General features: G+C 37.3%; 7 protein-coding genes and 1 long non-coding RNA gene across 13 annotated transcripts; 4 read left to right on the forward strand and 4 right to left on the reverse strand.

Annotated features, from left to right (window-relative positions):
* The first annotated feature begins 4590 nt into the window (after window positions 1–4590).
* LOC148864092 (caffeic acid 3-O-methyltransferase-like) lies at window positions 4591–12030 on the forward strand. Its single transcript, XM_088981626.1, has 4 exons — window positions 4591–5524; window positions 6097–6407; window positions 9740–9804; window positions 11465–12030. Exons 1-4 carry the CDS (start codon window positions 4980–4982, stop codon window positions 11759–11761), a joined length of 1218 nt encoding a protein of 405 aa, XP_088837752.1. The 5' UTR covers window positions 4591–4979; the 3' UTR covers window positions 11762–12030.
* A 5234-nt stretch (window positions 12031–17264) lies between these two features.
* Window positions 17265–32306, forward strand: LOC148864093 (D111/G-patch domain-containing protein). 3 transcript variants are annotated; one of them, XR_016110614.1, is made up of 5 exons: window positions 17265–17493; window positions 17569–17622; window positions 21805–21924; window positions 27202–27403; window positions 29301–29697. XR_016110614.1 is itself a non-coding variant. In XM_088980580.1 (4 exons), exons 1-4 carry the CDS (start codon window positions 17434–17436, stop codon window positions 27334–27336), a joined length of 369 nt encoding a protein of 122 aa, XP_088836706.1. In that variant the 5' UTR covers window positions 17273–17433; the 3' UTR covers window positions 27337–27657. The 3 variants fall into 3 exon arrangements, 1 of the variants encoding a protein (XP_088836706.1); XR_016110615.1 differs by lacking the exon at window positions 29301–29697 and adding an exon at window positions 31596–32306 and having other exon boundaries at window positions 17313–17493; XM_088980580.1 differs by lacking the exon at window positions 29301–29697 and having other exon boundaries at window positions 17273–17493; window positions 27202–27657.
* Window positions 32307–40969: 8663 nt separating this feature from the next.
* LOC148864094 (uncharacterized) lies at window positions 40970–42635 on the reverse strand. The gene has a single exon (XM_088976135.1). The coding sequence runs from the start codon at window positions 42300–42302 to the stop codon at window positions 41058–41060; it is 1245 nt and encodes a 414-aa protein (XP_088832261.1). The 5' UTR covers window positions 42303–42635; the 3' UTR covers window positions 40970–41057.
* Window positions 42636–45480: 2845 nt separating this feature from the next.
* On the reverse strand, window positions 45481–46965 carry LOC148864095 (uncharacterized). Of its 2 annotated transcripts, none has more exons than XR_016110399.1 (3): window positions 46925–46965; window positions 46110–46606; window positions 45481–46007 (listed from the first exon to the last, which is right to left on the reverse strand). It is a non-coding gene; the product is annotated as an uncharacterized LOC148864095 (long non-coding RNA). The 2 variants fall into 2 exon arrangements; XR_016110400.1 differs by having other exon boundaries at window positions 46110–46602; window positions 46925–46961.
* Window positions 46966–61538: 14573 nt separating this feature from the next.
* On the forward strand, window positions 61539–77055 carry LOC148864096 (phytochrome-associated serine/threonine-protein phosphatase). Its single transcript, XM_088976136.1, has 10 exons — window positions 61539–61879; window positions 63289–63435; window positions 63546–63613; window positions 69698–69755; window positions 73947–74057; window positions 74161–74211; window positions 74685–74828; window positions 74902–74997; window positions 75129–75200; window positions 76662–77055. The coding sequence occupies exons 1-10, from the start codon at window positions 61799–61801 to the stop codon at window positions 76743–76745; spliced, it is 912 nt and encodes a 303-aa protein (XP_088832262.1). The 5' UTR covers window positions 61539–61798; the 3' UTR covers window positions 76746–77055.
* Window positions 77056–80843: 3788 nt separating this feature from the next.
* Window positions 80844–87717, forward strand: LOC148864097 (S-adenosyl-L-methionine-dependent methyltransferases superfamily protein). Of its 2 annotated transcripts, none has more exons than XM_088980922.1 (5): window positions 80844–81272; window positions 82187–82329; window positions 82641–82825; window positions 86816–86929; window positions 87001–87717. In XM_088980922.1, the coding sequence occupies exons 1-5, from the start codon at window positions 81018–81020 to the stop codon at window positions 87150–87152; spliced, it is 849 nt and encodes a 282-aa protein (XP_088837048.1). In that variant the 5' UTR covers window positions 80844–81017; the 3' UTR covers window positions 87153–87717. The 2 variants fall into 2 exon arrangements, with proteins under 2 accessions (XP_088837048.1, XP_088837050.1); XM_088980924.1 differs by having other exon boundaries at window positions 80946–81272; window positions 87039–87717.
* Window positions 87718–90729: 3012 nt separating this feature from the next.
* Window positions 90730–100357, reverse strand: LOC148864098 (Profilin family protein). Of its 2 annotated transcripts, XM_088981572.1 has the most exons (5): window positions 100035–100357; window positions 99879–99948; window positions 95112–95221; window positions 91136–91250; window positions 90730–90999 (listed from the first exon to the last, which is right to left on the reverse strand). In XM_088981572.1, the coding sequence occupies exons 1-5, from the start codon at window positions 100099–100101 to the stop codon at window positions 90915–90917; spliced, it is 447 nt and encodes a 148-aa protein (XP_088837698.1). In that variant the 5' UTR covers window positions 100102–100357; the 3' UTR covers window positions 90730–90914. The 2 variants fall into 2 exon arrangements, with proteins under 2 accessions (XP_088837698.1, XP_088837697.1); XM_088981571.1 differs by lacking the exon at window positions 99879–99948 and having other exon boundaries at window positions 95112–95238; window positions 99949–100239.
* A 1406-nt stretch (window positions 100358–101763) lies between these two features.
* On the reverse strand, window positions 101764–102949 carry LOC148864099 (NDR1/HIN1-like protein 6). The gene has a single exon (XM_088975416.1). The coding sequence runs from the start codon at window positions 102741–102743 to the stop codon at window positions 102000–102002; it is 744 nt and encodes a 247-aa protein (XP_088831542.1). The 5' UTR covers window positions 102744–102949; the 3' UTR covers window positions 101764–101999.
* Between the last annotated feature and the right edge of the window lie 5479 nt (window positions 102950–108428).

Raw genomic sequence — 108428 nt, forward strand, 5'->3', positions numbered from 1 at the left:
AGAAGCGCATGTTGCGCCGATGATGTGGGCTCCTGTGTGCCGATGATGTGTAAGGCAACCGCTTTGGCCTAAACACACCCATGCGTTGTGGGCAACAGGGTAGCTCGATTAACTTAGACATGGGAATGGCAAAGTGTAGGGACATGCTTGGGACAGACCCGCATGGAAAGCCTCCCCTTCATGTGAGTGGCGCAAGTGCCAGTCCATGCCCTGTCCCCATGAGCGTGTGTGTGCCCATGAGGAACCTTAGTAGCCATGCTAGCCATTAACTAGGGCTGCCCCGCAAAGGATGTTGATTTAGGAGTGCTAAGGTTAGGCACCCAAGGAGGTCAACCACCCCTCCTCAAAGAGTACGTTAAGTTTTTAGAGGTCTACTAGTAAGAAAAATCACTTTTCCAAAAAATCATATTGGCATATTTATCGTATTTCCACTCAATGTAACCTGCCAAACGTAAACAAGGTTAAGACTGTGTCAGACTGTGGTAGGTTTCCCCACTCAATCTTTTGTCATCCTTGACAATGGCTCCTTTGTGAATGGGTGTGTGTGCCTCACACCATCCAAGTGTGCTCTACTTTAGGGCCACCTGGTTAACCCGGGTCTTGGTGTCCATGTAAGGGGATGGAACTATTTCACCATGTCAACCTGCCTACACTTCACTCATTGTGTTGGGGTTACTCAAACCGTGCAATGTCTATGCCATCAATGCGTGTGTGTGTGTGTGTGTATGGCCCTTGAAGATGATGTATGTGAAATGCTTCGTGGAGGTTCGTCCTGTGTTCTCTTTACCTTAAGGTTCGGCCATCTTCTTGGTAGCTTTTCGGTGGTTCTACCGAACACAATGTGATAGGTGCACCTATTGTTGGCATAGTGTCCCTGGAACCCTTTCACCATGCTGACCTATGGACTTCACCTCGTTGTTGGCCCTCGAAACTACACTTCACCTCGCCAGTTTGGGCTACCTCTTTGCCCCAAGGGGACCCCAATGTGTTTTGCCTCAAGGATCCGACTGTAATATGCACAAGTGGTGGCAACTTTACCTATGATGTTGCCGAACATGAACTCGCCTTTGTGATGTGTTGTTGCTACGAATTCTCCACGTGTTGTGTGTTAAGCATGTCCTCCGATGCATTGCCAGTGTAGTGCCACCATGCTTCAACAGCAAGTTTACCCACATTCCTATCATTTCAATATCGTGGTTTCAACCAAGGGCCCTTGTTGTGCTAATGCCACCACTTTAGTGATATTCCTTGCCCAATCGTCAGCACCAACCAATTTCAGACTGTTGTCTCTGCCTTAGTAGTGCCTTTGACAAGCTACGAAACAATGGTTCATTCGTTACGAAACCAATATATAGGCGCACCACCCACACCTCACCAAAATAAACAGCAACCGATGTCCATGAGGAATCATGGCACTCCCCCACTCAAACCACCACAATATGCCTTCCAAGATATGGCCCATGCGTCTGCCCCCACATGAGCACTGCTTTAGGGTCACTGGAATGGGGACACAATGATTAGCCTCTTGCCAGGCCTAATGCTTGTTGCTTGCTCAACCCTTTTAAGTGGGCGTGTTGAGGGACAGCATCCCACAATGTGGCTGCTTGTCGAGATGATCACTCCAATCTGGCAACTTGTTGCTCTAATGCCAACTACAATAGTAGTTGGATGTTCGACTTTGATACCAACTGTCACAGGGGTAGATTTGCAATGGAAGAAATTCGTGCGGCATCTGGGCCATGGGCAGCAAGACAAGCCTGAGGTGTGCTTAAGGGACATGTGTCGGCTAAATAATGGCTCCACCAAGGTCAGTGGCACTGGATCATGATCTTGTGGCTCATTGTCGGTCCGCGAGAGACACCTCTTATGTGCCAAAGGGGGATTGCCATGATGAGAGGTGCGTGTTGTGTTGATGATGTGTAAGGAAACCACTTGGGCCTGAGCACACCCATGCGTTGTGGGCAACGAGGTAGTTCGATTAGCTTAGACATGGGGCTGCTGATGTGTAGGGACATACTTAGGCCAGGCCCACATAGAAAACCTCCCCTTCATGTGCGTGGCATAGTGTCGGTCCATGCATTGTCCCCATAAGCATTGTGCCCATGAGGAACCCTAATAGCCATGCTAGCTATTAACTAGGGCCACCCTGCAAGAGATATTGGTCTAGGAGTGCCAAGGTTAGGCACCCAAGGAGGTCAACCACCCCTCCTCAAAGAGTACGTTAAGCTTTTAGAGGTCTACTAGTAAGAAAATCACTTTTTCGAAAAATCATACCGACATATTTATAGTATTGCCACTCAATGTAAGCTTGCCTAGCGTAGGTAAGGCTAATCTTGTGTCAGACCGTAACACTTCTTTGTTCTTCCTTGGCTTCTTTTTTGGCTTCATAATAGTCGAGTTCCTAGTCCCAATGGATTCGAGATTGCATCTGCACCCAACAAGGTGTGCCTCACTTGTCATTAGGAGATATTCCCAATACACACTGAGATGTGCATGTGAGGAATTTGTGGGGGCACCGATGTAAACTCAACTAATTCACCCTTCCTATTGCTTAGGCTTCCCGCTTTCCCACCTGCTCAGAATAAAGAAGCAATATGGACAGTTCAGATCATCAAATAGACACACATGATGAATACACTGAGTAAGCATTTATTTATTTTGACACCAATAAAGTGAATCCATATTTGCTCTGACGGAGTGTGCCTCACATTGACTTCACAGCCTATCTTGGTCGTACATCGACAACATCTTCCATATTTTTATTTATCATTCATGGGGGGATGTTCCCAATATAGAGTGGGGTGTGGCTGTGAGGAGCAGATCCCAATTCCATTAAAGTGCCCCAGCCTACCCATGAAAAAGATTAAGAACTTTTGATTTAGATGTCAAAATATTTATTAAGTGCTCATTGAATATACTTATACTACTATGCATTTGGGCTCAATAATGTAGCCCTAGAATAATTTATTGAAGGCCGAATTAATTATTGGCTTCCCATTGCACTTCCTTTCTCTTCTCCAATATTATTCAACACACACACACATACTAGAAAGTATGCACGTGCTTTTCACATGGGAATTCTAGATAATAATAATAATAATAATAATAATAATAATAATAATAATAATAATAATAATAATAATGATGATGATGATGATGATGATGATGTATCCAAATTTGTTTATAAAATTCATATATTTTTTATTTTTTATTTTTATTTTTCACTATTAATCAGATGCAGATTGCAAAATCCGAATTTGATTATGTAAGCACCTCATATTGAGTTGCAAAGTTTTGGGTATCATTGACAACCTACCTACTTGGTTAGTTTCTTCTTTTTGTAATGTTTTATCTTCTTAGTTTTTTTATTTTTTTTTGTTCATTTATCAAAAAAATGTCAGATTTAAAGAGAGGGAATTAAATGAGGTGAAAATTGTAGTTAAAACTACATTTTAACCTCACAATTAAATAGGGATTAAATTCAAAAGATGGGTATTTTAGTCAAAAGAAAGTTCAATAATCATATTCATATTTTTAATAGTAGTGTAAATATGGAATTATAGATATGTTCAATTTTTTTCTATTTCTATGTGTGTAAAAATAATACTAATATATACACTTATTTTTTGTTTAATATGATAGATATATGATATTATACATGTGCCTAATTTTTTTTATAAAATTTATGTAGTTTTTTATTTTTGTGTTTTTTATGTTTTATTATTTTTTATTATGACATTATGACATTAAAGGTTGATAGATTTGACCCAAAAGTTGAACTATGATCTCCGCTAAACATGAAAATAAGTTCATTTTTGGTTAGTTTTAGATTATGTATTTCATTTTCATTATCAACAAAAATAATTCTTGTTTATTACACTTATTTTTTAATTTGATTAATAAAAATATCGTAAATGTATCTATTTTTTTTTTTACATTTTTGTAAATGTTTATATTCGTTTCTATTTAAAAAATTTATTATCTAACAATGACTTCATGGGTTGACTAATTTGACTTTAATGGTTGAATTGCTTAGTCATCACTTAGGTAAAGAATGGTTTTGTTTTTTTTAAGTAAGTTTTAAAATATATGGGTTTATATTGTTAAAAGTTTCGAACATAGATCTAATTAATATCATTTATTAGTGAAAAAACATCTTAAATATAGAATTTGATAAGAGATAATGGGAGTTAATAATTTAAACATAAGAGTTAATGAGAGGGGATTAAATGAGGTAAATAGCATTAATTGAAATTACATTTTCAACCATCATAATTAGATATAGATAAAATAACAATTGTGGACATTTTTGTCAAGAAAAGTTCCATACCCTCATTCATAATTCCCAATTAGTACCTTGTACCTTTGGCCTAGTGCCACTTTGGTCCTCGAATTTTAAAATGTGATAATTCAGTACCCAAACCTTCGAAACATGACAATCTCATACCTACCGTTAACTAGTTGTTAACTGTTGCACTTAATGCCACTTAATGGATAGTAAGTTAAGGCAAATATTGGATTGTGACGCTTTAAAAGTTCCGGTACCCAACTGTTGCACTTTAAAGTTTGAAGGTAATAATATATGAGCCCGGATCTCCTGCCCACGTTTATCACCGCTACACATGGAGAGCATCTCATCCTCTGGATTGTATATGCAAGGGGAGATGCATGCTCCCAATTCAATGGAGGTGGTGTCTTGTGGGTAGGCGTGGGCAGGAGATCGAGATTCCTAATATATAAACCCTTTTTTCGGAAATTTAGTATAAATAAAAATATATAAACCTTTTTTCGGGAGATGCCTAGACTTCCAACGTCGTGTTCTTGGCAGTAACGTTGACTGGTGAGGTGGTTATTGGTGGAAGCGCCAATTTGTCCACAGGTTGAAACCTTTGAAAGTTGCATTCCTTGAAACTTTAAGCCGCCGGTGGACAGCCGTGTTGGATCTGAGTACTCATTTGATTTTGCTAACCATATTGCCTATGCAATCTGCAGTTGCAACAACAACAGACATTTATTCATTTCTGAGTATATCCTCAACCACCCAACCCCAGGCTTTTCCTAGATTTTTCTCTTTCTCGACAGTACTTCGATCGACACAGAAACCCAATATGAATTCGATCACAACCCAACTCACATCCTCCGAAGAAGATGAGAATCATTGTCTGTTTGCCATGCAGTTGGCGAGCGCTTCAGTTCTCCCCATGGTCTTGAAAGCAGCCATGGAGCTCAACGTTCTGGAGATAATAGCCAGAGCAGGTCCCGGTGCGCACCTCTCCCCTCTAGAGATCGCAGCTCACCTCTCTACCCAGAACCCAGAGGCCCCGGTTTTGCTCGACCGAATACTGCGTCTTCTCGCCAGCCACTCTGTGCTCACTTGCTCTCTTCATCAAACACATGGCGACGGCCGAGTGCAGAGGCTCTATGGTCTGGCCCCTGCCTGTAGACACTTCGTACAGAACCAAGACGGGGTTTCCTTGGCTCCCTTGCTGCATTTGATCCAGGACAAGGCCTTGATCGAGAGCTGGTAATTAACAAAAGTATCAAAATCTGAAGGAGCTACTTAGTAGTTAGGTCATGTTTGGTTTTACATGAGTTCAAATTCTAAAATGGAAAAAGGAAGAATAAAAATGACTAGAATGAAAATATATTATTACGAGTCAAACCCTTTTTTTCTAAAAAATGAGTTCTTTTCAAAGCTCATCATTTTCTTTATATATATATATATATATATATATATATATATATATATAAAGCTGTGCTAACCATAAACCAAGACCTAGGTCTCCAAAACCATCCAAATAGATGTTTACCCGTAGATGGTTGTCAAGAAACATTTATGGTGGTGGTTTTTGTAGACCTAGGCTGGTGATTTATGACCACTGCATAAGGTTTCTTTAAAGAATGAAAATGAGCTAAATGAGGCATGATTATTTTCCTTTCTGTTGATTATCTCAATTTTTATACCATGAAGTGATTTTTCATTCTAAAAAGAAAAGAACGAGAGGTATAACAAGATTTCTGTAACTAAATGTTCTAATATTATTTATTTTTGCCCATTTTAGAATTTTCCTTAATTAATATTAAATTGCATTGCAGGTACCAGTTGAAAGAGGCAGTGCTTGAAGGAGGTATTCCTTTTAACAAAGCCCATGGAGTGAGTGCAATCGAGTATGTAGGGAAGAACCCGAAACTGAGCCAAGTTTTTAGAAGCTCCATGTCCGATTACAACACCTTATTTATGAAGAAGGTTCTGGATACATACAAGGGGTTTGAGGGCCTGAATGAGTTAGTGGCTGTGGGTGGTGGATCTGGAGCTATTCTTAGCATGATTATATCCAAATATCCTTCCGTCAATGGCGTCAACTTTGATCTGCCCCATGTCATAAAAAATGCCCCCTCCTATCCTGGTATGATTTTTATTTTTTCTTTATCAATATTTTTTTTTTCATAATCTCCATTAGCATGTTCAAAATACCACATTAAAATAATGGTGTGTTCAAAGATTATTGGGTCTCGGGTTTGTCGTGCAATGGTGTTTACAAGAATCGAGATCATATTTCTTGCGACCATGGTCGCATAGGAATGTCAATGGGTCGGATCTGACCCAACGGATGTCATGAACTCAAACTAATCATGTCGTTCTGGTTACTATATTTTGTCCCGATTATTATTAGGACCTTTTTGGGCTTTAGCAACTCTTGAAGTTTGCGAAAAGGCCAATTTATACCCTGAAGAACAAAAAGGGTCATAAGTACTTTTTATTATAAGTATTATATGATATCTTTCAACTTTGTTTATCAACCACTTATATTTACTAATCAATGTACACGTGATAATTGTAGATGATGATAATGATAGTGATAATGTATTTATTTTGTTATAAACCTTATATTTTTCATTATTAATTGGATGCAGATTGAAAATCCAAGTCTAATTTATATAAGCACATCATCCAAATACGTGATAATTGGATTGAGTTGTTAAGTTTCAAATATCATTGCTAGGCATACTTGCTTATTTGGCTATAATTTTTTCTGTAATATTTAATATTTTTTGTGTATCTTTTTTTGTTCATTTATCAACAAAATATAAGATTTAAATTGAGAGAATTGAAAGGGGTGAAAAGTAGTAGTTCAATTTATAATTTAAACCTCATAATTAAATAGGAAAAAATTAAAAAATGAGTATTTTAGTCAAAATAAAGTTCCACAATCTTATTCATATTTTTAATAATGATGTAAATATAGAAATATAAATGTGTTTAATTCTATAACTTTTTTGTATTTTTGTGTGTAAAAATAATTCTAATATGTCACACTTACTTTTTGTTTAATATGATATTATACATGTGCCTAAATGTTTTTTTCTTTTTGCAAAATTTATATATATTATTTTTGTATTTTTATATTTTATTAACTTTTATTACACTTTTAAAAAAATAAGTGTAATTCTATATATAAAGGTTAACAAGTTTGACCCAAAATTTGAACTATTGATTTTTCTAAATAGTAAAATAATTTCATTTTTAGCTAGTTCTAATTTATGTATTTTATTTTCATTACCAATAAAAATAAATCTTGTTTATTATACTTATTTTTTTAATTTGATTAATAAAAATATCATAAATATATTTAATTTTTTTTTTGTTTAGTCAAAAGAAAGTTCCACAATATTATTCATATTTTTAATAATGGTTTAAATATAGAATTATAGATGTGTTTATTTTTTTCTATAACTTTTTTATATTTTTGTGTATAAAAATAATTCTAATATGTCATACTTACTTTTTATTTAATATGATAAATATATGATATTATACATATGCCTAAATGTTTTTTTGTAAAATTTATATATATATTATTTTTATATTTTTATATTTTATTAACTTTTATTATTTATTTATGGCATTAAAGGTTAACATGTTTGACCCAAAATTTTAACTATTGATCTTTGCCAAATAGTAAAATAGTTTCATTTTTGGTTAGTTATAATTTATGTATTTCATTTTCATTACCAACAAAAGTAATTCTTGTTTATTACACTTCTTTTTTTTAATTTAGTTAATAAAATATAATAAAGGTATCTAATTTTTTCTATATTTTTCATAAGTTTCTATTTTAATTTTTTTTTTACCTAACTATGACTTTGTAGATTGATTAGTTTGATTTGTATGGTTGAATTGCTTAGCCACCACTTGGATTAAAAATTATTTTCTTAGACAATTTTAAAATATATGGGTTTATATTGTTCATATTTAATTTAATAAGAGAAAATGAGAGTTAATAATTTAAGTATAAGATGTAATGAGAGGGGATTAAATGGGATGGGCAGTAATAATTGAAGTTACATTTTCAAACTTAGTATTAGAGATGGACTAAATACACAATTATGGGCATTTTAGTAGCCATCAAAGTTGGCATTAAAACTGTAATAAAATGGCTTTTATACCCTTTCTCAAACAAAGAAATGGAGGGTAGTTTTATACACTTTGCACGTGGTAATTCTAAATGATTATAATGATAGTAACAATATATCCAAAAAATTTTATAAATACATATTTTTATTTTTTTGTTTTTATATGCTTTTAGCTTGTTATTACTAATTGGATGCATATTGCAAAATCCAAATTTGATTACATAAGCATTTCATCTAAATATGTGATAACCGGATCCAGTTGTCAAGTTTCAAGTATCATTGACAGGTCTACCTACTTGGTTAGATTCTTCTTTTTATAATATTTTATCTTTTTGATATTTTTCTGTTCATTTATCATAAAATGTAAGATTTAAATAGAGGGAATTGAATGAAGTGAAATGGACCGTTCATTCGGATCAGATGGTTAGACAATTCAACCTAGGAACTGGACCCATAACGATTACCTGTCCGGTCCGGTTTTAAAAACCTTAGTGGTTCAATGAGAGCTTTGCTCTTCAAAGAAATGTCAAATTACAAAAGGATGGAATGCAAATAGAAGTTATACAATGATTTGAACTAGGTTCATCATTTATATTAGTTGAACTGGGAAAATTGAAAATTAAATCCAATTTTTGTTCCACTGCCTATTCCACAGACACAGATTTGTACAAACATAGAGAAACCTTGCTATCGGTTCTTAGCGTCTGTTTGGCATCGCTGTCGTTGCTCCAGAAAACGGTGACACATCAGTGCCACGTTAGAAAAACGGTTCTCTAGGAAATGCCTGTTTGTTTAGAACTGTTTTTCCATAAAAAAATGGTGCTCCAAGCCACGTCTTGGAAATTGAGAAGGCGTGGTTTGGAGCAATGCCGAATTTGGCGTTTCCTGGAGCTGCAGCTCGTTGCTCCCAACAGGGACATTAGGTGGCAATGACAGTGACATGACGTGGCATTGGATATTAGGTACCAGCGCTGAAAACGCTTCCTAGTGCATTGGTACCAAACAGAAAACGTTGTTGTTGCTCTAAGAAACGTCCTACCTGGCAGCAATATTTCCAAACAAAAAAAAAACTTTTTTCTCAGAAAATATTGCTTCCAACCCACACATCAGCAGCTATATGCAGCATCCATGCCAAACATATACTTAAATGTCCCTCACTTTCATTTATACTTTTCCCCATTATTCAGTAAAGCAAACTTAGCCTAAAAGAAAGAATTTAGCACACCAACATGAAGGATAGAAGCCATTCGGCTTGATTTTATTTATAATCTACTGTTTTTCCTTGAATCATATCTTTGAGAAAAAACTGGAAATTTTCATACAGGTGTGAAGCATGTTGCAGGAGACATGTTTGAATATATTCCCAAAGGAGAAGCCATATTCATGAAGGTGTGTTTCTGAGCCTATCAAATTTGTGTGAGAAAGTGTTTTTTTTTTTTTTTTGAAACGGTTAAAAAATGTTTTGAGTTGATGAACACACAAATTGTCATTTCTACCTAAACCATCAAATGTGATGTTGCTTACAATCATAATTTTTCTAGTAGAAATGACACTCATATGTCATATATGATGTGGCAACACATATTTTTCACAATTTTTTATTGATCAATCCAAAATTCAACGGCAACACAATGCCACTCTACCAAACACCCCCTTATAGATTGACTGCATCAATTTTCCCATCATTATTATTGCTCCACTTCAGTTTTTTAAAATTCTCTTAGACTTACCTTGACCAATTATGATTTAACTTGGGCCTTTGCTTGATTGATTGACTTAGAGCATATTCCAATACTTTGTAGAACTATAAAACAAATATTAAAACCCTAGAATGAGAATATGTTGACCAAATATTAAAGAAGATTAGGCTAGGCAGGCCAACCATCAGTTTGACTGATGGTTCCAATCTAAGAGCTGATATTTAATTTGAACTACATCTTGAGAGTTAGTTTGGCGCCATGGCAACCATGAAAACCTACTTAAAATTCTTTTTAGCTCATGAGTACCCTTATCCACCAATTTCAATACACACAAGTAGAGAGCAAGAGAAGCAACCAAGGGTCAATGTTCAAGAACAATATTCTAAAAAAGCTTTCAGATTGGGAAGACAAAAATTCAAAAACATCAAAAGTGGGGGAAGAGAGTGGAGTTAAATTTGGAGCTTCTGGATGAAGCAGCATTAAAACAATGGAAACAAATAGGAAAGAATGAGGTTAGAAAAATCTTGCCACCTTTCCCCCTCTCTAAGCTAAGCCCCAATTCCAAGCTAGAGATGGTCCACACCAAAAGATAACTCTACCTGATATGAGAGGCACAGATACCAAATGGTTAAATAAATAAATAAAAAAAACCTTTTAGAATAGACCTTCAATGGTTATTTAGGTTTACTGTCTTTTGTTTCTGCACTTGTTTACTCTTAGCCCACAATTTGAAGTAGGTGTGCCCTTTAAATATGTCATGCTTAAGTATATGACCCATTTCTTAAGATGCACAGAAGTTTTATATATATATATATATATATATATATATATATATATATATAAACTTTTGTATCATCACTGAAAGAGCTTTTCTTACAAAATAAAATTTGAGTGGTGACCCCCTTTTGTTAATTACTTTTTTTTTTTTTACAGATTGAGTGGTGACCCCCTTTTCTTACTTAATATTTTCACATTTCACCAACAAAAAACAGCTTAAGGAAGATAGTAGAATTCCTCTACCTTGGGAAAATTATAGGCCAGTATTCTCAAAGACCCCATAATTGAGATAGTAAGTTGGCATCACAGCCATCACCCCCAAAACAGACAAGTAGGATGAACCCCACAAAACTGCAGACTCTCTTGATATGGCCAACTAACCTGTACTGACTTACCCAAATATTGAAATACCAAAAATAAATATATAACAGTAGGAGGTTGGTTTGCCAAAAGCCCATTTCTTGAGAGTCTAGAAAAGAAGGCTTTGCTTTGCTATATAGAGTTAATTATTTTGTTATTTCATCGATATCTTTTGAGAATCTAACTCAACATGGATTTCATGGAACCTGTAGTGGATACTTCACAGTTTGAGTGATGAGAACTGTGTGAAGTTATTGAAAAACTGCCACAAAGCATTGCTTGATCGGGGAAAAGTAATTGTTGTGGATTTGATTATTCCAGTAGCACCTGAGACAAGTGTTGCTGCTCAAAGCATCTACCAATTTGATCTATTTATGATGAACATGAATCCTGAGGGGAAGGAGAGGACCATGGAAGAATTTAGTGTATTAGCAAGAGAAGCTGGATTTGCAGGCATCAGAATGGGTTGTTGTGCTTATAACTTCTCAGTCATGGAATTCTACAAATAGATGAGCTTTGGTGTTCTTAGTGTCACTTAAATGTGGAAAGGCAGATACATATCTGTTAGAGTTTTTGAAAAATCCAAAGTTTATCTTTGTATATGCAATTTCCATGATATTAAATGGGTATAATAGCAAGTAAAGCTTTTTTGCAACAAAATGATTTGGATTGAAACATGTCTGGGTGACAAATCATTCAGTCCAACCATCCAATTTGACCACAAGTTGAAAACATTGATATAAATATCAAGTATATCACTTTGCCACTTTTTGAGACAGATTTGTTTATATGTGCTTTCCCTCTTATACTTCATTTGGTGTCTCTTCATTTGAATGTATTGCAAATGGTTAGGATAGGCCAATTAATCATCACACGTGATTCAAATATGTTCTTTTATATGTTCATTTGTTGAATACACCAAGGAGTTATACCTCACATACTGGAACTTGGGGAGAGGTGCCTAACCCCTTGAAGCCCTGCCTAAATGTACTAGTGCAATGCCTTGTGCATGAAATCACTATCAAAAGAAAAAATGATTCTAAAACAAAAGGACTCATCTCCTCCCTTTCCTCGATTGATGGGTGGCGATTCTGAATCAACCCGGCCAAGTATGCATTTTCTTGATGCTCACAATACCCTTGTTGCATGACCAAACCTTTGTGATCAGCCTAGCCTAGCTAATCAGTATCAAGGGATTGCCCAACTAAAAATAGTTAGAAAATGTTATAATGTTGCAGCCATCTTGGAAACAGGTTGAGCAGCCACCACAGCAAAGAAAGATGATTCTCTTGCATTCTTGATGAAGGTCACAAATATACTGGATCAAAGTTTAGAAGCATCCTAGAAGTATACTTAGAGCTGATGATGAACCATTTGGTTTCAATCAATACAAAGAGAATAAATGAGCAAAATTGAAAGAAATTGGCAGCCTAGTGCACAAGGCTCCCACCAATGCGGGGTCTATGGAGGGACAGATGTACACAAACATAGAGAGGTTGTTTCCAATATTTGAACCCTGGTCACTCAGGATCCAATGGAGCAACCCAACTGTTGTGCAGTTAATATCTAAAATCTTGCTCTACTAAGGAAATTAAAAAAAAAAATAGCAAGACTCATGGTTGTTTTTTACCTTGTTTTAGTGTAATTTGGATTAGCTGAACCCTATGGCTGTGTAGCAGGGTAACCCTCGCTCCTAGCTTCTATCTATTTTGACTTGCATTTCAGATATTATGGTTTGGAAACAACCTCTCTGTATGTGCAGGGGTAAGGCTGCATACATCTCTCCCTCCCCAGACCCCACGTTGTTGGGAGCCTTGTGCACTGAGCTGCCCTATTTCAGACGTTATGATACTTTCTTTGTATGCTTCTCACACCATTTCCTTGTTACTTTCAGATGCAGAGTTCATAAAAATATAGAAAGCAGAACAGAAAACAATGGCTATTTTGAGGCCCACTTTCCTAATGTTGTGTTTGGTTTGAAGGAAAAGGTAGGGAAACCTATACAATTCCCTACCTTTTTCCTTCAAACCAAACACAGAATCCATAAAACTAAGTGAAAAAAAAAAACCCATTGATGTTGTAAATCCAATTCCTAGCAGCTTCTACCAATCAGTCTTGCTATTGAGCAAAAAATAACTCATAGGCCAGGATCATCCCAAAGAGGAGTAGAATAAGCAAGTAAAATAGAGGTCATGTTTGAGGGGGAAATGTGACAAAATCATAAAAGACAGCCCAACTTCCATATTCTTTACCAGTTTGCCAAATGCCAACAAAAAAAAAAAAATGATGGATAGCTACTTAACAAACCATGTAAGATCATGCTAAAAACACAGAAACCAGTGAGGTATTTAAGAGAGGGAAAGAGTTTTATCGGTCATGTGACCAACCGCAGCCCTGTATTAAATTCAGCCCCAGCAGAGAAACATTCAAAGCATACATCAAAATCATGACACTTTACCCACTTGATACCAATCTTCACAGAAATATCTGCAGTGGTGTAAAGCCCTTTTTTCCTTCATTTTTTCCTTGAAATATCTCAACAAAACTTCAAATTATTATTGGAAAAGATTCAGAAATACCACTCCAGATCTGCTACTCACAAACTGTTCCCACATCCCGACTCACAGAACACCACCGCCTTGTATTGGGAACATTTTCCCATGAATGACAAGGGAGATATTCCCAATACGCAGCTGTAATGTCCCGTGGGTAAGGATGTGGAAACACCTGGTGGGTAGCAAATCCTATCCCAGTTAAACGACGATGCCATAAATTGTATCAAATGTATCAGGTATGCACTTTCAATCAGCAAACAATGCATAATGATAAAATTAGGACGCACCATGTTTGAGATGTATAGTGTTAGATCATGTTGGAACATTGCATAATCACAACATTGCAACTAGACCTATTCAAGGGCCGGGCTTTGCATTTGGCCCATAAACATTTTACAATGGTTCTGGTTGGGTCCATTCAAATTTTGGCAAAAGTTCACCCCGAGCCTTAACCCGTGGATAAGTTTGATTGCAACATTGACCGACAGCACAACTTAGGCAGTGTTTGGAAATGTGATTATCTTGTGACGTAGACCACAGTTTGGTCCATTCCACGAAATAAGTGGCATTCAGTTAGGCTGTAGCATGGACTGATCCACATTCTATATTGCATTTTCTCATCCACACCAAAAAAAACCATGGGTTGTTCCCTCCCGTGGCGGTGATTTTTTTAAAGATGATTTTATGCTTCTCATTTTACCCTATCATCTATTATTTCATCCAATACTTTTTATTAAAATTTCATCTTTTATCTATCTAATTAATATTTTTTATCTTAATGCTGTATTGTTTTATTAAAACTATATAATTTTATATAATTCCTATTACTTTTAATTTTTGCTAATTATATTTAAAAAGTAATACTCATAATTTTATTGTAATTATAATTAATTTTTATAAATTCTTTCACTATTTTTATTAATTATTTGTATTATAGATAATGATATCGCATAATGCCTATGGAGGGTGTGTTGTGATTCAATTCACCCTTTTTTTTCCACAATACAAAACAATTCTCCTGCTATGACGTGATGTTGATAAGAACTCATCAGCCAATTTCATGATCTTGCACCATCTCTCCACATTTTTCATTGGAATTCCCTTAACAACTATTGTGAGCAACACTAATTCTTTTTTTGACTTTCCTTATTGTACTTCCTTTTGTCCCTTTTAATTTCCATTTATCTCCTAAATTTGAAACCATTTGTTCAACACAAACCCAATGAGTCAGAGAGAGATGCATCCCCCTCCGAAGAGTTGGTTAAGGGTAAATCTGGTATTTTAAAAGATTAAAATGTTATGCCACACTTAAAGGAGGGGAGGTATTTATACATTTTTTTTAAAAAAGGTTAGGGGAGTTTTTTGTGAGGGTCAAAAACATGGGGAAGATCATTAAAAAAACAAGGGAGGTTTTTATATTTTATGCATACTAGTTGAGGTGTTCAACAAAAACCAAAAAACTGAACCAAACAAAAAGTTTTGGTAATCAAACCAATTGGTTTGATTTTGGTTTGGTGTTTCTTAGAAAATGGTGGTATATGTAAAATATACATATAATATATATAACTAAGAAATGAAAGAACCCAACTGATTAAAAACCAAATCGATCAACCACTTGACCAATTGGTTTTGATTCATGGATTTTATGAACCTATTAATTGACCGTGAGAACTCGGAAAAAATAAGTAGTCATTGCTTTGGGTCCAGATCTAACCCATTTATCCAATCACCCACATTTGCTACGACCAAGGTTCAAAGTATTGGAAACGCCAAGTGTATCAGAAAGACAATTTTAAGAGACATATTGGGATATGCCTTGGATATACATGCGTATTAGAGAAAAAACTAAGATATGCATAGATACACTTGGAAACATTATAAATATTTCAATAAATCATAAAAATACATCAATAACACTAAATATAAGACCTTAATGATGTTTATATACATTAAATTAATATATTTTAATGGTTTTATAAAAAATTATATTGTAGTTAATTATAATTTCATTAGAAATCCTATCCTCAACTATAATTTATAAATTATAATTCTTAAGTTTTAATGTTTTATGGGATGGGAAAAACCCAACTCTCCTATCCAACCATAAAACATGCATTGGCACAACTTCTTAGTAAAAATATAATCAATAATTATTTATTATTTATTTCCAAAAATTATAAAAAATTAAATATTGTATAATATATTCAAAAAATAGTTATTAAAAAAGACATTTCAATTGCTTTGTAGATATGATAGATCATACATAGAATTATAATATATTCAATCATTATGATCAAATGATAAAAATATAATTAATTAATTAATTATTTTTTAATTCTAAAAATATAAAAAATAGTTATTAAATAAGAAATTTCAATTGATCTTTGGATATAATAGATCATCCATAGAATGATAGAATTATAATATATTCAATTATTGTGATCAAATGATAAAATATAATTAACTATTATTTATTTTTTAATTCTAAAAATATAAAAAAAATATTAAAGAAAATATTTCAATTGCTCTATGGATATGATAGATAAAGCCATATATCTATAACATCTTTAGTCTTTATAGTCTGAGAAAAATTACATTTACAAAATTTTTATTAATTTATATTTCCCCAAATAGCTTCATGAAATTTCCATAAATTTATTAATAATACAAAAAAGAAATTATGATTTTGAATGTAAGAAATGTAGATCAACATAAATTTAAACATTCAAGAAAAAAATAAATCACAAGATATTATAAAAAATTGAAAACATTTGCCTATTTTCCATTTTTTTTCAAATTTTGAAAAATTTAAAAAAAAAATTAACGATTCACACTTATTTCTTGCAAATTTTTGCAAATCTAGCACTCTAGGAATGATGTTTGGAGTTTTAGAGTCATTTGGGGTGAAAGAAGGCTTATTTCATGGAAAAGAAGCTTGTTTTTCCCCTTTATTTTTTTCCAGTTATTGATCGTATCTTTTTCATTGATACGCTATTGATACACCCCGATACGCCCCAATATAGGTCCGATACACATGAAAAAAAGATAAAACTTCCGATTTCCAAGCACATCCCATATCTATTTTTCAAAGATACGATACAATCTGCCTCGTATCGAGTGTATCGTGTCAAAATTTTAAACCTTAACTATGACTCTACGCTCAAACAACTGTTTAGAATCGTGAGTATTTTTTCAATAAATGCTGCTACATAGGTGCCACTTCAACATTATGTCCATCATACTAATCCCTAAGCATAGAGACTTACAAAAACAGGCATTGATTTATGCACACACATACCATTCATAAAAACTTTATTTTAGCACTTCTTCGTATTAAAAAACATTTATTCATTCTTTTACTGACGTGGTGTAATTGTAAATAAACGATTTCATTATTGAGGGCAACCATACCTAACACATTCTATATCCTTTGATCTATTGCCATGGTGCCACCTTCAATTAGATGAAATGAATTTTTGGTGGGACCACTGCAATAACGCGAATAAGCACTGTCTCATAATTAGCCCTACCAGTATACCACGGTCCACGGTAACGATCAACGAATTAACGATCTCTCTTCAAGAAGGCAACGCTTACTGTTGTTTGCTGAACGCCTGAACCGAATCATGGGTGAAGACTTGGGATCGAGTGCTACCGCCATCGACTCTTCGAACATAGGGTTTCAGGTATGCTTCCTCATTGTCCAGGACTTTTGCGCTCTCTCTCCTCGGCAATTTTATTCATTTTTGGGGGCTTTGCAGCTCTTGAAGAAGTGTGGTTGGAAAGAAGGAACCGGTCTTGGTGTTTCCGAGCAGGTTCGTTTGGTCTATTCTTTCTTCCATTTCTTTTGTTTTGTCATTTACTCGATTTCTATATTGCTTACCTCTGGAAATTATTTGCTTCTCGTAACCCTAACCTTTGGAAATCACATGGTTCCCGTGCTCTATTTACGTTGCTGATTTGAATTGAAGTTGTAAGGTTAATAAGACTCAAACCAACAATTTCTTCTTAATTTGAATGGTTTGTTTGAGTTTCTGCTATTTCAGGGTCTTGTAAAGTGGAAACATTCTTTTTTCAATTGAATTTCTTGGTTAAGCTCTCATGGATTTAGAATCTCTCATTCTTCTAATGGTTAAGGTTTTAGGTTGCTTGGTTTATACCATTAATTGCCTCAAAGTATGTTATTTATGTAAAATTGTTTACTCCATTAGATGGAACCATAACCACACCCAGTGAATCCAGAACAAGGGAGTTAGGGAGGGAAGAAGACAAAAGTTGCAGGGTTTAAAGATTCTGTTGTATGTTTATTTGAGGGTAAACTCCCCCCCTAGTTTGGGCGGCCTATTACTTAACTCCCTAAATTATTTTTTTTGTTAGATTCTCCCCCAAACTTTCACTCATTTATCACATAAACTGCTCTGTTAGCATTCCATCAAAGAAATGGAACATGCCCATAGACCTTGTCAGATATTTTAAAAACCCTAAAATGCCCTTTTCTTCATTTCTAGGATGAATTTACCTTTTCCCATTAGTATTATTAAAAAAATATTTTCAATCATGATCTTTTAAGAAAAGATCTAAACCATTAGAATGAAGCCTTAAAACCAGTCAATTGATCTTGAAAATCCAAGTGATGTGCAAAAGTATCAACTAATCCAAGCCATGGAAATGGAATGTAGATGAAATATTGGTCACTTACACATATAGACAATAATGGGCAATTTCGTAATTGCCCACTCATTGTTAAACCACCAGGGTGTGCAAAGTTTGGGGATAAGATAAAAAATAGTTAGGGATGAGACACTGAAGAGGGATGCAAATTGGCAAAAATGAGAGAAAGAAAAGGTAGAGATTTAAATCATGTTAAATACATCAAAGAGTCTTGATAAAATATCAGGAAAGTTATTATTATTATTTGTTTTGAGAAAAGGCAAAGTAATTTTATTAAATACAACATATTCCCCAAGGGAAGCACCTTGGATAGGGATCAGCCAACCCTAAACAACTTTACAACTGCCAGAAATTCCTAGACCTCAACCGAGCCCCTAGTTCTGAAGCCTGGATCCCCTTTGCAGCCAAAGCCCGTGAGACCAACTTTCCAAATGAAAAGAAATAAGCTCCTCCAATCTTTGGTAGCATTTTCAAATAACCTTTTGTTCCTTTCTGCCCAAATGGTGCTGATCACAGCAGTCGGTATAGACATCCACACACTACTGGCAAGCTTAGAGAGACCATGCAGTTCCCAGCTCCACACTCCATCATTGTTCTAGGCATAGCCCAAACAAGCCTCAGAGCTGATAAATAATGACCCCAAATAACTGAGGAGACGGAGCAATATAGGAAATGGTGATTATTGTCTTCCAAAGCTTGACCATACATCACACACCCCTAATCCTGGATCTCCATCCCTCTCTTAGAGATTGACTTTGGTTAAACACCTATACAGAGCTGCTGCCCAAAGAAGAGCATTGATTTTTGAGGGGGAGATTGGATTCCAGATTCTGGTTGCAGGCACATCTACTAGGTTCCTGTCTGAAAGTTTAAAGGCAAAGGTTTTGACTAAAAACTGTCCATCTGCACTCCAAATCCTGCTCCAACTGTCTTCTTTGTTCAGGTCCAGAGACTGAAGATAGATCAGCTCAAGCAACTCTGTAAATTCGACAAATTCTCAGTCCTGAAAATTTCTTCGAAAAGGACACCAAACAACAGAGCTACCAATTAACTCAAAGCAGTCTGCCGCAACTGCATCCTGGTTCTCAACTAGCTGAAACAACTGTGGGAATAGGTGAGAGAGGGATGCTTCCACACCAAGGGTCTTTCCAAAAAGCTAGCCTGCCACCATTTCCCAATTTAGGACTTAAACCTCTGCTGAACCTTGGGAAAATATCCATAATTTTCCTCAATAGGGAGCAGCCTAATGAGGTCAGAGATGACGTGGTTATCCAGTGTCCTCTATCAGTATTATATTTGGATGCAATTAAATCTCTCCACCATCTACCACTTTCCACTCCAAATCTCCAGATCTACTTCCCTAGAAGAGCATTATTGAAGTTCTTCACACATCCGATTCCTAGATCTCCTTTATCCTTCGAAGCACACACTTGGTCCCAATTCACCAAATGAATCTTCTTCTTATCCTCCTCCCACTCCTTCCACAGAAAATTTGCAACTTTTCTGTTCTTTGGGCCACATTCATCGGAATTGAAAAGAGAGAAAGATAGAATGAAGTCCAGTTGGACAAGGAGCTTTTTAAGAGGATGATTCTAATCGTTTCAAACTGGTTCCCAGATCAGAGCTGAGGTGCATTTAGCCCCCAAAGGAAGACCCAGGTATTTTGTTGGCAGAAAACCCACTTGACAGGACAGCACCTCAGCCAAAGCTTCTATATTTTCCACATTTCCCACTGGAAGCTACTCTTACTCCAATTGACTTTCAAACCCACCACCACTTCAAACCAACTCAGGACCCCCAACATTACTTCTAATTGATCTTCCTTAGCATCCACAAAGCACAGGGTATCATCGGAAAATTGCAATAGTTGTACTCTTTCTCCTCCTGGAGCCACTTCAAATCTTTCCCACAACCTCTCCTCCCCTACATGAAGGATAAAATTAGTAAGGATTTTCATCACATAGATAAACAAAAGAGGAGAGAGGGGGTCCCCTTGTCTTAGCCCCTTGGAACTTGTAAAGAACCCCACAGATTTCCCATTTAGCAGGACTGAGAGTTTAGGGGAAGTTATGCAAACTTAGATCCAATTTCTCCATTTCTGCCTAAAATTCGTTCTGTCTAAAAGAAAGTCCAAACATCTCCAATTAACATGATCATAAGCCTTCTCCAAGTCCAGTTTACAAATCAGCCCTGGTGTGCCCTCCCTTTTCCTTGAGCCAATCAATTCATTTGCGAGCAAGACACTGTCCAACATTTGACTACCCGGCACAAATGCAAACTGATTTTGTGCAATCACACTATTCAGGACCTTCATGAACTTCTCAGCCAAGACCTTAGCCAAAATTTTGTAGAAGCTATTCAATAGACTGATCAGCCTGAAATCATTAAATGGAAAACATGTAGAGGATGCTAGTGGAGGAGGGATTAGTAACTCTAGTAGTGCTAAAAAAATAAAGTAACATATATTTTCATAAAATTAGAGTTATTGAAGTGAAGGAGGCTCTAAACAAGATGAAGGGAAAGGTGCTAGGACTTGATGGTATCACAATAGAAAAGTGGAAAAGTATGTGAGAGATGGCTTGTTATGGAAGTAGTAAGAAATCATTTAAGTGCCCATCATTTAACAGCTGATATTCATAAAAAAAATTTAACGAAAGATATGGCACTGAATAAAAAGGAATGGTAAAACGGGATTCGTGCATCCAACTCCATATAGTGGGGACAAAGGCTTAGATAATGATAATGGTGATGATTTGCTTCTCTTTCTCACCATACTATAGCGAACAATTTCATTAGCAATTGTTGGATTTAGTTTGTCTTTACCATCATATTGCTCTGGATCACATAAAACCGTGACAATGACCAGCAGCACCACTACAATCATCGCACACACACATGGATGTTGGTTTCTATTGATGTTTCTGTGCTATAGTTAACATTTGGATAACTGGATTATGTAACAGAGGAAACACACTTTTCTCAGCATAATGATGATTTTATTATTCCTTTGTCTCAATTGATAACAAAAGAATAAATCTACTATCTACCATTGTTTATCACTTGTTCATTCAGCTGAGATTTCTATACTTTCATATGTTATTGTTTGTGACTTGAAATGAGAATGAATTAGAAGAGACAGTTAAACAACAAATGTAATAAAAAAGAAACATTTAAATGGGAAGGGTATGGATCTTTCCCTCTCTGTGGCACTGTAATATTTGGTGGTCATAATGTCATCATGTTTCATGAAGGTTAAGACTCATTCTGTTTATTTACTGTTTTTAATGTATCTTATGAACTAAGCAATCATTGTATGGTGGAAACAGGGTAGATTAGAGCCACTACAAACACATGTAAAGAATAATAAGCGTGGTCTGGGTGCAGAGAAAAAGAAGAAGGTCTTACATATCTCTGATGATACTACCACTGCAAGGAAAAATGACAATGTGAGTTTCATTGGTCCCATAAGCAATAGTCTTTTTAGTTCTCAACTTATAATGATGAAAAATTATCAAAGAAATCTAATAGTTGATTCTTAAATTCTCTTACCTATGCATTATCATTACCATAATTGTCAGGCACTGATGTCTATAATTACTCAAGTCCGATTTTGAGATCTACTCTTAATTTTGAAGTTGATTTAATTTCATTTGTTTTCTTATTTTATTTTGTTTATGTGGTCAACCAGGGGTATTTCTTTCAATTTCATGTAATAGGACATAATATACAAATATAATAATGGGCGCATGCTCCAAAACTTTTTCTACCACCCTGATGAATTCCATTTTTTTTCACAGTTCTTTTGGATGCAAACTTGCAGATATTTTTGTTCATGATTCTGTCTACTGTTCTAATACTCATTCTTCATTACTTCAATATAACCATCTACCAAGTACCATCCTGACAAATTACAAATTTTCTTTACAATTCTTTTGGATGCAAACTTGTGGATTTATTTGGGCTACTTTCTAGTGCATTGTTGTAATTCTTTTTCATCTTTCAGTAATGTCACCAAATGTTCATCAATGAAACCTGTGATACTTGTACTTACCGTGCAATACTGGTTGATGCATTGCATGTAGTGATTGGCCTAACCAATGATTTTTACATTGGATGTATCTACGTCAGAGATTGGTTTGATAAGCAGATTCTTGCTATCAATTGGCGATCCTTTTTTGCGGTAAAAGTGGAGCTAATATTTTCAGACATATCTAGAATGCGAGGGTATGACAAATTGACCGAACCGGACAATTTTACAAGGTTTTTAAAACCGAACCGGACAACGAACCGGTCAGGGGTCTGATTCCCGGGTTGAATGGTCTGACCATTCGAACCGAATGGATGGTCCATTCTGACAAAAAATTTAAAAATTAAAAAAATAAAAAACGACCAAAACCATTGGATGGTTCAAACGCCCGGGTCAGTGGTTTTCTGACCAAATCAATGGTTTTGGCAAAATAACAGTTCTGGGATAAAATGGAACCGGCCACCTGACCGGTTCCCGGTTTTTCCGGTCCGACCATTCGGTCTGGTTCAGTTTTGAAAACCATGGTATTTTATAGGGGCCATTACTGTGTAATGGTGAAATCTTGGTCTGTCAAGTGTGAGAACATAGGTTCAGGTCTGAGAATGGCCACTTTGTGCGTAAAAAAAATGCCAAAGGTTAGGACTTTATCCAGTCCACCCTCCCAAGACCCCAGATAGCTGGAACCAACATTGGGTCATGGCCTTTATCAAGAATTTTTATATTTTATCTTTTTTTGTGCTATTTTTCTATTAATATTTTTATCTTTCATCTTGCCCCACCTTTCTTTGCTTTGTTTCCTGGCATTGGCCCAACCTATTCACAGACTGGGGTAAGGTCAAGTTTGGTTGTGTTTGGATTAGGTCCAAATCTGTACCAAACCCTATCCATTTGGGTATGACCCTATATTAGGTTTTCTTATATAAGTCCATTTTCCAATTTCTCATATCATATGATTTCTTGGAAATCAGGCTCTGCTCAAACCGAGTCTATACCATGAAAGGCATTTTTTTCTTCTCCACAACAATTAAAATGTGCCAATTGTTGATCTAGAACTCCTTTGTTTTTCTGGGGAGACTTTTCTCTATGGTGATGGAAAATGGAAATCATCCTTTCATCATTGTGTCAGCAAGACACTGATTGTAGTTGGTAGAGGTACATCATACATGACTCTTTAAAAAGCCAACGATGATGTCATTCACCTCCTTCTCACGCTCCACCCTTCCCCCTTCAGTCTCAAGGCTGGACATAAAGTTCTCTCTAACTCTGGTTTTGGCAATGTTTTCAAAAAAACATGTGTTCCTGTCAACCTACCTTACCTGGACACATTAGCACACTATCGCCACTTGATTTCCTCCTTATGGGCTTCCTTGTCAAAGAGGGCCTTTGCATGCACTCTGTTTCTAATATTCTTTTGAAAGGTTACCCTTTTCTTCTTTGCTGTCCACCTCTGAGTTGCATTTTCTATGCTTCTGCAATTCAAATTCCAATACAGCTTGATCCTAGCCTTTACTTCTTGAAGCTTTTTTTTTTCCCCATAATATGGGACCTTGTCTCTTCTGTCTCACAAGACCACCAATTCTAGACCAACTCCTTAAAACCTTCTTCCTCCCATCAATAATCTTCAAAATGAAACAAACCAGGTCTGAAATTCATGCTGCTCTCTAGCTGAGAGGATGATCAACATGTGATCCAACAGAGGTTGTGGCAAAGTTTTTAGACGAGTATCTAAATAGTATTGCTCCTAGCTAGTAGATATGAGAAAATAGTCCAGCCTCACTAGTGTTGAGGAGTCCTAATTATTAGTTCATGTAAAATCAGCTCTTGACATTGGGAGATCTATCAAAGAATTATAGTCCACCCAATCTGCAAACTCCCTCATGGCTTTAGTGATTTGGTATCCCCTTCTCATAAGAGAACTTGATGGTATTAAAGTCACCCCCAACACACAATGGGAGAGGCCACTTCGAATTAGCTGTGTTTTAATTCCTCCTGAAAACTACATTTGCTAGTTATCATGTGACTCATACATCATCATTAGAGTAAATTTAAAGCCTTCTGTCATTTCAAGGATAACTGAGATTTACTTTCCAACTATAGAGTCCACTACCTTCATCTTCAGGCTATTTCAAATTAGGGCAATACTGCCTGCTGACCCATGGGCCTCCTTATACCTCCATTAAGCTGCTTCTCGCCCCAAACACTCCTAACCATGGTAAAGTCCTTTTTTGCAGTTTCATCTCTTGAAGCATCACCGCATCAAGATGATACCTTCTAAAAACCAATCGGATCAAAGTCTTCTACTTCTCGTTTCCAAATCCTCTGACTTTCCAAGAGCAAATTTTCAACTCCATCTAAGATAAAGCTCCACCTGAAACACTCCATCTCCTTAAGTCCTTTGCCTACTTCTCCCCACGTATTTCTCCCCCACACTAGCTCTGCCATTTAGGTCCTAGGTGAGGTGTAGTACTTCCCTATTTTTCTTTCATTTGTTTTTCACTTCCTTGGCTACTACTCTACCTGTTATCCTCCTAGGTTTGTTCAACAACCATTATCAGTCATCTGATTTGGTCCTCCATACTCTATGCTAAAACACCAAGAACTCCCCAAAGGAGAGAAATTTGGATGACACCTAGTTCAAGACCACCAACTCGCTTCCACAAACAACTGAAGAGCTTTAATTTGGTGCCAATTCAAGCAAACACAGTGACTAGCACTTCCCACTTACCTTTGTCTACCTACAGTCACCTTGCCAAGTGGATCATGTACTACTACCCACTTAACAGATAGTATTTGGCGGTCCAGGGGTTCCTCTTCTATCACTGCTAAATGTAGGTTGTTGTTTTTAATGATCATCCCAATATCTGTTGCCTTGCAATCATGCCAGTTGTTGAAGGAAATGATTAATCTTTCATAGAACTTCTTGGGAAGAGTGCCACTCTAAATATGCCCCTTTGGGTGCTTCTTCTAATGAAATCTCCTCCTCATTGGTTTGGGCATTTTCTTTAGCCTTTGCTTCCACCTTGTAGTGCTTTGGACTTCAAGAAAGCTCCCTTTTTGAGTTTTCCCTAAGATTTATACTGGATTGCCAACCTGAAGGGGATTTCTCTGGTCTGGCCATGTATCAGGTGAAACACCTCTCTGGTTTGCCTTAGTTTGTCGACTCAGGATACAATTTTGGCTTACTCCCATAGATAGTTGAGTCTACTTTCGTTTCTAGCATATGCTTGTAGGACATGAGGCTTGGGTTGAGCTATCCTCTCCTAACATTCATCTCCCACCTCAATCCTCCTTAGATCAAGGAGGGACTATTCCTTTTCGTTTAATGTGATCTCCCTAATTCAATCCTTGATTAAGAGTTAGATTATCTTGGTCTTATGCATTGCAGGTGTTCCTTTCAAGATTTAAAATTTAAAATTTAAATCATTACACCTCTGATCAATTGTCGAAGGCGGATTTTTTGAGGTGGACAATCAGGATTTTGCAATGTCTGACCCCATGTTTCTTTCCTTCCTAATTGTCACATTTTGCTCTAGCTCCCACTCCAATCCAGCAAACTTGATCAAAGCCATGTCATCCTTCTCTGGCAACAATTGGATTTTCCTCTTTTCTTCACAAAGAGCCTTAAAGAGGGTTCCTGAGTTTACCACATTCACGATACCAACTGCCCCAAAACCAAACTTCACCCATCCAACAGATAAAATCTCCACTTTTTCCCTTGACTCCAGGTTGGTGTATATCGAGGGACCAATTTCTGGCCGGTAACAATGTAAACAACTTCCCCAACAGCTACCGCTACCTCCCCTGGGATGTCTCCCCTTTCTTTAGCTCTCATGCAAACCACTCACATGTAGTGGTTAGGCAGCGAGTCATGAGTTTCAATAAAACCTGCACAGAGGCTCCCAACACACCTAATGTCATCAAGACACTTGAGAGAAACTTTATAGTTGGCTGGGAATAAAAGGCAATGCTCATGTGGTTAAAAGGTCAACCAATAGCTTAGCTATGCATTAGCTAGGCAAGGGATCAAAAGAAGGGTTCTGTATTTGAGTTTTGTCCTCCACGAAGATTGTATGTAATGCAATGTTTTAAAACCTGGTTTGGAGGCTGAAATTTTTTTCTTTCTGGGTGGATAAGCCATCGGATCAACCATCTGGTCAATGGGTTAACCCGTGGCATCATAACAATTCAAAAACTAAAAATTAATACAAGGCAACTTGTTAAAGGGTCAATAGTCAAATGATCCAGGTTGGTGGGTCATTGACCAAGTTAACTTTTTTTCTGATTTGACTGGTTAGAGATTGACACAAACTGGAATTGTTACTGGATCACCAGGTAACCAGTCCAACTTGCTGGGTCAACACGGGTTGAAAATACTAATGTAATTGGAGCATCTGAAGTTGGGAGTAGGTAGCTAGAGCTAGCCTAACTTTCTTAAAAGGAGTGTTTAGCAAAGTACATGTAATCCATACTTTAACATATTAATATAATTTTTGGTTACCGATATAAAAAGGATGGTAGCTCCTCCACTTGGTTCTTGAGTTGCCATCTCTTCAAGTATGAAACACATGCATATTTGTATTGTTGGCTCAATACTTCAATTGACCTTAAAGGCTGTATGGTGAGTATATTTACTTCTCTTTGTAGAATTGCATCATTAACATTTATTGTGTATTAATTCTGTTGCTGTGTGTACCAGGAACAATTGCAACCTAGAAAGAAAACAAAGTCGGTCTCTAAAAGGGTGAGGAAGATGCAGGAGGAAAAGAAATGTTGGCAAGAGAAGGAATTCGAGCGAGCCTTCTTCAGGGAATTCTGGCCAGATAATGTTTAAAGACAAAATCTGTCATCTCTATGCAGTCACCTCTTAGTATCTTACAAGACATAGGAATTTTGTACAGGTAGCTTTTCCTTCCCAACCTTGATTCTTATTTGATGTAACCTATTTAGCATCAACTTCTGGATATTGTAGGTGCACAGATGTGTGTATATTTATGTTTAGGGGGAGGAGGTTTCAATGTAGCATGTATTGGCATGGTCTTTTTCTTTTCTCCTCTTTCTGCTTGGAGATAATTTGGCTACTCATGGATGTCACATGAACCCACTTGGCTATTTTGTTCTTGCTAGACAACAATTTTGATGCTTTTGTTGCCTATTTTTGGTGATGTGAGTCCCAATATTCTACAAGGCTTTCTATACTATCTATCTATATATATTTTTTTATATATTCATACTAGAAGAGACCTGTGCGGTGCATGGGCTAGTGTTGAAAGATGCCCACATTCTATAAGGGAGTGGTAAGACTCGGTTTCCTAATGAAAAAAGGAAACTGAATTGGTTGAATGTGAGCTTAAATAACCCATATTTGATATATATATATTTTTTGTAATGGATGCCACTGTGCGTCTGTGCCTCTTTGTTTTAAGTTTTGTGAGACTGATTTCGTTATTTATATTATGGTTGTTTTCATTAATCTGTAATTGCAGTAACCAGTAAAATGGAAGAAATACCAAATTTGCAGTTACCAAGGGTATGCCATATTTATGGCTGCAAACAGATCTAATCAAATTCGGATAGTGGTATATTCAAATTTGATTCAATAATGTATACCCTATATCTGACTTGATTCAATTATCCTATAGATATATAAAAAAAGTCAATTTGGATTCAAGTTCAACAAAAGAATGGGATATCCGATTCAATCCGATCAGCCAAAAACCTCTAGGCTCTAACTACCTCTCTCCTTAAAGTCACTTGTAACAGAGATCCGGAATTTTTTTTTTTGACTTTTCGTCATTAACATCCCTCACTCAAACTCTGTTTTCAGATTATCAAAGTTTCCAGAAAAAAAGCACTCAAACTCAATGTTGTAAAATGCGGAGGCATGATGTGAGGCATTCCACTACCTAGATGCATGAGGAATAGTTACGTATGAGGCGTAAGCCTCCTTAAGAGGAGGGGGGATGAGGAGGAAGAAGATGGAGGATCTCATTTTCCTTTATTTTTGATAAAAATATTTTATATTAAGAAGAATGAAGATGAATAGCACTAGTTGAAAGGGAGAGGGGGGGGGGGGGTCTTGTTGAAGCCCCCCAATCAAATTGAGCTGCATTGAAAGGGGATGGGCCCCCCAGCCAAGGGGGTCCAAGGGCTTAGCCCCCTGCCCACTTTCTTTCCCCTTATCTTTTCTTCCCTTCCATTTCCTTTCTTTTTCTCTTTTTTTTTCTTCTCTTTCTTTCTTTTCTTTTTCCTTTCCTTTTTTTCTTTTTTCTTTTTTGTCTTTTCACATGAGCTGTGCATGAGGCACATGAGCCGTACACCTCAGCACACCTCATGAAAAAGCGTATGAGGCGTACGCCTCAGAGGTGTCAGCACCTCCGGCATACGCCTCAGGGCGTTTTGGGGGTGCCTCGCCTAGAGGCACGCCTCCAGGCGTACACCTCCCACACCTTTTAAAACATTGATATTTAGCTTTCCTGAATCCTGAACTCCACAAACTCTTAAGAACACAAAGACCCTAAGCATACCATTTAAATTTTTGTTGATTCTCTTTGCTACTCCATCAAAAACCTCTCTGAGTTGTATTGATTTTAGTAAGGATTGTTTTTGGGAGTTGAATGGCTTGCATGCAATGGTTAGGTATAGATTGCAAAATAGATTTAATAATGACGCCCCTACCTGCTTTGGGGTAGAGAGTTTCACTAATTCTGGTGTCGGTTATCAGTCACATTTACACGTATCCTCTTGTATCTAATCTGCTGTGAGGTGACCCTGTGATTCCTCTTTTTTTTCCTGCAGGAAATGATCGACTGTGGAGAGGCAAATGCTGTTACTACAGGAAAAAACCATTGGATATTAATCAAAATATATATCTATTAAAATACGTAGAATCAAAGGAGAGAGTCTCTGAGCTGTTGGCTTATTGAGAGATTCACTAGAGCCACTGTTAGAAACCAAGGATCTGAATTGTTTCCGGAAGAATGGAGCAATTCTTATCATGTTCCTACTAAGATGTTAGGGAGTACTTCTACTGCTTCCAGTGTTTAAAATGTTGGTATCAATGAAAATGCCAGTCACTAACAAAAGGAAACATGTTGGAAATGTCATATTGGAAACTTTGTAACTTGTAAAGATAATGGAAATGTTGGAAACATTATCTTTGAAATATTCAATGATATTCTAAGAGGTGTTAAAAGAAGTGTATAGGCACATTTGCCTATAAAAGTATCATGGGAAAATCTATGACGGAAAGACATGATACCAGAAGAGTTTTGACCTACCCGTGAATTTTGATCAATTCCACCTGATTGGTTAACATGTTTATGATACCAGTTGATTGGTCATAAAATTTTCTGATATCTTGTCTTTCCAGTATCATAGTTGAACCCAAGTATCATATAAAAACTGGGGACATACTAAAAGGGGTAAAATTATGTAGCTATGTAGAGCCACAGTTTTATTGAAAATATTTGGAATGTGCAACTTTGGTAGATATTGTTAGCCAAAAAAGGAAAAAAAATAAAACTCTTGATAGATATTATTATGACAGAGCTGCACAGGGGGGACAGACAAAGATTTCAAGAGTGTGATGGTGGATTAAATATTAAAGGGGTTGAAGCATGTGGTAAATCATTCTAATGTTAGGCAGCATAGGATTTCTGTTTGGAAAGCACCTAGATCAGGAGAAAATTAAATTTTATTGACTTCTGTATCAACCTCTAGGAGTTTCTGGAATTGGGGGACTGGTTAGAGATCATAAAGGAAATTTGTTGCTTAACTTTAGGACCAAAACTGGAGGGATTTTTACTATAATCGTTGTTGCTGGCCTTACTGCAAGGTCAAAGGTGACTTATATCTCTAAATGCAGTAATGTAATAGAGGAGAGTGACTGGCATTTGGTTACCTACTGGATGTTGCTGAGGGAGGAGGTGCCTTGGGCCTTTTAGGTTTCTGGTTGGAGAAATAAAATATTTGTCAACTAACTTGAACTTCTTGTTCGGGTGGATCCCAAGAGTTGCAAATAGTATGGCTGATACTTTTATTAGAGAAGGGATCACTATAGGGCATCTTAGTGTGGGGTGTTTCCAAGCCCAGGGGAAATATTGTCGGTGTTCTTGGTTTGCTTTGCAAAAGGAACGAAACCAGAATGTAAATGCCTCCTTCCATTTCCAGTGTTTTCTATCTGTATTTGGTGCTTCTATTTCTTTTAATAAAATTGTATTTTTATACTAAAATAAAAGAAAATTTATTGACCACTGAAAAAAAGTACAAAAGTTGGTAAGGTGATGAGATAGCCCCCATACCCAAAGGAAAAAAATACAACATGAGCATCACAAGTTCAGAAGAACGACCCATTATGCATTTTCTGAATACAATTCTGAAGTTACCAGAAAAGAAAACATGAAACCCTCTCTGTACATCAGAGAATTCTGAATGCACAAGAATCCAATGCAGAATCATAATTATTTTATGGTTCTTAACATTATAAATAATTCTGTTGTTTCTGTCATTCCAAATGCACATTAAGCACAAAACTACATCAAAAAGGAAACACGGCTCCTAACATTAAAAAATGAATGTAAATAGAGAAAAGTATATGCCATTATTAAAATTATAATGGCATATAAATATGCAAACCTATAATACTAAATTAACTTAATGTAAGATATGCTATATGGTCATCTTTATTAATATATTCTTTTGTGTTTTTCTTTTTAATGAAATATTGACTTTAACGTGCATAGTTCTTTATTTAATACTGCACAAATAATATATATATATTATATTTGAAAAACTTGTTTCAAGTGTATGTGATAATATATCTTGCTTATGGATGGCATTTATGTCATTTAAATCAACATTTTGATTTGACAAATTGTCCTTAAAAAAGAATAGCATAAAATAAAGGCATATGTTCCATGTCAAATAAACACCATTGATGGAGAGCAAAGGCTACTCTCAATATAATTAAGCTGATGTTCTATAAAGGGAGCCCAGTAGCACCGTAGCAGTATTTTGTTTAAAATAATAATGAACAAAAATAATTGAGTAATGGTCAATTTAATTATTTATTCATCCATTCATTGTGTTCAGGCAAATGGCAGTCTGAACCTATTTTGCCGCAGTTTGGCAGATCCGACCTAGGCAACAGAGATTGGAAATGCTTGCCATTTGGGAGTAGGTTCTCCAGAAATGCATGGAGGCCTCGGCATCTTAAAATTGGTCATAAGATTAAACTAGTACTGGATCAGAACAGGGACTTACAGTTCTGATTAAGTGGACTTTTGGGGGGTTTGGGACAAGAATGGTCTTGAGACATCTGCAGGTGATTTTGTGGTCTGCTATCAAGCCTTGTAAAAATCCTTTTTTTTTTTTTTATGGAATCAGAAATCAAGAAGAGCTATGGCAATTGATTCAACATGTGAAGAAGAGTTTTTCAGCAATATGAAAAAATGAGTTAAAATGTTCCAGCAGTATGAAAAATGGATCGGATAAAGGGCAACTTTTGCACCAGTAGCTTGAAGCGGCAGCATAGAGGATAAATTGATGATGAGATAGAAGGTCTAGAGGCATCCATGTGTTTTCTGCAGCAAGATGGCTTTGAAGACAGCTATGAAATGAGAATGAGATGGGATAAACGAGCCAGGTCTTGGAAGCACTAACCAGGCTGACCGCTGACCAGGTTGCTGTTAAGTGCAGCCTGGCCAAACACTTCCAACATGATGTATGTTGTCTCTAGCATGGTGTACTGGCTTAGACATGATATAAAGTAGATGTTATAATGCAATATGCCTACTTGGAGAGTAAGTTTTTTTCGTGGTTAGACTTGGAGAATAAAAATTAAGTATAGAATTAGAATGTCTATAAAGAGCAGGAAAGTAGCATCTTTAGGTTCTTAAGAGCTCCCAACCCTCATCGCCTCATGAGTCATGCCTCATTTTTGAGATGTATGTCTCATATGGATATGCGAGCTTTTGAGTCAAATATTTCATTGGTTGAATTCGAGTTTGAATAACTAAAATTGAGGCTAATCGAACTTGAGCCCAAGCCATTCTATTAAAATTTAATTCGATTGCACCCCTAAGCTAATCAAATAATTAGTCGAATTGAACTCAAGCTTGAACTTCAATATGGGAATATTTTAGTGGAACTGAGCCAAGAGATGAAATTGTTTTTTTCTAAACGAAATCAGCTTGTTTACTTTTCAAAACAAGATCACAAAAACACAATTCAAGAATCTTTTTTACCAAACTTGTGTAAGAGCATATACTATGCATGTGTGCAAGGAAGTATGAACCATATATGATATAGGGAATTCGGTACAAAACCCAAGGCAAGTACTCGTTTTGTATAATATAAATGTGACAGTTTAAAAATCAAATGAAAATAATAAACATTCATCTTGTACAACACTCTCACACTCTTAATGTATTATACTTCCTGAATTTCAATAAAACCTTATTTGGTTGCTTATAAATAAAACAAGACAATTTAAACTCAAACCCTCTATATTATCTTTCTCAACCGAAAAATGTCTCTTCACTTTTCTCTTATCCACCAATCTACAAACCAAAAGTGATAGTGATGATTTTTATTTAAAATAAAAATTAAAAAATATGGCAAACTTGGGCTTTGATCTTATCTGGCTCTAGGCCTTAGGTTCATGTTTAGGGTTGGTCCTTAATTCAACCCCACCCATACAATGTGAGTGTGACTGTGTGTGTGTGTGTGAGAGAGAGAGAGAGATGTCTGCTACGTCTAATTATCATGTGTGGATAGGGATTCCGAACCCATTACTTAATCAAGGTAAAACATAGGCCTCGTTTGTTTACAGCTATTTTACTTAATTGGTTAAATTCATTTATCCAAGTAAATGTTTCCCAAATAAAATTTACGTAGGTAAGTTTATTGACCCATGTTCTTTTTGTTAAAATTTATTCGGGTAAATGAGACACTCCAACTTACCCATGCTCTTTTGCCTCACCCATTTTCTTGGGTAAGGTGACCATTTTGTTCCTCTATTGCCAATATTACCCTTCTGTCCAAATGAAGGTTTTTGGACCTTTTGTTTTATAAACCTATTTGATAAGCTATAGTGAGTCCATTTTAAATAAAACCTTATCCAATAAATCAAATGAGCGCTTTAAAACCCTTTTTAATGGGCTATAATGGATCAATTTTAAATAAAACCTTATCCAATAAATCAAATGAGCGCTTTAAAACCCTTTTTAATGGGCTATAATGGATCAATTTTAAATAAAACCTTATTCAATAAATCAATAATCCAATGCTTGCAACCATGTCATAACAATTTTTGTTTTTCAAGTTTCAGCCACTAGATGATTGTTCATTAATACTGCAACTTGGTAATCTTTTAAGGGTATATCTTTTTAGTGAGTCCCACATACATTTTCCAAAAAAAAAAAAAACACCACACACACACACACACAAAATAGTCAACTTTTCTACCCAAAGCCATAGACCTAAAACGGTCTCAATAAATAATTGGGATAATTGGATCTGGTAATTTTATGTAAATAATAATTTAAAATTTGAATTGCTTTTTGTAAAGCCTGAAGTTCGTAAAATCTCTTCATTTTATTCAAGCTGGATAGCCTGGATTATTGAAGAAGGCGTACTTCCACCTCTTGTTGGAACGGAATCTTCGTTCACTTCCTACTTGGCATATGCATTTATACAGCCTTTTCTTTCTTTTGTTTCCATCTTTTTTATTTTTCTTTGGGTGTTCTTTTGATTCTTCTTTAATTTTAGTAGTATAAAAAAATATTTTGAAAAAAAATCATTTTCTTCCCTCCCAGTGGTGGGTAAGCAATTTAAACATTTGGGATTAAACGGGTTAATAAATAATATCATAATTAAATAATAATAAAATAAAACATATAATACAAAAATTAATAAGAATTGGATATATCTCTAATATTGTATATTCATTATATTAAGAAAAAATAAGTATGGAATGTAAGAAGTATTTTTATTAATGATGAAAATAGAATGCCAAATTTACAATCAACCTAGAGATGAAATGATGCCATAGTCAAATAATAAAATTTTTTAAAATAGAAAATACAAAGAAACACAAAAAAAAAAAAATAGAGAAAATTTGGGCACATATCTAATGTTATATTTTTATAAAAAATAAAATATTGGGCGCATCTCCAATATTATGCATTCAGTATAATGAACAAAAATAAGTAGTTTTTGGTAAAATAATAAAAATAAGTATTAAACATAAGAGATAATTTTATCAAAGATGGAAATGTAATACAAAATTCAATGTAATCCTAGAAATCAATCATTTTCTTTTTTGGGTGGTGGGTTAGTGGGTTGGATCAAAATAATCAATCGATGATATGATAGTTAGACAATAAATTTTTATCAAGATAAAAAAAATACAAGTAATCAAAAGAATATATAAAAAATTATATATTTATTATGTCAAACACAAATTAAGTGTGCTAATTAAAAAATATTTATATAATGCAAATGAAATATATAATTTAAAACTGATCCAAAGCTATTTTCTTATCTACGTGGTGGGTCAATGATCCAACATTTTAAAGAAAATCACGACGTCATAATTGAATAATAAATATTTAAAAAAGATAGTATACAAAAAATGAAAAAATACAAAATTTTGTCAAAAACATTTGAGAATATTCTAATGTTATATATTCATCATATTAAATAAAATAATTTTTAAAATAAAAAATATTTTTATTTATGACAAATGGAATACAAAATTTAATAATAATACTAATAATAATAATTGTATTTGTTATTGTAATTTAAAATTTCCACGTGCAATGCACACACACATTACTACAAGCATTCAAATTTATTTTTAATCATATTGTTACTTTTGTTAATAATTCAAGTAATTAATATGAAGAAATTTATTCATATATATATATATATATATATATATATATATATATATATCTATCTATCTATCTATCTATCTATCTATATCTATATCTATATCTATATATATATATTCAAGGGTTAATTTCTTCAACTACCCTTATGAATTAGCTAATTGACTAAGTATACCCTATTGTTTAACTATTGTCTAATGCTACCCCTATTGTTTCGGAAAATTACCATTGCCGTTAAATATTGACAAAAGTGATGAAATGTCTGCTTTGCCCTTGGGTTAAATTGGAAGCTCCTCTTGTTCTTCTTCATCTTCCTTAGTCTATCTTCACCACCCAGGTCCAAATCTAGGTTCTTGATTTGAGATGGAGGGGTCCACATGTGTGTGTGAGTGAGAGAGAGAGAGAGAGAGAGAGAGAGAGAGGCCAAAGGTGGAGAGATTTGCTAGTGCATGGTGATGAAACATGGGAGAGAGGAAGAGAGAACGAAGAAGGAAAGGGAGAGAGGGAGAGAGAATGAAGGGGAAGAAGATGGAGAGAGAGAGAGAGAGGGTTGGTGTTGTGTTGGTGCTTTGGAACTTGTACAGGTACAAGGTAGCCCTCTATCGAGTCTCGAACACCAATGTTCAGGTTATGATTGAGTTGGCTTCGGATGCCACATGTCGCCTATGTGGCTGCCTTATCTCTTCGGCAACATCGACGTCGCGTCACCTCCACAACCCAGCTTATCTCCTCAGCCATGTCAGCACTGTGTCACCTCTACGGCCCTATCTTATCCTTTCAACCACGTCATGTGGATAAATGCAACCAAGACAGAAGAGCGGATGGGGACAATTCTACTAGGGATTACTCCTGTAGACATCGGCGGTTAATTTCATCCTGACAACCCCGAAAACTTCATCCGACCAAGACACAGATCATTGGCTATAAAATACCATCTGAGAGTTCATAACGGATGGTCATTTTTATGGCCATAAAACAACACTTGATCCACTTCTGGCTGCAAGGAACTTTGGGTTTTTCATCAAATATCAACGTGGAAGGAATATTGGCTCAGTTTGCCGTTGGTTAATACGGAGCTAGCTTGGTTTGCTGCTGCTGAAATGAGGGAATATTAACGGATGCTAACCGTAAGAGTAAAATTAGTTAATTGTAGAAACAGTAGGAGTACCATTAGATAATATTCAAACGGTAATGGTATATTTAATCAATCATTTAAATCAAAAGAACAATTTAAGAAATTTATCCAACTTTTAAAAGTTAAGTGATAAAATGTAAAAGACAAAAATATCCTTAATTATTCATTAAAATTTTAAAATATGTCATTTTCTTAAAAATATAAAACATAGTTTGTGAGATAGAAACCACGGTGTAAAGCTTTGGAGTGTTCTAGGGTTGGTTTTGTACTGCTTCGGCGTAAATTACGGGAATCCGACTATGTGAAATTGAGATACTTTCTTCTTTCGGGCACAAGAAGAATGCTAGTGATCTCCTCTCCTTGTACACTGTCACCACCGCCCTATGTTGACAACTCTCCTTCCATTGAATAACACCTACATATCAAACAAATAAACGATTAAAACTAAAAATCCATTTTCATCTTTAAGTTCAACCCGTAATAGTGCAAATGCATTTATGTTAAGCTAGTATTCGATTCTTGCCCTATCTGTTTGAATTCTTCCCCTAAGACATACATGAAGTTGATGAATATCAAAAGTCTCAGTAGGTATTTGATATTGTTATTGGGAATATCACACCATTTTCTTATAAAAATGGTGTTCGGTATGTGGAGTTGTAAGCATTGTTTTTTCAGAGAATGGTGCTTATTTTTTGTTTGAAATAGATGTTGCCACGTAAGTATTTTATGAGGAAACAATACTGGCTTTGTTTGGTATCAGTGTTGGCAGTAACATTTTTAACATTGATCTATATTATCCAATGTCTAAGATGATGCCACATAATTGCATCACTAGCAGCAATTCATCATTGTTTAGAAAACATTGAATTTGACATTGCTCCATACTACACTTTCCCAATTTCCAAAACATGATTTGGAGCAACATTTTTTTTAAAAAAAAATACCAAACAAAAATGTGTTCTTTGAGACACCACTTTCTCTGATATAATACAATTTTCTTAAAAAATGACATTGATACCAAACATCGCCTTAATCCCTATTGAAAATGGTGACCTTAAACTCAGGTGTGGGCTCTTGTAGTAGTAACTTCAAAAACATCAATTCAGAGGGCCCGAGTGTATGTTATAGAAACCAAGAGGAGGAATCTGAATGCAATAGGTGGTCCAAGGCAGTGATAGCGTACATTTATATAGTATTCGTGAGTCGTGGCTCAGCTGGAACGTGACATGAAGGGCAAGCTAAGCGATTGGTCTTAGTGGGCACGTCTAGGTGATTGATGGGAGGATGCCTACCATTCTTTGGACACGTTTCGCGGGGAGGTGGAATATCAGCACTGCCAAGTGAGCATTTATTCTTGTATAAGGCGTTAGTATTGTTCACAAATAAATTCAAACCGACTAAATCGATCAATTTGATCCGATCCAATCTGATTTGACCGTTTTTTTCATCATTGATTGGTTTCGGGTTGAAGAGATGTATAAACCGATAATTCGATTCGGTTTTGGTTTTCACACATAAAAATCGAAATCGAACCGAATTGAGTTATCTATAAATATATTCTCATTGAAATTATATATATATATATATATATATTTTCAGAAATGTATATATTTAAACCAAAACCGATCCAAATCGACCTAAACTGACTAGGTCGGTTTTGCTTAATAGAGGGTTGGTTTCGATTTAATTTTTAGGTAACCCGACCAGGTCAGGTTAGTTGAAAAAAAAAAAACTAGTAAACCGACCCAACACGACCCATGAACAACCCTATAAGGCGCATGTTGGCCCTTCTTTCTTGACGTCAGAGATAAGAGCGAGTTCGTCTTGCAAGTTGGAGGTAGACTGAGGTTGGGAGTGTCTCCTTCAGGTTAGAGATAGCTCGGGTCAGATGGACCAAGTTAGAGGTGAGAATTGGGAAACCAAGTCAGGAGTACATTCTTGAGCTCATTCTAGGTTGAAGATTGGGAGACTAAACCACCTACCAACAAAACATGTTCCAACTAATGTTTTCAACTCATTGTTGACCCAGTTGGTCAAGCCACTCGAACTGTCACCCAGCTAGAATTCCAGGCCCGATTCAGTTAAGACCCATTAGATGGTAAAAAATTGTTGACTTGGTCAAAAACCGTTTGACCCAGTGACCAAGCCACAAGTTGCACACTCAATGCATGCAAAACTTTTAAAGGCCATAACTTTGCATTCTGATGTCTGATTGGGGTGATTTTTTTTTTTTGTAGCTTTTTTGAGATCTATGCATCCTAATGGTTGTAGGCGCCTTGCCCCGCCATTTTTTTCGCAAAAACCCCCTTTTTTGGTCTCAAATTAAAATTTTTAATATTTTTATAAATAAAAAATTAAGAACATATATTAAATATAAAATAATACATATAACATATTTATAAATTATTTATTGCTAAATATATATTTATACACATATAAATACATATATACACCGATACACACGCATATATATATATATGCTAACGTGGCATGGTCTGAATAGTTTGACCCAGCCGGTCAAATTGGTGACCCGCAACCCAAAGGCAAAAACAGTTCAGCCTCTGGGTCAATTTTTAAAACATTGGTTCCAACCCTATACCAACATCATCTCACACAGCAGATCTCATACATGGCAAGTCCCACTTTTATGGTGAGTCCCAACCTCAAGTTAAGATGTACAGTGTGAGATGATGTTGGTAGAGGGTTGGAACATGTTTTGTTGGCAGAAGATCCCAATTTGAAGATCGATTGTTACTTAGAAATTCTAGGTCTACTTGCCAATGATGGTCCAAACTGTCACGTGTTGAAGCGTAATTGAAGGGTGGATTGACCTCCTTCAGAAATAATTGACCACCACGACGAAGTCACAACCATGATCATCAAACCCAAAAGAGTGTCTCCTTCCACGACAATTTGGATGAGAACAAGAGTACTCTCACATACTACCAGCATTCCTCCGAGCCCTAAACTTCTAGCTTAGTAGCTCACACATAGGCATGCATTTGTGTTTTGTATTGGGAAAATTCCCCATTAGTACCTTGGTCCCCCAAACTTTAAAATGTGAGAATTCAATACCCGAATTTTCAAAACATGTCAATCCAATACTTGTTATAAATCAGTCCCATTCAAAAAGACACAAATGCCCTTTAAGTGTTATTTAATTCTCTTTATCAACCATCCAAATGTTGACAAAAAATGAACAGTGTCAAATCCTTGCCTCTTTTATTCAAGAAAGTTGGGGTCATGTCTCAATGGGCATTCTAGTGACCCCAACTTTCTTGAATAAAAGAGGCAATGATTTGGGATTGTTCATTTTTTCAATACTTTAAAAACTAGCCTGGAGTCTGAATTGTTTTTTGCATTTGGGTAGCGAGTCACCAAATTGATTGGTGGGGTCAAACGGTTCAGTCTGTGCTATGTCAATGCATATATGTATGTGTGTGTGTGCATGTAAATATATATTTTAGCGAAAAATAATGTATAAATAGGATTTAGATATGTTAAATGTATTATTTTATAGTTAATTTATGTTTTTAATTTAGTTTTTATTTTTTATTTATAGAAATATTAACAATTGCAATTTGAGGCCCAAAAAGGGTTTTTTCCACAAAAATAGCATGGACGACTCCTTGGGATAAATAGATCTTGAAAAGTTGCCCAAAATAAAAAAAAAAATCACTCCAATCAGACATCAGATTGCAAAGTTATGGCCTCTGAAAATTTTGCATGCATCGAGTGTGCAACTAGCGACCCGATCATTGGATCGAGCGGATCAATGGTTGAACCAACCAAGTCAACGGTTTTTTATTGTGTCTGGTAGGTCTTGACTAGACCAGACCCAAAATCCTGGTTGGGTGACGATTCAACCGGTTGGATCAACGTCAGTTTGAAAACATTGCATTTTCTTGTCAATGATTGAATGATCGATAAGGAAAATTAGATAAAACTTAAGGCTCCATTTGTTTGGGATACAAACACCAAATCAGAGTATTTATGTACTCCAATTCGCATTTACAGCGTTTATTTGATGCATAAAAAAGTAATGATTATCAGAGAAAAATGCATTATTTGATACTTTTGTACTATGAAAAGAGAGCATTGCATTATTTGACACTTTTGGATACAATTTTATGTTCTCTTGATAATTAACTTTTTGACCGAAATTAAGTTATTAAAGCATATGATATTTGAAGCATTTAATGATAGACCCATACTTTTATACCGATTTCAAATAAACCAGATAAATGCAAAAATATTTTAAAATATGAACCGTATTTACATTCGTTAACTAAAAAAATGAATAAATATGTAATGTATATATTTGCGTTTGCATTGCAACCAAACGTAGTCCGAAAAAAAACATTTATATCTTTTTAAATACTACTTAACCCGTACATACAAAATTAGCACGTTTTTTAAGTTCGGATACTCAATCGGGGATGGAAAATAATGATTTATTCATCTATGATTGTTTTGACAAGAGTAAAGGACATTTAATAAAAAATAATGATTTTACTCATCTGATTAAAATCGCCCGGCACGACCACGAGAGCTCCTCCCTGACCTCGCCGGAATCCCATCGGAAACCTCTCCTTTTTTTACCCATACCATAACACCACCATCTCCCGCCTTCCCTCCGCCACCACCACCCAACCTTTTCCATCTCCTGAACCTTGAACCATCACCACCATTCATCTCTCTCCTTGATCTATTTCCATTTACAGCTTTCGCACCCACCGGATCAACTACTTTCTTCTCATCATCGTCAACTAGCGCAAGGTCTCCAAATTTCCCTTCAATCTCCACCTTCTCATCCACCGAACCCTTGAAATTCTCAGCTCTTCCTTTGATTCCATGAAATCCTCCATCGGTCCTCCTCTCTTCGTTCGGATTTTCCATCGGCATTGTCGGAATTTCCTCTTCCCTTACTTTTTCCGGCGACGCCCCTGCTATCTTTCCTGTTTGGGTTTCTCCCGCTTTTACCTTCGTTTTCTTCCTCTTATTCTTTTTCACTGACTTCTTCGATTCGTTTATCTTTTCTTTCTGATCATAGTTCTCTTCTTCCACTTCCCCTTCTGGATTCTTCGTCTCTAAACCGATCTCTCCTTGCCCATTTCGCCTCTCCTCCGGCCGATCAAAAGCTTTAACGTTCCTCTCTTCTTCCTGCCGCCCTTTCTGCACCTCTGGTTCTTCTTTGAGATTATCTTCTTGAAGCCTTCGCTCTCCTTCTTCCTCCTTACGCTGCAGCCATTGTTTCCGATCAGAAACCACCACTCTTTCCCGATTCAATCGGTTCCCTCCTCGCCGGCGAAATTCCCATCCATTTGCCCTCTCCAGGCGATACGATGCTTTAGGCCTCCACTCTTCTTCCCCCTTCTGCTTTAGCGCTTCTTCTTCTTCTTTTTCTTGCTTGATCTTCAACCTTTCTTTCCCATCGGAAGCATTTCCTCCTCCAATCACCACAGCCTCTTCTCTTCCTCGACTCAACCGCTTCTGTCCTTCTCTCCGGCGACTCTCCGACCAGTCAGATGCTTGAATACTAACTCTCTTCTCTTTGTCCTTTCGTCTCTGCATTACCATGGTCTGTCCTTCATTTTTCTTTCCTTTCTGCATCATCTCATCTTCCTCGCCCCTCTTCTGCTCCAGAGCTGTCCTCGCTGCATCTTCTTCTTCCTCCTTCTGCAGCTCCTTGAGCCTCCGCTCCTGGAGCTGTTTGAGCGTGACATAGTTCGGAGGGAGAGAAGGATACTTGCTCCTCAGATTCTCCATTTCCAAAACTACTCGTTTCAGAGACGAGTTCGAATCGTCAGACGAAGATTAGGTTCCCCATGAAATAGAGCAGAGACAAACCCTTTGTCTTTCAGAAAAGAGAACTTTTTTCTGTAAAAACCAAAATACCAATTATAGGCAATTACAATTGATCTTTGATCAGAAGTCTCTGAGAAGGGAAGCAGAAATTTCGTGCTCTTCGCTATCACTTTTCAGAATCCACGCTCAACTCCAGCAGCAGAGAGAGAGAGAGAGATAAGACATCTCAATTTTTCTAGGGCAATGAAAATTGAACACGTTGCAACCTTGATCAGGGAAGTGGTATAGTCCTAATGCATGCTATCAATGCCCAGTTGCCCACTACGCACTACCTAGTAGTTGCGAAGCGTGTTCTATAAAATGCCACCAGATTTTCATAACAATTACAAAAGATGCCCTCCATGGCAGAACTGTGACTGTGGATCTGTGAATAGTACGCTTCTGCAATGATCATGTGTCCCATTGGTCCACGTGGCGCACCAAACAACCTGATACCACATCCCATTATGAATTCGGATTTAATAGCTCGTCATATGCGGACGATGATAATGATGATGACGACGATCCGATTATTGGATTAACCGCTAAGAATGTATATGTGATAATTACAAGATGATGATATTTATAATATAATTATGAAGAACTTATGCAATAAAGACAAGTGTCGGTTCTTCCTGCCCATATCCATATGCTCTAAGGAAGAGTTCTTGGAACATTTGTTTCAAATTTATCTCTTAGATCTCAAGATATTGATGGGCCTTTAATTGAATGGCTGTTTTACTGGCTCTTGATGTCTAGTGTGAAGGAATTTGGAGACCCATTCAACTTTTGAGGAGATAACGGTGGTTGTGTGGCATTTATGGAAATCTTAAATTAAGTATGTATTTGGTTCCGTTGTGTTTATTGAGCAAAGTTGTCATATATGCATTTCATCACCAAAACTCTCATTATGCGTATCTTCTATGGGTCTTTCATGTTTCAGGAAGTTTCATTTTGGAGCTTCCCCAAAAAGTAAGTGTTTATTGGCACTTTTGCTGATACTAGTAAGTAGAGGTTCAACCGTTCAAGTAAAAGAGAAATCTTTAATATTGTTTTGTGGCAAATAAGGACATTTTCAAATTAACAAAAATAGAGGTTAACTCATATATCCATTAAGCCCATCATATAAATTAAAGTATTTGGTGTGATGTAAACTGCAAGGGCACTTTCATTAGTTTTAAGAATGAAATATCAAAAACCATATACCTGCTCACTTGTACTGTTGCAACAGCTTCAACAACACGTGCGGCTCCTAGTAGGTGACTAATATTGATTTTGTTGAGTTCACTCTTGGCTCCAATAATCAAGGTATAACCAAGCATGCCGTATGGTGATTGTGAAAACTCATTATATAATTGAAAGAAATAAAATGCATTCACATAACCTCAAGATTCTAACCAAAGCAACGAATAAGCGGTAATCATCAGCCTGTGTTGATGTAGCATGTGCAGTTACATGATTGACATCTTCTCTAACTACTCCAATCTGGCGCTTCTCCAAGGAACCTAGTCTAATGAAATTATTCCTAAAAACAACACTTGGTAAAATGTACCTTAGCATGTTTTAGTTCTTCTAAAAGCAGGACACCAGCTCCCTCTCTCATAACAAATCCATCACAATCCTATCCATAAATCATTTCTCACATTAAAAATGCCAAAAACTATGGAAAATTTTTGATGGAATCCATAATCCACATAAGTAGATAAGATTCTTCTTGGATATTAATTTATTCTTAAAATAAATTTTTATGTACCAAAAAATTCTTTATTTATTTTCTTTTTGGATTGGCCCAGTTATATCACATTCCCGAGTTTCAAACATTAACTTAAAGTTTACTATAAGTTTTCACTCGAACCTTTAGTTGGGTCACTATGTCTCTGTGAAAGTGCTCTGCATGCAACAAAGCCCCCCAAGCCTGCAATGGCAACCACCATAAAGAAAATAATGATTCTATTCTTCACAAAGCTTAACCCTTGTACACATCAAGAATAAGAAAAGAATAGCAGATACCTATAGGTATAACTGCTGCATCAAAGCCACCACACTGAAAATAGAATTTTATTAATAATAAGAACAATGCTCAATCTGTATAGTGATCCCCCTGCTCCTGGCTCACCCCAACAAAAATATTTCCAAGACACACCAGCCCTAGCTAATGAGTCATCCATACTATTTGTTGATCTAGGAACCCAAATGAATGAGCAGTTCAGGTTAGATCCCAAAGATCTAGCATGTCTAATCAGAAAAGTGCAGTATCCATGGCACATCATCCCCAATTTTCAACCAGTTAACGACAACTTAACATTCTCCCTCAACTTATATTCCTATATAGACAGCAGTCAAATTTTAGCCCTTACAGAATTGCTAAAGTTTCTCTCTTAAAGAATTTCTAACCCTGATGGTCCTGAAAAGCTCAAAACAATGTTTCCCCTCTCATCTCTAATTATTCCCTCAATAACTAACATCAGTTGCCCAAACTGTAACCCCATCAGAATTTTATTATCATATTTACTTTAAATGAACACAAGAAAATGAAAAAATAAAAAGGCATTTCCAGCATAACACCTCCAATGAATAAAGTCTGCCAAATGAAATGGACCACTTATAGCTTCACCTCTGATAACATGGTTTGTAGCATTAAGTATACAAAAGTTGCTTGATGCACAAGCAGTTGAAATTGAATAATTTGGACACATCAATCCCTACAGTAATGTAATTAAAGAAACAACTAAAAGGTTGGATTCAAAATTTAGTAACCCCTTAATATTTCTATAGTATCAACTTCAAAAATTGTAAAGAGAGGTTACTTAGTGGTGGCATGCTTGCAAATAATGGGAATTTTAACAACAATTGAAAAGAGAGGTTACTGAGTGATTCCATTTATTGCACACTCAGGCCTTGACTGCACAACATTTTCCTTTTAGTATAGATAGTAACCTTTTGTTTTCAACTCATAAAATGACGAAAAAAAATTTAGAATAAGATAATATTAAATGGTTTATTGGTTAGTGGTTAGTTACAATGAAATTGAGGTTACCCCAAAGAAAGCTGAGTGAGGCTACTCTCAGTCAGATTGATATAGTGCCAAAATCACCCAAATGGTGTTAAATTCGAGGCAACTGTAAATTTGATAATAGATTATGAGAAGAACAGTCCAACATTTATACTATTTTAAAGCAAAACTAAACCTATAGAATTCAGTGGGGTTACTTTCCTTGCTGACAGAACAGGTAGGTCCTCCACACTTGGTATTCTTGATTGATTTACAATCCATAAAAAGAAGAAAAGTGCTTACTACTTAGAATTTTTCTGATTTGAGATTGTATTCAAATCATTCAATTCAATTTACTATCCTGTAGAAAAGCTTCCTCTCTCTCTATCTCTCTCTATCTCATTTCAGAAATATCTCCTTTCATTGTTTCTAAACATTAATAACACTAAAAAAGAGCAAGGAAATAAAAACATGCAACTCTTAACCACTTAACGGTCCCATGAAAATGTTACTACCAAAAAAAAATTAAGGGGCAAAGCAAAGTTTTAACCCCACTACCATGACAACCGGTTCTCTATTAGAGTTTGCAGAGCTGTTCTTGTCTTTTGAAACTGTTGCTATTGCTACTCTTGTTCCTGCAATTACCAAACAAATATGTGAGCCAATTATGCATATCAAGATTAAAACCAAAACAAAAAAACAAAGCCAATGTGAACCACTAATAGATGTCTCCTGACCTTATCATTATTGTTCTGCAATTTCTCTTTATGAGTCTTCCTCAGCTTTCCTAAACCCGTGCTACTGAATCCCTTCTATGCAGTTAATAACTTGGCATTGTTCTCCTTCTCCTCTGCAATGATAGTTAATAACTTGGCATTTTTCAGTCCACTACCCGACTCCAGTTTCTAGGTGCTATTGTTATTTGTCAATGTTCTCCTTGTCATCCTTCAAAATCTTGATTGCCTTTTGAATTGGTGTTTGCTTCTTGTTCGATGAATTTCTTGATGTCATTTGAATCTGAAGTGGTAAATGATGCCTGGAATCTGATCCAGGTGCTCCAAGGCTTAAGCCTGGTAGAACATTGGTGAGAGTTTGATCAGTAGCTGAAATCTCAAGGGACGTTGGAGCTCCAACCAAACATGGGATGCATTTTGGTTGCTGAAATCTCATCAATAATAGCAGTAGACTCCTCAGCCACTGTATCCGAAGCTGGCAAATACTTCTCTTTCTCTGCCTTCGGACAACATCAATAGGAATGTAATTTCAGGTTGATCAGCAACAATATTCTCAACTTTCAATTGTATATCTTCAAGAACATCATCTATTATGGAACAACTGTCAGAACTTGACTCCAAAAATGGATCATAGTTATGCGGTTGTTCAGGAAATAGATCCATGAAGTTTGAGTCCTTGACAGGATCACATTTTAGCAATTGATCAGGATGGAATCTTCAATTTTCAATTGCATGTTGATTCCAACCTTTGCTGATACTTGATGGGTAGCATTTATCAGATCCAAAGATCCAAGCTCCCTGAAAATTAAGCAACATACCTCTGTCTTGCAGCATACTCTGCATCAATACTCCCCAAAATTGATTGTTTTCATAGAGAAAACACCATAAAGATTCTCTCATTCACTTGTTGAGTACCTAGAAGTCCAATACTTCTCGATCTCTTCCGCTGTTCTTCCTGGTATTCTCCCAGCGATTAGAGACCACCTGATCAAATGATATTGAAATCTTAGATTAAAAAAAAAAAAAAAAAGCTTAGGAAGAGCGAGAACCCAGAAGATTAAAAGGACGAAGGAACTAATGAAATGGGGAAAAGGCATCAGACCGACCTGTCTCCAAGCAGATTGTACATCCGAGCAATAAGCGTTTCCTCGTCCTCTGTAAATTCCAGCTTAGAGCCTTGACTGGTCTCCTCTATACAAACATCAAATAAAACCTAGAAAAGAAAAAATCAAGTTAAAATAGAGTACACATTCAAGGAATACAAACAGGGTCTCATGTCACGAGTAGAAAAGAAAGAGGTAGTGAAGCCATTGTATGAAACAAACACCTCGAGAAAACCAAATCAACAAGTGTATAATAATAAAACTAAAAGCCAGGAACGCATAACAAAAGAAACCAAGCTGAAGAAGAAACTCTTAATGAGTACAGTACTAAATGACAACAAACATTCTATAGACATCTAGTGCGGTCAATGCAGGAAACAGCCAGGGAAATAAAACCCGGTTGTCATAGCAAATGATCAATGAAAAAGAGTGGTTGGTTTAGAACGAGACGAAAGAAAGAAATGAGTAAATTTGAAATAGGTACCCCGAGAATCCACAGAGGTATCGTCAGAGGAGCGATCCAAATCGGCCAAGCTCCCTGAAAATTAAGCAACATTCCGATGGCAAGCAGCATACTTGCCGATACGTTCGAAAGAATAGAAATTAAGCAACATACTTCTGTCTTCCTACACATCTTTTACGCCACTGAAGCAGCATACATCTGTCTTCGTGGACTTCATCTTTTACATTACTGATCGATTTGGGCCCTTCATCTTTTACATTACTGATCGAATTACGCTGCAGGGTACTCAGATGTTCCAGGGAACAATTTGTGGGAGATGAAACGTTCACTTTGCGGGAGACAAACCGTTGGTGGATAGTTTCAATCAGGGTGGGAATTCAATTGCATGAAATAGTTTGTGGGAGATAAAATTGCTGGATCGTGGGAGATACAACCGTTTGTTTTCCTATTTCTATTATAGTGAGAGTAAATGAAAATGTGAGAATGATATATTTGCCATTTATGCTTTTCCCATTCAAAGTGTAAAATGAGGGTATTCTCTGTCCAATGAAAATTCCATAATCAGGTATACCTCATTCGCACTTTTATAGATGGTGTCTAATGGCGCGTATGTGTTATAAATGCCCTCATAACACATACTACAGTACAAAGTCACCACTCTACCATTATTGTTGCCTTTCTTTAATGATGAAGACGGATTTGACCCTCCAGTCACATCATGACACGTGGCATTGTAGAACAACTGGATGACATATGGACACCACTTAAGCGATGATTTGGAGTCTTAGATCGCGGTTTATCTTCGCTCCAACCTATCAACTTCGACCACAACTTAGGTCGGCTAGGAACACCTCATCTAGGGCCAACTTGTAGCATCTTGTCACTGGCCGATGTGACTTCGACGTGAGGAGCGACCTCCCTCGAGGGCTTGCTAACTTGACTGAGGTCCAAGAGGCGACCTGCGAGTTGTGCTCGCCAACAAATTCAATATGCATATCCCACCTGACACTCCTAAATTTTTTAGAAGTTGGCCCACGTACCGAGTGTTCCGAAGGATGGTCAACGTGCGTAGCAGTTATCTCTGGGGATCTCGGACCGGTTAGGTGACCTCCCAGAAATTTCGAATGCGGTGCATGAAACCCACGCCAAACAAAGCCTATATAAAGGCACCAACCCAAATGACACAAAAAGGTTCTTCTTCATAGCCAGAATAGAAATGGTCTCTATTATCTTTCTCCAAAGCTACCTCACTCAGCCTTTCTTGGAGAGAGAGCTACCGTAGATATATGGCATCAGAGATTCGGCCATCCATTCTCCTCTCTAGTCTCCAAAATTCTTCAACAACATGATCTTCCTGTTACTAGTGCTCGCCTACAATCTTTTTGTCGCTCATGTGCTTATGGCAAGAGTCATTGTCACCCAATTAACTCCTCTAGAGTTAATTGCTTCTAATGTATGGGGACTAGCTCCTGTTACTTCTGTTAATGGCTTTAAATAATATATAGCTTTTTACTGATGTATTCTCCAAATACACCTGGATTTGTCCCCATGAATAATGAGGTTGAATCTCTTTCTGTTTTTATTCAATTCAAAACAATGGTTGAAAGGTAATTGAGGGTCTCTATCAAACGCTTCCAATCCGATGGTGGTGGCGAATTCCAGAAGCTCTCTTCCTACTTTGCTTCTCTTGGCATCTTACATCAGCTCTCATGTCCTCACGCTCCCAGCTCAAAATGGGGTGGCCGAAAGACGTCATAGGCATATTGTCGAGCATGGCTTATCACTTCTCACTCATGCCTCTGTCCCAACCAAATATTGATGGGAGGCCTTTAATACAGTGGTTTACCTCATGAACAGAACACCCACACGTGTGTTGTATTTTCACACTCCCTTGGAAACTACGAGTTTTCAGGTGCAAGTGTTTCCCACACACCAGAGCGTACAACTCCAACAAGTTAGACCTCAGATCTCTCTCCTTCATCTTCCTTGGCTATGGCCATTCCCATAAGGGCTATATCTGTCTTCATATACCAAGTATGTGTTGGTTTTATTTCATGGGATGTTTTGTTCAATGAATGTTCATTTTCTTTCGTTAACCTTCCTGCAGCATCGACATCACTACATCCTCTGTACAACCTCCTATTGGACCCACCTCTTCTTTGCCACCTCTCACTGCCTAGTCGCCTTCTCTTGTCCAAGTCACTAGCAATTCGCCGCCTCCATCTCCCACTCTATCTCCTGTCATACCACCTTCCACTGTCCCTCAGGTCCCACCCTCAATTGCTTCGACACACCAATGGTCATCATATCCAAATTTGGGATCAGCAAACCCAGTCTCAAACGTTTGGAATCTACAACCCAACATCAGGCCCATAACTCCTTTAAACATTCAATCTTCACCTCTAGTCCTGAACCCACCTGTTTTACTGAAGCTAACAAGCATCCTCAGTGGCGCAACGCAATGGCACTTGGGAGTTGCGACCTAGATTTGAAGCCCACAACGTCTTGGGTTGTAAGTGGGTTTTCCGTGTGAAACATCGACCTGATTGTTCTAGAGACTGCTACAAAGCCAGGCTCATTGCTAAGGGCTTTCATCAGTGTGAAGGCATAGATTTTCATGACACATTCAGTCCAGTGGCAAAGCCCACCAACCACCATTCGCGTGATTCTCAAACTTGCGGTTTCTCGCGGCTGGGACATTCAACAGCTGGATGCGCAAAATGCCTTCTTGCACGAAGATCTAAATGAACATGTTTATATGGAGCAGCCTCCGGGCTTCATTGACAAGGACAAACCTGCCCATGTTTGCCTTCTTAAACGATCATTGTATGGGCTCAAGCATGCATCTAGAGCCTGGTTTTACAAGCTCGTCTCGTATCTTCTCTCCTTGGGATTTATATGCTCAACTTCTAATAGCTCATTGTTTATTCTTCATGACAATGATATGTGGCTCTTTCTCCTTGTTTACGTTGATGATATCATCATCACAGGCTCTTCTCCTGCTTTGGTATCATCGATTATTCAAAAACTCCAAACGTAGCTTGCCATCAAATTGCTTGGTCCACTTAGCTATTCCCTTGGCATGGAAGCTGTACATACCAAATCTGCACTGCTCCTTAGCCAAAGAAAGTACATCATCGACCTCCTTCAGCCCACTAAACTTGATGGTATCAAACCTGTTGCAACTCCTATCTCATCCTTGTCACACATCGATGACTCTCCTTTTGTTGATGTCACCCTATACAGACGAAGTTGTGGGGGCCCTCCAGCACTTGAGCTTTACCCGACCTGACTTTGCCTACTCAGTCAGTCGGGCTTATCAATCCATGCATAAACCCACAACTGATGACTGGGCCACTATGAAGAGAATCCTGAGGTATTTAAAACACACTATTGGCTTCGGGTTAGCCATCTTACCTTCTTCATAAACCTCATTGACTGCTACAAACTACTAGATCGACGTTCCCAGACAGGTTATTGTGTTTACATGGGCCCCAACCTAATCTCATGGGCCTCGAAAAAGCATGCCACCGTGGTCCGTTCAAGAATAGGAGTTGAGTACAGAAGTGTTGCCTCTGCTACAACTAAGCACTTGTGTAATTGAAGTCTCTCTTCTTTGAAATTGGCTTGCCTCTTGAGACCATGACAATTGGTTGTGAATGAAGTGTTCCATTCACGCATGAAACATATTGAAATCGACATGCACTTCGTTCATCATCACATCGCTGCCCCCATTTCACTTTCCTTTGTGAGTTGTGACAAGCTTCATGTTGTTGCACCTTCCATGAGCTTGAGGGGGTGTTGACCAACGTATCATACACGATTCCACTGGAGGATAAACCCATAACAATCTTAATTATCTTTGTATTTATCCTCTATTTATCTTTATTTAATTACTGTAATCATCTATTGCTATCCTTATCCTTGTCCTCTGTATCAGTTATGCATATATATTGGTGAAACCACACTCAATAAATGATTGAATTCAAACCAGTGATTTATATAGATCTAGAATCAAACCAAACATTAATGGTTTTATAAATTAGAATTAGTACCAAATTTATGGGTAATTGATACAATTGGCCTTACCCCATAAACCTAACTAAATGAAATTCATAGACTTGTTACACTGTATAATTGAAAATAATGTTCTTACAATAGATAACTTCACTTGTTTATAATCTAGCCTTGCTAAAAACACTATAAATAGCAATTAATTTGAAGTTGGTCGAACAAAAAAAAGGCAAAGTTACATATGAATTAATAAAATAAAGTTTATTCTACAATCATAAAACCATTGAACGATCAGAAATATATCCATTTAAGGGATGCTTGGGACCATGTTGTTTTTCATAAAAATGGTGTCATATAGATGCCAATTCAGCATTTATGGTTAAACAATATAATCTTTTGTTCAGTAAGCTATTTATCTAAAATAATGCTAAAAAATGCATCACCATAGAACTCAAGAAAGTCGAGTCTTTTTGCAAAATGTCCATAACATTTAATTTCTTGTCATGACTCACTGTTGCTTGCAATGGTTGGATGACCTGACGTTAATGTGGCAGCAATTAGAGGTGTCAATTGAACTGGATTTGGTCCAATTCGATCCAGTTCAATGCGAGTCCATTATAAATGGACTAGGTCAAATCCAATCCAATGAATATTTTGGATCAGTCCAATTCAATGTCTGGACCGTCTAATCTATTCAAATTCGTTTTGATTTAGATTGGTTTCAATCCAAACCTAGTCAATTGACACCTATATGCTTATCTTATATCAATGGACTAGATATCGACTTAATCCAATCCAGTCCAATAGGTCCAATCAAACCTAATAAATATTTTGGATTGAATTGGTCCAATCCAATGTCTTGTTGGTCCATCCAATCTGTCTAAATTGATTTTGAACTGGACGGGGTCCAATCCAAAACCGGTCCATTTCTTTCTTTCGTTTTTTTTGCTAAAGCTATGGTAAGTGATGGAGGACGATTTGACCCAACCCATGAAACGGTGACACATGGACACTGACTCAGCACGAGCGATAGCTAAGCGTTGTAGCCTGGTGCGACCAAGTGACGGGCCCATAAATCAGCTCGCTACATTGTAGCTCACAAAAAGAGAAGCTCGCCGCAACACGAGCTTCGAGTTCCCCGAGCTACATTTGAAGAAATACTCTGAGGCAACTTTAGCTTGCAAGCTAAAGTTATTAGCTCGTCTGAGCTCCCAAGCAGACAAGTCATCCCAAAGACCAATTCTACTAAGGATAACCTTGGAGTGTTCCAAGCTCGCTACAAAATAGCTCGCGAATGAGCCGCATGAGCGCTCCTCAGGAAGCTTCTGACTGACAGGCCGTACCGATCAGACTGCGTCATATCCCTTACTAATGGCGCAGTCCCAGTCCTTTCAGTAGTCTGCGTCCACGTCTCTCAGCAGGCAAAGGCGTGCCTGCCACTATGGAGACTTGTCACTCACCTAGGCGAGACGTATGCCACAATGGCCACCTGCGCAGCCCTGGCAAGTAACAGCTATGGCAGGAGCCCAGTGGCGGTTATGCCCGACTTGACGTGAGTGCCCCTAAAAAATCCCTCAGGGCAGAAGAGAAATTTTTTTTGAGAGACCTCTAATCTCTCAAGTATAATGAGAACGCGCTATCTGCACTCTTAGCCTTCATCTCCTTTTTGCTTCTCCTACAGAATACTAACTTAAGCATCGGAGTATCCCCACCGGGTAAACTCCCCGGAGATTCTTCTTCATCTTCATCTCAGGTACTTTCCAGGAGCCACATGAGTGCCAGATAGGAGTGATCGGATCGCGCTACATCTGTAAGAAACATCCTATCAAACAAAAATTTGTGCATAGTATTACTACGTCTACTTAGGAGGTTCTTATTATGTGGTTCATTTGGAAACATCCAAACAATATCATCTTTAACAATGCAATTTGTATCCCCCATGTAGGTCATTATTACGTCCACCAAGGCACAAATTGCTGATATTATCATATTAGCACCACTTTCACCTCGAAAACTCGTCTAATTCCTTGGCTCTTTCAAGCATAGTTTTCAAAACAAGACTGGACCGGATGGTTGACCAGAAAAATTGAGAACAGGTCTCTGGTTCCTTTTTATCCCATAACTGTTATTTCGCCAAAAACCATTGACTTAGTCAACAAACCACTAACTCGGGCAATCGAATTGTTCAAACCGTCTAACGGTTTTGACCTGTTTGGCGTGTCTTTTCACACGGTCTTTCAACTATTTACAAGCTGGGAAGACCGATTTTCGGTTTATTCCCATTTGGCTCGTGGAAGATCTAGCCGCCAAAAGACGGTGCACCGAAAAGACGTGAGAAGCCCATTTTAGGAATTTTCAAATGAAGCTTCCCGCGTCTTTCACGTTTTAATCTCGCGTGGAAAGACGCAAGCAGATGCACAGAAAGACATGCGTCTGTCAAACTGTCTTCAGGCTGCTCAGATCTTATGTCAAAAGCTCAATGTGTCTTTTGAATGTTAGAGCTACAAGGAGATCTTCTCAAAAAGACGCGCCAAACAATCCCTTAATTTTTAATTTTTTTTCAGAACGGGTCATCCGTTTAGTTGAAACAATCAGACCATTCAACCCAAGAAGTAGACCCCTAACTAGTTCATTGTCTAGTTCGATTTTAAAAACCTTTCTTTCATGTGCTGATGGGAACTTGACTTTCAGATGGATTAACCTCATCCAGGTCACATTAAAATTAACACAGACGGTGCATGGAATTCTTCAGTCGCTGCAATTGGCATTGTGTGGTGAGAAATGAGTTTGGACACTTCTTCCGGGACCTGGTCCACAGTTCCGGACTTCTTAAGGTCTGTGGTCTCTTAAGAGATGTATGTTGATTAATGGAAGTTCATTGCTTTTTAGCTTTAAAAAAAATTCCAAACATTCATGGTCATGCAAACCTGTGCTACTTTCTTAGAAAATGGCAATAAAGAAAATGAAATGTTACAAACACCACCTAAATACTCAAGAATTGAAACTTTCAATTAATACTCAAACAGCCATTAAACCATTAAGCTACACAAGTACAATCTATCAAATCATCAAAAAAGTTAGGTTCCTCAAGTTTCAATCAACAACTCTATTAGTCCAATCTAAATAATATATATGAAAATATAAATAAGCAAAATCTTAACGATTCCAAGACTCCCAAAGAAATCTAATACTTTCATGGCTCCAAGTCCATCACCAATTCCAAAATAAACCCCATTGCAATCTCTTATTTTCAACCTTTTAGTCAAATCTCACACTCTTACAAGAAAAGAAAAACAAAATATACTTATAGTTACGAAAAAACAATTGGTTTGTCTTAACCTTTTTTTTTTTATTTTTATGATCAAAGCTCTTAAAATACATTAAACCTTGTTTTTTTTTGTGAGTAACGCTAATTTTTAAGTTTGACAACCAATCTTGTCCATTTATCAGAACTTCAACAATATAGAGAAAATGACAATTATATCTTGAGTCAATAACTCTATCACACCTGTAGAGAATGCTAACATGGTTTTAAAAACTGACTTAAAAACCAGATTCAATCATCCAGTCCAAACCCTGATTATGTAGTTTGGGGTCCAAAACCATATCCAAAGCGATGGTTAGTTTTTGGGTCAATCAGTTCAGTTCGATTTTCAAAACCATGATGCTAACTTTGATGCAACTGTGAAAATTGGAATCATTAATACATCACATGCCATTATATATCATTTTAGAAAGTATGGGAATACTTTGGATTACTAAATTGAGAATCAGTCATGGTTTTGGGTCTAATTCCCAGTTTTGGACTCATAAGCTTAATTGGGATTCAGATTGTATGGTCATACCATTTGACCAGGGAATTGGTGGTCAAGATGGTTTTGTTTTCGAATTGGTTTTTAAAACCATTACAAGATACATGATAGTACAACAACAAACGTAGACCCTCAATCTTAAACACACTTCTTTATTCCCCTAAGATATTTGAGTGCTTTTTTTAGCCATAAAAATAATGAAATTGTTTGGGTTATGGTTAAATTGGCCACGGAAGCCACTTGGTAGCCTCCGCAGCCAACTTATCTCTTCAGCCATGTTGGCACCACACGGGTCGGATAAACACGATCAAGGAGAGTCTCGTATGACAGGGAAGGAAACTCCATCGGGGAAGGGGACTTATCTCGAAGACTTCGACGGGTAACCTCATCCCAACAACCCCTGAAGGCTCATCTGAATCAGACACAGATCTTTAGCTATAAACAGGTAACTTTCGCTTAGGGTAAGGCACTTCTTGACTACTTAGACTATTGCTTTGCCTCTTCTGCTCTAGCCGACATTATTCTCATCTGCTCAACTCGACCACTTACCTTTCGTACCACTAACTTGAGCGTCGGAGTGCCTACCCATTGAACAACTCCTCGGGCCTCTAATGTTTTTCTTGATTTCAAATCTTACTACGCAGCTTCGTCCTTCCACCTCGGTTTCACTAGTGGGCAAGACTATCTGACTGTGGTCTTGGTTCAAGACACCTCAAATCGGAAAAACATCATATTGGCGTCATCTGTGGGAAACACACAAAAAGCCATTTCCCAAATCTCTTTTCGTGCAATCAAGAAAACCATGCCAAGAAATGCATCTGACCGCTTTGGAGCCCGATCCCCATATCGGGAATCCCATTTTCACCACGGCTCTCCACCTCGAGAGCCCTAGTAGCAAGCCATAATCGACCCCGTGCAGTTCCAAGTGATGCAACGGAAGGTCGATCGGATTCTTGCGATGATGGAGACGTTGGGACAGCCAACACAAGCCTCCAAACCGTTCCCCAGCTGTGCAGGCGATTACTACAGTTGATCCTCGCACTGAGGACCCCAAAAAGCGTCACCCAGATAGGCATAGGGTTCGGTCCAACCAAGAAAGACAATAGTCGTCAAGAAGACTAGACTCTCCTACCTTGTCCCGTGCACATGACAATCACAACAAGTCACACCATTCCACCCAGGTTCCAACGAAAGTACGGCTCGATCAGCGTCTACCACAACATCTAATCTTGATTGCTCAATCCAGTTTTGTCCGAGACTGGCTTGCAATACCAAAGGGAGAAAGGTCTGTAGGCACAACCCCAGCCAACAGAGACGTTGAAATCAAGGAACTAAAATAAACGCCTGGCCGAATTAGAATGTAGCCAAGTAGATAAAAGCGTGGCTCCTCCAACAACCCGACCCATAGACACCACAGCCAACTAGCGAAGGAACCAGTCTTCGTTCAAGAGATTGTAGATGAACTCCCACCAACTAGTTGGCGACATCCGCAGTTCGAGAAGTACGTCAGAGCCTCAGATCCCAACAACTACCTTAAAGGATTCAAAGCCTTGATGATGCTGCATGGCTCATCCAAAGGGTTGATATGCAAGGCCTTTGTCGCCACCCTCCACGGAGTCACTAGTACATGGTATGCCTCCCTTCATCTACGGTTTATATCCTCTTGGGAATAGCTAGAGACCCAATTTTTGGTGCAATTCACAACCATTCAAAGACATTACAAGAGCCTGGCTAACCTCATGCAAGTACGACAAAGAAAAGGGGAAACCCTAAGATAGTACTTGGTGAGATTCAACGTTGAGGCCCTCCAAGTTTGAGCTTTGAACCAATCTATAGCAGTGACAACCATTATGAGCAGCATGTGATCATTCGTGTTTATCTTTTCTTTACAGAAGAGCCCTCCTCCCAACATAACGACGCTCATAAAGCATGCACAAAAGTACATGAACGCTAAGGAAGCCCAAGTACTAAAGAGGAGCGAGGAAGAGCAACAAGGCTGGAAAAGGAGAGACCATGACGAGCACAGGCTGGGCTGAGAGAGCAAAAGGCAAGGTCGGCAATCCAATCAAAGACTGAGGACCCTACCTCCAATGTACAAGAATTTCACTCATTTGAATGCACATCAGTCTGAGATACTAATGAAGATCCACAACCGCAAATTCGTCAAATGGCCCGAGAAAATGAAGTCATAGAATAACAAAAGAAGTCGAGACAAATATTGCAACTTCCATAGAGACCACGACCATGAGATTAAGAGCTGTCTTGATTTACGCCACCACCTCCAAGACCTCGTCAGGCATGGGTACCTCGTTGGGTTCGTGAACATTGAAGAGCATAAGCCAAAGGAGGAAACACGTTGGCCCGATGCACCTCCAGCCTGAGCTCCTCTAGCAGGAGTCATTGTCGTCATCTTAGGCGAAATGGCCTTTGGGGGGGAGAGAAGCTTGGCCCGCAAGGCATATGCACAACTACACCAGGTCAAAGACAGGGAGTAGAAAAGATGGCGGCAGGATTGTCCAATCACCTTCACCGAAGATGACCTCAGAGGGGTCCAAACCTAGAATGATGATGCCCTCGTGATCCGCTGGAGTAGCTAACTTCGAAGTCCAATGCATCTTAGTAGACACGGGAAGCTCGACTGATATTCTCTTCGAAGATGCCTTTGAACAACTAGGTATCAATAGAGATCGCTTTACCCCAATCAACACTCCTCTAGTGGGCTTCTCTAGGGACTCTCTCATGCCCCAGGGGAAGATCACCCTACCTTTGTTGATTCGGGATGACGACATCACCACCACAGCGATGGTCAACTTCATCATCGTCTGAATCCTCTTTCCTTACAACGTCATCCTCGGCAAGCCGACCTTGAATGCTCTGTAGGCTTCAGTTCCCACATATCACTTAGTCATCAAGTTTTCGACCCCATATGGAGTAGGCATGGCCTGCGGAAACCAAAGGACCATACGATAATGCTACTTGACAGCCTACCAAGGAAGGCCACATGCCGCCGAGATGCTCAGCACAGAGAACATGGACTTAAGGGATGAGCTACGGGCATAGTGCATCCAACCCATTGAAGACCTCACCCAAGTGCCGCTCTCTCAAGAAGTCCCCGAGAGGACAGTAGATTGGATCCCTACTGGAAGACAGTCTTCAGGAGGACATAGTACAACTATTAAAGGACAATGTTGACGTGTTCACCTGGTCAGCGGCAAATATGCCAGGAATTGGCCCCGAGGTCATTGCCCACCACTTAAACGCTGACCCACGCTACCGACCCATCAGGCAGAAGAAAAGGAGCTTTGCCTCAGAACTGTGGCAGGTGATCAACAAGGAAGTCCAAAAACTGCTTGACGCCGACTTCATTTGAGAAGTAACCTAATCAGACTGCCTGGTGAACATGGTGATGGTCAAGAAGGCCAATGAAATGTGGAGGATTTACATTGACTTTACCGACCTAAACAGGGCCTATCATAAGGATAGATTCCCCCTATTGATGATCGACCAATTCATTGATGCAACGGCAGAGCATGAACTCATGAGCTTCATGGACACATTCTCAAGTTATAATCAGATACAAATGCATCCAAACGACCAAGAGAAAAGAGCATTCATCACTGACCAAGGACTTTAATGCTATAAAGTAATGCCATTCAACCTGAAGAACACCAACACTACCTACCAATGGCTGGTGAATCCGATATTCAAGGATGGGAATTGGAATAAGTAGGGATGAGATTTTATTCCCATGGGAGGGGTAGGGAAAATAGGGGAATGCTATTTCAGTAGGAATGGGAACGGGATTCCAATTCTGCCCAACCAAATAGTTTAAATTGGAATAACCTATTTTGATTCTAGATCCCTATTCCCTTGAACCAAACAAGGCAAGAGTGCAAGTTGAAAGCCTAATTTAAAGATTTTATATTGCATTGGGCCTTGATTTTTAGGAAGGCCAATTAGAATTTTAACAAATTCCCAATCCAAGTCTACCAAAATTGTACCATAGGGTCCCATTTGTTTTCTAGATTCTAAAGGAGGGGAAAGTTGATTAATGGAATTTTGGTTTTTATTCACCAAGATACCCATATTCATTTTTCAGATTCATGTAAAGCCCATGATAAAATTATGTTTTCCCGATAAGTGATATTCATCTCTAAGTGGATAAATAAAATTTTCCATTTATGAGAAAATTATCAACACATAATGCAACGAAGTTGTCTATTTTAATAATTGACTTTTTTTATGACAAATTATTAGTCTTATTATATAAGAAATAAAAGAACACAAATAAATGCAATTATTTGGATATGTATTTCCTAGATAAATTCATTTATGATGATAAATTACCAAATTACAAACGAACAAGTCTAAGGTAGTGTTTGAGAACACTTCTTTTAAGACATGGGACCACACATTAAGCGGTTTTTAAGTAGTTAGGGTGTTTAGTAAAAAAGTGGGGAAGAAGTATTTTTTTTTTAAAGTACTTGAAGAAGTACTTCTCCAAAAAAATGGGACGAACCAGTCCTTGATAATTTTTATAATACCTAAAATACCCCCACACTCATTCTTTCATTTTTCTCTCCCTCTCTTCTAAAAAAAATGGGACGAATCGGTCCTTGATAATTTTTTATAATGCCTAAAATACCCCATGCTCATTCTCTCATTTTTCTCTCCCTCTCTCTCCTTGTCTCTATCTCTCCGCCAACTCGAGAACATAATACACGACTGTGCACCTCCTTCCACCTCTTAACACTCGACACACAAGGGCGACGATTGTTCTGTCGGGTAATTTGGGGAGCTCGTTGGTTTTCGTGATTGTTTATCAGAGAGATCAGCACCGAGGTCAACATCGCAATGTAAGTCGTTCGGATTTACATAAATGATATCTTGATCGATTGTTTGATGCTACAAACAGAAAATCTAGGTGAATTTGGTGTGTTTCGCCGATATGGATCAGGGAGTAGAGTGCGCAAGGGCGAAATGGTCTAGTTTGATTCCTCCTTCCATGCATGAATGGATTGGCGACAACTTTTGTAACTTGTTCGATTCAAGGTTTGTGGAACAAAGGAAGTCTTGGTCTGCTATTAGAATAACAGGAGTGGAAAATACCACCGAGAAATGGAAAGGAGAAGGGAAATTACACTGAAGACGATGAACCTATCACCAGATTAGTAAGTTTTCAAGGGATTAATAATAATAATAATAATAATAATAATAATAATAATAATAAATAATAATAATAATAATTGGGTCAACATGGTGATTAATGTGTGAGTCTACGTGGGCTCTCAATTGTCATGAGGTGGTGTCTACATGGATTCAATGGACACTTATGGGGAAAGTAGCTTACCAAACATCCCACCCCAATAAGTAATTAAAAACATATATAATAAATGAAGTGAAAAGTAGGTTATCAAACAACCTTAAGTGGTTATTAAAATAAGTACTTCTTTTAACAATTACTTAATCATCAAACAGGGCCTAACACCCTTGACACAAACCACATCACCTAAACCGATACAATCGGTTAAACCCTACCCACTGATAGACTTGTTCATGGGTCGGGCCGGGTCGGGCTCGGGCCGGGCTTTCACTTGTCATTAAGGGAAATATGCTAGGCCCGAAGCTCGACCTAATAAAAAAAAACAATTTTTCCTATTCAAATTAGAATTAAAAATTCAGATAGTTTTTTTTTTCTATTTAAATGAACAATGGGCCTACAAGATGGTTTTTTCCCCTTTCTTTTATGTTTTAAAACACGGTTTTACATTCTTAAATCAAAAAATTTATTCAAATGGACATAATCACATTACTCACTTTAAGTCTAATATTAGGTCGGGCCGGGCCGGGCTATTTTGACAAAACTCGAGCGCGGCTCGAATTTATTGCGGGCTGGGCTTTTTGGCCCGAATTTAAGCCCACGGGCCTATAACCACATTCAAGCCCATCCGGGGGCCAGGACAGGCCGGGCCGGCCCGTCAGGCCACCCGGCCCATGAACAGGTATACCCACTGACATCGCTAGGCCCGTTCGGTTTGATACAATGGATTAGTGAAAATATTCTCGAATGGTAAAATCCTTTTTTTCAACCAAAAAAAAAAAAAAGAATTGTAAAATCCTTGGCCCGTATTTCTTATTTGAGAAATGAGAGAAGGCGCCGTCTCCGAATGCTTTTGAATTATAAAATTTCTTCCATTTGTTTCTCTCTTCGCCATCTTCTCAAATCCTTCTCTCTCTGCCTGTGCCTGGGCGTCGCTCGTCGAAGTGCAAGTTTGAGGATAGTGCCTCTTGAGTTCTGCCATGGATCTAGATCTGTGGATTTCAAAGGTTAAAGAAGGGCAACATTTAACGGAAGACGAGCTTCAGCTTTTGTGCGAATATGTAAGTTTTTAACATCGTCTTTTCTAGGTTTTTTCTCGATGCTCGTATGTGATTTAGTCGTTTAGGGATTAGAGGCCTTTTTGTTCATGGGTTAAATAGGAATCCGTGAATAGCTTAAAATATTATGTTTTGGAATTGTGAATTTTGTAGTTCCCATGGTGTATAATGTAGCTCTTTCTTTCAGTTTTTTTCACTAGGGTTGAAATATGCCTTTTCCGTTGAAACTCCACTTCCAGTCTTCGCCTTCAAAAGTGTAGTCACGTTCTTGACGTGTGGCAAAAGCAAAACCTTAATTGATTTCCTATTGCTAATATTGGAGCTTGGTGGTCTTTTCAAAAGACTATTAATAGTGGCAATAGATGCTCTTGAAAGCAGAGAGCGTGTCGGTGCTGTTTGACAGTGTCTCCGTGGCATGAAGTATATGGAAGGTTGAGGTTCTAGAATAATTAAAATGTATCTTCTGTTTTTGCACAATCTTGAACGGTACATCAATTGTAAAATAGCGCTTAACTTTCATCAGCTAACTTAGGAAACTACCAATCAATGACTCCTTCCTATTTTTTGTTATGTAACTCTGGAGAAATGTATGGAGGTTTATCCTGCATTGATTTTTTTTTTGTTCTTGAGAGCTAAGGGCAGGTCCAAATTTGTCTTCACCTACTTTTAATGGTTCCTATTTCAGAGATCAGTTTAATTCATAATTGTTCATATTGGCAAATACCTTCTTATATTCTTAGTTGTTCCAGTTTCCTTATTATCATGGTTGCTTTGCTTGGGAGTTTCTTTGGTCTCTCACCCTCTCTGTCATTTTGTGGAAGGGTTATTGCTGGGTATATTAGGCTGTGTTTGGTAAGAGTTTAAGCAGTGATTATACTGGCATGAATGCAAATTTGTTCAAATAGAAGGATACAAAGTTGGTTTGGTTTTGCACTGATAAATTTACAGTGTCATGTTTGGTTGTGATAGAAGCCAACCTATTTTACATTGGTGAACTTTGAGTGCAAAGTTTGCTTCCAATTCGTTCCCATTTTAAATGCAAAAACAATTGAAAAAAAAGAAATTTACTTTCATTGTCAGTACAAAAACATACTCTTACAAATCACCTGCAAAATTGAACCAAAGTGCAAATTCGTTTCCGTTCTGCATTTGCACTCTTACCAAATACAGCCTTAGGCTCCATTTGGAAGGAGTACAAATACAAATGTGTAGAGCACTAAACCTTGCATTTTGTATTATTTGTATGTAATTGTACTGTACATATTTGTATTTGTACTCCTTCCAAACTGAGCCCTATGTACAGTCTATCATTATTCTTTATCATGACATTTTATTACTTGTTTTTCTAATATTCCTGTGTTATTCTTGGGTGTGTCCTTTTTATGTTGACATATGAATGATGCCCTTTGCAGGTGAAAGAGATCTTAATTGAGGAGTCAAATGTCCAGCCAGTTAATAGCCCAGTTACTGTTTGTGGTGATATTCATGGCCAGTTTCATGATCTAATGAAACTCTTTCATACAGGAGGTCATGTACCAGAGACAAATTACATATTTATGGTAAACTTTAAATGCTTGCTTCTTTTAACTCTAATTTTGTAACTTGTTTTTGTCACATGTTATTATGCACTTATTTCTGTAGACTTCAAGTCTTCCTAAATCATTGGCAGGGAGATTTTGTTGATCGTGGCTACAACAGTCTAGAAGTTTTTACAATCCTTTTGCTTCTCAAAGCAAGGTATGTACAATATATAACTATTAATTATATGAATGATACAAATAGCATTCCTCTGTCTTTGTTCTGGTTTTTTGTCTTAACGTCTGTTGCATTCTTACTCTGTCAAAGCATAATGCAACTTCCTATAACCGTAACTTAAATATTATATGTGTTTATATATGTTCTTCCCTTCTATCTATAACTTGGATACCTTGATAAGAAATCATAGCATATTCGATAATATTTGCAGATCTTTCTACCCCTTTCTTTCTGTTTCTCATTTTGAACTTTAGGATTCTACTGTTATGCTAAAGTCAATTCCACAATCCCCCTCAAGCTGGTCAGTTCATGTTATATAATCCCAGCTTGCTACAAATAAAGTCAGCCAGAGGTAGATTTATGGACTGTGAATAGGTCAGCAAGCTGATTCCCCAAGTTGACACGGGGAGTGCTAATGTCTTTATCAAGCACTCTTTCTTGAACAAGATGACAAGCACCTTTAACATGTTGTGTCCTTATATGTAATATTAGATTTGAGGCAATGTGAATAGCAGCTTGATTGTCATTATTTGTACTCATGGGTAGTTTCACTGGTATCCCCAGCTCCTGTAGAAAGGTCTTTAGCCATATGGCTCATATTAGCTGACATGTGGTATGATTCATAGCCTAGTACTAAGCTTCAGCATTTGATTTGTCACTACACTTGTTTCTCACTCTTTAGGTAACCAGATTACTCCCTAAAAAAGTGCAACAATCTGTAGACAATTGTCCATCTGAAGGTGATCCGGCTTAATCAACCTTTGTAAATACTGTAATACTAAAACTTCCATGGTCCTTATACAACAATCCATGATCTGGTGACCCTTTTAGATACTTTAATATATGATAAACAACTTCCAAGTGTGGAGTGGTGCATCCAGAACCTGGTTGGTTACACTTGCTGCAAATGAGATGTCAGGACAAGTAATTGAAGGTAGTTTAGTTTTCCAACTAAATATTTGCACTCACCATGGTTGCAAGGTGCTAACCAGCTGCTTGGTAAGGTCTCCTTCTGGTTGTAGCGGAGACTTGGGGATTGAATCCCGCCTGCACCTGGGTTGGGGGATGGACTACCCCTCATTGTGTAGCCCTAAAAAATTGCACTCACCATGGTCATTGATCAATTTCCCTTAATCTACAACCAACTTCATAATAGGATCCATAGGTGCAGGACATGGCTTGAACTCCAATGTGTAAAGATTATAATGGTTATAGAAAGAATGATGGAGACACCAGCCCTACTCTATTTTAATCTTCTTCTTCTTCTTCCTCCTCCTCTCTCTGTCTCCCCTTTTCTTTCCTCCTTTTTGTTCTTTGTTTCTGATCTATGATTGAAAACATGGTATCAGAGCAAAAATAAACTCTCAGATCTTTCTGTTTGTAGCAGAAAAAATAAGCATCAGATCAGATCCTTATTCCTTTCTTTTTCTTTCTTGTGTATTTGTTCTTGGTAGTTCAGAAATATTGAACAAATCAGCTAAAGAAGATTTTTTAAATATTATTTTTGATGTTTTAGTTTTCCATTTCTTGGTCAAAATAACCAAGATTTAGGTTGGGCAGTTAAGAAGCATGTCCAGAAAATGAATTTGGCAGAAAAGTAAATGCTTAGATGGGTGAATGGTAAAACTAGAAAGGATAAGTTTAGAAATGAAATCATATAAAGGAACCTAGGAGTAGCCCCAGTAGGTGATAAAATGAGAGAAAGTAGTTTGAGTTGGTTTGGTCCTGTGCATAGAAGACCATCTACAGCACCTATTAGAAAAAAAGTGATCTATTACAAGGTGAGGGGGCTAGAAGAGCTAGGGGCAGACCGAAAAGGTTTTGGATGGAAGTAATAAGAAATGATTTAAGTACCCATGATTTAATGATGGATATGGCACTGAACAGAACGGAATGCCAAAACAGGATTCATGTAGTCAATCCAAGGCTTAGATGATGCTGACGATAATGATGAGGATGGTGGTGGTCAAAACAACCAAGATCCATTCTTTGTGATAAGCATGGACTTCCTGATCCTCTATGAAGATGTTAGAACATCTACTATTCAGATTGAGCAGGTTGTGAAGTTTGAATTTTTTATTTCAGATTTGAGCATGCAGATATAACATATCAGGTATACCAGATGTGTATGGTTCCTAAGAGAAGTGGGACCAAGAGAACTTGATAGTAATGTCATGATTGCTAGACTCTATGCAACTAAGATGGGCTTTCAACCTTTCAACTCTAACTATCTAGTGGATTCTTAATGGTATAAACTCAATAGAACCCAACACATTTCTTACCTTGGTGGAAGAGGTACAAGTTCTCAGGTGCCATTTTTGTTTAAGGCTGTTATTTCCATTGTTATTGTCAAACTTGGGTTAGATATTGCTTCTTGAATAGACTTGGGAATAGAGGTCAATGGAAAAGAGGATATAAAACTACAAACTCCAATACACAACTCTAGATGCTTAGGAGAAAACTCAAGAGGTGGATTCACAGACGCAAAAGGTCTTGATTGAGAAGCAATATTATCTCTCCATCTTGTATAAACTTAAAGTAATGGGTGGCTTAGGGGCTAGGTCTATAGTTCGAGAGGTAGGAGGGATGGACAAAGGCAAAGAGGAACTAAGTAGCCATGGAGCCTTCATCCGGAAAATATGGTTTGACAATATAGTTTGGGACAATAACACCTGTACCCCTCTTCATTCCCTCTACACATTCATTGGCTATTAGGATTTGATCAATTATTTGTCTCCCTTGAACAAAAGCTCCATGAAACTAGTTGATGAGGGATGGAAGTACTGCTTTAATCCTCAATGACAAAACTTTAGCAATTATTTTATAGATATTTGCCATCAAACTAATGGGATGGAAATCCTTGGGTTGGCTAGCATCGGATTTTTTTTTTTTTTGGAATTAGAGCCAAGAAAGTTGCATTAACTCTAGGGTTGACAATGTGCGTTTGAGAAATCCTTGGGTTGGCTAGCATCAATTTTTTTTTTGGAATTAGAGACAAGAAAGTTGCATTAACTTCATGGTTGACAGTGTGTGTGTTTGAGAATTCCTTAAAGACTTCGAAGTTTCAAGAGCTCATCTTTCACTGCTTCCCAACAATCCTGATAGAAAGCCATTGTAAATTCATCTGGACTCGGTGCTTTAGTTTTGTCCATTGAAAAGATTGCCTTTTTTATCTTCTCATCCTCAAAATTCCTTTCTAGCCATCTTGCTGCTTCCTCTTCTAATAAGGGCCACTCTAACCCTTCTACATTCAATCTTTCACCCAAAGATCTTCTACAAAAGGATTTGATCTACAAATGTCCTGGCTATCTCATCTTGGTTAGAGGGGCTGATGTACCCATTAACAAGTAAAATTTGCTTAGATGAGGAAATGTAGGGACTAAAATGAGAATTTAATATTGAGTACCTGTCATGTCATGTGATTGGAAGCTCAAGAGTGAATAGCGCAAGGGGCAAATTATGTAGAGACAAGATAGGTTGAATCAATACTTGACTAGCTAAACTAGTAGTGGACAAACTCACAAACAGGCTTGGGAATTAGATCAGGCTTACATATTCCTTCGAAATATTCACTTAATCACTTTGCTAGTAGCTGGAAAATGTTGTTTTGGGTGTTATTAGGTATTGTACTAGCAACACTTCTCTCTTGACATGTAACATGATTAAAATATCTATATGACATGCCATCAAGTTATATGATAAAACTTCACATTATGTCCTTAGCAAAGTGAGAATATAATCTAAACACTATTCAAATCATGAGGACAACTGGGAGGTGGTAACTAGATGTAAAAAGCTAGGAGGTCTTGGGATTGGGAATATTAGGAAAAGGAACATGGCATTTCTGGGGAAATGGTTATGGAGGTTTCCATTGGAAGAAGACAAATTGTGGACAAAGATTGTGGCTAGCATACATGGGCTGGAAGACAATGGTTGGGAACCTAAAATTATGGCAAGGTCTACAACTGCCTCTCCTTGGAAAGCCATTCATGATTTGCTTTCAGTTTTCTCCCCTTGGATCAGGTATGGTCTTAATTCCGGTGATAGAATAAAATTTTGGGAGCAACATTGGGTTGGGGACTCACCTTTGATGGACCAATTTCCCTCTTTGTATGCTCTATCAGATTTGAAAAACGAACCCATATCATCCTTCTTAAGCCCTTCAGAATCTTCTTCTGGTTTTGGGTGGAATCTAGGCCTGAGAAGGGCAATTAGGGATACAGATTTGGGCTGCATCATGTCTCTGTTAGGCATCCTTGAAAATGCCTTCTTGAACCCTAATAAGGAGGACACTAGGTTTTGGGACCCTTCCTCCTCAGGTACTTTCTCTTGTGCTTCGTTTTTTGAGACATTAACTCAGCCTTCTGAGCCTATTAAAGAAATTTGGAGTAAGCCCATTCCTCCTCGGGTTGGTAGTTTTTGTTGGGAAACTTTCTTGGAAAGAATTAACACAAATGACCTACTTCAGAAAAAGAGACCCAATTCTTGTTTACTTCCTAATAGGTGTGCTCTCTGTAAAGCTGATGGGAAAATTGGTTACCACCTTATGGTTACTTGTTCAGTCGCTAAAACAGTATGGGAGTGGCTTCTTTACTTCCTAATAGGTGTGCTCTCTATAAAGCTGATGGGGAAATTGGTTACCACCTTATGGTTACTTGGGAGCGTCCAAAGATTGTTCTCTTCATTTTTCAGATGGCTGAAGAAGAGATGGAAGATTATGTGGAGAAACATTAGGGCAGCAGTGTGTTGGTCCCTATGGGAAGAAAGAAACTCACAAATCTTTTTAGACAAGGAAAGAACCCTTGAAAACTTATTAGATCTAATACTATTAAGGGTAACCCGCTGGCTGAAAACTATGGAGATGTTCTTAGGTTATTTTGTGGCTGGTTTGGTAAGAAATTGGAAAGAGGACTCGTAGCCCCTCTTGGTCCCGTCCTCCCTCTGGATTCATAAAACTGAATTTTGATGGTAGTTGCTTAAGGAATCCGGGGCCTTCTGGGATTGGGGGAGTGTTCAGGAATGATGATGGGGTTATTACTGCCATGTTCTCAGGCCCAATTGGAGGAGACTCTCTTAGGACTGAGATTCTTGTAGACCTGGAAGGTATCTAAAGAGCAAGAGATTTGAACATTAGATGTTTGGTCCTTGAAGGTGACACAGAGGTGGTGATTAGGTGGCTAAAGGAAGAAGACAGTGGTTTGTGGAGTTATAACAATGAGAAGAAAAAATTCAAATGGCTGAGTAGGATATTATAATGCACTACAGCGGGGTGAAGAGGACTGCTAACTCATTTGCTGATGGGTTAGCCAAGCAAAGGGTGAATAGGGAATCTATATTTTGGGCTAATTTTTAACTTTCTTCCAATGTATTCTGTTGGTGGGGAGTTAAGACATTTTACCTCCCCCCTTTTGTACTTAAAGTTTCACATAGTTTCACATCATTAATAAAGTTTCTTGATACTGATAAAAAAAAAAGATAATTGATGGTGTGCTCTTCTCTCTTGCAACATGTGCAATATTGAGTATTCCTTCCATGGTCATGTCCTCCAAAGATTTTGCCATCACATCCACTATGTATATTTCTTCTACCTCCAAGTAAAACCCCATGACCACACCATGTCCAGCTCCCCCTATAATGGCAAGTGTTGAATAGTTAGACGTTCTAGTATGCTCAGATTTAGACAAGGGTGAATTGTGGACTACCCAATTCAAATTGGATCTGAAAACATTGCTTTAATATGACCTTTATTCCTAAAAGCCTTTTCCAACTCCAGGATCCAGATTTCTATTTTCCATAGCTGCTTCCATCAAAATTGAACTTAATGAAGCCTTCCTGAGGTGGGGTCAAAGCACCATTGGCAACCTAGGTACTATTTGAAATGTTGTCCTTCCTGTGATGTTATCTGTTTCTGACATTTGCATTTCAAGAAGACATTCCAAAATATAACTCGTTTTTATTTCTTGAAGTAGAAATATTGCAACTGTCTGATTTCTCAATTTTATATTTGACAAGGGAAATGTAAAGAGGCTGCACATTCTGATTTCTGTGTTCTGTGTCTCTTAATAGATATCCTGCTAACATAACTCTTTTGCGTGGAAACCATGAGAGCAGGCAACTAACTCAGGTATGCTTTCATATTATGCTATAGGAATAAGGTTTTGCATTATTGAACTGGCTCTTTATGGAGGAAATTTAAGATACCCATCTGGTAGTTTGTGTGGACAATTCACCAACTGAATGACACACGCAGGACGGTGAGAACTACCATCTGTTGGTCCCAATTAGGATAATCAAAGATTATCCAAAATGGTTGGTCCTGTCTTAACAATCTGAAATACTGCATTCTTTGGTACGATAAAGCATCTGCTTGATGTATTGGATGGTTAGAATCATCTATTGGGTCAGGTTTTGCTGAGAAGATCTTTGAAGTGTGAGATCATGAAGGTGGGTTCTGTTCTCTTGCAAGTGAGCTACATTTAATGCTAACCCTTTGGTAGACTGTGTTATTATCTACCTGAAATTTGTGTCTGTGTGTCCTGAAGTTGAGCATATTTTTCCATTAGACTATTGTGGCATGTTCAGAAACTTGCCAAGTATTTCCAATTTATAGAGGATTTTTTTCAATGTTTCTGTTGTTTTTGGTTGCTTACTTTGTTCAATAGTAAGTTTTTGTTATGATGGTTGTAATTTTATTAGTAAATTATGGGGGGTGTTGTTTGGTGTGATGATATGGATGATTGTGTGGCTCAGGTCTTTGTAGGGATGCAGAGTGGATTCAAGTCAATTCGTTTTGAATTCAAATTTGATTTTGTTTAAGCAGGATTTGGATATCTATTTTTCTATAATCAGATTGAATCAGACTTGAAAATGTAATCTGTTTATTAGTTGGATTGAATTCGGGCATTGCTTGGTCATTGTCATAAACTGGCATGGCGTGGTCGTACTTGGAGAATAGAGGGTTAAAGTGGCAAAGGTTTTGGAAGTTGTTTAGGTTACTACGCTCAAACTGATTGTTGGGTAAAAGGATAGAAAATCTTCAAATATGTAAATTTATATTGGTAAAAAAGTTCTGAATAATTTTGGCGTTTTTTTTTTTTGGTATTTAGAGACAAGTTTCAGTGGGTTACTTCCATGTTAATAGCTTAGTGTATGATGTCGAGAGAGATGTTTCTTTTTTCTTTTTTTGATTAATAAGTGATTCATTAATTTAACTTAAAAAATATTACAAATTAGTGCTGGTACAGAATTATGATGATCAGCCCTTTTATAATCTTCTAGCAAACCCAATTGCAATTCGTCCCAAAAAAATTGTTCCCTATACACCCCTTGCTTAGCCAATGAGTCAGCCATCCCATTTGCAGTTCTCTTCACCCATCTAAATGTGGCCCCCATCTCCCTTGCTAAACTCTTAGTCTCTCTTATGATTTGCCTGTGGATCCACACCCCTGGATTGGTGTCACTCATCCATGAGATTACCAGCTTTGAATCCCCCTCCACCTCTACATGTTTATTGCCGAGTTGTTTTGTAAACTTCATTCCTTGAAGCACTGCCATCACTTCAGCTCTTGGGGAATTCCCAACTCCAACTGGGCCTGAGAATAAAGCCACCACTTTGCCTTCTGTATCTGTAAGCATGCCTCCAATTCTTGACAGGCCTGGGTTACCTAATGAGCTGCCATCAAAGTTGAGCATCAGCCTGTAATTTGAAGGAGGCTTCCATTCCATAATAACTTTATTTCCAATTGTGGAGGAATTTGCTACTTTGTTCCAATCCCTCAGAATGTCATCTACTGATATCAAATAAAATGCTTCCATAGAAGCATTTGGAGTTGAAAAACAACAAGAAGTAGGAATGCTTTACTCCCACATCCATAGAAGATAAACCCCTTAAACACAGAAAGAACATGTGGATACACACAAACCTAAATTGTTGGGATTGCTATCCATAAAGATTAGGAACATGGATGCAATATATTTCCACTCCTAACTCTCTGAACTGCAGTTTAGAGCAGAAATGCGTTTGTTTTACCATGGGCCTAATTACTAAGGTGGCATTTTGGTTTGTTTTAATGGAATATTTCTGGTGTTCTTGGAACAGAAAATCAACTATATTGTTTTCCGAGGAACCCCAACAATATTTCTGTGGAATGAACAACATTTTGTGTGTGCGTGTGGGTGTGACTGTGCATGTGCGTGTATGAGAAAAGGTATGATGAAAAGGAGCCTCCCATAAAATGTCTTTATCATCTAGCCCATCTGGAATGGGGGGTGTAATAAGAGGCAAGAATGGAACTTTAAATGCTTTGTATTCCGGTCCGATAGTGGAGCAGTGATTTAAAAGGCGTGCCTAGGCGCACAGGTGAGGCACATTTTAGGGTAGACGCCTTGCCCAGGTCCTAGGCGCATCACTTTCAAAAGGCGCATGGCTGGTGTGCGTAGGCATGCACTTGATGTGCCTTGCGCCTTGGCCCAGGCGTGCGCCTTTTGAAAGTTGTATGCTTTTTCACTTTTTCTGACCCTAGAGGCTGGGCGGGGAGCTCTGCCCCCAGACCCTTGACCATGCCCCTCGAGGCAAGCCCAAACAAGTCCATTTACCGGAGCTCCAAGAACCACCTATTTGTTAATGTTGTTCATTCATTTATCTTAATAAAATATCTTCTTAAAAGCCAATTAAAATTAAAAAATCATTATTTTTTGTGTGAGAATTAAGAATTTAAGACCCTAACATGGACTTGTTTGGACTTGCCTCAAGGGACGTGGCACAAAAGCGACTCGTAAAATCAGGAATGTAATATGTTTTACATCACATTAGCTACTTGAAGTAATGCAATTGAGGAAAAAAAGAGATTGTGGCCTGTACATGCTTGAAAATGTTTTATATGTTTGATTTTATTTTTAATTTTTCATTTGAATATGCTTTACATGTTATGTTTATGTATTTTAATTTTAGATAATAGGTTTTTTAAACCATTAATTTTAAAATTTAAGTTTATATTTCTTATTAATATTATATTTAATATTTTTGATATTTTTTTACATTTTTTGAATTTTCTGACTTTTTTTTGCATTTTTTATTTTTATTTTTGCATTTTTGATGTATCAGCTAATAACCACTTTTGTATTTTTGCACCTTGCGCCTCAGGCACAAATTGGCCCTTGTGCTTTTTTTGCCCCTTGCACTTTTAAAACACTGGGGTGAAGTTGAAGGCAGCAGTTGTTGGGGTGTAAAAAGCAAAGGAAACGGAGATCAACAAACTGGTCATTGAATGAGATTCAAAAGTGGTTATTAGCTGGTTATTGAAGAGCATTGCAGCAAACTGGATCTATAGAAATGAAATAAGATGGTTTGACTGGCATTCCGAAGATATGCAATTGGAAATACAATAGGTACAAAGATCAGCTGGCAGTTTGGCTGATGTGTTAGCAAAGCAAGGGGTTACTAGACAAGAAATGTTTTGGGCTTAGTTGTAATTAAGTATGACTCAGGGTGAGATGGCAGGGACTATGCTCAAGTTTTCTAACTGATTTGTTAACTCACACTCTTGTACTTGCATTTATCCTAAGTAATAAAATCTGTTTTCTGTTGCCGATAAAAAAATGCCTTGTCACCTAGGCACATGTCTAGGCATTGCCTTAATAATTATGATGACAATTGGTGAGATTAATCCAAGTATTGGTGTTACTATATATGTTCCTTTAAACTCTTGCTTCACACTGACCATGTGGAAACATCACTTAATTCTGTACTTGGTTCAATGCTTCACATTTTTATTTAGGCATTAATTATACCTGAAAGATGCCACTTAGCAAGGAGGAAAATGGTACTGTTGGTTTTCCGTGTATTGGTTTGACTGATGTTGGAGCTTGGTTGCACAATTAGCATTGATTTGGGTTTAGACTGTCTAAACATTTGCCAGCATCTAGCTGTTAGTGCCATGCATTGATTCTGTTAGTTTGAGTTTGTTAATTGGGTATGAACACCATGCCATAATGTAAAACAAGAATAGAAGGTTTTCCTTAGATAAGAAAGTGTTGGTTGAGCTGAATAGATCTATCATGTCATCCACATTACCGTATTCCCCGTCTCATCTTCAGCAACAGAAGAATAGACTTGTTATGGTCAGTCTGTTGCTGAACCATTAACATAGTGTGCCTAGGTTCTCTCTCTCTCTTTCTCTCTCTCTTACACACACACATTCTATTGGTCTTTGGTAAATTTAAAACCTCATCTAAATCCTTCAATTGAGGTAAGGGACTAATTGATTAACCTATCTATAAGATGCTTACTGGTGTATTATATCTCTACATTTGCTAGGTATATGGCTTTTATGATGAATGCCAGAGGAAGTATGGGAATGCTAATGCCTGGCGATTCTGCACTGATGTTTTTGACTACCTGACACTTTCAGCAATTATAGATGGAACTGTACAATTCCTTCTTTTCATTCTTATGCCTGGATTTTTCTCTTTTTCTTGGTTTTCTGATTTGCATTTTGCTCATCAGTTCCTTTTTACTTCTACTCGTTCAGGTTCTTTGTGTCCATGGTGGTCTTTCTCCTGATGTTCGAACAATTGACCAGGTTTATAATTTTCTCCTTTTCTTGATCTTTCTGATCATATGTTAAAATTTCTTCCTGGTCATATCTAATGCAAGATCTTGGCATTCTGGTTACTAATTATTTTGGTGGACTTTTCTCTTCCATTTATTTCATGTATTTGTTATACCATGCAAAAGAAATCAATTTACTAGGGGGACATGGGATTATTGTCTGCTGTACTCTACCCAGGATACAAGAATGATTTGACACTTGGTGATCAGAAATGGAAAAGAAAAAGTATCTTTTACTTCATTTCATGAATTCTCTAGTATCCCTTGGATGATCTGTGATTTTATGCACAACTGCACATACCTTTTTTTCGTAGACAATTGTCTCCCCTTTCATCCACTCCCCACCACCCCAAAGAATTAGAATTTCTTGGGAATCAGTTTCTTCTTGTGATACAGAGTTGGTATTAGCTCTTCACAGTTCCATGTGTTTTTTTACTTTGACAGATAAGGGTTATTGAACGTAATTGCGAAATTCCTCATGAGGGGCCTTTCTGTGATCTCATGTGGAGTGACCCTGAAGAGATTGAAACCTGGGCAGTCAGCCCACGTGGTGCTGGCTGGCTTTTTGGATCAAGGGTTACATCTGAGGTAAATAACATATTCCCAACTTCCAAGATCCAAATCACCTATGCCTTTTATTACAGTTTCATTTCTTCTGCAGTTCAATCACATAAATAACCTCGATCTGGTTTGTCGAGCCCACCAACTTGTACAAGAAGGTCTCAAGTACATGTTTCAGGACAAAGGCCTTGTAACCGTGAGTTGAATTCTTTTATAACTTTCCATGTTTCACTTGCAATCTTATTAACCTTAAATTCTTGCAATTGCTGCCTCCTCACTTTTGTTTAACATCATAATGGCTAATGAGCATTTTGTTTCTTTTTGCAGGTTTGGTCTGCACCAAATTATTGTTATCGGTGTGGCAATGTAGCTTCTATTTTGAGCTTCAATGAGAATATGGTATCATATTGTATAACCTTGCAAGCTTTCATTCTATTACTATTACTGTTATGGTTCTATGCATGCTCTAGAATGATTAAATCTACCCTGAACTGCTCTGGCTTTCTTGCTGACCTGGTTTGATCTGGGTTTCATTTGCTGAAACAGTAAGTTTGTTCATGTTCACATCTTGACTGCCTGAGTATGATCGTACTGACAGAACAGCTGAATTAAAAAAGCCATTTAAATTAGGCAATCTGATCCCATATCTGACATGTCAAACAGATCTAAAGGTGGCTTTCTGAAGAGCTGAACCGACCTCTGAACTTTAAAATATTTGCTTTTTAGAGGCCAAAGTGGACTTACCAGTTAATGGAACCTGTTTGAGGTTGTCAACCTTTGGAGTGTATTGGAATGCCCAACACAAGGATTTGGATGGTTCATTCTCTAGGTTTAATGTTTCCCAACTGAGTATGGATTCCTGCCTGCATTTTCAAATGTTTAGAGAGGAAATATAATTCAGCAATAATCCTGATCGCAAAGTAGAAAAAAAGGAAATGAAGAAGGAATAAAAAGCTGTTCAGGAGAAAGAAGACAAAAGAAGGGAGGAGTGGAGGGCTGATTCGAACCTTTCTCTATCCCTTAAGAAATCAAGGGACAGAGAGAGGCACCCTTGGGCGGCTGACCCACTACAGCGAAACAAGGTTCTAAATATTGATACGTATCGGGCAGTATCAGTCCTTTTTTTACTTTTTTGTATTTTTTTTTAAATTGGTTCAGGGGGGCTAGTTTAAGGCTCCTCCACCCCCTGAACCGGTCAGAACCCTGATACACCCTCTGTAGGGGCATATCGGGGTGCTCCCAATACGATATGTATCGGGCAGTATCAGTCCTTTTTTTACTTTTTTGTATTTTTTTTTAAATCGGTTCAGGGGGGCTAGTTTAAGGCTCCTCCACCCCCTGAACCGGTCAGAACCCTGATACACCCTCTGTAGGGGCATATCGGGGTGCTCCCAATACGATATGTATCGGGCAGTATCAGTCCTTTTTTTACTTTTTTGTATTTTTTTTTAAATCGGTTCAGGGGGGCTAGTTTAAGGCTCCTCCACCCCCTGAACCGGTCAGAACCCTGATACACCCTCTGTAGGGGCATATCGGGGTGCTCCCGATACGATACGTATCGGCCTATACATGCTGGTACTTTGAACCTTGCAGCGAAATAAAGTAGCTAAATAAATAAACAAAACTAAGGCCTGCTGGATCCAATCTCTCTACATTAAGAATCGCCATCCATTAAAGTTCTCTTAATTTGAACCAGACCTATCTACCAAAGAAAAGTTGAACCAGATCCTAAATACTTGTACTCATGGTCTAGTTGCCAATGTTTTATTATATCTTTATTTAATTATTTTTTAACACAGCTAGTCTATACCACTGATGCTCTGTTTATTTATTACTATTATTATTTTTTGGTTAAACTAGGAGAGAGAAGTGAAGTTCTTCACCGAAACAGAGGAGAACAACCAGATGAGAGGTCCCAGGACAGGAGTTTCATATTTCTTATGAGTACCATTTTGTCATCTGTAAAATTATTTGAATAATCTAGCTACTTGTCAGTGGAAAGGAAAGAACTATGAAAGTGAAGGTAGATGATTATTTTTGGCAATTAAAGATTTGCCTGAGCTTCACTGGTCTTATTGCAGTTTGAATGTGTTGTATATTACAGATTTATTGCTATTATTTCTGCTTAGTGGAAACTTTTTCCTTTTCTAGGCCAGGTTTTTGCTCCAACTGAGATTTTGCCTAGCTAAATGCAGCATGTAGTGGAACATTAATTTCATTTGAATCTAATCTATTAGCTTTCTTTGGTGTAAAACGAAATTCATTAATGACCATATGGAAACAGTCCAGGCAGGATCGTTACATCCAATATAAAGGCTCAAAATATTGACCCTGAACTGGGTTGAGGGGAAAACAATTCTATCAAAATTTGACAATCAGAATTTTCCAACCAATGTGCTATATATATCGTGGCCTTTGAAGGGAATTCATTGAGTCGCTGTCATTTTTCCTTAACGTGGATATAAGAAATTGATGGGTGTGGATTGGTTTATAGTTTATACCACACTGGACAAGACTAATTCACACCATACCATTGTGCTGTTTTGAATTGTGGATAAAATTGTATGGACAGAAACCCACATGGGTTTTAAACTCCAATTTATGAGATAATCTATATAGTCAATCAGAAATGAAAAATTCTTAAAAATAATTTGGAACAATAATGGATAAAAATAAAACACCAATACACATACGCCAAAGATTATAGGATGAATATGAATTTATAAAATAATATGAAATAATATATGGTGATAAAAATATTTGGAAAATGAGAATAAGATAAAAAAAATAAAAAAAAATCAGTCAAATTCTATCATAAAAAAACAATAATTATATACTAATCATTAGCTCCGATGAAGGTTGGTTTACATCAGTCTAGCATTCAAAATATTGGTACCCCTTACCATACATACTGGTGTGGTGTTAAAGAGCATAAAAAACCGAAGTTTAATACTTGAACAAAAACAACAAAAGTACCATAGTGAGATAGATAAGAATAGTGGTGTAAAATAAAGCAACACAATGTCCAATTTATGTAACTTGACTGATTCTCCTATTTTGGGAAATGAAGAAACAACCACCACCCATAATTAACTAGTTTTTGTCATAACTAATTCCATCGATTCCCTACCCCATGAGCACATAAACATATGTATATCTTTAGCCATCATTGTATTAATCTATCAGTGGACAAGTATGAGCTTCGATATCAATCGTCCAAACTAGCATATAGAACACTGTTGGACTGGTAGCAAATGGTGGAGGTTGGAGCAAAAGGTGAAGAGAAAAAACCTTTGTATAAGAAATGGGGAAGATAAAAATATAGGAGTAAAACAAAGAAGAGAAAGAAAATAGTATTTGTAATCAAGGTTCTAAATATCAATACGTCTGATATGCCGGTAGGGCCATATTGGTCATTTTTTTACTTTTTTTTTTAAACCGGTTCAGGGGGCTGGTTTAAGGCTCTTTCACCCCCTGAACCGATTAGAACCCCAATACATCCTTGATAGGGACATATTGGGATGCTCCCGATATGAGCTGATACATGTCAATACTTTAAACCTTACTTGTAATAGCAGATTCCATCGAAGGGTGAATAGTGAGACTAAGCAACGGTGGGAATAGCCAAACCAGAAGAGAAGAAGAATAGAAGAGGTTATAGTAAGGTTTCCAACAGTTCAGTGCAGTGTACAACTGGTGCGATGCACGAAGCAATTCTACAATGTCTACACCATTTTCGTTCAAATCCATGATATATAACCGTTTATGAGGTTTTCATGTGGAGATAGTTCCCATCCACAATATTTTATGGATAGGGAATGTTCACAGTAACTGAACACTCTTAAAACTCGTGGACGGGACCAAAATGGTTCCATCCATCATCTCAATACAGAAATGAACACCACCTTAATTATTGGTTCAAACATAAAGAGAGCTGTGCTGTAATATCCACCGCGTAAAGACATCCCCTCCTTTTTTTAATCCTTTGAAACAAGAAGCGAGAGTAAATAGAAAGAGATGCTGGCTTTCGGGACCTCGTGATCCCTCCTTATAAATGAGGATCCTCCTCGTAACGAAAGCTATTCTCTCAACCATTGATCCACTTAATCATTAGATTCCTTGCTAACCGTCTCTTCACTTTCGCTTGCCTTACCCCTTCGGTTGATTCCCTATTTCCAGTCTTTATTTGTTTTTCAAAGAGACCACTCTCATGTAACCTAGCCACACCTCACCTACAACAAGTATGTCACCTAAAATAATGCTCAAATTGGACGTGAATTTACCTAAACTAGTTGAGTCTCAATCTAAATTCAAACAAATAGATAGCATTTGTAATTCCAAATCCTAATAAGTCCATTTGAATTTAGAAAAAGTTACACCAATAAATTTTTAAAATTAATTGATAAAAAATTAAAATTTATAGACAAATATTTCACCTAGAAATATTGTTTGAATTGAACTTGCCCAAACCAATTAATTCTTAATTTGAATTTACATAAATAGATATCATTTGTATTTAAATTTAAATTTGATAAAGAAACAGCTCAGCTAAAAGTATTAATGCTTGGATCAGACTTGAACCTAACTAAATGCCCCAAACTTAATATCATAGGCCATAGGGCGCCTTCGTCCTAGCTTCCACTTAATTAATTTTTCTCAACGGAGTTCAGATTTGATCCTCTTACAGCGACTCTCGTTGCTGTGCTTCAACGGAGTCATGTTGGCTCATCCGATTGCTCACGAGCTAAACCTTGTTGAAAGTCGGAAGTACAAACCAGTGCTTGAACTTATCATGATCATTGATTGCTGCAATAGATGTTGAGGGTCATGGGATGGTCCCATTAATGTATCCAAGTAAACCTTCTCCTTCGAGAGAGCTCAGTACACCTGTGAGTGCCAAAGCAAGTAGTTGTGATGGTCAAGTTTGACGGTCATGATGTGTGTAAGATTTATGTTGGTTGGCCCTGAGTTTTAGGCTTGTGTGGTTTGGGAAGAGATGGCTATGCTACCGGTCGACGAGCTTGGTTGGGGTTTGTTTGTTTCTGCTATCTCGCCCCATTCCTGCTCTGCAACTTGACACAAACCTTTTTGTCATCGCGCGTCAAGGCATTTGCATCTGGTATGTGAGCACACGAGTGATTCAAATATGCCGACTGGTTGGTAGCATAGCCATCTCTCTTCCCAAACCACACAAACTTAAAACCCGGGGCCATCCAACACACCTCGTGACTGGCAAACTTGACCTGCTTTGGCACTAACAGGTGTACCAACCTCTCAAATGAACGTGTTTACTTGGATACGTATGAGATTGACTTCCACCAGGGCAAATCCGTGCCACACCGTTCCAACAACATTTGCAACCTTACGTATGAAATAAAATATATAATCAATGCAAGGCAGTAAAGGCTGTTCATATGCTTTTCCCACCTTTTCGCTCATTTCCCTATTTATTTTTTTCCTTTAAACCAAACACATCCTGACGGAACCATCCCGTGCCCCTCGAAGTCTATTGCAGCAATCAATGATGATGGTATAAGTTCAAGCACTGGTACGACCCCCAAGCCCTAATTAAGCTTTTAAAGCATGGCTCATCGGAGATCGGATCTGCTCCTCACACAAAGTGCCTCACAAATACATCCCACCATGCATTTCAAAGTATCTTCCGTACTTATCCATTATTATTCATGTGAGATCGGTGTTAAGGCAGATCCCAATTCCGCGCATAGGAAAAAAAAAGTGATGGGATCTGTTCCTCACAAATAAGCGCCTAACAGATACATCCACCGTTCATTGGGAACATATCCCATTAATTATAACTAATAAGTGGGAGATATTCCCAATATATGCGCGTGAGGCGCCTGTGAGAAGCCGGATGTGAGAAGCAGATCCGGTCTCAGAAAAAAGATGTCATACTGCTGAATTGGCGTCTCTCTACAGTTCACATTAACTGAAGACCGGATCTGCTCCTCACACGCACATCCTACCATCCATTGGGAACATCTCCCGTATTTATCAATTATTATTCACGGAAGATGTTCTCGATGCACGGTGGATGTACATGTCAGGAGCAGATCCCGTCTCAAGCTGTACTCGGTCAAGTAGTGATAGGCTGCACCACATCAGGAAAACCCTCGAAAAATTGTCCGATAAAAAGGAAGTTGAAATAACAAGTAAATGCCAAAAACTCCCGAGTCTGAACTCTGATTGTCGCAGAGAATGTGTGTGAGTGATATGGTTGAGTCGGTAGTCGGCGATGTAGAAGCAGAGGCTGCGGAGGATTTGGTGCTTATTGGCTCGTACGAGGCGCCAATTCGACTTGTTCGTGACTCGGCGGAGGAGATACTGCTGCTGTGGGCAATTCAACAGCCCACCCTCTGCAAGCAGAACGCCTTCGTCCGCCAATCGTCACTGCTCCTCGATATCGAGGCATGTGGCCATCGCCTCACTATCTTTCAGTCTCCTTCCTCCATGGTATGATTCCGACTATTCCCTTCCTATTCTACCTTCAATGTGTGCTTTTGCCGGCTCGCCATTCCAGCATTCTCTAACTTCTCTACAATTAGAAGACCAACCCAACAACTATAACTGGTATCGCTCTCTTCTCGGGGCCGAGAAGAGGGCTTTCTTCTACCTCGGGCTATAGTGCTCAGGCACTGCTCACAGAGACGGTAAGTAGGCAATCGATTAAGTAATAAGGCAGAAGTTAAAATGTTCTTTAAAAAAGAGGACGATACAATTTATAGACTCCAATTCTTCGACCGTTTCTACTAACAGACAAAAGCTAGAACCTAATCATAGGCAGTCAAATCGCAAGTTCGCAACCGATAGCAGAAAATATTCGGTTGGTTATTTTGTTGTAAAACAGGGGAGGGTGTTACGATTCTCTTATGGCGGCAAGGTTCACCCTCGTCTGGCTGCCAGCTCGCAAGGGGGTGCCTGAATCAGCGATGTCGTCAGCTGCCACGTCAGGCAGCCGTATCAATAACAACTATAGGAGGTGAAAACTGCAACAGTCCATGTGACCAAGAACCCTATTTTCGAAGTTGGAAATACAAAAGAAACTATACGGGATCTCAAATCTTCTAGTGTCTAAGAATGGTCAAGACATCTGATAGTCCTTTTGTAGTGTCGTCACCTGCATGGTAATCTCCAGGAAATTGATGCTGATCTGATTAGGACAGTGGGCAAGTCTTCTCATCGAGGCACTTGAAAATTTGTACTAGGTTGATTTACCTTGGAATTAAAGTGCCATACAATTTTCCGAAACAGATGATTGATCTACATTATGACATATTCCAATATTATTATTCGAACAGGGAAATCAGGAGGTGAAAGATAATTTGGATGGATATTTCTTTTCTAATTTTTTTAGTTATAAATTGCAGAGCACACCTGGAGTAACTGGAGCAGTAATGTGGGACAGTGGAGTTGTTTTGGGGAAGTTCCTAGAGCATGCAGTGGACTCGGGGAGGCTTGTTCTTCAGGGCAGAAAGGTGGTCGAATTGGGCTCAGGCTGTGGATTAGTTGGGTAAAATTGATTACAAATTCTATAGAAACACAGCAAAGAAGTCAATTAATTTATTGTGCATTTAATATAATTTGTTAATCAACAACTTAATGGGTGGCAACCTCTTACATGGAGCCAGGCATGAAAATAATACTAAATAGGCTGCCATTTGAGAGAAAGTCCACCAATCAGTCAGTCCAAGTCACTGATTTGATTGAACAAAGTGCTTTTAGGTTTTATTATCAGGTTCTTCCATTGCCTTGGAACTTTACATTAGTACTTGGATTTTCGGTTGCCTGCAGTAGATGTACAATTTTTATTCCTGTTTGCAGTTGCATTGCAGCTATGCTGGGTGGTCAAGTTACTCTTACTGATCTGCCTGATCGGCTGAGGCTTCTAAGGAAGAATGTTGAAGCTAATGTAATAGACAGGGACGTACGAGGATCTGCAACAGTAAGGGAGCTCATATGGGGGGATGACCCTGATTCTGAATTAATCGAGCCTCTGCCTGATTATGGTAATTAGCTTCTCTCTCTGGATTTCCTGACAAGTTATAAAGTGTTCGGTGCTTCCAGGGTCTTGCTTTTTTATTTGTTTTAGTTCGCTAATTTACTTCTAACTCTTTCAAATCCTATATATAGTGATGGTGGTTGAATTACATGAATTTTACCTTGTTCAATCTGGTAGTGTCTCATTCTTACAATTGAACTATGGTGTATTTTAAATTAACTTGGGTTTAGTCATCTGATATGTGGAAATGCCCCAAATAAGGGCTTCAAGATGACTGATTTCTGGGTTTTGCAATCATGTTCAAAAGTCAAGTCAACAGATTGACCAATCACCAATGGACTCCATTAGTATTTATAGTAATTTCTGTAATTTCTATTTAAAGTAATCATCCATTACTATTTATAGTAAATGCGACTTACTATTTTTAGTAATTTTGGATTTCTTATATTTAGTAGAACTAGAGAGTTATAGTGTCTATGTTTGAAAAGGAAGTTTCTACTTTTTTTGAAGTCCGAATACAAATAGGAATTAGAGTCCAAGTATGAGTTGGAAATTGCAATTTTGGGTCAATAAAAGAGTGACAACAGGTCTTGTAGAGAATACAACATTTCATTCTATTGTTTTTCCCTACTAAGGACTGAATAAAGAATTCTTTTTCTGTTTCTACCATAGCTAGTTGCTATAGTAGAAGTTATTTAACTTATTTTTGCTTCCTCTTCTATTTTCTCTTCTTTGTTTGCTTGTTAGTACTTGTAGTTGAAGCCTGTTGTTGTGTTTTAGAAATTTTCCACTTCAATTGACATTAGAGCACTAGTTTAAAAGAAGGCCATTACCCAATGTAGCTTCTAGCTTTTTGGGATCTTGGGAGGGGGCAGACTGGATATGGTTCTAACCTTTTGGCATTTTTTGCACAAAGTGGCTGCTCTCAGACTTGAACTTGTGTTTTTTCATTTGTCAGCTGGAGATTTTACCATTACACCAAGTAATTGCCTCTATTAGAGCACAGATTGATATTTTGGTAGATCCATGGCTGTGCAGGAAGATCAACATCAAACTGCACAAGAAACAGGGAACACATTGACTAGAGGGGATTTAGAGGTGATGCAACAGCAGATTAAGCATGATGTGCAACAGAAATTTGCCAATCTCTATGCTAGATTGGAGCAGTTGGGGCTTTTAGGACCTTCCAATGTCAATGTTGAAGGTTAAAGGAACTAGCAATATCAAGGTATGTATCAAAGGGGTGGGGAAATAGGTGCCATCCATAGGAGTGCAACTTGGGTCATATTGGGTTGGGAATTTGTTAAAATTTCAATGGGCCTGACCCCTAACCTGAACCCTATGGAATTGAGATTCTTTAAGTTGGGCAACCTGACTTGCAGCTCTAGTCAACCAGCTATAGAAACCTATCACCATCCCATTGGAAGGCTCCTCCTTGAATGCATCTTTAATCTGGATTCCCAGGAATTTAAACTCTGTTGCAGATAAATTAGCCAAGTCTGGTGCTCATAGGGAAAACTTATATAGCAATAGTATAATGCCTTTGTATGCCTTTGTAACCTGTGTGTGACTAGCCTTTTGTACATCATCTCATGTACTTGCCTTTCTGTCTTTTATAAAAGTTACTCTTTTATGAGGCATGCATTGCAAAAGGTGTATGAAGCATATGCCTCAGAGGCAACAATGCCTTTGGCATATGCATCAAGGCATTTTGGGGGCACCTCGAGGGGCATGTCTCCAGGTGTACACCTCCCCATGCCTTTTAAAACACTAATGCGGAGGCATGATGCAAGGTGTTCCACTACTTGAAGGCATGAGGTGCATAGTTCAAAATGTAAGAGGCGTAAACTTCCCGAATACAAGGAGGCTTAAGCCTCCTTAAGAGGAGGGGGATGAAGAGGAAGGAGGATCTCATCTTTCTCTCTTTCTCTTAATAAAGACATTTTATATTAAGAAGAAGGGGGGGGGGGTGTTTGTTGATGCCTCTGAGGTGCATGAGGTGTACACCTCTTGCACCTGAAGCATATGCCTCAGAGGCATCAATGCCTTTGGCATACGCCTCAGGGCGTTTTGGTGGCGCCTCGCTTTGAGGAGAATCACCAGGCGTACACCTCCCGTGCCTCTTAAAACACTTGGATTAGTAGGGAGCAACTTTTTTGGGGTGCCACAAGGGAGCAGCTCATTTCCCTCTGATCATTAACCTTCGGCCAATACAATGTTTTCAACAGCCATTCATAACCGTCTCTGTTCTGAAAATGAACTGAGATAGAAAAAAAAAAAAAAAAAAACCCACCTACCCATTCATGGTAGCCACGTACCTTGTGTCCCATGCCATAACCACCCCCTGCTGTGCAGTTTGTTGTTGCTTGCTTCAGTTCTGAAACAAAGTACAGGGCAATGGCTTATGGTGTCTCAAAATTGCTTTGGGTTTTGGTCACAATTGGGCAATTTGAGAATTAAATATGATGAACCTATGAGAGTGTACTTTGATTGATAATCAGGCTGTGATCAATATAGTCCATAATTCGATACAACATAATAGGACTAAACACATTTAAGTTAACAGGCATTTTGTTAAAAAAACATGTGGCTTCAGGAGAAGTCCGCCTTCCTTATGTTGGTTCAAATGGACAGTTGGATCATGTGTTCACCAAGGGTATTATTAAGGTGCAGCCGAATTAAGCTATGCATGGTTAATCTCTATGCTCGGTTTGATGGCGAGTGTTGAAAAGCAGGCCTAGTATTATGTACTTATTGTGCCTTGCTGTCATTGGGCAATATGGGTTTATTTTATTTGTTTATTTCATTGCTACTGCCTGACCAGAGCCATACTTGTGATTTTTCAGATTACTTCCAGGAGTTAATATAAGTTCATGGGGGCTCACAATGGCTCCCACAGTTGAGTGTTCTTTCTCCATTCTTTTATTCCCTCTCTTCTTCTTTATCTTTGCTTGTTTCTTCCCTCTCAAAATGGATTCTGTGGTTGAGTTTTCTGTTTATTTATGTTGAGTTCCAAGACAAGTACTACAACAGTGAGGAGTGACTTGGTACAATTAGAAGGCCATTACCCAATGTTGGTCCTGGTTATCTGGGCTATTGGGAGGGGTGGTATAAATAGAAGGCTCTGAATGAGCAAGGGGAAGACCAAAGAAATCGTGATCTGAAGTGGTAAAAGAATGATTTGGTGACTTACTATTTGTCAGAAAATATGGCTGTTGATAGAGTAGAGCGGCAGGACGGTACTAGTGTAGCTGACCCCAAATACTTAGGATTAAGGACAAGTTGAGTTGAGCTCTAAAATAGCAATTTTTAAGAGATCAAAACGAAAATTTAGAGTTGAAATTTAGATTATCTAGGTTTTTATTTTCATTTCATTGCCCCTGTAACAATAGAATACCGAGAATATATGGACTATTCAACTGAAAACAAAGCAGTCGGTCATGGTATGTTCCAAGCAATCTATCTAATCTACCTTCAACCAAATTATGGTGAAGCACTTGAGCAGTAAATGAAAAAGATAAATTAGGTCCAGATAATGGGAAGAAGACAACCTCCCATACATAGGACATAATGTTATTTTTACACCTCACAGTTTGTTGCCTTGGGTAAAACCTAAAGATCCAGTCTTGGGAATCCTAGTTAAGTTCAGGATTTCTTTTCTGCTAGTTGGGAAGAATGTTATTACTCGAATGGGACATCCTATCAGGGTATATTTTGTACTGGAAGGTTCTTGTAGATGGAGCAATAATTGGGTTGGTATCTGACATTTGAACTGCTTGCATATCTAAGACATGAATTTCATGCTGGCAGGGCATCCTTATTGAACCTGCTGTTCTAACTCTTTTCCCCCAGCATCAAAATGGCTTGCAATTAGTGAAATCTGCACTTGAATCTTACCTGTCATTATAAGTTTCTTCCTTTTTTTTACTAGTTATGATATTTTGAAGTCAAAACTCCATACTGGGTCCAATCTTACATCAATGCTTTCATGTTTCAGTACTTGGTTCAGATGTAATTTATAGTGAAGGGGCGGTTGCAGATCTGTTGGTAACACTGCGGAAACTTTGTGGAGCCCAAACAACAATTTTATTGGCGGGAGAGCTCCGAAATGGTAAATTCTAGAATTCATTATTATTTGGTTTCCTATTACAGTACATCTTAATCCTTGTTCTCCTTTGGTAGATGCTATTCTTGAATACTTCTTGGATGCTGCAATGAAGGATTTCATAATTGGGCATGTGGATCCAACACAGTGGCATCCAGATTACCACAGCAGTCGAGTTGTGATTCTTGTTTTAGTAAAAAAAATCAGTGAAAACGAGGTTGAAGACTAGATATTTGAATTTCATCATGAAGAAATTAGGCTATAATCGGGAAAGGAAGATGAGGAGAGCCTGCCTTGTTCCTAACATTCTATTGATGAGAAATGCGGCATTCCATTTGAAGTTTGAACGGTCCTACCAAGTTGATATGATTCTGCCGAGGCGCAACCACATTCTCCTTAATGTGTCCAGATGATATTGTCAAATTTGAGGGCTCACCTACAAGACTGTAACTATCGTAATGGACTAATGGGTTTTTCAGTTTTCACAATTCAAAAAAGAAATTTTGGGCCCTGTCAAGTTTTGGTTACCAAAAAAATAAAAGAATGTTGCAAGAAGCACGAGCAATTTTGTACAAGAAGGTGGCTTTTGTGGTAAGATGGGTTTTGGGTTTTCTAGGAACAGAAACATCCTAGTGAAGCAATTACATATACCAGAGTTTTCCAACACTTGGAAAAGAACCCCAAGGCATATAAAGTTATCCGTACTCTCCCCTCAGTTTCTCAGTTTATACAGAACTTCTACAAGTCATATGCACTTCCACTGGTGAATAAAATGTTTGTAGGTTGAAAGGTTCTGAGTAGGTTTTCATGGGTTTTCCCACCATCCATTTTCATGTCTGCATTTTGTGTTACAAGCGTCTTCATGCTGAACCCTTGTCGTAAAGGGTCGTTATTAAACCCCTTTTGGTTGCCTTTGGGTATAATTATTATCTGGGAATGGGGTTTGGTTTTGCAATTGCCAGATGTTATTTTATCCATCTCTATGCACTTACAAACTTGAAAGGTTACCATGTCTCATCCACTGGTAGAAAATGAGAAACGAAGGCATTCTTTATGTTTTTGATCAACCACTGTTGTTGACTGTAGCCGTAATTAGTAGAGCCACCAGTGTTACAAAGAAATATTTTGGCCCCTCGGTTGCATTTACACCATGGTCACGATTAAATTGGTGAAGAGGAATTTAATCCTCGTATTGGTGACGATTTCATTTTTACAAAGGTTGACCACATCAGAGAGAGTCATCTGTTACCTGCAGAAGATGGACGCATACAAGTCCTTTAATTGATTTCTGGGAGATCTTTCTTACCAGATCATGTCAATCTAGCAGTATGGTATTCTCTGTATTTGATCTTTCCTTTCTCGTTGATGATGCACTACTTTATCGAGGTTCAAAATATCGAAAATACAGAGGTATAGCATTAAGCATTCAACATATTAATATTTCCATATTGAGCAGTCACCTCAAATAAAGGATACTATTCCTTAAAAGACTTTAGAATGTTGGCCTTGATTCACATGACGTTGCAACATAATTGAAGTGATTTATCATAATGGTTGTAAGTTTCATACTAAATAAAGAAAGAAAAAATATAGAATAATAAACTATGACTACAAAGATATTAAGTTTCAATAATAAAAACCTTTTCTTTGATAAATAATAAAAAAAAAACTTATTGCATGATCCTAATTCACTTTGGTGTTTTGATAGACATTATTGAACTACAAATCTACAATTTTGTGGGAGCATAAAGTTGTATAAGGTCGTATTGTAAATCAGAGGACCCAAACGAGAATTGGTTCATAGACTTGGGAGAACAGTTTAACTAGTCATTTGGGACCCTGACCTCAAGGGTTGTTTTTCGGTTAAATCTACAAACTATGTTGCTTTAACCAGGGGTGCTTACGGTTTGGTTACCAAACCGTAGGGTATTTTTTCAAATCGAATCGATTTGATCGGTTTTTTTAAATATCCAAACTGAAACCAAACCGATGCAATCGGTTAATCGGTTCACTAGTTAACCGCAATTCGGTTTTTTGGTTATTTTATGCACTTAAAATTAAAAAAAAAAACTAGAATTGTCAATGGTTGCTGATGTCGGATTGTTGGTGCCATTGGTTGCTATCAGTGCCAGACTAGTTGGTGCTGGTGGTTGCCGTCGAGTGTCACCTGAATGAGAGCCTGAGAGATGGTGTGGCTGGCACCTAGCGGAGACGCTGAGAGGAGAGGTGAGAGAGAGAGAAGAGAGAACTGGGAGAGTGAGAGAGAACGACATTGGTGCTTGCTTGCTGGAGAGGCGGCATGCTGGTGGTTGGCACAGCCTACACGGCTATTTGGACTCTAGAGTGAGGAATACGAAGAGAACTGAGAGAGTGAGAGAAGAACTGAGATAACTGAGTCGAAGAAGAAGAGAAAAGAGAAAACAGGGATAATTGAGAGAGTGAGAGAGACAAAAGAGAAAACTGGCACTTTGGCAGTCTAGGGAAAAGACAAAAGAGAACCGGCAGTTTGGCACTCTAGCAGAGGCAGACTACCGAACTTTCAATTGAAAAGTTCAAATTTCAAAAAAAAATTGAAATTTGAAATTCGAACCGTTGAAAGTCTCTCAGACTGCCGCTTTTCAAAAAAAAAAAAATCAATAGGCGACTAGGCTCCGAATAAACCGAAATATTTTATTCGATTTTCAAAAGAACTTAGGGATATAATATAATATATATATAATATTATATTATTGTATATATTGGTTGGTTCGGTTAACTGCTGTTTTTTTTTTAAATGGTTAATCGAAACTAAACTAAAACCAAACCGACCGATTCAATTAACTGATTTTTTGGTTCGGTTTCAGTCGGTTTTTTCGATTGGTTCGGCTTTTCAGTTTTTTCTGCTCACCCCTAGCTTTAACTAAAGTCGTCAATCCTTATTGTTTATCCAGTGTTGAGTCTGTTCCCTCTTATCTCCGGAAGAAAAATCGGCACTCCAACATAGAGCCCAAAATCAAAATGTTTACAGGGAGATTATAATAATGCTATGGTTTGTTACTTGATAAAATAGTGCATCAGATTAAGATTATGGTTTAGTTACTTGTGAAAAGGTGAAAAAGGTAAAGAGTCATATGGTTTGTTAGGTATTTTGGCTTAAGATGTGATCAGATTTAGAAACTAAGGTTGTGTTTTAAAAAACAAAAACAACTGCAACATCAGCTAAAACATTACATTTTTGCCGATAAAGGGTTCTGAGAATCTAAAAAATAGATTCAAGGAAAAGCTTGAACATCTAGGCTGGAAAATACACTGGATTGTCCCATGAATTTGAATAGGAATAGCTTGCCCATTCTCAATGGAAGCCTCCTAATCCTAGTTTTTAAAGTAAAATTTTAATGGAGGTTTCAACTTTCAAAGATGCAAGTGTTGGTTCGTCTGGTGCTGTTTTAAGAGGTTGCTTTGCTCTTATTGAATGTGTTAAGCTTACCTCCAAGTTAGGGTGCAAGAAGATAGAGGTGGAAAGTGATTGCCTAAATCTCATCTTGTGCATGAAGAATCAAAAGTTTAAAATCCGCCTAAAGAAGTGGTTTTTCTTATTCATGATGCCAGGAACCTTTTAAACCTTGATGTTTCCTTCAATTTCATTTCTAGAGACTGTTAAGTGTAGCTCATATGCTTGCATGTCATGGTTTTGAGTTGTAACGAATCAGTTGTTCTACCAAAAAAAAGGGATTAGCATGCACAGTATGTGTAAATTAGAAATTCCTGCTAATGGCAAATTATGGCCACAAGCTATGTCTAGCACAGATGCACTTGATACCTACATGGATAGGTAAAAAGTCTTGATATTTCATTTCTGCACTTGATACCTACACACGATATTAAAAGACAAACAATACAAAAAAAAAAAAAAAAATTAAGGACCCTGCTTATAGGTAGATTTTCTAATCAGTGTGTGGTTCATTAAAATTACAAGTTAGAATTGAATGTTGCAGCACCATGGAATGCTAGACTAGAGATTTTTACGAACCAACTGCCATGCAAATTGATCAATCACCACCATGGCACGGGATGCAGAACCAATTGAGCCATCATACCTGTAATTTTATCAATAATAAAAATCATGCAAAATGAAAATTTATGGTTGTTTACCAATGCTTTGTATGCCATATTATCGTCTTAATCCAATTCCAAAGAATAATATCAGAAGCAAGATATTCTTGCAGCACTTACAATGCAACTAACAGAAATGCTGTCGTCTGCATGACTATAACGCCTTCACCAGCAGGTTTTTGGGTATTCACGCACCTTGCACAGAACCAGTTCTCATGAATTGATGTGACCATATCTGATGTCAAGATTGCACATGTCAAAGTTAAAAAAGTGGTCTAGTTTCCAAAGCCAGAAAATGATTGTCACATACAACAGGGACTAAACTTCAAATAACATGTCATATTACAACCTTCCCAGTCTTTTTTGGTAAATCTGAAGAGTGCTACACAAGGCGGGGCATAGCACAATCCAAAGAATCAAAAAAACAAATTACAGAAACTTTTGTATGGGCAAAGTTCATGGTCAATATTTTGTATACAAATATCTGCCCCAGGAATCATGTCTAACTATAATATTTTGTAGCAGTATTGCAGATTTTTAAGTCAACTTTTGTATTATGACAAAATCCATGTCAATGGTTTGGCTAATCAATTTGATAGTCTGGATGGATTAACTAGTGAGTCGCTTGTACACTAGTGGGGGTTAGAAGTCAAGTAATTTGATGGATGGGAGGGGTACATTGCCAAAGTAGTGGAGCCCACTTCCTGGAAGAATGATCATAGTCATATCAGATTTTGGAAATGAAGCATTACTGTCCTGGAAGATATTATGTATAAGGACCTTTTCTGTCAATTGTTTCCCATCCTGTACTATTCTAATGGTTTAGTGGTATAATGCAGTGTTTTGAAGCTCAAAAAGTTCTGGTGCACTCAATGATTCAAAGAATTGACTAGTAACTTAATACATTTAATGATATTATGAAGAATTAAAAAAAAAAATCAATGAAAGCATCTAAGGGTAACAAATCACGTACATTTTCATAAATTATTAAATAATATCATTCAAAAGCAAAGATAAAATAGTTGCAAGCCAAAAGTTCTGCATGCTCTACTTGAGCTGAAAAGTGATTTGTTTAAATGCTAGTTTGGATTGACAGTCTTGACAGGTTGTTCTAAAGATGGTTGTCATTCATGAACTACCATGTAATGAAATAATAATAGGAAAGTGTCAAAGGTGCAGACCATGCGGTGCAGTTCAAGTAAATCAATACCCTTTATTTCTCAAGTAAACCAACACTAGTACCCACATAACAACATAATCGATAAGTCAAGAAATCTAGAAAGGATCCAAAGTTGAGATTGAATCATCAAAGCAATGACAACTTTAAATATTAAAAAAGAAAAAGACTAATGATTTTCATTCAAATAACTCCATCATCTATCCACTCTAGTACCTCTCTTACATAGCCATCTATTGGACCTAAAGAATATATTCTAACAGGAAAGATGGTATCAAATTATTTTTTCCCTAAGACGGTTAAAAGAAAAAGAAACTTTATGTTCCTCATGAAAAAAAGAAATTTCTCAACTCAATCAAAAAATCGTTATCCCAACTATTTGGGTTCAGCAATTGCACTCTATCAACTGCCATGTCCTCAGTCAAATTGTACATCTTTAGTTTATTTGCCATTACCTCAACCACCAGCATTCTTTCATGGGAGGAGAGAAACACGCAATTGGATCTAATAGTCTCCAAAAAAAAAAAAAAGAAGAAATGTGTACTCAATATTTAACCTATGAAAGGATTGGTGGGAATTAGTGAATGTCTAAAGCAATTCATGGAGAAATACTCAACAGATCAAGCAAAACCTGTGTAAAGTAAGAAGGTTCTATCATTGTCCTGAACTCCTGGTAATATTTTGTATCAACACGCAACAGCATTGGTTCTGATATTTGGCCATTTACATACTCCACTTTCTATCTTTTACCTGCATACTTAGCAGAATGGGACTATTGAAGGCAACTCGTGCTATCCAACTTTATGATTGTGACTTTCATATTAGGTTTGTGGTTTAGACTACCTACAGTGATGTAAATATGGAAACAAGGATAGAATCCATGGAGAGTTAAATCAGTTTTTCAATTCCTACACCAATTTCAAATTTTTTAGGTGATAGAAAAATATTGATATTGCTTGATTTTTTTAATTTATATTTTCTAGTTATAGGTGTCTTAAGAATAGGGTTTTAAGTTTCCAGAAATTTACTGTTATTTTGAAATTACTACTCACGTAATTGCTATTCATAGTAAACTTGTGACTTTACATTAAATCATTTTAGTAGGATTAGTAATGAGTTATTTGAGTTCTTTTAGGAATTAGAGTTCTCATTGGAGTGTCCCTTTGGATTACTATGGATTTGCCTTAGTTTTAAAGCAATTAGAAGTTGTTTTAGGTTGGTTTCCTAGTTCAAATTGGAATCTGTAAAGGGACATCCGAGTTTATAAGTTGTCCATAAATCAACTCATTGTAATTGCAATTAAAAAAGAGTTCATTTGAAAAAATAAAACTTGGTTTAGTGAATGACTAGAATGTGCAAAGCTACAATCTTCATGTTGATACTCTAATCATTGAGCTACCTTTTCTTCTTCTTTTTTTGAAATAACTTACCCTTCTAGAATTTATAATTGCATATTCTAAGTACGAAGTTTTCTTTTGATTTTTTTTTTCAAGTAGAATTTATGACTTGGTGTCTCACTTTGTTCTGGTGCACACCTCACCTTGCATATCTAGGAATCCCTTTTGCTTTTAAGACATTAAGATTACCCCTGATACACTTGATTTATATGGTAAAGATTACTACTAATTCAGAGTTTGGCTAGAGTTCTGAGCTACAAGTGAAGGACAATATGAAAGAAGAAATCCAAAATCAGAAATTAATCTAGTTGTAATTTTGCAGACTTACAGAAAGTTTATTTCTCCTTCCTTTACACTCTCTCTTGATTCTGGAGATATTAGATAAGAATAGGGTTCCACTTCTTTTCATTCTGGAGGTATTAGAAGGAGATTCAAAGCTGATGGTGGGTTGGTTACAAAAGGAAGTAACTGGATTGTGGAACTACGGGAAGAAATTTAAATGGTTGGCACAAGGAATGGATATGAGAGTTAATTGGGTTAAAAGAACAGCTAATGGTTTGGCAAAACAAGGGGTGGGAAGATATCAGTTGCTTTGGGCTCAATTGTAACTATATTCATAGTATTTGGAGAGAGTTAAGAGATTTTACCTCTCCTTCTTTGTAATTATTTTTAATGAAATCTGAAGTTATTGATAAGAAAAAAAAAAAAAAAGAGAGAAGAAAATAAATGTACTAAATTTTTTGCATGGTGATCTGGATGTGAAACCAAGGCAAGTATCAGCATTATTTCATAAAGATGAGTGTTTGTATGCATCTCTGTTTTCACAAATGTAAGTCTATGTGCCTAAACTCTGAACGGTGAGTTGGTATAAAATTCGTTCTAAATTTGATACTTTTTAAGATACTTTCTGGTTGCAGTCTTCAACTAGGGAATTAGCCTAGACATTGAAGTTTTCTTTGTCAAAATCCACACCTAGATAACCCCAAGGTGGGTGCATGGACTAGCATATATGCCTTGATAATGAATTTGATCCTTCTCCCTTAAGCATAGTTACTAAGCTTATAACTTCCTCATTTATCCTGTTTCAGTAGGTTAACCCCTGGAAAGAAGTATTTACTTGAGCAATATTATACTTCTTTTTAAATTGGAATATTTCTATGATTCCATTCCTCAGGATTCTTTAAGCTTTCATTGAGGTCTGGATAATCCCTTAAGATCTAGTTACTTCTTCCCAATATTATCTATCTATCTATCTATATATAATTCACTAGCTTTATTCATCTTTTCTTTTCGGAAGCACATGCAAGGACATGTATTGAAATATGGAGTTATTCTTAAGAATTTGAATACATTAATTTTTAAACCATCAAAGTTTAGTAGTTCAAAATTTTGCAAACACCACCAGTCAGACTTAAGAGCTGATGGAAGGGGAATTATCATATAGAAGACAAAGTTCTAATTAAGTACGAAAATAACAAGCACCTATGTCATGAGAACAAAAAACCAATTCAGCAGGACTCACATTGATTTTGACCTATGAAGAAGCATTCCCCTTGTAGATTGTTCCGTTTGATGAAGTCAATAAATGGGCCCAGCTCAACAGGCTTGGCTTTTATCCCATGTTGCTCTGCTCTGCCAGCATAAATGATCTATATTTTTTTATGTTTCTTGAAAGATGCATCCAGAAACTGGTAAGACATTTATATATAAGCTTTATTCTTTTCTACTTATGAGGGATTTAATCCCATAGTATATTGGCTAGTCATACAAAGGAAAAATGGCATATTGATAATCACTGAGCTAAAGAAAAACTATTGTGAAATTTAAAAGTAAAATGGCAACTTTTAGGGTACAGGAAAATACAGAAGGCAAAGGTTCAACCCCGCTGAGTGTCTTTCAACTTGCTAGAATTCATAGTTGTCATGCCTTAAATAACTTGCATGCCAGGCATGCTAAAGAACCTTACATCCCCCTAGTTTAAATGGAATGGCTACTCTTAAATTGCTGCTAGCTAAGACCAAAACAAAATTTCATAAAACTCAGAACATTCATTAATTCAGAAAGGTAATCAATTACCTTTTAACTAGAGGATTCCAAGGTAGTCACAAGCTGGTTGAAGAGTAATCAGGAAGCAACATGTATCTCTCTATAATAGTTGTAACTTGTAAGAGGTCTAGGTTTAATGAAAGAGAAAGCAAGGTTCAAAGTGTCAATACACATCACATTGTAATCTACGTATCAGATTGGTATCAAAGGTCATGAGAACAATAAATAGTTAAATACTAGGAGTAAGGGCATTTTAATAATTTCAAATGTTAATGTCCATTCTAACATACCTATCTTTGAAATATCATATTGAAAAAGTAATAAAAGAGAGAGTATCTATACTTTAAACATTGGAAGAGAGAGAGAGAGAGAGAGTTGATACATACGAGTAAATCACCTCACCTCAATACTACCCCTGAAGCTAGTTGATAGAAATCTATCATACCCAGATTCTCAGGTACACATGTTAATTGTGTATTATCAATAGCATTAATAAACAAATTTGCTAGTTGATCTCTAGTCTTTGCATAGGGTAGATAAATTTCCTTGGAAGCAACTTCTCTACAAATAAAATGTCCATCCCCCTCTATGTGCTTTGTTCTATCATGCTAAAGAGAATAAGGTTATTTGATAATTGAAGTAGAAAATAAAAGGATAAAAAGAGAGAAGAATCTATCTTGGGTCTTATACCCTTTTTCAATGTCTTATCATATTAAATGAGTTGTATTAAGAGGTGTGAGACCAGGGGTATTTTGTTCTCTTCAGTTGTTATTATGTTTTAAGAATTACTTAGGCTCAGTTCGGGAAGAGTGCAAGTACAAATATATACATTGCAAATACAAGGTTCAGAAATAATGTATACAAGGTTTTGCACTGAACATATTTGTATCTGCACTCTTCCCAAAATGAGTCTTAAGTTCTGTCTCACTTCATTAAGAGCTGAATAGTCATTTCCTTTGTAACCCATACAAATAAGTGACAACCAGGGGGAAGATCATTTTATTCTCTCTAATTTTTCTCGAGTCTTTCTTTTTCTACTCTCGTAACTCATAGGGGATATCATTGACATGGTATCAGACCCAGAGCTTTTTTTTTTTGTGAGCTGCTACCAATTCTACTAGAGTTTTGAAGGCCAGGACCAGTTCTACTTTAGTTTTAAAGGCTGTGATCGGGTCAATAGGTGATCAGAGTGTTCTCTTCTTTCTTTCTCATATGCTCTTGGTGAATGGTCTGTTTTCTTCTTGATCACAGCCTAGAAGAGAGACACATTATTGTTGTAACCATAGGGGATGGCGAAGTTGTGTGGGGTGGTGATTTAGATCCTCTACTTGAAAGTTCAAAGAGGGATGTTAGCATGGCAAGTTCTGTTATGTGTTGGTGGATTATAGGAGAAGTGATTGTAGTGAGTTGCTCCAATAAAGTGCTCTAATTGATGGTTTTCCTGTCATGGTACAACTAAAACGGGTGAAAGCTGGACTGTTTATGCTGTGAAGGAAGTAAAGATGAAATGAGGGTTTTGTTTCAGTTGTGGCATATTCTCTCTATCAAAGTGGCTGGAAACTGTTTTTAGTAGAGTCCTTGTGGTTTGTGTGATCCAGAAATATCATGGTAGCATTTGGGAATGGTACTAATGAGATTAAATTGGGAATAGTTGTCCCTCTTGACTACTTTTCAGTACAGATGGCTTCCATTAAATTGAATGGGGAGAATTACATTTAGTTGGCAAAGTCTGTAGAGGTCTTTCTTACAGCTAAAGGAAGCTCAAGTACTTGAAGGATGAGAAGTAACTGGTTGGCACTCTTGTATATGATGAGTGAGTGCAAGAAAATGCACAAATCATGACACGAATTTGGAGTAGCATGGAGACGAAGAGTAGTGCCAATTTATGTTCCTAGACATTGCTGAAGAAATCAAGGAACATGCACAGAGATTGTATTCAGGCAAGGACAACATTACTTGAGTATATCAATTGTTCCAGGAGTAATTTTAGCTCCTATAGAGTGATAAGAGCATAGAAGACTATTATGCCAGTAAGTATTTAACTCAATATTTACCATCCACTAAATCCATATGTGAGGATTTATTAACAGCAGAAAGAGCAGTTTGATGTTGCATACTTTCTCTCTATCCTTGTTGTTCAGAATATGAGCCAGTTCATGCTCAAACTTTGGGCAACATTGATCCTCCTTTAATTGCAAATGTGTTTTCATGGACACAGAATATCTCCGATATCCCTCCTCTCCCAAATAGATAAGACCACAAGATCACAGATCTAGAGGCTCTCCACACGATTCTCTCTCTTTTTCGGCTGTCTAAGGAATCTAGGGCTGAAAAGGCATGCTACTTCAAGGGAGGATCCCACCAACAACCAAAGAGAGAAAAAAACCACACCTAAATGCATTTCACAAAAGAACATGAAATTAATAAATGGGATGTAGATTCACCACTTGCTTGACAAAGGATACAAAGGATCAATATCACAGGTATTGATCCAGTTAGACTAGACTGAGCTTTGGAACTAGTTTAATCACAGTGGCACATACCCAACCTTTGCTAAGGCCTCTTCTGAAACCTAAGTCCTAGCCCAACCCATTTACAGACATCAAGCAAAATTTAGAGAATGGCTTCTTTCTTGTAATAGGAGAGAGAGAGAGAGAGAGAGAGAGAGAGAGAGAGAGAGAGAGAACTAATCCTACTAGATGTAAGTAGGGAAGTGTGGAAGGACTAGTCCTACTAAAAAGACAAAAAAAGAGGTATGTGACTATTGTAAGAAGCCTAAGCACACCAGAGATAGGTGTTGGAAATTGCATCCCAATTTAAGACCAAAATGGTCCAAGACCAGGAAAAGGAAATGCTCATATTGCTACCTCTTTAGATACGAAGCCATCTTTAGGTGGGTCATCAAATCCCAATGGACCTGATAAAACAGAAGTTCTAGAGAAGCTTTACAATCTTCTAATTCAGCTTGACAGCAACAGAAGATCTAGCTTGAGGTCCCTAGTGTTCCTTCCACTGCTTTTGAAAGATTAGGTAATACACTCACATGTCATGCCTTAGTTATTATTCGTTGGTTATGAGAATTCCCTTTCTTCCCAGTAGATTATGACCAATATGTCCACCTAGTTTACTTCCTAATTCCTGTAGATTATGTTCTGGTAGAGAAAGGATCAACATGGTTGATGGATCTGATAATGCGACATCTAGTGTAGGCGAGCTTAAGTGGTGGCCTATCTCTTGATTCTATTCTTCATGTGTCCCAACTCCACACTAATGCTTCCTGCTGTTTTTAAGCTGGAAAAAAAGAAGAAAATCATATATTGGTTGTAGGATTTAACAATCTATCTCATAGGTTGCTGAATTTTATGAAAGACCTACCAAAGCTCTCTATATGTAAAATGAAGATGACGGCTGAAAGTTGCAATTATTCCAGACATGAAAAGCAAGGTATTTCAAATAATAAAAATGAAAACATAAAAAAAATAAGAAACTAAAAAAGTATATTTGAAGTAGATGGGACTTGGGAGCTAGAAAACAAAAAACAAGAAATGGAAAATGATATTTCACTAAGGAAATCATATAGAGAAGCCTCACATCAGTGTCGGATATTTTATAAATTATGATGGGACAATAAAATTTATTTTGGACATCAAACTGTTTATACATTTCCATTTTCTTCAAGAACACATGACATTCTTTGATTAATACCCCATTTTGCGTAGGGGGCAATAGGTGAAGCAGAGTAGACAGAGCTCACCCCCTAAGGGGATATTAGTGCAATCAATACAAGATTAAGCCACACTTACTATGCTCTTGCATCTCACTGCTTTAGCTGCCCCCTGCGCTCGCTATATTCACTGATAAGCTCAATTCGAATAATACAATTCATGGGGTACTGAATTCAACGTCCCAACCTGGTTAAACGTTAACTGTGAAAAGAAAAACAACTAAAATGTTTGCCTAGAGTTCACTGTAGACATTTAACAAACAACTATTGGGTTTAACTAAATTCTTCAGTAAAATCCAGTGGAACACAAGTGAAATGCCATTTTCTTAGGCAGCCTGGTCCAAACCGGAAAACCATTCCAAGAACAATCAATATAAAGATCATTCATTCTAAAAATTCTTCGTTATTTATTTACAATTTCACGAAAAGACATCCTAAGAGATGGAGTGATTGGAATTAAGATCACAAAAACATGTGCATCTGTAATGAAGAAAAGGAGAGAATTTTGGTTTGTCTTACATGACGGACAGCAGGCGCGAAGGCCCAGTTGGGTCATAGTTAATTAGCAAAGCTGCTTTCAGTGGTTCACCTGCAAATTTTGAAGCTGTTCAGCTCTCTCTTGTTTGTCCACGTAAAGATAGCAACAGGGCATTTCTGAAGCTCGAAGTTTCTTACCAGATGAACCCACGTTATTAGATGCCCATTTCTCCCAAACTCTATGTGCGAAAGCCCAATCCGTCATGGCTCTTCACCAGCGCCAATGTGTGTGTGTTTGGACGTACAACGGTATAAGGTTCAGAGATTGCGTCAGCTCAACCTGCTATTCTTCTGGTTCGCTTTGGCTCCGATGAAGTTAGACCGTTTTGTAAACCAGTTCACATTTTTCTTACGATTAAATTGTCTTGGCCCATCTGTTTTTTCTCTTTAAACCAGTGTTCAGAAAACCGGACAGGGCATAGAACCGGATAAGGGGAGAAGTTCACGTGTGAAAGGTTCAATAATTACTTAATTAGGGCCGAAATATATATATATATATATATATTGACCCAGTCGATTGTACCATTATACTCATAACGAATCATAGATTTTGGTTTGGATCAATTCTAAGCCCACCATTATGTAAAAAACTGTTGATTTGGTCAGTAATTTATGACTCAAACAGTTTGAATTTGAACCATTGATTCATTTGACCTGATTAACAGGGTTAAGTCACAAATTACAATATATGGTATTTTGTTTTTAAGAATATTTTTAACAGTACCTATATCCATGTATGTTAGGTGAATTCGATTCTGCTCCTCACTGTGCGCTCCTCACACCAACCTCACAGCTACATATAGGTTTTTGCATTTATAATTACATACATATAGGTTTTGTATATGATGCCCAAAAGACATGATATTAGAAAGGCTTTGACCAATCAAAAACCCCCCTATGAGTTTTGATAGAGATTCACTTGATTGGTTGCCACTTTTATGATATTTGTTATAATTTTCTCTAGTATCATGTCTTTCTTGCACCATAGCTTAACCCTATTAAAAATGATAATTATATAATTATCAGATAAAATGATATATCCAACAAGCTGTTTGAATACTGTGACCACTAGTTTTTGGGTGCCTTTTTACATTCTAGTGATGGGATGTTAGGGTCGATGGCAGTTTTGTGAAAGGACCCTCCATCCCCGATCCCCAATGGAGACGGTTTCCTGTTGGGGACCCAAATCTTCGAAATTTTTAAATTAAAACTATTTTAAAAATAAATTTACTCAAAATAAAAAAAAAATTTAAAATAAAAAAATATTTTAAATATATTTTGATATAAACAAAGGCAGAGCCAAGGGGTGGCAGTCCCTACCCCTTGAAAATCCCCACATACCCATTTCAACTTCACTTATATTTTGATCTCCTTACGCATGTTTACTAACTTTTGCGCCCCAACTACCATGGAAGTCACCTACTCACCAAATGCCTTGCCGTGGCAACCAAGGTCTTACACCCCAAATCCTCATTTTTCTTTCTTTCTTCGTTTTTTTCCATGGAAAGACCAAGTGTTGTTCTCACGGGTTATAATTGAAACAATATGATAAAATGGATAGAATTTTAGTCTTTTCCTTGCAATTCCTGCTCACTGAAAACTTAATGATAGAAATATATAATAATCATCAAATTCTGAGAGGTAGGGGTTGACTAAAACAGACAAGAAATGATTTAACCAAAAATAATTTAAACAAAGCAGAATGGGATTCGTGTAGCTAGCCCCATATAGCAGGTATAAGGATTGGATGATGATGATGATGAAATTCAGAGAGAGCAGAGAGGAAAGAGCTCTGTAACAAGGCAGCTAATGGTAATTTTTCCACCTTAATTAGTATAATCTATGCTACCTCACAAACATATATTCATTTTCACAAAAATCCCGATCTGTCTCTGATAAATCTAAATAAATCGATCCCAAGAAAATGAATCCAAATAAATACAAATGGAGTGGAAACAAATAAAGGCTCCACTTCTCTTAGGGTATGAAAATAAATCAAGCAATATAATTCTAATAACCCAAGAAGATGAAAAAGAAAAGGAAAAAGAAAAAAAAAACTGCAATAAAAGCCATAAAAGAGACAAGTAAACAACTAATAAGAAATTAAAGCCTGAACCTAAACTTACAACTACTAGTTCTTATTCTGATAAAACCACTGGCAGCTAGACTATCCACCACTATGTTGCATCTGACCAAGAACTTCACCTTCTTCAGCTTCAATTTCCCAAGCTTCACTTTCACTGGCACCCTGGCTTTGAGCCTCAAAGGTATGCTACCAGTCTCTTGTTGTGCTGCCAACGTTGGCATCAATGTATTTCCATCTTGGACCTGACCTGTCAAGGCCACGTTCAGGACAGTCGTGTTCTGGTGACCCTGGTAGAATTTGGGTAGAGACCCTTCACAGAGCTTAGTGTCTGTGTAATACACACTCAACTGGCTCCCATCCTCGTAGTAAATCCCAATTTTCTTGTTTGGGTTCCTGGCTGTAATTGTAACATTGAATTGGGCGTAGAGGCTTCCATCGCTATTGGATTGGAAGCTCGTTATTAGCAGGCGGTCGACCGAGTATTTTGGGAGCTTGGGTTGGAAGACAAGGTAAAGAATGACTCCAGCAATGGCGACCACAATCACCTGAAGTATAAGGAGACTGATTGTCCAACACAGGCACCTGCAACAACAACTTCTCTTGGGTGGCTTCGAGTGGCTCACCGGAAAAGTGCGGCGAGGCGGAGGAGGGTAGTGTTCAATAGGCTCACCTTTCTCTGATCTTGATGATTCACGGGACACCAAGGGTGCCGTCGGCCGGGCTTCGAGATCGACTGGATGGACTCTCTGATGGTCTGCCATTGCTATATACAGTATTAGCTACGTACCCAGAAGGCCAGAAGTTAATTAATCTGGTTATTTATAATAATAAGTAACTACTTTCTTCAATCCTTCTATTCTATATATAGCTAAGAAGGATGATGGTTTCTCTTAGAGGGTGACACAGTAACACTCCAACAATGGCGACCACCAGTCACCCAAGCACTTCTTCTAATGGAGGCTGGCCTTGGGTGGTGGTGTTTTGATAGTGTTTATGTATGTATAGATCTTCTGGGTTTGGAGATTTTCAACATTTGCACATTACTTGAGCTTCCTTATTTGACTTTGTGACATTGATTTGTTCTCTTCAGGAATCAGGACTTAGGAGGCTCTGTGCTGGGGAGGTGAAGTGAAACGTGAAAGCCCCACCTTCCACACCTAATAAAGAAAGGGTTAAAAGGGGTTAGTTATATTAAGATCCTTCATTTTCATGTGTATCGACGGATCTCATTTACACCTTCTGCTATTCTGCCATTAAAAACTGAAATCCTGTCGAAGTCAAGTCCCTTCAGAAGCTTCCATTCATTGATTCAAATACGCGGTATTGAGTGTAGTACTTGTTAAAGGCTCAGATGGGTGACACTTGGGAAGTAACTTTGCATATTATAATCCTGATTTCGTGTAGGGCATGTGTGCTTGCCTCATTTCTTGACTTGAGGGGCCGTATCTCTATCTAGTTATCTAATAGCTGCAGTCTTTAAATTGGAAATAGGGTTGGTCAAGCTTTAAGATATGGTCGCTTATGTTTGTTAGACAAGGACATCAGACCTAATCCTCTGGTCCAAAGGGGTCAGATATATGAATATGGGTCAGTCAGGTTAACCCAAAAAATACCACCTGAGCCCAACCCCTTTGCAATTATGTTCGGGGCAGCCTATATACAGTTGAGACTCGGTACAACGTGGGGCCCAAATTGGGTTTATTTTTCTCATTTAAAATTAGCTCAGAACTGGTCTAATATCGGCTGATGGTTGGTTTTCATCTGTTAAGAGTTTAGACCCTGTTGCAGCTGCAGGCCAGGTCTGTCTCGGGCTTAGTTAGGAGGAATTTGGGAGATGGGTAGAAGCTACCTTTGAAATGCCAGTCTCTATTGATTATGTTTGGTATCCTGGATACCTCCTTTGTTACATATATATTACATCGAAAGATGTTCGTCAGAATTCCTCAATAGACATTACCGTTGGGCTTCCATCTCCATCTTATTGGTTGAGGCATTTAGGTAGAATATAGGTGGGTCATATAATAGAAACTTGTAGATTCTGATAGGAGGATGGGCCAGCCCAGTCCGCGTAAAGGAGCGTTCTTGATGTTTCTCTTTCTCCATTTTTTTCTTTGTTCACAAGGGAAAATTTGTTTATGGTGGTAGAACTTTCTATTGTTTACACGGAAAGTTTGAAATAAGGAATATGTTATTAGCCAAAGGTCACTATTAACGGCTGCTTTAAGATGAGCTTTGAAGAACAGTTCAGTGAAAGAAGTCACAAAAATAATATTTATCTTTACCTGTGGTTTACTTGAATTATACTTTTTTTTTCTTGGGAGTTCGACTATGATACCGAAAAGACATGATATTGAGAAAATTTACAACTAATCAACCAGCATCATAAAAATAGTAACCAATCAGATGGGTTTTTTTATCAAAATTTACGAGATATTACGATTGATCAAAGCCCTTTCTGTATCGTATCTTTCTGGCATCATAGATTTTCCTCTTTCTTGGTATTACATATTATACATTTCAGGGGATTATAGGGTGGGGACAGAGTAGGATGCACATGATATCCGATTAATGAAAATTCGATCCCCTTGACGGTGATCCAAATTGGATCAAATTATAATTAGATTAAATGTGGTCCACCCCTTCTTCTAAATTTGCATAACTATTATTCAAATAACTTTTCAATTCGTTTTGTTCATGAAATACAATATCAAAAGTCATTTTTATTCGTATAGTGGATAAAAGTGTTAAACATTACACAGATTCCACTTCCCAGCTCCTACACTTACAAACGGCCGTCTTGCCCAAAAATCTGCCATTTCCTGTAATTCTAAGTGGCCACATTGCCCAAAACAGATTATGTTTCCTAAATGCAGAAAGCCTCAGTTGGTGCCATTTCCAACAAATTTTGGGGGGCACACGCCCATCCATCCACACACAAATTTAATTTCAGTCTATTTATATCAAATTCAATTTGATTTGTTTGCAGCCCTAGCTTCATTGCCCTTACCATATTGAGCCTACCCTCATATGGGTTTGATCTTGCACCTCCATATTTAGGGACACCAAGACGACATGCATTGAGCAAAAGAGAGAAGATAGATTTAAGCCTCGAAAAAATAAAAGATGAGAGAAATAAATAAAGAAAGGATAGTACAAGGTTCAAAGTATCGACACGTATTGGCCCATATCGGCCAATATGTATCATTCTGGGACCCCTTCAATACGCTTCTATAGTGGTGGGTGTATCGGGGGTCTGAATGGTTCAGGGGTGGAGGAGCTCTAAACCGGCCCCCCTGAGCCGGTTTCAAAAAAAAAAAAAGTATCGATTAACCCGATATGCCCCTACCAGTGTATCAGATGTATCGATATTTTGAACCTTGGGTTAGTAGCCTCTAACCAGTCAGCTGATATTTATAGTTATAGGGTACTAACCTAATCTCTTAACCCCTATAATAAATATAAAATGAAATGATAAAAAGCCCAATGTTACATGCCTACACTCTCTAAGTCCCTTCTAGGGTTAGCAATATTTGATAGGACATATAATATTACTCAAATATAATACAAAATTACTAGGTTTGGGTTTATCTTAATCATATTCTATCAAAATCAATGTTCGAAGAACTAGATGGGAAGAGGTTCACAAATCAATGATTCAACCAAAGTCAAACCGTGATGACATAGCATATACATATATACACTACAAGCAATATAAATATTAAATTTAATATATTTTACCAAGTTCTAAAAACTGACCCAGAACTGGAACCGTTTTGGCCACCAGTTCAAATAAGGACCCGTTCTAATTGAAAAACTAAAAATAATTAAAATAAAAAATAGCCAAAACCATTGAACAGATGGAATGGGTTGATGGTTTGACCACCTGAGTCAATGGGTCATTGACCAAATCAACGGTTTTCGGCCAAGGACCAGATTGAGGGTGAAACAGAACCGGTTGCCTAGATGATTCCTGGGCTGAACAGTTTGACTGTTCAAGTCAACAACGGTTTGAAAACAATGTATTTTACAACTTTTAATATACTTAAATATGATGTATTGATGGCAAGTTCATTTATTTTTAAAGCAAATGGTTTGAGTTCAAGTCTCTTAATTTATATTTTCTTTAAAAGACGTGCATAATAAAGTAATATATACAATAAAGAATCATCAATTAACACAAGTCAAGACTAATGATAATTAAGCAATATATGAAAATAAGAGGCCATGGGTTCAAATCTTACTAAGCAAATTTTAAAATTTTTATTAATTAAGGGCCCCGGGTGGTCTCATGAAACCAGAATTCATTGATTTCTTAAACTAGTTGGTCATTCGGTTTTCATCAATTTTTTAACAAAAGTAGTTATTGGGGTATGACCAAGCTGGCTAAAGTCCCAAGTTACGATTCGACTGGGCTGATTGGCTGATTCGATCCAATTTTCTAAACACTGATCAAAACTGTCAACCCATTTAACACGATTAGTAAATGTGTCAATTTCAAGTTAACCCACTTAACTCAAAATGATTTGTTTAAGACCTAAAGTTCAAGTATTAGACCATGTATGTATATTTGAATGGAATACTATTATGGTGTAAGGATAACATTGAAGGCATGCTCATTTTTTGGTAAATGTTGACCAACAGAGGGGGTTGGTCAATGGGAAAATAGTTCCCATGCTCATGTTCTTTTTGGGGATTCATGTAGGGCCCATGAAAAAATAACTTTTCTTGGCATTACCCTTCTCCTAACTGGGTAAGTAGGTTTGTAACTTTTCCACCTAGAGGGGGGAGGGGACACTTCTAATTTTGTCCTTTTAAGGATAAAATGGTCATGATCTCACTTACATGGGAAATACAAGAACACAAATATAATGGTCATTATCTCATTCTTTCGATATATATATATTTACTTGGGCAAATGGCCAAAAGAAAAATGAACAGGGCCTACATGTTTTTTATGAATTTGCTTAAGTAATGGATGCTTGAGTGTATTATATTATTTAAACCAAACATCATTTAATTTTAAAAAGCTAATCATATTGATTTTATGTTAATTTGAATTATACATGTAATTTAGTTTAAATTAAACAAGTTAATCGTGTTAATTCAAATTACACATGTCATGTTGTATTACCCATGTAATAAATAAGTTGCATTTGTGTAAATAGGCTAATCATATTGATTTTGTGTTAATTCAGGTTATGTGTCATTTACTATAGAATTAAATAGGTTAATCGTGTTAATTCATATTATGTGTATCATGTCATGTTACCTGTGTAATAAATAGTTCGTGTTCGTGTTTAAAAATATAATACAATTAATTGAACGGGTCATACTTGTATCGACTCATATTTGATGCAACATAAACACGAATCATCACACCTAATCCCTTTATAAAAGGGCATATATGTAATGCAAATCCATATCTCCTAAGGTTATAGGAAAGTAAATGAGCCATGGGTCTTACCCACCAAGCAAATGAAAGTATTATTATTGTAGTCACCCTCTTAAGGGCAATCTTATCATTGTACCTTTAATTAGAAGTGGTCAAATATATAAAGCCCTTCTTTCTTCTTTTTCTACTCTTCCTAATTTTAAGCACTTATTTCTTGATTAAATCTTATGATTTGCTGCCGGATTTGAAGAGGGAACAATATAATTGCTGAAGAGAGCCCTCTACATTTGAAGAGGGAACAATCTTCTATCACCCCTTGTACAACTACCATTCCTTCTAGGGACACAACCGGAGGATTAAAGAAATTAGGAGTATCAATAGAAACACAAAGAAAAAGAACAAGTAGAGAAGCCAGAGAAGAATTAAAGACATCTTATTAACCCTCCCCAAAAACATGTGAGATGTAAGGCAGAAACTCAACAAAGGGCACATCAGTAAACACAAGTTTCTGTCCAACATTAAGATCGAAACAATAATAAATTTTCTGAGTAGAAGCATAATTAAGAAATACACATTTAATAGATTTAGGATGAAATTTTGAGATATGGGTCAAGAACATGAACATAGCACATGAATCCAAAACCCATAGAGGAACAGAGAACATCTCCCAACTACAATATAATAAATAAATGGGTAAAAGATTTAAATATACCTTGAGTTTTCATAAATTGACTTGAACATACCTTGAGTTCTTCGAATAGACTTAAATATACATTATGCTCATAAAAGACCTATTCTATCCTTCATTCTTTAAATTTTCAAAACTAACCAAAAAATTCATCATGTCCAAAACATCACCGTTTGAGTATTAATTAATTCACACGGTGAACAAATTAATATGTCCAAAACATCACGTCCTTCAACGTTGAACTCTACTACACCATTCCTCCACTGGCCCCCTATTTTAATTCAAATCCATCCAATGTTTTTTGTCCTTCTTCTATGCCATGGTCGGGTCAACCACTAGCCCCATTTGATTCAATTGTGTATGCTT

This window comes from Nelumbo lutea, chromosome 3 (assembly GCF_056320005.1).
Source record: "Nelumbo lutea isolate HS-2025 chromosome 3, American lotus-T2T, whole genome shotgun sequence".
NCBI lineage: Eukaryota > Viridiplantae > Streptophyta > Magnoliopsida > Proteales > Nelumbonaceae > Nelumbo > Nelumbo lutea.

Bases quoted from the DNA above. Each gene is read 5' to 3' on its own strand.
- LOC148864097 (XM_088980922.1), top strand. From the start codon at position 81,018: ATGTGTGTGAGTGATATGGTTGAGTCGGTAGTCGGCGATGTAGAAGCA. The intron at 81,273-82,186 runs GTATGATTCCGA...TATAAATTGCAG, and splicing joins TTCAGTCTCCTTCCTCCATG to AGCACACCTGGAGTAACTGG. The intron at 82,826-86,815 runs GTAATTAGCTTC...TTCATGTTTCAG, and splicing joins CGAGCCTCTGCCTGATTATG to TACTTGGTTCAGATGTAATT.
- LOC148864092 (XM_088981626.1), top strand. From the start codon at position 4,980: ATGCAATCTGCAGTTGCAACAACAACAGACATTTATTCATTTCTGAGT. The intron at 5,525-6,096 runs GTAATTAACAAA...ATTGCATTGCAG, and splicing joins AAGGCCTTGATCGAGAGCTG to GTACCAGTTGAAAGAGGCAG. The intron at 6,408-9,739 runs GTATGATTTTTA...ATTTTCATACAG, and splicing joins AAATGCCCCCTCCTATCCTG to GTGTGAAGCATGTTGCAGGA.
- LOC148864094 (XM_088976135.1), bottom strand. From the start codon at position 42,302: ATGGAGAATCTGAGGAGCAAGTATCCTTCTCTCCCTCCGAACTATGTC.
- LOC148864096 (XM_088976136.1), top strand. From the start codon at position 61,799: ATGGATCTAGATCTGTGGATTTCAAAGGTTAAAGAAGGGCAACATTTA. The intron at 61,880-63,288 runs GTAAGTTTTTAA...TGCCCTTTGCAG, and splicing joins TTCAGCTTTTGTGCGAATAT to GTGAAAGAGATCTTAATTGA. The intron at 74,998-75,128 runs GTGAGTTGAATT...TTCTTTTTGCAG, and splicing joins AGGACAAAGGCCTTGTAACC to GTTTGGTCTGCACCAAATTA.
- LOC148864093 (XM_088980580.1), top strand. From the start codon at position 17,434: ATGGGTGAAGACTTGGGATCGAGTGCTACCGCCATCGACTCTTCGAAC. The intron at 17,623-21,804 runs GTTCGTTTGGTC...TGGTGGAAACAG, and splicing joins GTCTTGGTGTTTCCGAGCAG to GGTAGATTAGAGCCACTACA. The intron at 21,925-27,201 runs GTGAGTTTCATT...TGTGTGTACCAG, and splicing joins CTGCAAGGAAAAATGACAAT to GAACAATTGCAACCTAGAAA.
- LOC148864098 (XM_088981571.1), bottom strand. From the start codon at position 100,101: ATGACGGATTGGGCTTTCGCACATAGAGTTTGGGAGAAATGGGCATCT. The intron at 95,239-99,948 runs GTGAACCACTGA...AAAAAAATATAG, and splicing joins AACAGCTTCAAAATTTGCAG to ATCATTTATGCTGGCAGAGC. The intron at 91,251-95,111 runs GTGAGTCCTGCT...TCTTGACATCAG, and splicing joins CTTCATAGGTCAAAATCAAT to ATATGGTCACATCAATTCAT.
- LOC148864099 (XM_088975416.1), bottom strand. From the start codon at position 102,743: ATGGCAGACCATCAGAGAGTCCATCCAGTCGATCTCGAAGCCCGGCCG.